General features: G+C 37.1%; 3 protein-coding genes, 2 long non-coding RNA genes, 1 other non-coding gene and 1 pseudogene across 7 annotated transcripts; 4 read left to right on the forward strand and 3 right to left on the reverse strand.

Moving 5' to 3' along the window:
* The first annotated feature begins 4,603 nt into the window (after positions 1-4,603).
* LOC104743831 (nitrate reductase [NADH] 2) lies at positions 4,604-8,297 on the forward strand. The gene is made up of 3 exons (XM_087483089.1): positions 4,604-5,986; positions 6,285-6,425; positions 6,526-8,297. Exons 1-3 carry the CDS (start codon positions 4,954-4,956, stop codon positions 8,091-8,093), a joined length of 2,742 nt encoding a protein of 913 aa, XP_087339215.1. The 5' UTR covers positions 4,604-4,953; the 3' UTR covers positions 8,094-8,297.
* Positions 8,298-22,641: 14,344 nt separating this feature from the next.
* Positions 22,642-23,827, forward strand: LOC147928438 (uncharacterized). 2 transcript variants are annotated; one of them, XR_015579509.1, is made up of 2 exons: positions 22,642-22,759; positions 23,312-23,827. It is a non-coding gene; the product is annotated as an uncharacterized LOC147928438 (long non-coding RNA). The 2 variants fall into 2 exon arrangements; XR_015579510.1 differs by having other exon boundaries at positions 23,356-23,827.
* Positions 23,828-34,442: 10,615 nt separating this feature from the next.
* LOC147928439 (uncharacterized) lies at positions 34,443-50,207 on the forward strand (annotated as a pseudogene).
* A 251-nt stretch (positions 50,208-50,458) lies between these two features.
* LOC147928440 (small nucleolar RNA R71) lies at positions 50,459-50,565 on the forward strand. The gene has a single exon (XR_015581088.1). It is a non-coding gene; the product is annotated as a small nucleolar RNA R71 (small nucleolar RNA).
* A 4,061-nt stretch (positions 50,566-54,626) lies between these two features.
* On the reverse strand, positions 54,627-56,667 carry LOC104742101 (protein MEI2-like 4). Its single transcript, XM_010463067.3, has 4 exons — positions 56,011-56,667; positions 55,833-55,925; positions 55,584-55,725; positions 54,627-55,033 (listed from the first exon to the last, which is right to left on the reverse strand). Exons 1-4 carry the CDS (start codon positions 56,451-56,453, stop codon positions 54,857-54,859), a joined length of 855 nt encoding a protein of 284 aa, XP_010461369.1. The 5' UTR covers positions 56,454-56,667; the 3' UTR covers positions 54,627-54,856.
* Positions 56,668-68,178: 11,511 nt separating this feature from the next.
* LOC147928441 (uncharacterized) lies at positions 68,179-69,666 on the reverse strand. Its single transcript, XR_015580264.1, has 3 exons — positions 69,456-69,666; positions 69,179-69,332; positions 68,179-69,058 (listed from the first exon to the last, which is right to left on the reverse strand). It is a non-coding gene; the product is annotated as an uncharacterized LOC147928441 (long non-coding RNA).
* Positions 69,667-70,540: 874 nt separating this feature from the next.
* On the reverse strand, positions 70,541-74,001 carry LOC104777517 (O-fucosyltransferase 11). Its single transcript, XM_087484993.1, has 10 exons — positions 73,301-74,001; positions 73,125-73,215; positions 72,921-72,994; positions 72,756-72,844; positions 72,482-72,679; positions 72,175-72,379; positions 71,908-72,075; positions 71,656-71,823; positions 71,381-71,571; positions 70,541-71,164 (listed from the first exon to the last, which is right to left on the reverse strand). The coding sequence occupies exons 1-10, from the start codon at positions 73,652-73,654 to the stop codon at positions 70,933-70,935; spliced, it is 1,770 nt and encodes a 589-aa protein (XP_087341119.1). The 5' UTR covers positions 73,655-74,001; the 3' UTR covers positions 70,541-70,932.
* Between the last annotated feature and the right edge of the window lie 70,178 nt (positions 74,002-144,179).

Genomic DNA, 144,179 nt, shown 5'->3' on the forward strand with positions numbered 1-144,179 from the left:
TTTCACCCGTGAAATATGTGAACGTGGTAAAGAAAATATTTATAAAATGTTACAATTTATGGCAATATATATTTTTGTGTGCTTTAAAAATCAAATTTATATTTATGGTTAATCGAGTAACTATAACAATTTTGCATAATCTAATAATCACTCATTTTAAATATATTATGCTTTTTTGGGTAATAAATTTATCTATAATGATAAGGGTTATTGTTTCATTCCTTTTTAATAGCACATAAATGAATGTACAATTAGAACGTATATTCCTATTCAGTTATCAATATTTCTATTTTTAATGAATAATCACACTAAATGTTGAGATTAAATAGTTTACTATTGAAAGCTTGTTATTTAAATTATTATGGTAATAATACTAACATAAAAATTACATTTTGTTTTTATATGATTTTGTTAATAAGTTATATGTTCTTTATTTTTATTAACTTTATATTAATTGATATGTTTTATAGCCTTTTTAGAATATTTTACTTATATTGATTTTAAGAAATTAATAGAAAATTAATATAACTTTGACTTATATATTTGTAAGTAAATTTTAGTGAAATTTTGCTTTAAAATAGTATGCAATTATTTAATTAATTTTAATATGTGTTATATAAATTTTTGTGAGAAATGGTGATATATCTAATTATTATTTAGTTAATTGTTTTTTTGGAAAAATATAATAGAATGTTAATGTAATTATTATTAAGTAGAAAATTTAATAGTATTTTGCTAAAAGATACACAGAGCGAGCTCTCTGACAGCAACACATCAACTTTTTCAAGAATGTGTTTCTCTATTAATATATAAGGTATCTCTTGTTTCTCCACTAAGATCGAGATTTTTCCTATTAATGTGATTAGCCTACAACAATGCAAGAAAACACATGCAAAAACTATTTTTGTTGTAATACGTAATGGGTGGTTCGAACTTACATTTTTTTTAGGTGGTTCGAACTTACATATATAAGAGGTATCGTCTCATTTATGTTCATGTCTCATCAATATCTTTGCTTGAGACCTACTCCATCCAACCATATCCACCTCCTAGAGACCTTCAACCCCTTGGAGAAAAACTTTCTTCTATTACACTTCTTCTGTCTATTATATGATATACGTATAATATAGGCTATAGCCTATAGCTATGGAATTTCTGTAAAAAAAGACCTTCCAAATGGTATTTGTTTTGCAAGTTAATTTACTTGTCTGATTGTCTCAACTTGTAAAAAATACAGGTCAAATCTATGAAGTCGAACTTATTGTGCATGCAACACGACTTTTATACGAATTTTTAAGATATCAACAGTTAGAATTCCATAACGCATTATTCTATCATCATTTATAATTAGTGCTTTTAAATATTAGCAAGGGGAGTATTTTTTTTTTGAAAATACTGAATATGAATATGTTATTTTTAGAATTTCGTCACATCTAATTTAATTCTCTTAAACAATATTAATAGTCTTTCTATATCGTAGTAATATGAAAATTGTTCTAATATCTATTGACATTTTGTAGCTATGAGGTTTAATAAAACATTTATTCATTTTCTTATGTTAGAAACTGATATGTATGTGAATCAAATTAATTAAATTATTGCAACAAAAATAAAATTCTATTTGAAAGTGCGATATCAACCCAAAACCAAATGAGAAACAGTCCTTCAAGAGCTAAACTATCCTTCAAAGTCAGATTTTAAGAGAAACAATCCAATGATGTGGGCACACCTAACCTTTCTACTAAGGTATGAAAGGAGTTCATTTTCTACTTTCCAATGTGACATGAAAAAGTATGTTGTTACAAAAATGTGAAACACACTAGAATAATCGTTTATTAAGCTTTTAATAAATCATACTTCTCCACAATCATGTCAAAATGTTAATTAGAAACCCCCACCTTATCTAATGAAATACAAGCCAAATGGCATATTTCTTTCTTTTTATTTTAATAAATAATTATAAAGATTTTTGTGTTGGAATATTTTGGAATTTTCTAGCAAAGGCAAGAAGAGAGAGAGCTACACAAAGATGGCTCAAAGGTTCAGCAAAAAGCCGCATTGTCTTCAAAACTATTTAAGTTTTGTTTACCCTTTACTTTCTTTTATTAGCCGTCCCTAGATGTAGCTTCACCTTTTCTTTTTGACTCTTTGAAATTCTTCGTTCAAAATTGCACCAAAGTTTCTTTCTTCCTTCATTCTAAAACATTTTAAGAAAAGATTGCTTTTCTAAATAGTCATATATGATATATCACTACCATACTGCGACCATAAATACCCATAATGCAGATATAAAAAAGAAAAGAAAATAAGCAATACCAATCTCGATTTTCATATTGTATAATGAAATATTCACACTAGAACCAACAACTTTTTGAAGCCGATGAAGGAATAGCCACATAAACTTGAATGATATTTATTACAGTAATTCCATGTCGGCGTTCCAGATCTAGGGTTTCGGGAACTGGGCCACTTATGGACTATGCATATATTGGATCATTTTCGAGTAATGGGCCTATTTTATCGAAAGCCCATGTTTGTATCTATCCATAATGTTCATTTGCGTTTTTTTCTTGTAGATATTGGACGTGATCACAATCTGTTTTCCTCAATTAATGGGAGATTACTATTATTAATTTTCTCCTTGTTGGAGAGAGCTTTCCTACTAATAATCTTCATAATGATTAAAGTTCATTATCAAATTAAAATTATGGTGCAATTGTTGGTGGAAAATGACAGCTTATCGAATAAATCTTCAAAACTTATTTTTTCTCACACAAATGGATGTACAAGTAGTTCTGAAATTGTTTGTAGTTACATTCCGGTTCCAAGGAACCGAGACTCTCCTAGGTCGCTCATTGGCCTATTTTGCACTCCCCGCACGGGCGTTTGGCAGTTTATTAGAGCCTCTCTTGACATGAGCTTAACTTCGTATTGTCGAACATCTTGTTACGTAGTGTGGCAAAGTGGTTTTATCTTGGACCTTTTTTCCGACACTCGACTCTTGGGAACTCATTCCCACCCTACATGCTGCCTCTTTGTCTTAGTAATGGAAGGTCTAGTAATGGCAATTGAAGCTTTGTGCAATACAACACCTTCTCCAAGTGTCCTTTCAGGTTCTTGGTCTTCAAGACTCTCGTCTTGTCCAGCGTGTCAAGGTGGCTGACTATTTGGCAGTGGTCGGTCATCCTTCACCACGAGTGGACTCACTTTGTGTGGCAACTCTTTATCTACAGGACTTGTTGTTCCCTTTGTTTATCTTGTCACTTTTATGGTTTCAAGTCAAGCTTTAATGCTTGTTTCATGTACGTCTTAAAATCATTGTTTGTTGTTTATTTTGTCCTCCTGTGTAAGTTTATTGGTGTATTTGGCTCCTTTTCAAAGGATGCTTGTAAACCTTTAATCGAATATAATGGAGTGTTTGATGGCAAAAAAAAAAATTATTACAGTAATTCTACAGAATTATTACCGATACCATATCTAATTCCGCATAAGAAATGTACGGACGTAATTATAGTTTTAAACTTACAAAATTAGTTCAATCTATTATTTTTCATCAATTAAACTTACGCCACTATTTAAGGTAAAAAAAAAGTTAGGTATGTTTAACTGATTGGTATGATTTATTTTTGTGCCAAACTGATTGGTAACACTTTTATAAGTATAAGTTTTAGTATTGTTTTGAATAAATAAAATTTAAATATAGAATTCTGGTTTAAAATTTTATTAAACAAAACTTAATAAAATAAACATAATATTTCTATAATGGAGAAATAAAAAAACTTACTGTAAATTTCATAACAAGTACATATTATGGTATCCAATATTGTTAGTCTTTTGTCAAATATGAGGAGTTCATATTTTTAATATACATGCCTATAACTTTGTATTTGTAATTCAAATATAGACCAAACAAAAAATTTCAATAACTAATAAATAAATAAATATTAAATACAAAAAAAAAATTGGTACAATTATTAAAATGGAAAATAATATATTCAAAAGAAACTATCCCTTAAAATATATATAACATTAACTCAACTTAACACATGCCATTTTTCATATTTGGGGTTAAGGATAAATTAGGTCAATAAGACAGTTAAAAAACACAATAACTTAGGTAACTAATCACAATCAATATAAACTTAGCTACACATTTTGGAAATCGAATTTTGAGGTTTTTGAGATTTACATGTTTATTCAATTATTTTGATATGAATCGATAATTTGGTATATAAACAAGAGGTATATTCAAAAAGAGGTATATTTAAAATCTATAACTTTTGTAAAGATTCCATGTTCTGTAAACGTTGTAGCTGATGGTCTAGCAAAAGATACTAGGATAAAAAAAAGTCAGACTTTGTAATATTATGGAACAATGTATGTTAATTTTTACTAAATATAAAATTATATTGCTGACAAAAAAAATTTGCTTAAGGTAAAAAACGTTAAAAATATTATGAATAATAATTTATTTAATTTATATATATTAAATCTTAGATTTTTGGTTTTTTGGTTCGGCAACTTCGGTTTCGATTACCAAACTCATTTTAAATGGAAAGTTCAGTTGTTGACATAAAACAGGGCGAATCTACATGCTTGGGATGTGTTCGCAGTTTCTACAAAACTACTTCTCCAACGGATTCATTCATTCGTACTTTTGTTAAACAAATGGATGATTATTTAATTTAGTCAAGTCATAATAAGAATTAATAGTAAATGAGAAAGAAAAAAAGATACACATTAATAATAATTTAAAAGTCTCAAATGGTCCCCATACGTGTGATTCGGCAGGATACTTCCCAAGAGGCATACCACTATAGGCTCTCTCCTATATAACTTCATCTCCACCAACGATGCATTTTCGTCCTCAGATCTCAATCTCACTTGCAAGAGAGAGAGAGAAAAGGCTTAGTCTTGTACAATATTCACGATTATACACTTTCTCATTTCAACATGGCGGCCTCTGTAGATAATCGCCAATACGCTCGGCTCGAGCCAGGTTTAAACGGCGTGGTTCGTTCTTACAAACCTCCTGTTCCGGGCCGGTCCGATTCCCCTAAGGCAAACCAGAACCAAACCGTGTTCTTGAAACCAGCGACGGTTCATGACGATGACGAAGACGTGTCGAGCGAAGACGAGAACGAGACTCACAACAGCAACGCCGTGTACTACAAGGAGATGATACGCAAATCCAACAGCGAGCTTGAGCCGTCGATCTTGGACCTGAGAGACGAATACACGGCTGATAGCTGGATCGAACGTAACCCTTCCATGGTCCGTCTCACAGGGAAACATCCCTTTAACTCCGAGGCGCCTCTTAACCGTTTAATGCATCACGGGTTTATCACCCCTGTCCCCTTGCACTACGTCCGTAACCACGGCCATGTCCCTAAGGCCAAATGGGCCGAATGGACGGTCGAAGTGACCGGATTCGTCAAACGGCCCATGAAATTCACCATGGACCAGCTCGTCTCCGAGTTCGCTTACCGAGAGTTCGCCGCGACGCTGGTTTGCGCGGGGAACCGCCGTAAGGAGCAGAACATGGTGAAGAAGTCAAAGGGATTCAACTGGGGATCCGCCGGGGTTTCCACCTCCGTCTGGCGTGGTGTCCCTCTCTGCGACGTATTGCGTCGCTGTGGGATCTTTAGCCGGAAAGGCGGCGCTCTCAACGTCTGCTTTGAAGGGTCGGAGGATCTCCCAGGTGGCGCCGGAACTAACGGTTCCAAATACGGAACGAGCATCAAGAAAGAGTATGCCATGGATCCATCAAGAGATATCATTTTGGCATATATGCAAAACGGAGAGTACCTAACACCAGACCACGGGTTTCCGGTTCGGATCATAATCCCCGGTTTCATCGGTGGTCGGATGGTTAAATGGTTGAAACGGATTATTGTCACAACTCAAGAATCCGACAATTTCTACCATTTCAAGGACAACAGAGTTCTACCTTCTCAAGTAGATGCCGAACTCGCCGACGAAGAAGGTACACACACACACAAATCTTTTTGCTTCAAGAATATTAATATAATCTTTGCAAACTTAAATATAGTCTTTTCAATTATTAGTTTTATAGCAATCGCATTGAAATGAACTAAACGACATGTTTCAAAGTTTCCGAACCTATAGGAGAAAAAAACAAAAACAAAAAAAATCATACTACTATTAAACAATGAAAAACTAATGTTGGTGGATGATGTCAGCTTCAGTAGTTTATATAATAATTTTTTTTTCTTGATTTTATTTTTTGGTGATTAAATATAAATTGAAGTTAATTTTTCCAGGTTGGTGGTATAAGCCGGAGTACATAATCAACGAGCTAAACATAAACTCCGTGATTACGACGCCTTGTCACGAGGAGATTCTTCCCATCAACGCTTTCACCACCCAAAGACCTTACACTTTAAAGGGTTACGCATATTCCGGTACTTTTTTTCTTTTAGAAGTTTGTAAAATAATAACTATATATATAATACTGAGAAGAGTTGATAATAATAAATAGAAAAATCTTTATATACAAAACAGGAGGTGGAAAGAAAGTGACCCGTGTAGAGGTGACAGTGGATGGTGGAGAAACATGGAACGTATGTGAACTTGACCATCAAGAGAAGCCGAACAAGTATGGGAAATTCTGGTGTTGGTGTTTCTGGTCACTTGAGGTTGAAGTTTTGGACCTGCTTAGTGCCAAAGAGATCGCTGTCCGTGCATGGGACGAGACTCTCAACACGCAGCCCGAGAAAATGATATGGAATCTCATGGGGATGATGAATAACTGTTGGTTTAGAGTGAAGACCAACGTTTGCAAGCCTCACAAGGGTGAGATCGGGATCGTGTTCGAGCATCCAACGCTTCCGGGCAATGAATCTGGTGGATGGATGGCCAAGGAACGTCACCTCGAGAAATCCGCGGACGCGCCTCCTACTCTCAAGAAATCCGTTTCGACACCGTTTTTTAACACAACTGCGAAGATGTACTCGACGTCGGAGGTCAAGAAGCATAACTCTGCTGATTCTTGCTGGATCATTGTTCATGGACATATTTATGACTGTACCCGCTTCCTCAATGACCATCCCGGTGGTTCGGATTCGATCTTGATCAATGCTGGTACGGATTGTACAGAGGAGTTTGATGCCATTCACTCTGATAAAGCCAAGAAGATGCTTGAGGATTATCGCATTGGAGAGCTCATTACCACTGGTTATTCCTCTGACTCTTCCTCGCCCAACAACTCTGTTCATGGTTCGTCCGCTGTGTTCTCCTTGCTGGCTCCCATTGGAGAGGCGGCTCCGGTTAGGAACCTTGCTTTGGTTAACCCCCGGGCTAAAGTCCCGATTCAACTCGTCGAAAAGACTTCCATTTCTCATGATGTTCGTAAATTCCGGTTTGCTTTACCCGTTGAGGACATGGTTCTTGGTTTACCGGTTGGTAAGCACATTTTCCTCTGCGCCACCATTAATGATAAGCTCTGCCTCAGGGCTTACACACCGAGCAGCACCGTTGATGTGGTTGGCTACTTCGAACTTGTGGTCAAGATTTACTTTGGTGGTGTCCACCCAAGATTCCCTAATGGCGGGCTCATGTCGCAGTACTTAGACTCGTTACCTATAGGGTCAACTCTGGAGATCAAAGGACCATTGGGTCATGTTGAGTATCTAGGCAAGGGTAATTTCACGGTTCACGGTAAACCGAAGTTTGCTGAGAAATTGGCAATGTTGGCAGGCGGAACCGGTATAACCCCGATTTACCAAATTATCCAAGCCATTCTGAAAGATCCAGAGGATGAGACTGAGATGTATGTTATTTATGCTAACCGGACTGAGGAAGATATTCTCCTAAGGGAGGAATTGGATAGTTGGGCAGAGGTGTATGCGGACCAGCTAAAGGTTTGGTACGTAGTGGAATCAGCAAAGGAAGATTGGGCTTACAGTACCGGTTTTATCTCCGAGGCGATTATGCGAGAGCATATCCCTGATGGATTAGATGGCTCAGCCCTTGCCATGGCTTGTGGACCACCACCGATGATTCAGTTTGCGGTTCAGCCGAATTTGAAGAAGATGCAATATAACATCAAGGAAGATTTCTTGATATTCTAATCCTAAAGCCAAAGATATTTCAAAAGTCAAAATGTTAGGTGGTCAAAAAAGCCAAGTTGTTATTTATAGAGTCTAAATAAGTATGATAGATTTGTTTTGTATATAAATGTTGGTTTCTTTAAAGTTTTCAATTGGGAAATATAATTTTCCGTTGTATTCACGACCGATGTTTTTTTTACAATAAAAAAAAAATATATTTCAAAATTTTCTGGTTATTGTTCCTCAAATATTCTGTGCTTACTCAAACATTGAGAATCATCATTTTCGCATGTCTTTGTCGTTAAAAGAAAAAAAAAGTTTCTACAGCTATTAGACAGTAAGGTACAAAAATCACCAACGATTATTTTCAAAAAGAATAAAGCCAAAGGGAGTATTTTCCTGTTTGTGCAAGTTGAAACCAAACTCCTCCATTAGTTCCTATATTAGTCTTCACCACATATATAAGTATGAAAGATTAGCTAGAGGGAGTGCATTTACTTTTTTTTTTTTTCATTTGTTTTTAATCACCAATAAGACATAAGTAATCTCTCTTCTGATTGGGTGAACTTGTAAATTTAGAAGATTCTTCCTTTTTGGTTGATTAGTTGAACTTTAATATCAATGTGGATATATGTTTCTAGCACCCAAACTCTTCCATTACAGCACCCAAAATACACGATTAGAACCATAATACAGCATCATGAGTTATTTTATAAGTTTTTTAAATGAACATCTAAAATTATATATCTCAACTCGATACAACATATAAGAATTTGATGACAACATCACCAGTTATGTTTTAAGTTAAGCATTGTCATTAAAAAAAATCTTATAAATATCGACGAGTAAAAAAAACTGATTTTGGTTCAAACTATTAGTATGTTTTCGATTTATTGAATAATGGAAGCTTGGAATACTATCAACGAACGACGACAGCAAAATAATACTTCCGATGGATTGATAATGCATTTCATGATTTTATGGACGTTTAAAAAAAAAAACCAATATTGGATATCTCCAATTCCTCTTGCCCACAAAAAAATAAAAATCTCTAATTCCGGAGGATCTCATGTAGAACTGGTCTAGTATTATTTTCCTTAGTGATGCACATGAACTGGAGATTAATGTTTTATTCTTTATTTATTTATTTACAAATTGAGAAGTTGTTATTTTTCCTAAACTTGAATATACAAAACCATTAAAATGAATATATATATATATATATATATATATATATATATATATTCTACATACAATTTGTATTTAAATAAGCACCACATCTTAAGGAACTAAATAAACTCCCCTAAACTCAGGAGAAAATATTTTTAAAAATTGATGAGAAAACTAGTTACTTTCTCAAGTTTAAATTAGTAAACAAGACTAATAGTTTGGATTCAAATTTAAATAAGATAACTGAATATGACATAAAATTTGTTTAATCCCTAGCAAGTTGCTAGCTTTTGAAATGAATAAAAAAGGCTAGGACGCTAAGAATATTTCAAATCAATCTTTATATAAAATAGAAAAATTCACAATCTTTCATGCTTGGTCGTCGCATTAAATTTTTTGGGTTTAAAATAATGTATTTCACCTGAGCTTTTTTTGGTTTATGATCGAGTTAATTTCGTTACATCATCCTAAGAATAAGTTATAAATGATTCTGACCTTTCGTTTTCAGGTGAAATTAATCGATTAAAGAAGTTAGGTATCGTGAATCTTTTGTTGGTAACGAGAGAGGGGAACTTCACTTATTGGTCGATCTACTGTGATGCAAAATGTAAAGTAACCAAATAATATTATTAAGAATATGTACGATTTGTTGTATGTGGATATTTTAACTAGAAGAGAAGCCTTCGTCGGACTGAGATTCGACAGAACTCAAATAGTTTTTTTCCTAACAATTGAACTAACAACACATATTGTTGTATAATATTCGTCTGTACGTATACCTTACAACTGTATTTTTGTGTGTGTAAAAGTCTAAATATATATAAGCACAAATATTATAATTTGTTAGCAAGTAATGTTCACTTGCGATAAAAAAAAACTAACGTTTGCCAAGTAACAGCATGTAATTTCACTTAGACGATTATATTATTTGTTGTAAATATTGCTTTTTTTCCCTTGGATTCTATATGTATAGATGTCTCATATAGAACAACTATGTAATCAGATTCAAGTTAATATAGTTAGGTTATGAAAAAAAAAGCGCAGATTTGGCATGATATTGTGAACAAAGTAAAATTCGCATGATATTCCAAATTTAGCAAACATAAATTCAACAAGTCATCCATAACTCTTAATGTTCAATTCCTAGATAAAAATAAAACTAGTTAACCGTCTTTTTTTAAAAAAAAATATAATATTTAGTATTTATATGAAGTATATATATTGGGATATATAGACAACTTAAATTCATTCAACATGATATCAAATGAAGGGTATATATAAGGCGACAAAATTGGACCATTGAAGTAGTGCATCTTTACGTACCACGCTGATGTTGCTCCATCCATGCATTGGCAGCATTCCTAGTCCTTTCGAAATATCTCATACGTTCACAACTTTAGTAATTCAATCCATGAACTTTTCACTTTGTGAATCAATCCATGAACTTCATCAGAAGAAATCTTTTCACTATGTGAAAAAATAAAAAGGAATTTCACATTAACGAAATCTAGACCCGGAATAATTAATCTTTTACAAAGTAAATATTTTCTGGTTGCTAAAGTTGACATTCACTAGTAATATATATATATATATATATATATATATTTTTGTCACTAGTAACTTAAGAGAGCCAAACGTTTTAATAATATATGAAACTGTAAAAACAAAGTTGGTCGTGGCCGCCACATGCCATAGCCATGCAAAAGTATCACGTGACCACGTGTTGGTTAAACGTGTGGACCCAACATGCTCCCGAACTAAGTAGCTTGTTTGGCTCCGCGTCGCAAGGTCACACGACCTCACCCGTTATGGCGAGCCAAACCCGACCGGCTTTACCGGGTCGTACCCACCTGGATGTCGGACCCGCCGCGTCTCGTCTGCTGCTTGGTGTTTGGAAAGGCCGCGACTTTTTTTGTTTGTTCTTTTATATATAAATTTGGAGACCCCTAAATATTGTATGAACCTCATCACATTTTTTTTTGTCCTCGTCCAATAATACAGAATTACAGATCAAAACGAATACAACTTGTTACTTATTTTATTGTGTCCTATTCAACAGGTTTCTATACTCCTCACATTTATTAAGATAATCTACCAATTTGACAAAAAATTTCTTAGATTGAATACTTATTTATGTGAAATATCTTTTGTTTCCAACTGAAAATAACATGTGGGAGCAAACCGAACTAAAGGAAACATATCACTATATAGTTGCATTTTTTCGCTTGAATAAAATTCTAATTTTTTATATTTGTTCATTGATGAATCATCCACAAAATACAATAGAACAAATATTTATCGCCTTTGAATGAATTCAAAATACGGCACTATTAGATCGGTACAAAGAAAACATAAACTGCATAAAAGTGGTAAGTATGATAATGATCATAGCACCGACCGAGTGTTTTATACGCAAAGAACTAATTAACATATATAGAAACATGATTTGAAATCTTTAAAACTTCTTTCTATCAGCATATATTGTGATAAGCCAATTGTGTTGGGCAGCTGTAATGGCGCAAGAGACTTGTGGAGTTAGTTAAAGCTCAATTTGATTTTCCTTTCATTTTCTGTATATTCAATCATTTTCAACATCTCTTCTTCTTCTTTTTTTTTCTTTTTTTTCTTTTTTTTTTTATCGACTTTCAATCTGACGAATTATTTTAATTATCATTAAGAAGGACAAAAAGAATGCGTAACATCGCATACGAACAATATAATTAAATTATAAGGGGTTGCAAAAACAGAGAAACTCTTTCCATCCTGCAGTATATTTTTATTTTTAAACAAAGATGCATTAAGTTTCGCATATAGAAGTATTTCTAGTAATAAAATATAATTTGTTAATACCCCAAACTAATAATACCAGTAGGCCACACCACATGTTCGTAAATTTTTAACAACTTGTAAATATATAATTAAAATATACATAAAAATTTAACTGAAATTTATTTCTGTCATCGTTTTAACAAAAATTTAACTTATATCTTAAATAGCCGAATTAATAAAACTTAGCTAATTTATTTAAAAATCAACAAAAATTATAGAATTTAAATGACAATATAAAAATTTATGCTTTTGATTCCAAACTTAAAAGTTCGTTTTTTTAAAATATTTTTTTCCATATTTGTTGATGGGATTTTCAAGAATTAAAAGAAATATGATTTGTAGTATGAAAATAATTACAACACGGTTCCAAAGACATTTGATCGAACTTTACATATAAATATATTATATATGGGTGTGATATCTCATATTTATTTTAAATAAACTTAAAGTTTAAGTATTTAAATTTTAAAGTTGGATATAGTTAGTTCAGCTGAACAGTTTAATTTTATCATATATATAGTAAATTTTAAATTTTTAAAACAGTTTTAAAAATTGTGATTGATATATCTATGTTTAATAAAAGATTAAAATTATAAATATTTAAACATATTTAAAGTTTTTAAATACATAGACAGCACTAATTTGACTCGATATTACTAAAAACATTTTAAATATTAATTTAATATTTAATATGAATTAAATCCTTTTATTATTTTTAACAATACTAGTATAAGATATATCGTAAATCGTGATTAGTTACTATTAATAATTTTTAACCATCTAATATTTCTAATATATACTATAAAAGTTGGCTAACTCTCTCCATTTGAGTGACATGTCAGCAGTGGAGAGAGTGCCATCTGTCTATCATCATTAAAAGTAAACAAACCTAAAATAAAAAGAATATGAAACATCTTATGTCTTTATATATATATATATATCCCAAAAACAGTTTCAATATTCACATAAGAGATTTAGAGAGGCTTAGAACATGTCCCAAGAAAGTACATGCATCACCAAAAGATGAAAGGGCACGAGGAGTGAATCAAAGAGCCACTTCTTCCTCTTGGCGTAAACCATGAATGTATCGTTTTAGGCACTATAATTTCGTCAGTATTTTGAAGAGTTGTAGTAATAATCGAGATATTTCTTAATAATATAGAAAAATTCATGAAAGTTTGTCCCAAAAGAAATAAAATTTTATATATGATGAAGATTGGGGTTTTCTTCACTATCAAATGGAAGATAATTGAATTAAACTGTTGAATGTTAGTTAGAAAAATACAGAGACAAAGAAGAAGGAGGTTTTCATATTCTAATATTTAGAAGTTGTCAAAAAGAAAATTAAATGAAATTATTATTACAAAAAAAATTAAGAGTTATATTCAAGAAATAGAAGAGCTAACATAAAAGAAAACTGTCTATCTTAATTATATCTATTAAAGAGTTAGCCAAGCTGTAATTCTTGATAAAAGAAAATATTAGTGTTTCATAGTATACAATTGAGAAGCTTAAATATGAAGTTATCTAAATACTTACGCTACTTTTGAATGAATATAAAATTTATTCAACCAAAAACCTCTTTGTTACAAAATATGCATACTTAGATCAAGCTTTCATTTGAAATATTTCTTTAGAAGTTTTAAACAAGAATTATAGAATGTTTAAATCTCTCAAAATAAAGTTGTTCATCCATATATCTAATAATTCAATTACAAAATAAGAAAACCTATTTAAAGTATTAAAAAAAATCAATGTCAAAAATATATTTTTCAAAATTTCAACAATTAAAAAACCAAAAATAAATAAAAAAGAATAAATTACTAGCACAATTGTTAAAAAAATGGTAAAGTATAAGTCTGCACATAACGCATATATTCATCTAATGTATTTGATACTTGAAGAACAATTAATTCCATGATAGGACATATCTAGTTATACTACCTACTAATACTTTTTAAACAGGCAGCTTTACTAAAATTTTATTAAAGATAATTTAGTTTTAAATATCAAGTGGATCATATATATGTATTCATAATTTCATATATTTGCCGTATTAGCAATTTTCTTTGATACTATACATAACTATATATATACTGGTTTGACATGTCACTTTTGTCAAGCGGCTAAACTCATAGGCTCTTAATTAAAAAAATAAATTAGAAAATACGTTTTAAATTTGTTCTTAGATTCCTTGACGCATTATAGATCATTTTTATTATTAGTTTATTTTACTTGAAATTCTTTTAAAAAATATTATAGTCTTTCTCCACTACAACAAAGAGATGATTTGAAATACATATATGTAATAGACCTATTTTATTTCACAAGTTGTAATTAAGAGAAATCATTTTTTAATAATCAATAATTATCATAAACTAAAAAGTTACTAGTATAATTTTTAAAATATATAATAATTTTATACTAATAAATATTTTTAAAAACCTCAATTCTTTTTTCGGTTAAAACCTCAACTTCTTTAATGGAACTTTTACTTGATTTAAAGATATAAGATAATTTATATAAATTTTAAAAACAAGTTGACCCTTTTTTTTACTACATTAATAAACAGTGATCTCATGCTCACTAAAACCTATATTCCAATAATATTATGAAACAAATAATTAGCAACCTAACATGGTTCTAATGACCCAACTTTAGCAACATAATAGAAGCCAATCACCAATCAATCGAGCCACTAGAATATTTTCCTCGTTATTGCCTCAATTCCACAATCACACTTTGCCTTCACCTGCACCACAATACAAAATAGATGCGTAAGTATTTTCATAAATATTTAGTGAGGCAATCCTCCCATCTACTAGATTATACACATAAACAATAAGATATTCAAACAATAAACAACAACCACAATAAAACTAGGAACAAACAAACAAGACAAGTCAGCCACATGCTGAGTGTTGGTGTCGACCATTACTGGTCACCTGGTGTCGACCAACACTGGTAACATGATATCGACCGATACCTCACCTCGACAACTTGAAAACCATAGCAGTGTCGACCGACACCTCCACATGGTCGTTGTTCGACAATTGCCAAAGCAATCATTTAGTTAACATCTTGGTGTCGACCGACACACACCTTGTGTTGATTGACACTGACCCCATAACCATGTTCTCCTTGAAACTGAAGGTCTCATCTCCGCCTTCCACCACCTCCAATGCAGCCACGGCTCGCCCATACGCCACCACAACCCATAAGGACCACAAATCACACAGAACAAGCAAGGAATATCAATCACACACATCACATGACACACAGAGATCTTACCTTAAATAAGACATGGTCATGCACTCACATTTGCAATACAGAGAGAAATATATCACACACGACCAGAGACAGCACCACATCAAGCTTCTAACACGTTCACAACCTCAGATTTTCAACCACAGGAACAGATCTCTCAAGAACAGGCTCAGAACTTCTCCATGAACTCTCTGGAAGCTTTTTCTCTTTTGCGGAAGGGAAAAACAACTAAACCAAGTCAAGAGCGTCGAAACCCCAAAACGCAATAAAACAAACGTTTTGATTTTAAGTTGGCCTGAAGAGAAGTTGGTGGTGTTGACTAACACCACTTGTTGTCGGTCGATACCCACCCTCAAAATATAATTTTTGAACCGTGAGTGTTACAATTTCAAAGCTGCCCAAACATTATAATAAAAGAAATATCCGCATGTGGCATCGAATTTTGGAGAAAAAAATTAAAAGCATATATTATTAATGTTGTTATATAGTTTATTCTTAGTGAAATTATATAAATATGGGAAGATGGATTTATATAGTGTTATATATGTTACAACGTTGAAAACTCAAATATAAAGAGAATTTAGAAACAAAATATGGGCTCATCTACAATCTAATTTTAATCATGGACTTATCATATGTTAATTAATTAATTAAAAAAACAAGATACATATACTGATATACGTTAATTAAACAGTTAGAGTTACAAATAGATTTTTGCTAGCTTTATCTTTCGTTGTTAATCCTGATCTTTTGAATCTAGAGTTACAAATATTACAGTGGCTAACTTTTATTTCAACGTTTTTTTTGATCAAACTGTTCTGTCAAAGTATCAAGTTGAAATTAATTATAATTTAGTTTCTACTTCTATTTACTTTGTTTTGGTTAAATATTGTTTACCCAGCTTTTTCTAAAATTACAAGTAATCATCATAATTTGTAACCTTATTCTTCGTAAAATTGTTAACCAAGCTTCAAAAAATAATAAGGTTTAGAAACTAATATTTTGTTTTAGTTTGTTTGTTTATTATTTTTGTTATATGATAATGGTACTTATTTTTGTAGATTTTTATGTTTTGTTTAAACCGAGACATTTCATTTTTGATCTCTTCTGGCATTCATTAACCTTCGCACGACTATGTACATAATTAGGGTCCGAATGGTAACCACGGATTTAGTAGTGCGGGACAAAAAATTTGCTAGTGCGGTACGGTTCAACTGCGGTATGTGCGGGACAAATGTATTTGCGGGACAAGTGCGGTTATTCCAAAATAAGCGGTACAAAATAATGTTTGATTAGTGAAAAACAATTGACAGTGCAGATTTCATATTATTTTATTAATAACTAGTATAAGTATATATTTTTATTTGTCTTTTATTAGCAAATATATATTTTAATTTTTGAATTTAAAATACCAAAAGTTATTTCAAATTAATTTTTAATATACATATTTATTATTGAATCAGTTACTAGTTATTTCAAAACCATTATCAAGCTCTTTGATTTACATATCTATTCATAATATCAATCTTTAGTTCCAAATTGGTTTAACTAACAATAATATCATAAATTATATTATAACTTTTTAAAACAACATTTGAGTTATATATTTTTTTTGTTTGTATAAAAGACTTATTGAAAATAAGTCAAAAATCATTATCTATAATACAACGAGACTCCTGGGTTTGGGACATATGATATATTTAATTATATATTATTGATATAAAATTTATAAAGTACATAACTAATTCCAATCTATTTACAAATTGCATAACTTTTTCTAATCTATATACAATTTGATTAAGAATATAAGTTATAACTTTAATAAATATATGAATTATGTAAATTATTTTTGTTGGATAAAAATTATAAAAATAATATCTAATTTTTAAATAAATAATATGATGTTCAATTCAAATTTCTTAAACTAAATAAATACAATTTTAAAAATTTGTAATTTTGTAATAACAATAATAATTTAACTACAAAATATATTACTTTGGGATAACGATAGTTGCTCATTGCTATCTTGTGAGGAGAAGAAAAAAAATTAAAAGAAAGGGAGAGAGAGAACGATGAGAGAGAGAATATTTGTTTGTGTAATCGTTTCTCTTCTTTCTTTTTTTATATACATAATTTTTATTATTTATTAATTATTCTCTATTATTTACAAGGTGCAGATTTGTTGGACCGCTGGGTTTTGTTCAGATTGCAAAACTGAAGTGCGTTATTCTATCCCTAGTACATTATTGTTGTATTGAAATCCGCAAATAATTTACTTTTTAAAAAACTAAAAACGTACATTAAAAAATATTAACTATAAATGATAATTCATTAGCGTTTTTATATTTTTTGTTTGAAATAGGCACTCACCCACGTACCCAATCAACACCTTAAACTAGAATCCTCAATCTTTCAAAAAAAAAAGAAAAAGACACGTCAACTATTTAACATTTGACTATGTAAAAATCGTGTATGAAAAGCATGGATACATGATAATTTGTGTCAACGCTAAAATAATATATATATTTTTTGTTTTGTTTTATATGAAAATGGAAAAAGGGAAAAAGGCACCACGCTCTACGTTATCATTTTTTAGGCTCCACTACTCTTGGGTAAGATATTTTTAAGAAATACTTGCCTTCACAAAAGGTCATCATTTTTACATTTTTATGTGTATATATTAAAAGCGTTGTGTTAGTATTTTATAGCATGAGAAAAGTCTTGGAAATGACGCAATAAAGTTCATTTCAGAAGGTTGATATAGATAAATAATAAAAAGAACAGATTTTTCTTTTTAATAAAAAGAACAGTTATTATTTTTTTTGGGTCAAAAGAAAAGATATGAATCACCTGTCAAAAAGAAAAAAAGAAAGATATGAACCAAATTCGGGAAAACGAGCTATCCCCCTCCTCCCTTCAAAAACTATCATATCTAGCTAGATAGAATCCGAACTTTGACCACGATGTAGATATCTCCGAAAACAAAGTTCGATTCATATTTCTCCATGAAACCAAAGTAAGCAACAAACTAGTATAAACCAAGGATTGTGGGTAACTAGATCTCGAACTTTTAATTAAGGGAGATATAAGTATAGAACTTTGTTTTCGGAGATATCTACATCGTAATCAAAGTTCGGGATCTATTTAGGTAGATATGATAGTTCTCGGGGGGAAATAGCTCGTTTTCCCAATCAAACTCTCCTTTGTTTTTTTTTTGTCATCTGATATTATTAGTAAACTTGAAAAGATACATTTTGGAATACAACTAAGCCGACGGAAAAAAAACAAAGATATCCCGGAGTTTAAACCCCAAAAGAGAGAAGCTAAGCCGGCAGACGAAAGAAAAGTCCCCGAGACAAAATTGGAAAAGAACTAGAAATCTCCAGACACTAAGCCAAAGCAGAAATTACAAAACAGAAATTTTTAAAGCCAAAGCGAAGGAGAACGAAACCAAATACTAAGAACAGAGGCATTCTACAAATAATCACCAAGATAAACACTAGATCTACACAAACAAAAACAATCTTTTCTTCTGAAGTTTCTGCGAATGAGATATATCAATGCTGCCCACGGCCAACCCATCAATAACAACTGCTTCCTCTGATCACAATGAGAAATGATCTCTCGAAACCAAGTACCAAGACTTCATAACCTAACAAGTAAAGGTTCGAAAAACAACCTCATTAAACACTTCCAGATGCGACAAAGACGATTGTTGCGTTAAGTAGTGCCTAGATAGAAGCCATATAGAAGCAATCCGAAATCCTCTAGATTTGGAAATGCAGAGACAAGGAGCAAAACATGACCACCTCGATGAGCTTCAAATTCATGAATAAAAACGACACTCATCTACAGAGATTATCATCACTAGCAACTTCCACCCAAAAGCAGAAAGATTTGTAGACATAGAAACAAGCATAAACTTCACCCTAACAAAAGCTTGTTCTTAGAGAGGAGACGATCCAAATGAGAAGCTACTAGCTAAGCCAGGCAATAATGGTTAACGGAGAGACAAAGGCAGGATGAAGTCTGAAAACAGAGCACACACAAGCCAAACACGCGGAATCAAAACAACATGACGCACAAGAGCGAGAACTAGATCTGGATTGTGGGAAGGCAAAAAAAACAATGGCTTAAAACAGACTCTCATTTGGTTCTATCTACAATTATATTTACCTTTTCGTTAGATACATTTATATATCCTACTACACGTTATTATAAGATAATTGCAAAGCTTCTTTGTGTATTTATATCATGACTTACATATATATATACCAAAACTTTTTCCAGCAATTTTCCACGAACGAGCTCTGTCTACTATTTTCATGTCTAAACATGAAATGAAAACGTTGCGGATGAGATTTAATCCTTAGTCTCATTCATTGTTCACAATTACATTAATTTATGTAATTTATTTTTGTCAAACTCAATCTCGAGGTAACTATATATGTTTCTTGAAACCTAGAGCTGAAAATCATTATTGACGTAGTAAAATATGTGTTATCTGAATCTTTTTTCAAAAGCAGAAAAGAAAAAATCTGTTATCCGCAAACCATAGTCCACCCCCATTACCATACCATTAAGGCATTAACGACCCATTTCAATATTGGCTTATCCAATGTTTGTTAAAGCCCACCTCACTATCAAACGCTGTGAATGAGGACAGCCTATGTGTTGTGTTTGATCAAAGTTCCTATTGGGTTATAGGTATTTTTAAATATTCCAAAGCTTTGAGGGCTATAAATCGACGGCCAAAAAAAAAAAAAAAGAGGGGTTATAATTTAGAAAGCGTTTTTGCCCAACATATACCATATATATAATAAATAACTACGAAAATAGCACACTGAAAATTAATTGAGTAATCATTAGCCAAAAATACCAGATGGGGTAGCAGTGAAGAAGAGATGCGAACATGATAAATTAGAAAATAACTGGATTCACCGATATTTTAATAAAACAATAATTACTAATTTTAACAATAATTATTGACTTTAGGAGTTTTTACACATTTTAAAAAAACAATGATAACTGATTTTAACTATATTATTTTCTCTCACTAAAAATATATTTTTAATTTTAAACCAATAACAATTCAAAAATTTAATTGTTTTCAATGATTACCTTCTCAAAGTTTATAAAATATTAACTTTAATTAACTCAAAATTGTAAAAAATCAATCTTTGAAGGACAAAGAAAATTCTTTAAAACATCACAGAGGGAGTAGCAAATTATATTAGAAAAGTGAGTAACGATTTGGTCAATGTAAAAAATATAGTTCTGGATGTTCGGTCAGAACTGAAAGAATCAAATCGATTAAAGCGAGATTTTTGTTTCTCGACAGTATATGTAAGAGGATCAGACCAAACTGATCAGCAAAATTAATTTGGTGATTCGGTTAATGGTTCGGTTAAGTTTGGCGAGGTATAACTGAAACAACCCAACCTATTTTTTTTTCATAATAATAATTAATTAACTAATGGTCATATACCCACTAGCCATCTAACTATAATAAAATCAAACAGCGGAAAATAACTAACAAAAACCAATAATCAATAACCAAAAACCAATAATTAATAAACCAATCACAGTAATAATTCAACAAAGTCAAAAAAAATCAGAAAACCAGCAACCTAGCATGTTCTACTGACTCAACTATAGCAACCTAACAGAAGTCAGACAACACATTAACGAGCCACTAGAACATCCTCCTTTTCATCGCCTTGATTCCACGATCACACTTTACCTTTACATGCACCACAATAAATATGAGATGCGTTAGTATTTTATAAACACTCACTGAGGCAATCCTCCCATCTACTGGGCTATACATACAAGCAATTGAGATATCTCTAACCATAAAAAAAAAAATAACCAAACAACAAACCAGAACAACTGCATCGACCAACACCAACCCATGCATCGACCGACACCAACTGGGGTCGCATCGACCGACACAAGCTTGCATCGATCGATGCAAGGTTCATCTGCATCTACCGACACCAACACTACATCGACCAATGCATGCTGGACATTGCAAAAAAATCCTAATTGCGTCGATCGACGCCTCCACATGGCATCGACCGATGCTCCTAGGTCAAATGTGCGTCCTTGTATTGCATCGACCGACACACAAAGTGCATCGATCGACGCACATACCGAGCATCTTCTTCCCCGAAGCTCCTCGTCGGATCTCCGTTCCTAAACTACCAAAACACTATCCAAAGCCACAAAGAAGCTTCCCAAAGCCTCAAGTGACACATAAACACTCTAACAAGCCAAGGAATCAACCACATGACACATAACAGGCAAAACCAGAGAATCTCAAGCTTAGATAAGAATGGTCATGCACTCACCTTTGCCAAAAAAGTTTTTGACTCTAAAACGACAGATCTATACTCCTAACAAGCTCCTACGACGATCCCAGCTACAGATCTCCACATGAACAACCAAAAATCGCCAAGAACTCTCAAGAACACTTATGAACCTCTTCCTCTCTTCTCTTTTTCTCAAAAACGGCCAAACTCGGCAAAACTCATGAGTTCCTCCTTTTATACACGATTCCAGGGTTTTCCCTAACCCAAAACGCAACGTTTAACTTAAACTCGTCCCCGAAAACCGACCTTGCATCGACCAATGCACATAGTGCATCGATCGATGCACCTCCCAAACCGGGATTCCGGTTAACGGATGTTACAATTCCCCCCCAGCATCATAGATTCATCCTCGAATCTCGAACAACCATCAACCAAGGACTCCTGTGCAAACATCCCCACGGTCCGCACTCCTCCGACCGATCTACGAAGGTCATCTCTAGGCGATAAACTCACGTTCCATGCATTATTTGCTCTCGACTTTTGGACTTTCTTTTACTCATAGGCCTCAACTTGAGTTTCTATTGGCTCCTCATCAGGCCGAAACCTGCATGCCATAATATTGACTCCTCATCAGGCCTAAGCCCGCATGACATAAAATATGAGGAAGTCCAATATTCGTCTCTTAGGCTGCCACCCTACAGCGCCCCCCCAAATTGTCACCCAAAGTCGATATACCGGTCATACCCACAAGTAGGGATGTTAATAGTGGGTTTTAACCCGATGGGTACCCGTGACCCATGAAAAATAAAAAACCCAAAGATCTAGTTTTTATGTCAATATTTCACGGACTTAAAGTGGTTTGGATACCCAAATTGGAGAGTCTTGTTCGGGTTTATCTTATTGGGTTATGAATACCATTGAGACTTTCAAAAAAAAAAATTACATAAGCCAAAATGACATCGTTTCTCTTCTTTCACTCGAAAGTTAACCTAAAACTAAAATCCCAAAGTCGATTCTCTCTGTCAGCCACCGTTCTCGACAAAGCCATCATCCTCAACGGAGCCACCATCCTCAACGGAGCCACCATTCTCGTTAGATTTTGATCAGGTTAGTCAATTAAATTACTGATTCGATAAACACTTAAACACATATAGCCACCATCCTCGATTTGAACTTTGAATGTTTTATTGTTTTATAATGAAACTGGGTTTCGAAAATCGAAGGTGACAAGCCTTTGGGTTTGACTTTAGGACAGAAGCAAGGCGGTGGAGTTGTCATAAATTTTTGTTTATGTGTGTCTACACTACCATTTCAAATAGGAATCTTCGGTTTGTTTTGAGAAAGAGGTAGAAGTCCAAATTGCTAATATGACTTTGATATAGAATATATAGAACACGTAACTTACTAATGAAGGCTTGGACCTTCGGTTTGCGTGAGAAGTGAGAAATCAAATAGCATATGCATAATGCATAATGAAATTAATCATATACGTAGTTGATTTCTTTTATGTAGATGTGTGTATACGGTACTTAATGTCTCTTTTAGCGATTGAATTGATCCATTTTTTTATCATCTGCTAGTCTTGTTTTGTGTTTGTTCTACTGTTGAGGCCTGAGAATGACATTATTCCTGTTTGTTTTTGATATGGTTTTATTTTAGGATGTATTCTCAAACATTAGAAACAATGACAACTTTAAATGCAGAGGATGAGTACATGGAAATGGATGTGGAGGCTGATGCTAAAGGAGCAAGTGAAACGCAGCCTACTAATACGGACCATACTGTATTTGACTCTAACAAACGATTAAAGTCTTTTGTTTGGAAAGAGTATAAACCAGTAAGAGTAGGACCAGATGGAAAAAAGAGAGGTCGTTGCATTCATTGTAATAGGAAGCAAACCACTGAAATTAGTCAGGGAACATAATCCTTAAAGAGTCATTTAGAAATTTGTCCCAAGAGACCTCTAGGGAATGCATAAGGTCACTATGATCACAAAGTATATCCTGATATGCTTAGTGAAATTACTGTATACCATGATTTGCCTTTCTGATATGTTGGATATAAGAAAGTGAGAGCTAGAGATCATGAAACTGACTTTCTTTGTGGTGTGGTGAATGAATGATGTATGGAATGATGATGTATGGAATGAATAGAAGTCAGGGTATTTCAATTCCCCTTATGCAGTTGTAGTATAAGAGGTGTCAATCCTATTTGAGTGATTGTGAACAATTAAGATGTGCATATGAGTCTAAGTCAAGCCAATTGTAAAGATTGTTTGTCACTAACAATCCTATAATGAGATATGAAATGCAGAAAGTAAAAACAACTAGAACAAGATACTAAATGCAAACAGAACAGACAAATTAAAGCTATAATGAAACTAGAACAGAAGTAGACACTATGCTGATGAACTAATGCAAGACAAGTAATGAACAGAAAACTAAGTGAATGCAATGGAAATGAAACAGGAATGAAACAAGACAATCACAAATCATAAACACAAGTTCTGGGGATGAACTCGAGCAGCACTCGACCGAGTGTAGGCCGAGTACGTGGTCGAGCTAGACTAAACGTGAAAACAGAGCAACACAAGAAAAACAGAGCAATGCAAAAACTAATCAAACAACAAGCAAGCAATGATATTTAGATTAAGATATTAATAAACAAAGAAGGCCTTGAGGAAGGATTCATGGGCTGAGCTAATCATTGTGGTTATCTAACTTGGTCAACAAATCTCAAGCAAACATTGAGCTGATCTCTAGACATACTATTCTAATACATGTTTAATCCACTCTCATGGCAAGAAACAATCAAACCTATGCAATTCTAGACTTGTTCTCACAAAGAAAAGAATCTACACAAGCAGGCATTAAGCAATACATCTCAAACCAAACAAGACTTCTAATCTCTTAGCAAGCCTAATGGTAAGCTCTAGATCTAGCCTTATCTATGCTCCTTAGACATTGGTGTGATGCTAAAATGCTTGAAATCAAACCCTACCCTCTCAGATATAGGATCAGCATTAAGATCATCTAGCCTAGAAGAGATCTACAACAATCAAGCTTGACCAAATCAAACAAACCACAAGATCAACCCAGCCTAACCCATCCTCAAGGTCCTAAACAAACTACTCACAAGAACACATGGTGAAATATGTCAAAAACCCAGAAAATAATGAAACTTGCATCATTAAAAAGATGAAACAGAGATCTACAATATTGATGAAGAGATAAAACTCGAAATCTTAATACTTTGAAAGTTATGAAACAAACAAAATATAAGAATCTAGTCTTTCTCTCTCAAACAAGTACAAAATCTAAAAATAAAAGAAAAGTGCAAAAGGAATAATATCTAAAAAAGGTAAAAACTAGGTTTTAGACTCTCTAAAAAGCTGGACTCTTTGGTGGCTGCAGGTACAAGGGCTTTATATAGTGGTGAGGTGGAAGCCCTAAAAATACAAAAAGTCAAAGTAGTCAACGGCTCGGTCAACTCGACCAGTGCTCGGTCGAGTGGCTGGTCGAGCTGGCTTCTCTCGTGCGTTCTCCACTCGGTCGAGTCCTCCTCAGCACACGGTCGAGTGGTGGTCGAGTGGTGCGGTCGAGTTGGACTCCGGACCTTGATTCTACAGCCTTAACTCTCTTGTTTTCTCCTCAGGATTGCTTCACTTCTCCTCAACATTGCTTCCATGCTCCTTAAGCTCCAAAATCACCTGTTTATGCATGAAAAGATGCAAATGCAATGCAACTACACTCTAATGCATGATTAGTCCTAAAGCTACGCAATAATGGCCTAAATGGATAGCAAAAGATGCAAAAGTTGTGAATAAACTAAGGGAAAACAAGGTAAAATATATGAACATCAACACCCCCAAACTTAGTCTTTGCTTGCCCTCAAGCAAATAATTAAGACAAAAGAAGGTAGGTGAGGTTTGAAAGTGGGATCTCAACTCCTAAAGCTTGCAAATAGACTATCTAGAATCAATGTCCAAGTTACTAGTACTATGATGCAAGTTGAATGAGCTATACTTAAAGACTTTAGACAAGCATATCACAACCTTTACTGATTTGAGCCTTAGACATCCACATGCATTCAAATCAACCATTCCCTTTAACATTCATTAATCAAGAACATGAATCAATTCTATGCAATGCTTAAACTCATTTGGCTTGGCAGTAAAAGGTTTAGAGACAATGATGGTCTCTCTTTAGAGTGGGGTTTATCAAAATCAAGGTTCTCTCATGAAAATGGATTGAGCTTTAGAAGAATGCTAAAGGTAAGAACACCTAGACACATACAAGAATAAAACCTTGTCTACCCAAAGGCTCCCAAAGTGTTTTATCCTAGCAATCTAAACCCAAATGATCCTAGTTCTACCCTTTAACTTCTTCTCTTCTTTTTCACCCTTTTCTCTTTTGGTTTTCAAGTCTTAGGAGATGTTTCTTATTTGATCTTTCTAGTGGGATGGGGGATTCTTACTTATTTGCTATGATTCTCTTTTCTTCTTATTCTTAAGACATATAAGCATTTTGCTAGACTTTCCTTTTCTTTCTTTTCTTTTCTTTAATTAGAACCATTCTCAACATTTTTTACTTCCCATCCTTTCACTAGACTTTTATTTAAACAAATTCTCCTCTTAAAGACTCTACCCTCTTTTCTTTCTCTTTTTCCTCTTTTCTTTTCATAACAGCCAAGTCTCAAACCCAACAAGTGAACCACCTAGTCCTATCTAGTTTGAAAAATGCAAACTAGAACTACACAAGGCTTTACTCTTAGTTCAAACCTAACACTTTCTACCAAGCTCAATCCCAAAAAGGCCTCACACACACAAGAATAAACATGGCTTGAAAGAAGGTTTGGTTTAGGGGTAGGGGTACTGATTCTTAATGAGGAAATCAGCTACTTGGATCAACAAGAGTGGTAAAAAGGAAGAAGATGATCCAAATATGTATATGGTATCCATGAGTTTAAGGCAATGCACACATTGATAATTTAAAGTCAATATTAGGTTCTTATAAATAGGAAATGGTTTCAAATCTCAACATGCTTCAATTTAGACCAAATGCAATGTAGGAATTCAAGGCTTGGTTCAATCTTATGCTTCTAACCACTCAACTAGCATCAAAGTACTATTAACTTAGGCATTGATCCTAGTCTAGTGAATAAACAAGTTAACAAGGGAATAATCATCATAGATCCCTAATGCAAATACTATACAATCCTACATGAAACATGCTAAACAAGATCCTAATGTGCAGTGCAAACTACATGAACACTCTTTTTTTTTTAATAAAGATTTTTTCAAAATTTTTTCAAAATTTTAGGGTTTTTCTATGCCTTAGATGATATGCAAATACTAACATGATGATGCTAAAAATTTGAAATAAGAAAACAAAACACAACATCAAATGCTATCTCAAACCCTCCCCCAAACTTAAATCACACAGTCCCTGTGTGAAAGAAATTTGATTGAGGATTCAAGAGTAAAAACAAATAACAAAACACAATATCAAATGCAATGATATCTACAAGTGAAGGTGATAGTGGTACCTTAGGGATTGTGGAAGTAGTTGTCCACATCCATCTGCATGCTGTCATAGGAGTAGTTGGGGTCTTGCTGTTGACTTGGAGGTGGAGATTGGGGCAGCTCGACGATGGGAATCGACCGGGACTCGGTCGAGTACGTGCTCGAGGGGGGGGGGGTCGAGCTGGACCACGAATCTTCATTTCCTCTTCTATCTGGTCTCCCTTGCTTCCCTGGTTGTGAAAATACCAAAACAAAATCAAAATACCAAAAACCTTAAACAATATGTACATGGATACCTTAGGGACTTCCTCCCTAGTGAGCTTGTTTAAAGTCACTAAGCTTGACTTTTGATGCCTTTTTAGGCTTTGTTTAGATACCAAGGAGGTGATGAAATCCCCCCTGGTTCGACTTGGTAACCTTAGTGTTCCTTCTTGATCACTACTTCCTTAAATCTTGAACTTTGTATCTTCTTAAGCTTGAGTCTTAGTCTTGCCTTCTTCAAAGACCTCTTGTTGAGCTGAACTTGAAGATCTTGAACTGATTCCTCATGAGATGTGACCTTAGCTGTTGAAGTCTCTTCTTCTCTCAAAACCCCAAAATCAGCCTTATCTTCAATCTTAAATGGTTGACCTCCAATGGTTGGTAGGTTAGATGGATTTGTAATATCAAAGTCCATAGTCAAACCTTCAGATATGTTCAACCTTATCAGCCCCTCCTTAACATCAATGATTGCTCCTGCTGTGGCAAGGAATGGTCTCCCAAGCAAGATTGGATCCTCTACCTCCTTATCCATCTTTATTATGATGAAATCAGTGGGAATTCTCGCCTTGCCTATCTTGACTAGGAGGCTCTCCAATTTACCAACTACATCTTTGTGTGAACCATCAACTAGACTTATGTAGAGATTGCTTGGCTTGAATTCAGTGTGTCCAAGCTTTTCTGCTATAGAGTAGGGCATGACACTAACAGATGCTCCAAGATCACACAAGCATTTGTTGAAGTGAAGGTAGCTGATGGAGCAAGGTAGATTGAATGGACCTGGATCTTCAAGTTTTGTTGGTACAATAGCTGTCCCAATCTCTTCTTGATCTCTCCTGTTTTGATTATGAGCTTTCTGCTTGGATATGTCAAGTGACATGCCTTTGTAGAGAGGATATGGGGCATATTGTTCCAAAGCTGGTCCTCTCTCTGCTTCCTTCTCTTCAATGACAACCTCCTGTTGAATGGCCCTCACTTCCTTCTTTTCAATCACAACCTCTTCCTTCAAAGCCATGACTTCTTCCTTCTCAATGACTTCCCCTTGTTGTAAAGCTAACTCCTTCTCTTGTTGCAAAGCCAACTGTTCCCTTTTCTCAATAATTTCTCTGAGTTCTTTCAGCTTTTGTGCTTTGAAACGTCCTGGGAATGGTAGTGGAGGCTTGTAAGCAGGAGGAATGTACTTAACAGGTTTGGCAGCTTCGGAGTCTCCAGCTCGATCGACCACTCGAGCATGCACTCGGTCGAGTGGCTGCTCGAGTTCCTGGTCGAGTGCAATGTCGACCTCCTTTTGCTTTGCACAAATGTCACTTGGGGCTTTAGTAACTGATGAATTCCCCCAAACTTGGACATCACTGTCCTCAGTGACAACTGCCTCATTGAGATGAATGGCCTTAGCAGTGCATTCCCTTGGGTGTTGAAGTTGGTTTGGTGTAGGAGAGAAAGTAGAAGCCATGCAACTCTCCATGTTCGTGATTGTAGAGCTCAGTCTCTCCAACTGGTTATTCAGTCCAGTAGAACAAGAATTCAACGTTTGGTGCAGCTCAGCAAACTGCCTTGCTTCCTCAATCTGCTTAGTAGCTTGCCCAAGCAACAGTTGTTGCATCATAGCTCTTAAGTCAAGTTCTTGAGCTTGTGAGGTCTGGAACCATGGAGAGGGATACAATTCAGTCTGGTAGATTGGTTGATGTTGCATGGGTATGTAATTGAACATACTGTTGTGGTACATCATTACTGACTCGAACAGGTACTCGGTCGAGCGCAGGCTCGAGTGGGTGGTTGAGTCGACTGGGAAGTAATGGCTATTTGGATCCGGCTTCTGGCTCGATCAAGTGCTCGATCATAGCTCGGTCGAGTGGTGGTCGAGTGGGTGGTCGAGTGGGTACCTGAAACTCAAGACAGCCAAGCAAAGGAAGATTCGAGTCCAGTAACGTCACAAGTGTTTAAACGAACTTAATCTTAGACTAATAATGATCCTAAATGTCACAAAACACACTCAAATGGGCAACAGCGCCAAATTGAAACTGACTTTCTTTGTGGTGTGGTGAATGAATGATGTATGGAATGAATAGAAGTCAGGGTGTTTCAATTCCCCTTATGCAGTTGTAGTATAAGAGGTGTCAATCCTATCTGAGTGATTGTGAACAATTAAGATGTGCATATGAGTCTAAGTCAAGCCAATTGTAAAGATTGTTTGTCACTAACAATCCTATAATGAGATATGAAATGCAGAAAGTAAAAACAACTAGAACAAGATACTAAATGCAAACAGAACAGACAAATTAAAGCTATAATGAAACTAGAACAGAGATAGACACTATGCTGATGAACTAATGCAAGACAAGTAATGAACAGGAAACTACGTGAATGCAATGGAAATGAAACAGGAATGAAACAAGACAATCACAAATCAAAAACACAAGTTCTGGGGATGAACTCGAGCAGCACTCGACCGAGTGTAGGTCGAGTACGTGGTCGAGCTAGACTAAACGTGAAAACAGAGCAACACAAGAAAAACAGAGCAATGCAAAAACTAATCAAACAACAAGCAAGCAATGATATTTAGACTAAGATATTAATAAACAAAGAAGGCCTTGAGGAGGGATTCATGGGCTGAGCTAATCATTGTGGTTATCTAACTTGGTCAACAAATCTCAAGCAAACTTTGAGCTGATCTCTAGACATACTATTCTAAGACATGTTTAATCCACTCTCATGGCAAGAAACAATCAAACCTATGCATTTCTAGACTTGTTCTCACAAAGTAAAGAATCTACACAAGCAGGCATTAAGCAATACATCTCAAACCAAACAAGACTTCTAATCTCTTAGCAAGCCTAATGGTAAGCTCTAGATCTAGTCTTATCTATGCTCCTTAGACATTGGTGTGATGCTAAGATGCTTGAAATCAAACCCTACCTTCTCAGATATAGGATCAACATTAAGAACATCTAGCCTAGAAGAGATCTACAACAATCAAGCTTGCCAAATCAAATAAACCACAAGATCAACCCAGCCTAACCCATCCTCAAGGTCTTAAGCAAACTACTCACAAGAACACATGGTGAAATATGTCAAAAACCCAGAAAATATTGAAACTTGCATCATTAGAAAGATGAAACAGAGATCTACAATATTGATGAAGAAATAAAACTCGAAATCTTAATATTTTGAAAGTTATGAAACAAACAAAATACAAGAATCTAGTCTTTCTTTCTTAAACAAGTACAAAATCTAAAATAAAAGAAAGTGCAAAAGGAATAAAATCTAAAAAAGGTAAAAACTAGGTTTTAGACTCTCTAAAAAGCTGGACTCCTTGGTGGCTGCAGGTACAAGGGCCTTATATAGGAGGTGAGGTGGAAGCCCTAAAAATACAAAAAGTCAAAGCAGTCAACGGCTCGGTCAACTCGACCAGTGCTCGGTCGAGTGGCTGGTCGAGCTGGCTTCTCTCGTGCATTCTCCACTCGGTCGAGTCCTTCTCAGCACACGGTCGAGTGGTGGTCGAGTGTCCGGTCGAGTTGGACTCTGGACCTTGATTCTACAGCCTTAACTTTCTTGTTTTCTCCTCAGGATTGCTTCACTTCTCCTCAGCATTGCTTCCATGCTCCTTAAGCTCCAAAATCACCTGTCTATGCATGAAAAGATGCAAATGCAATGCAACTTTACTCTAATGCATGATTAGTCCTAAAGCTACACAATAATGGCCTAAATGGATAGCAAAAGATGCAAAAGTTGTGAATAAACTAAGGGAAAATAAGGTAAATTATATGAACATCAGATCAGTATTTGAATCCGAACTGTCAACCTATATGTAGAAAAACTGATGGGAATGATGTATTTAAGAGATATGAATTAGAAAAAGAAAAGCTGAAAAAGTTTTTGCAGAAATTAAAAGAAGAGTATGTTGTACAACATATATGTGGACAGCTCGTGGCACTTTCACAGGGTATATTTGTTTGACTGCTCATTATGTTGATGATGATTGGAAGTTAAACAACAAGATTCTAGCATTCTGTGACATGAAACCTCCTCATACAGGTGAAGAATTAGCTAATAAAATTCTTTGTTGCTTGAAGGAGTGGGGTTTTAGAAGAAGATATTCTCTTTGACTTTAGATAATGCTAGGAATAATGATAGTATGCAGAAGATCCGTAAGAATCGTCTTCAAATGATTAGTGGTAATGGATTGTTATGTGAAGGAAGGTTTTTTCATGTAAGATGATTTGCTCATGTGTTGAATCTTATTGTGCAAGATGGTTTAGATGTAGCTACTGATCTTCTGGAAAATATTAGAAAAAGAATCAGGTTTGTCAAAACATCTAATTCTAGGAGAGAAGCATTTGCCGCATGTGTTGAGAGTGTTGGGATAAGAAGTGGTGCTGGATTATCTCTAGATGTCACTACACGCTGGAATTCGACATATGATATGCTTGCCAAAGCTTTAAAGTTCCGTTAGGCATTTAGTAGTTTGAAAGAATGTGACAGAAACTACAAATCATTGTCTTCTGAAGATGAGTGGGATTAGGGAGAGAAAATTTGTGAAATATTGAAGCCATTCAGTACCATCACTACTTATTTCTCAGGGGTCAAATATCATACTGCTAATGGGTATTTTCTACAAGTGTGGAAAATTGAGCGTCTTTTGAAAGACTATGCAGATTGTGGTGATTTGAGAGTGGAAGAGATGGCTAGAAATATGCAATTGAAGTTTGATAAGTATTGGGATAATTATAGTATCATTCTAGCTATGGGAGCTATTTTAGATCCAAGGTTAAAGGTGCAAATTCTTCAATCAGCTTTTCATAAAGTGGATCCGAGTACTTCTGAAGAAAATGTTGAAGATGTTGTGCAGAACTTGAAGGACTTTTATAATGAACACATGGAAAAGGCTTGGACTTCTACCTCTTTCTCATCAACACAAATTCCACTTGATATTCTTAATGAACCACCACTAGAAGATGATCCAAATGTTGTAAGTATTTTTCTCCATTTAGTTTGTATACCCTATATCTTAATGACACATCTTTACACATCCTCATGTCTCTTTTATACAGGATATCTTACAGCTTGAGAGGAGCATACAACCTGGTTCTGACAACACAAAAACATATTTAGAAAATTATTTGGATGATCCAAGGGTAAATTTGAAGTCTTTCACGGACATGGAGGTTTTGAGCTATTAGAAAGGCAGTGGGCAACACTATGGTGATTTGGCTTCTGTAGCTTGTGATGTGCTCAATATTCCAATCTCCACAGTAGCAGCAGAGTCATCGTTTAACATTGGAGGTTGGGTATAGAATCTTTACAAAACTGTCTCCTTCCAAGAAATGTTCAAGCTTTGTTATGTACTAGAAACTGGTTACGTGGTTATGTTGAGTTAGAAGGTAAGAATTAATATATTTTTTTCATAATTAACTTCCCTTTGATTTATATTTTCTAATTATAGGTGACATTGAAGACAACTTTGATGATGGAGTTGAAGGTACTACATCTGTGGCTTGTAGCTCAGGAGTATGAGACCAAGGTAAAAAAAAAATAAGATTGTTACATAAGAATAGCGCTGTAATTATGAAATTATGACCGAAATTCCATTGTTTTGTTGTTGTTTAGATTCTGATTAGGTTTTGGAAGAACCAGAAGAGGAAGAATTAGAAAAAAATTATTGTTGTTTTTGTGACTTTGTTTTTGGTTTTGATATCTATCTATGTTAACAAAACTCTTAAATATATTTGGTATACTTTATCTATATGATATAAGATTATAAATTTTTGACAATTGTCACAGATATAATAAAATAAACAAAATACATAATATATATCACATTTGGTACCAAAAAGCTAAAGACACAAAAATACATAATGTAAAATCCAAAATACATCATATAAGACAATAAAATTTGGGTACCCACGGGTTTACACTACAAGAAAACAAGGTCATAACCGACGGAAGTTCTGACGGGCACCTGTCTCTCGGTAATTACCAACGACATACCGGCAGACAGAATCTGACAGTAATCTGTCAAAATTTTTGACGGATTACCGACCAAACTCTACTGTCAGTATGTCCGTCGGAATTTGGTCGGTTAATATATCCGTTATTGTTGTCGTTCTTAGATTATTCGATTACTGATGGGGTTAAATTAATATCCGTCGGAAATCCATTGGTAAATGTATCTGTTATTGTAGCCGTTTATATTATTTTCTTTCCGACGGATTTCCAACCAGTTAAATTAATATATGTCGGTAAATGTATCCGTAATTGTAGCCATTTATATTGTTCGCTTTTCGATTTATTTTCGACAAGTTAAATTAATATCCGTCGAAAATTTGTCGGTAAATATATCCATTATTGTAGCCGTTTTATAGCCGTTAAAAATTTCGAATTTACTGAAGGATTACGGACGGATACGAGATTTACTTTCTCTATAAAACCAACCACTTCTTCTCATACTCTCACTCATTTTTTAGAAAAAACAAAAATGTCTTATTCTTCTTATTTTCGATCGTGGATGAACGGATCAATGCTCGATTTGGAATCAAATTTATTGAATGATGAGTATGCTCGTGGTGTAGGCAAAATTATGGAGTTGGCATGTCAACAACCGATCGTTCTTCAAACCCGTAAGTTGAAATGTCCATGTTCGATTTGCCGGAATTCTCACAATATTAGGATTGATTTAGTATGGGTCATATTTATTCCAATGGTTTTATGACGAGTTACAAGATTTGGTTTCTCCATGGTGAAAGACCAGAGTAAAATAGTTCTAGCGAAACATATATTGTTGATAGCGCAGAGGAACCTAGAACAGAAGTAGATTATGGTATGGGTACTGTTGAGATGTTGAATAATGCATATAGGGAAAACATGCAATCGATGGGTCAAAATGTCTACAGGTTAGAGGAACCTGATGCGTAAGCATGCAAGTTTTTTTCTATGTTGGATGAAACTAAGCAGCCGTTATACGGAGGTTGTATGAAAGGTCATTCGGCTTTATCATCTGCAAGCAGATTGATGTCCATAAAGACAGACTACAATTTGGCTGAGGAATGTGTGGATGCGATAATAGATTTTGTGAAAGACATTTTTCCTGAAGATAAATCATTTTCTAGGTACATATTACGAGATTCAGAAATTGGTCGCCGGTTTTGGTTTGTCGTATTACATGATAGATGTATGCGAAGATAATTGCATGATCTATTGGAGAGAAGACGAAGATAGGAAAAGGGGTCAACTTTGTCAAAAACCAAGATATCAGGAAACAAGCGGTAGGGTTCCAGTTCCATATAAGCGGATGTGGTATTTACCGATCACAGAAAGGCTGAAGCGATTATATCAATCTGAGCGTATGGCTGGTCCAATGAGATAGCACGCAGAACATAGATCAAACAAAGAGAGTACACATCCTTCAGATGCAGAAGCATGGAGGCATTTCCAATATGTGTATCCGGATTTGGCGTATGAGCCACGAAACGTGTACCTAGGATTATCTACAGATGGTTTCAATCCATTTGGAAAGCATGGAAAGCAATATTAGTTGTGGCCGGTAATCATAACACCTTATAACTTACCGCCATCTTTGTGCATTCGTCGAGAGTTTCTTTTCCTTTCAATTTTGGTTCCCGGTCCAAATCATCCAAAGAGATCTCTTGTTGTGTTTCTCCAACCGTTCATATATGAGATGATAATGCTATGGGATCATGGTGCTAAACATATGACGTTTCAACCAAGCAGAATTTCCGGATGCGTGCAGCACTTATGTGGACGAGTAGTGACTTTCCAGCTTATGGGATTCTATCTGGATGGACAACTCATGGAAGGTTAGCATGTCTGTGCTGTCAAGATAACTCAAATGCGTTGCAGTTGAGGCACATACGTAAAACGAGTTGGTTTGATTGTCATAGAAGATTTCTACCAGCTCGTCACCCTTACCGGTGTCCGAGGAAAATATTTAGGAAGAATAAGCAAGTGGTTGATGCACCACCTCTTGAAGTCGACGGACATAGTTTACTGGAACAATTAAGAAATTTTGGAGCAGAGAGGACTAGAAATTGTGGTGGTAATGGACATGCTGTTGTTTACGGTACTGGCATCAATCACAATTGGTATAAACATAGCATTTTTTGGGAATTGCCATATTGGAAAGATCTTTTGTTGAAACATAATCTAGATATCATGCACATCGAGAAGAACATCTTCGTCAACCTCATGAACACTGTTCTAAATCTCCCGGGAAAGAAAAAAGATAATTTGAAGTCTAGATTAGATTTGCCTGATATTTGTGATCGCGATCAGCTTCATGTACTAGAAAATGGGAGATGTCTAATCCCGACGTTTCGGTTAGACACACACAAGAAGGAAGCGTTCTTCAACTGGATTACCCACGATATTAAATTTCCTGATGGATACACAACTAATTTGCGTAATTGTGTTGATATGGCTGAAGGAAAGTTTACAAGAATGAAGAGCCATGATTGTCATGTTGTGATGCAGCGAGTTCTTCTGTTTTCATTTGAGCATCTTTTACCAAGCAATTGTAGATACATTTCTATATATCGCCTTTTTTAAAGAGTTATATACATATTTATTGATATATACCGTAAAAGAATTAATTTATAGAGGTTTTATAGTATTAATCCGATCTTCTTTCTACTTACAGGGGTAGGTGCATTTTTCGGGATTTATGCTCAAGAACACTTACAGATGACGGTATTCGTAACTTGGAAGAAAACATACCAATGATCCTATGCAATTTCGAGAAGATATTTCTCCCATCTTTTTTTGATGTTATGGAGCATCTCTCAATACACCTTCCGCGAGAAGCTAAACTTGGTGGTCCTGTTCTGTACCGTTGGATGTATCCTTATAAGCGGTATATGTTTCATCTGAAGAAGAAGGTCAAAACCTTAAGCAAAGTTGAAAGCTCTATTTGTGGCACAAAGTATAAACGAAGAAGCCTCAAATTTTGCCGAATTTTACTTTCTTGCCCAAGTTCGTACGAAAAGATGACGTCCTACTTGTCATGATGATGGAGGAGAAATGACTAGTTATTCGGTATACGTACCTAACTTGTTTACACAAGTAGGAAGACTCAGTGGGACAAGAAAGAATTGGCAACTGTCGCAACAAGAGTATACGCACTTACATATGTATATCCTCACTAATTGTGAGGATATTATGGAATATGAGAGGTACATTCTAAAATTAATATGAAATAAAATTTAAATTTATAATTTAATATCTTCTAAAATATTTTTTTTTGGTTTTGTAATAGGATTTAACTTTAATACGCTCTTACTACCCAACATATAGCGAGGAGCAGGTTGATGAGCATAAGCAAAGGGATTTTGCGTCTTGGTTGAAATATTATGTAAGTGTTTTACTGGCTTGGTTTAATATAAATTTAATAATTAAATATCATTAATTTGTTTAAACATCTTTTCTTAGGTTAACGATGAAAGCGGAAAAGGTCAAACATTTCCATCATGGTTAGTAGAATTAGCAAACGGTCACAACTACATTGCAACGTCTTCTTCGGGGTATTGCAGGAGGGGATATGCATTTCGGATTCACGAGGAAGGAAGTAGGTGGAGAACAACCGATTAAGGTATATCATCTCATATAAGTGATGTTGTATTTTATGGTGTCCTTAGAGAGATTTTAGAAGTACTCTATCTAGGGATGTTAAACTTGCGATGCGTTGTTTTCCTTTATGATTGGTATGATCCTTACATCGATCGTGGTGTTAGAGTTGATAAGTATATGTTATTTATCATTGAATTATTTAAAAAAAAAAAAGTTAAGCATATAGGTCCTTATTTTGAGAATTAATTCCGTGGTTAATATAAACACATAATATATGCATGTTTGTGAAGAGAAATTATAAAACTAAGGGGTTTAACTTCTAAACCGTCGGAAATCCGTTGGTAGTAGTTGGGAATTACCGACGTATTTCTGATGGATTGCAAATTTTTTACCCGGAAATAAAATAAAATGAAATTTTTGTAACCGCGGGCAATTAAATATTTTACTCGTAACCGACTGGTAATCGGTCGGTTTTTCCGTCGGTAGTTTCGATAAAACCAAAGTTATTCATCTTCTTCTCCCCCGACAGTTTTTCTTTTCTCAAACATAAAAATCGATCTCTCTCCATTCTTCGGTGATTCTCTGGCGATTTGCTCCCTCCACCCCGGCGAAACTCCGGCGCTTATCTCCCTTCGATCCGTCGACTTCTGCGTTCTTCAAGTTACTTAGTCTTGAATCTTACCTTCATCCTAGCCTCTTGCTCCCAAGTGTGCTCCTCAACACCATCACAGTCCCAAAGAACTCTCATCAAATGTATTTTCTTCTTCCGAAGTTCCTTGATCCTGCTCTCGAAAACCCTCACTGGTCTCGCTTCCAAGGTCATGTTAGGCTGAAGATCCTCAGAAGTCTTAGCTAACAACGGATCATCGTCGTGAAGACACTTCCGTAACATAGACACATGGAAACCTTGTGGAACGCGCGCATAATATCAAGCAACTCCAGCCTATATGCCACAGGTCCACCCGCTTAATCACCCTAAACGGACCCATATACCTTAGACTCAACTTAGTCTTTGTCAGTGACCTGTTCGGACCCCTGATGTTCATATATTTTACCTTGTTTTCCCTTAGTTTATTCACAACTTTTGCATCTTTTGCTATCCATTTAGGCCATTATTGTGTAGCTTTAGGACTAATCATGCATTAGAGTATAGTTGCATTGCATTTGCATCTTTTCATGCATAAACAGGTGATTTTGGAGCTTAAGGAGCATGGAAGCAATGCTGAGGAGAAGTGAAGCAATCCTGAGGAGAAAACAAGAGAGTTAAGGCTGTAAAGTCAAGGTCCGGAGTCCAACTCAACCGCACCACTCGACCACCACTCGACCGTGTGCTGAGGAGGACTCGACCGAGTGGAGAATGCACGAGAGAAGCCAGCTCGACCAGCCACTCGACCGAGCACTGGTCGAGTTGACCGAGCCGTTGACTGCTTTGACTTTTTGTATTTTTAGGGCTTCCACCTCATCTCCTATATAAAGCCCTTGGACCTGCAGCCACCAAAGAGTCCAGCTTTTTAGAGAGTCTAAAACCTAGTTTTTACCTTTTTTAGATTTTATTCCTTTTGCACTTTCTTTTATTTTTAGATTTTGTACTTGTTTGAGAGAGAAAGACTAGATTCTTATATTTTGTTTGTTTCATAACTTTCAAAGTATTAAGATTTCGAGTTTTATTCCTTCATCAATATTGTAGATCTTTGTTTCATCTTTCTAATGATGCAAGTTTCATTATTTTCTGGGTTTTTGTCATATTTCACCATGTGTTCTTGTGAGTAGTTTGTTTAGGACCTTGAGGATGGGCTAGGCTGGGTTGATCTTTTGGTTTGTTTGATTTGGTCAAGCTTGATTGTTGTAGATCTCTTCTAGGCTAGATGATCTTAATGCTGATCCTATATTTGAGAAGGTAGGGTTTGATTTCAAGCATCTTAGCATCACACCAATGTCTAAGGAGCATAGATAAGGCTAGATCTAGAGCTTACCATTAGGCTTGCTAAGAGATTAGAAGTCTTGTTTGGTTTGAGATGTATTGCTTAATGCCTGCTTGTGTAGATTCTTTTCTTTGTGAGAACAAGTCTAGAAATGCATAGGTTTGATTGTTTCTTGCCATGAGAGTGGATTAAACATGTCTTAGAATAGTATGTCTAGAGATCAGCTCAAAGTTTGCTTGAGATTTGTTGACCAAGTTAGATAACCACAATGATTAGCTCAGCCCATGAATCCCTCTTCAAGGCCTTCTTTGTTTATTGAAATCTTAGTCTAATTATCATTGCTTGCTTGTTGTTTGATTAGTTTTAGCATTGCTCTGTTTTTCTTGTGTTGCTCTGTTTTCACGTTTAAGTCTAGCTCGACCACGTACTCGACCTACACTCGGTCGAGTGCTGCTCGAGTTCATCCCCAGAACTTGTGTTTTTGATTTGTGATTGTCTTGTTTCATTCCTGTTTCATTTCCATTGCATTCACGTAGTTTCCTGTTCATTACTTGTCTTGCATTAGTTCATTAGCATAGTGTCTACCCGCGTGATAGGCGGGAGTGCTTCCCAAGATAAGAATGCTTCTTGATACAGCCTCTAATGGCAACTTCCTCAACAAGAATGTGGAAGAAGGATGGGAATTGGTTGAGAATCTTGCTCAATCTGATGGCAATTATAATGAGGATTATGATAGGACCATAAGGAGCTCCTCAACTGATCAAGAGGACAAGTATAAGAAGGATTTGAAGATTGTCAATGAGAAACTTGACAAGATACTCCTCAGCCAGTCCAAGTCTATTCACTTCATTGGTGAAGAAGAAGCTCCAGTTCAAGAAGGGGAACCTGAATTTGCTGAGTTGTGCTACATGCAAAACCAGGGAGGATTCAAAGGCTACAACCAAGGAGGTTTCAAAAACAACAATCTCTCTTATAGGAGCACCAATGTGGCCAATCCTCAAGACCAAGTCTATCCACCTCCTCAACCTCAACAACAGCAACAAAACTACATCCCCAAGCAACAACACCAAGTGTTCCAGCCCCAATTGTGTCCCCTACCAGGGTTTCAGACTAACCAAGGCCAGGAACAAGACTTAAGAGCAATGATGCAACAGTTGTTGATTGGGCAAACACAAGGCAAGATTGAGGAAGCCAAGCAGTTTGCTGAGTTGAATCAAAGGCTCACATCACAGTACATTGATCTGAACATGAAGTTTGAAGGTCTCAACTCCAGAATGAAGTATATGGAGAGCAACATTGCCTCTACTTCAGCTCCTAAACCCAACCAACTCCCTGGAAAAGCTGTTCAAAATCCAAGGGAGTTCACTGCAAAAGTCATTCATATCTCTGATGAGGAAGTCACTGAGGACAGTGAAGTCCAAGTTTGGGGGAATTCATTAGTTACTGAAGCCCCAAGTGACGTTTGTGCAAAGCAACTGGAGTCTGTTATTGCACTCGACCAGGTACTCGAACAGCCACTCGACCGAGTGCATGCTCAAGTGGTCGATCGAGTTGCAGACTCAGAAGCTGTCAAGCCTGCTAAGTACATTCCTCCTGCTTACAAGCCACCTCTTCCATTCCCAGGACGTTTCAAGGCACAAAAGATTAAGGAGCTTAGGGAAATCATTGAGAGAAAGGAGATGATGGCTAAGCAACAAGAAGAAGAGAGGGTTTTAAAGGAAGAAGCTGTGGTTGAGGAAGTGTTGGCCATACAAGAGATCACCATTGCTTACCAAGAAGAAGAGAGAGGACCTGCCTTGGAACAGTATGATCCATATCCTCTCTACAAAGATTTTTTGCTTGATTTGTCAAAGAAGAAGGCTGAAGCTCAAGATGAGAAGGATCTTGAGGACCTTGGAGGAGTTATCATTCCAATCAAGCTTAAGGATCCAGGACCATTCTATCTACCTTGCACACTTAGCTATCTCCACTACAACCAATGCCTTTGTGATTTGGGAGCTTCAACAAGTGTGATGCCATACTCCATAGCACAAAAGCTTGGGAGAACTGATTTCAAGTCCACCAACCTTCATATATGTCTAGCTGATGGGTCAAACAAGGAGATAGTTGGAAGGTTGGAGAATGTCCTAGTCAAGATAGGGAAGGCAAGGGTTCACACTGATTTTGTGGTGTTGGAGATGGACAAGGAACCTGAAGATCCAATCATTCTTGGAAGGCCATTCCTAGCAACTGTTGGAGCAGTTATTGATGTCAAAGAGGGTCTTGTGATCTTGAACATTGCTAAAGATATAGCCATGAAGTTTAACATCTATAACCCAACCAACCTTCCTACCATTGATGATCAACCTTTTACTATCAAAGACAAATGAGGTCAAGAAGGTTCAAGTGGTGAAGCAACTCCAAAGGCTAAGCTCTCCTTTCAAGATGATTCTGTGGAAAAGCTTAAGAGGTCAGTTCAAGAGTTGACTAGTATGGTTGAGGATCTTCAAGTTAAGCTGAACAAGAGGTCCTTAAAGAAAGCAAGACCAAGGCTCAAAATCAAGAAGAAACATGGTTTGTATGTTAAGGGCGAGGTGATCAAGGATCAACTTCACAGTGATCAAGAGGTTCCAGGGAGGATTTCATCACCTCCTTGGTATCTAAACAAGGTTTAAGAAGGCAACCAAAGTCAAGCTTAGTGACTTTAAACAAGCTCACTAGGGAGGAAATCCCTAAGGTATCCTTTGTAAATATGGTTTATTTTCCTTGTAGTTTTGATGTGTTTTCTTTTATATTTGTGTTGGACAGGCCTTTAGGTGAAAATGTAGTTGGGTAAGGAGAGTTTTAGACTTGGAGAAGGAGACTCGCAAGCCCACTCGACCTACCCACAAGAGGTACTCGACCGAGCTAGGAAGGAATTGAGGCCCATTTGATCTTCAAATCGCTAGAACGATCGAGTGGAGGGAAGAACAAGAAGAAAAATAGTGAAATTTCAAAATTTAGTCAAGGTGCTCGATCGTGTACAGTCGAGTGTGGGGTCGAGTGGCAGCAAAAAGCAGGTCAAAGATTCCCATTTCAAATTTGAATGGTTTGGACGCTCCACCCTTGTCTCTTTGTCCCCTTAGCTTCTTTATATAGACCTTGCACGAAATTATACCTCTCACATTCTCTCATTTGCTCAAAACCATTGAATTCAAGTTTTAAAGTCTCTCTCATAGCTTATCTTTTGCTCAAGCTTAGTTCTTTCAAGTTTTTGGTTCACTAACCTATTAACTTTGAGCTTTGAGTCTATTCCCTTCAGTTCTATTTGAAAAATGTCTTCAAGAATCACTAGGAAGTCTCAACAAACCGCTGCAACCTCCATGGAACGTCATGATGCTAGCCTTGAATCAAGAGGAGAAGCTGGAAGGGCCAGTCGACGCCCCACTCGATCATGCACTCGAACGAGTGGTGGATCGAGCAGCCGGTCGAGCCAGATGCCGCGTCCAAGGAGAGAGAGAGTTGAGGAAGATCCTGAGAGGACTGAAAGTGAGGAGGAAAGGGAGTCAACTCTCAATGAGTTCATGAGGAGACACAAGGCCAAAGGGAAGAGGCCAGCAGTTGAGGTTGAACAAGAGGAGAGTGAGAATGAGAGTGAGGAAGAAAGTGAAAAAGAAGAGATAGAGGATGATGGAGAAGCTGAGTCTTGTGGGTTGTCAAAGAGGCAACTCTATGATGCTTTCATGAGAATGGAGTTCTTAGGGACTAGATATCCACACAATGAAACCATGGAGAAGCTAGCCATTGGTGAAGATGTGGAGTATCTCTTTGAGAAGAGCAACCTAACTAAGTTTATGGGGCTTTGCATGGAGGGCTACAAAGAAGAGAGTTGTGAGTTTCTAGCCACAGTCAAGCTGCATACATATGCAAGGAAGGATGCTGAGTTTGGAGCTGGTCACATTGCTTTCACAATCAAGGGGAAAAGGTATGAACTTTCAATGAAGAAGATAGCCAATGTGTTTGGTTTTGAGGTTGGGAGCAATAGGAGTATGATGATTCCAAGAGAAGAGCTCTATGCTGTGTGGGAAACCATTGGGGACAACAAATACTACTCATCCTCCAATTCCAAGAGTTCAAGGATAAGGAGCCCAGTCCTAAGGTACTTCCACAAAGCTCTTGCCAACACCTTCTTTGCTAGGAAGGAAACTGGGAACATTAATGAGGGGGAGCTAAAGATGATTGATTTGGCTCTCAATGGAGTCATCTTCCAAGCAAGAAATGGTACCATCATTCTTGGGAGCACTGTGGAGACTGACCTAGCAATGGTGCTCATTGACCACATGATTTACTTGAGAAGTTGGGTAGGCAAGTTGGAGAATAAAGGGTCAAGAGGAGCACTAACCATTGGAGGCATCATTACTCCAATCCTACAAGCTGCTAAGGTTCCACTTAGAGGAGAAAGGGTTTCACCAAGATGGATTGACTCTAGCTACCTCACCTCTACTCTCATCCTAGCCAAGGAGATGCATCAAGGGAATCACATTTTCAACTTTGAACTTCCAACACTTGGGAAAAAGCAACTGATTTTGCCTAACCAAGAGCTCACCACCATTCAAGAAGGAGCCAACATTGACTTTTGGCCAGCTGAGGAGCATTTGTTTGATGGGATAGTTCAACTTAGAGTTGATGAAGCTGGAGATGTGCAAATGGCTGATGGAGAGGAGCAATTTTACTTTGAGGATTATGAGCTCAACCCAAGAGATAGTAGAGGAGTGAGGGAGGCTACCAAGAGATTAACCCTCTTGCAAAAATGGAACAAATGGCATGGGAAGAGGTTTGATAAGCTGAAGAAGAAGGTGACCAACATGGCTAAGTCTATCAAAGGCTTAAAGAAGGAGATTGCTGAGTTGAAGAGTGGGAATTCTTCACCTACACCATCAAGCCCTTTGAAGAGGAGTAGCTCAACTAGAGCACTTTCTAGAGTTGCGAACCCTGTGGAACCAGCTAGGGCTTCAATGTATGAGCCAAATCAGAGGAAGAGGAGCTCAAGTACCCGAGAACAACCATTTTCAAGGTACTCGACCGGGTCACTCGAGCACCCACTCGACCGAGCACCTCCAATGCACTCGGCCGAGTTCCAGCCCAGATCACCCTATGGTTTCCCACCTCCAGCTGCTTATCCAGGATATCAAGGTTACCCTCCCATCCCACCCCATTACTTCATGGATCCATCACTCTACCAACAGTTCTACCAGCAGCAAGGTCAACATTTTGACACTCGTGGTCCAGCTCGACCCCCCCACTCGAGCACGTACTCGACCGAGTCCCGGTCGATTCCCATCGTCGAGCTGCCCCAATCTCCACCTCCAAGTCACCAACAAGACCCCAACTACTCCTATGACAACATGCAGATGGATGTGGACAACTACTTCCACAATCCCTAAGGTACCACTATCACCTTCACTTGTAGATATCATTGCATTTGACATTGTGTTTTGTTTTTTGTTTTTCATCTTGAATCCTCAATCAAATTTCTTTCACACAGGGACTGTGTGATTTAAGTTTGGGGGAGGGTTTGAGATAGCATTTGACATTGTGTTTTGTGATTCTTATTTCAAATTTTTAGCATCATCATGTTAGTACTTGCATAGCATCTAAGGCATAGAAAAACCCTAAAAATTTGAAAATTTTTGCAAAAATCTTTATAAAAAAAAAGAGTGTTCATGTAGTTTGCACTGCACATTAGGATCTTGTTTAGCATGTTTCATGTAGGATTGTATAGTATTTGCATTAGGGATCTATGATGAGTATTCCCTTGTTAGCTTGTTTATTCACTAGACTAGGATCAATGCCCAAGTTAATAGTACTTTGATGCTAGTTGAGTGGTTAGAAGAATAAGATTGAACCAAGCCTTGAATTCCTACGTTGCATTTGGTCTAAATTGAAGCATGTTGAGATTTGAAACCATTTCCTATTTATAAGAACCTAATATTGACTTTCAATTATCAATGTGTGCATTGCTTTAAACTCATGGATACCATATACATATTTGGATCATCTTCTTCCTTTTTACCACTCTTGTTGATCCAAGTAGCTGATTTCCTCATTAAGAATCAGTTCCCCTACCCCTAAACCAAACCTTCTTTCAAGCCATGTTTGTTCTTGTGTGTGTGAGGCCTATTTTTGGGATTGAGCTTTGTAGAAAGTGTTAGGTTTGAACGGACAAGAGTAAAGCCTTGTGTAGTTCTAGTTTGCATTTTTCAAACTAGATAGGACTAGGTGGTTCACTTGTTGGGTTTGGGACTTGGCTATTATGAAAAGAAAAGAGGAAAAAGAGAAAGAAAAGGTTAGAGTCTTTAGGAGGGGAATGTGTTTAAGTAAATTTAAAGTCTAGTGAAAGAATGGGAAGAATAAGGTTGTTTAAAGATGGTTCTAGTTAAAAAAAAGAAAGAAAGAAAAGAGAAGTCTAGCAAAATGCTTATATGTCTTAAGAATAAGAAGAAAAGAGAACCATAGCAAATAAGTAAGAATCCCCCATTCCACTAGAAAGATCAAATAAGAAACCTCTCCTAAGACTTTAAAAGCAAAAGAGAAAAGGGTGAAAAAGAAGAAAAGAAGTTAAAGGGTAGCACTAGGATCAATTGGGTTTAGATTGATAGGATAAACACTTTGGGAGCTTTTGGGTAGACAAGGTTTTGTTCTTGTATGTGTCTAAGTGTTCTTACCTTTAGCATTCTTCTAAAGCTCAATCCATTTTTTATGAGAGAACCTTGATATTGATAAGCCCTACTCTAAAAAGAGACCATCACTGTCTCTAAACCTTTTACTGCCAAGCCAAATGAGTTTAAGCATTGCACATAATTGATTCATGTTCTTGATTAATGAATGTTAAAGGAAATGGTTGATTTGAATGCATGTGGACATCTAAGGCTCAAATCAGTGAAGGTAGTGATATGCTTGTCTAAAGTCTTTAAGTATAGCTCATTCAACCTGCATCATAGTACTAGTAACTTGGACATTGATTCTAGATAGTCTATTTGCAAGCTTTAGGATCTGAGATCCCACTTTCAAACCTCACCTACCTTCTTTTGTCTTGATTATTTGCTTGAGGGCAAGCAAAGACTAAGTTTGGGGGTGTTGATGTTCATATATTTTACCTTGTTTTCCCTTAGTTTATTCACAACTTTTGCATCTTTTGCTATCCATTTAGGCCATTATTGTGTAGCTTTAGGACTAATCATGCATTAGAGTATAGTTGCATTGCATTTGCATCTTTTCATGCATAAACAGGTGATTTTGGAGCTTAAGGAGCATGGAAGATATGCTGAGGAGAAGTGAAGCAATCCTGAGGAGAAAACAAGAGAGTTAAGGCTGTAAAATCAAGGTCCGGAGTCCAACTCGACCGCACCACTCGACCACCACTCGACCGTGTGCTGAGGAGGATTCGACCGAGTGGAGAATGCACGAGAGAAGCCAGCTCGACCAGCCACTCGACCGAGCACTGGTCGAGTTGACCTAGCCGTTGACTGCTTTGACTTTTTGTATTTTTAGGGCTTCCACCTCATCTCCTATATAAAGCCCTTGTACCTGCAGCCACCAAAGAGTCCAGCTTTTTAGAGAGTCTAAAACCTAGTTTTTACCTTTTTTAGATTTTATTCCTTTTGCACTTTCTTTTATTTTTAGATTTTGTACTTGTTTGAGAGAGAAAGACTAGATTCTTATATTTTGTTTGTTTCATAACTTTCAAAGTATTAAGATTTCGAGTTTTATTCCTTCATTAATATTGTAGATCTCTGTTTCATCTTTCTAATGATGCAAGTTTCATTATTTTCTGGGTTTTTGACATATTTCACCATGTGTTCTTGTGAGTAGTTTGTTTAGGACCTTGAGGATGGGCTAGGCTGGGTTGATCTTGTAGTTTGTTTGATTTGGTCAAGCTTGATTGTTGTAGATCTCTTCTAGGCTAGATGATCTTAATGCTGATCCTATATCTGAGAAGGTAGGGTTTGATTTCAAGCATCTTAGCATCACACCAATGTCTAAGGAGCATAGATAAGGCTAGATCTAGAGCTTACCATTAGGCTTGCTAAGAGATTAGAAGTCTTGTTTGGTTTGAGATGTATTGCTTAATGCCTGCTTGTGTAGATTCTTTTCTTTATGAGAACAAGTCTAGAAATGAGAGTGGATTAAACATGTCTTAGAATAGTATGTCTAGAGATCAGCTCAAAGTTTGCTTGAGATTTGTTGACCAAGTTAGAGAACCACAATGATTAGCTCAGCCCATGAATCCCTCCTCAAGGCCTTCTTTGTTTATTGAAATCTTAGTCTAAATATCATTGCTTGCTTGTTGTTTGATTAGTTTTAGCATTGCTCTGTTTTTCTTGTGTTGCTCTGTTTTCACGTTTAAGTCTAGCTCGACCACGTACTCGACCTACACTCGGTCGAGTGCTGCTCGAGTTCATCCCCAGAACTTGTGTTTTTGATTTGTGATTGTCTTGTTTCATTCCTGTTTCATTTCCATTGCATTCACGTAGTTTCCTGTTCATTACTTGTCTTGCATTAGTTCATTAGCATAGTGTCTATCTCTGTTCTAGTTTCATTATAGCTTTAATTTGTCTGTTCTGTTTGCATTTAGTATCTTGTTCTCCTCTGTGTCTCGATCCTCTTCCTCAGCTGCTCTCTCAACTACCTTCTCAGCCTTCTCAGAAGCTGGTCTCTTCCCTCTTGCAACCGCAGCTCTGCTCCTTGACCGAGATGTTTGGATCTCCTCTTGCTCTCCTCCACCAGTATAAGAATCGACCTCCATGGGGTCGGTAACAGTTCTCTCGAACGTAGACAGGTCCCTACATCGAGGATATCGGTGAACAGCACTCGCCATTGGACTTGGTGAGCGAACTCGGTGGTCTACACGATCGGTTGCTCGAGCACCGGATCGGGTGACGGATCGAGTTGAGCATCGGGTTAGGGAAGCGAAACGTCCAGCCAGCAGTTAAGAATGCGGAAAGTTTCCTCTTCCTTGGGATTCTCGAGGTTCCACGGCATCACCTCCGGTTGTAGCAGCGGCAGAGGTTGATCTTCTTCCCTTTCTTTGGTAGGTTTTTGTGTGTGGCTACATTATCGAATCCTTGAGAACAAAAAAAAACTAAGCTTCGAGATTAATAGGGTTAGTTTCCAAAGAAAATCAAAGATCACTCGAGTTTGAGAGAGAATAGAAAGTAGGGAAACTAAAAGCTCTAGGGTAGAAAGACTTATCGGTGTTGCTGAGGGAGAAGGGTTCGAAACCCTTAAATAGGGTAGGGTTGGCAGGTTGGGCTTCACCGAGAGTGGGCTTGGCTTGTGGAATTCGCACTCCACTCGCCACCCGAGTTGAGACACGATCGGGCGCGTCGAGTACGGTGTCGGGTTGAGCCTCGGGTTTCCCAATTTTTCTTTTTTTCACTTTTTCACTTTTTCTCCTTTTTTTTTTTTATAAATTTGCAAAAATAGAAAACAAGATTTAAAACAAATAAAATAAAAGAAAATTAAATAGAAGATACCTTGGCGACTTCCTCCCAAGTGAGCTTGTTTAAAGTCACTAAGCTTGACTCTTCATGCTCCTCAAGCATGGGATCTTTGAGGGAGAGGTTCTGGAATCATCTCCACTGTAGCAGGCTGATTCAATTCATTCCCCAAGTCTTGTCTAGGTTCCACAACAAATGTGGTGTTGACCTCTTCAAGATGTTTGACTTTCCTCTGCTTTGTCTTAGTGGAAAAAGCTTGACCATCAATGGTTGGCCTCCCTTCTTGACATCAAAATCCATCTTGAAGTGCTCACTATGCTCTATTCTGATCTTGCCATGCTTCACCTCAATCACAGCACCTACTGTTGCCAAGAATGGTCTTCCTAGGATCAGTGGATCGTCTAGTTCCTTATCCATATCAAGGATCATGAAATCAGTAGGGAATTCCACTCTTCCGATCCTGAGTGGCAAGTTTTCTAGGATCCCAATAGGATGTCTGACTGTTCTATCAGCTAGAACCAAAATACAGACTACTTGGTTTAAAACTGGTGAAACCCATCTTGTTGGCCACTGACAGTGGAATGATGCTGACTGAGGCTCCAAGGTTGCAAAAGCAATTCTTGAAAATCCGAAGTCCTATCGAGCATGGCAAAGTAAAAGAGCCAGGATCTTCCAATTTTTCCTCAATCTGCAGCTCAGGGTCCAAGCACACTTCACTCCTGAAAATCTCATACCCAATCTCCTTGACAGCTTCCTTAACCTCATTCTCCAGCCGAGCTGCCTCATTGGCGATTTCCTCTTGAAGTCGTGTGGTGGCAAAAGTTTAGGAGGTGGAGCTTTACGCTTAGCCATACGCTCTGCAAGCGCCTCCAGTTGGATGTCAAGTGCAGCATTGAATCTTTCCTCTAGTTCCCCTTCTGCTGCTATAGGTAGTTGGGGTTGATCTTTCATCTGAACTTCTACCCGATGTATCATCGGATCACAATCATCGGGTAAGTCATCGGGTTCTGCCTCGGGTTGTTCTTCGATTTATGATTCTCGAACCAGTGCTCGATCATCAACTTGATCACTCTCCTCGAGTAAAGGCTCGGGTTCATACTCGGATATGTAGTGCTTAGCCTCATTTATCCCATAGTGATCCATATCCTCCCCATCTTGATCATCACTGTCCCCAGTGAGGTAATCCTTATAGTCATCATCAAGGAAGATGGCTTGGGCAGTGGCATAATCCTTAGGGTTCTGAACAGCTTTACCTGGGAGCTGGTTGATTTTTGGAGCTGGTTGGTTGTTGTGGTGTCCCTCTAGGTACCTCAGCTTAGTGTTGAACGAATCATACTTGGCGTTCAAATCATTGTATCCAGAATCGATCTTGTTGCTCATCTCCGCAAAACGTTTTGCGGTGTCCATAGCAGCGGATGCCTGATTTTGAATCATCTGCTGAATTAGGCCGCGTAGGTCAGCTTCTTGTGATTGGTTCTACGGGCCTTGGTGTAGTTGGAATCCAGGTGGTGCAATGGGCTGGTGGTAATTTCCAGAGTACTGCTGTTTAGGGGCATAGCCTTGATTGAACTGAACAAAAGGCTTCTGTTGGACCTGGTTCCCTTGAACTGCAGATGGGTAGTTTTGGTCCTGAGGTTTGGCAACATTCGGGTTTCGGTAAGACAGATTTGGATTCGACTTGTAATTGTTGTACCCTTTCTTGTAACCTCCTTGGTTGTTGATGTAGTTAACATCCTCTATCTGGACAGTCTCCCAATCTTGTTATAAAAACTGCTCTTCCTCTGATATTGCATGAACATGCTGCTGCTGGCTGAGTAGTTGATCCAGCTTGTCATTGAGGGCTTTAATGTCCCTCTTGTACTTGGCATCTTCCTCTCCTGTAGATCGCACAGTATGATCGTATTCCTCATTATAATGCCCATCAGATTGAGCCAAGTTCTCCACTAGGTCCCAACCTTCATCAACATCCTTGTTGAGGAAGTTACCATTGTTTGTGGTTTCCAGCAACATCCGTATCTTGGGGACCACTCCTCTGTAAAGTGTACTCAGCAATGAAGCATTGTTGAAGCCGTGATGAGGGCATCTGGTGGTGTATCCCTTGAAACGTTCCCAAGCTTCACTGAACGTCTCATTGTTCTTCTGAACAAAGCTGGAAATATAATTTCGCAACCTTGCGGTTCTGGATTGGAGAAGAATTTGGCCAGGAATGCCTTCTTGCATGCTTCCCAAGTGGTGATAGACTCCTTGGGGAGTGATTTCTCCCAGATGTGTGCTTTGTCTCCCAAAGAGAATGGGAAAAGCCTGAGTTTGAATCCATCCTCACTAACTCCATTTATCTTGGTGAGACTACAGAGCCTCTCAAATTCATCCAGATGATCCAATGGGTCCTCCATTGGTAATCCATAAAATTTGTTGCTTTGTATCATCTGGATGAGACTACTCTTGATTTTGAAATTGTTGTTCTAGAAAGCAGGTGGCACAATGCCATTCCTTCGAGTGTGAGTAGATGAAGCATCCCCTGCTCCTATGTAGGTCCTTGCTTGAGGAGCTGGTGGACCATTTTGATCGTTCATTGTTTCCTCAATTGTGGGTGGTTGCGGTTGTGGAACTTGTTGTTGACAAAGTAACCTTGGTCTGTCGATATTCTCGATGAATGGAATCAAGTTGCGGGTACCTTTGGATCGTGTTTGCATTCACAAGTAGGTGACCGAGGGTGTACACAAGGGTCAACTCGATCCAGGTGATCGAGTGACGGGTCGGGTGGGTGCTCAGGTTGTACCTGAGATTCAAAACAAACAAAAGCGAAAGCAAACAAGTTAAATTTCGAACCAATATAAATAAAAGAACTTGATCTAGCAAGTGCTCAAATCCTATAAGTAGCAAATTAAAATCAACCAAATGGCAATGGCGCCAAATTGATAGGCGGGATTTTCACTCAGGGTATCAATTCCCTATGCAGTTGTAGTACAAAGGGTTATCAATCCAAATGGTTGTTTATGCTAGCAGGAAGGATGCAATCAGAACAATGCAAGTCAAGCCAAGCAGATAAGGGTTTTGTCTATCAATCCTAAATTAATAAAAGAAAAGAGTATGAACAAAGAACCACACGAACTAAGCACTTGATGCAAGCATTCGAGTACAGGGTCGGGTGGGGTGATCGAGTAAGCAAATGATGTATGAACAACTCGAGGGGTTACTCGAAGCAGGTGATCGTGTACCTGTTCGGGTAAGGGATCGAGTGATGAATGAAAATGCAAGCAATTAAGATACGAAAGCTTCTAAGGATGGGTAATCGAATCCTAAGTATTCCTGACCAGCACAAATGTCTTACATGCCTCAAGCAAATATTTCCTAGACAATGAATCTCTAAAATTTATTAAAACACTCTCGTGATAGAAACAATCAACATTGATCACTCCCCTACCCAACTCTCGTTGGAGAAACATGACCAAGCATGCATTAAGATCTGATTCATTATTGTCAGTAAACCCCTTACTCATCTAATCGCTAAGGCTAAGTGAGTAAACCTCTAGCATTGGTTGATTCGAGCATCTCATCTACACCTCTCGGTGGTAAAACACAGATCTAATCTCACCCTCTCGGTTTGTTGACAGCATTAAGAACACCAATCTAGAAGGAAATCTATTAAGCATATACAATCAAACTAAGACATCTTAACCGATCAAGAACACAAAATCATCTATCCCATCCCTAGAAACTTTACTACACTACTCGGAAATCATAGCAAGAAACATAAAAGCATATATGAATGAAAATTGCATTATAATAAACGATAGAGTAGAGAAGTAAGAATACAAGATAGAAATCTAAAGAAATGATAAAAAGATATGAAACAGATCCTAACAAAAAGTGACAAGAGTTTTGAGTCGCTCAGTTCTCTCTCAGAAGCTCTCGCTCTCTGGTTTGAGGGTCTGCGGCGTGCTCGTTTGCAAGGAAGAAGAGGAGGGGTTTATATATGGAAACCCCTTTGACCTAGCTTCCCAATCCTGCCCGAGGGTCTACTCGATGGGGTACACGAGGATAGGGTCGGGTTACTCCTCAGGTAGATCTTCGGGTTTTTCTTCCTGCTCTTGGATCCTCCTCGATCGTGTTGGGGTTCGGACTTGTTCTTCCAGCTCGATGGCTCCATCGGGTACATGCTCGGATTTGTCCTTGTTTCTCCCATTTTAGGCTCTACAGCACCTGTTTTTATCCAAAGTATGCAAATGCAAGAATGCAACACCCTAAATGGCCTAATAGTGAATTCCTACAGTTAATGACCTAAAAATGCTAAGTTAAGGGTATAAACAATGCAAAATATGGACAAAAAGGATGCTAAAAACATGTAAATTAGAGAGTTATCAGCACTTAAGGGGTGTTGAATACTGCTTTCAAGATCAAAGATCTAGGTCCACTTCGTTTCTTTCTTGGATTGGAGATTGCCAGGACGACCAAGGGAATCTCGGTTTGTCAGCGTAAGTATACGTTAGACCTATTAGAAGATATTGGTCTATTGGCTTGCAAACCGGCTGTTGTTCCTATGGATACGTACATCACTCTCACTAAGGATACAGGCACACCACTGGAGTTTGCAACACCTTACAGAGAATTGATTGGTCGCCTTCTATTTCTAACGATTACACGGCCGGACATCACGTATGCAGTCCACACCTTAAGTCAGTTTCTACAATTACCTACTGATAAGCATATGCATGCTGCTCTCCGGATACTTAAGTTTCTAAAAGGTAGTCCAGGGCAATGTTTGTTTTATTCGGCCCAGAATGATACTTGCATCAATGCCTTTACTGATGCAGACTTGGGAACATGTCTTGATTCACGACGTTCTATTTCTGGTTATTGTGTTTATATTGGCACATCACTGGTCTCGTGGAAGTCCAAGAAACAAAAGGTAGCTAGCCGGAGCAGTACTGAGGCGGAGTACAGGAGCTTAGCTGATGCTACTTGTGAGATCATTTGGATACAAAAGCTTCTGACATACTTTCGTGCACCAGTCTCAACCACGGCCAAACCTTTCTGTGATAATAAATCGGCGATCTATATAGCTACGAACCCGGTCTTTCACGAGAGGACCAAGCACATTGACATTGATTACCATGTTACCAGAGACCAAATCAAGCTTGATAATCTCAAAGCATTACATGTATCGAGTGAGAATCAACTGACTGACATCTTGACATAACCACTTCATCCGAAGCCATTCCACTCTTTACTTACCCGGATGTCTTTGTCAAACCTGTACAATCCTTCTTCGGATTCTAAGGTTTGCGGGGGTGTATCAAGAGTATAATAATATTTGATACTTGGGTTATATAAACTATATGTGGTTTATATGATTGTAGAGTATAGTTTAAGATATTATTAACTTAAACTATAGTCTTAGAGGTTGTATATATAGTTTACAACTTGTACATAAAACATGAATGAGAATAAAAGATATTTTCCAATCTCTCTTTTCAGCTCAACGTCTCTCTCTTGTTCGTCGTCTTCTCTGAGATTCAGTTACGAGAATCTTGTTACTTATATTATCCTTACCACCAGCATCGATGGTCTCATCATTGCCACCATTAAAAATCCAAGTTTCTATGAAATCGAAAACACCACCACGTACAGCCGCTTTTTTCGCTAAGACTCAACCACTATTCCTCCCGAAATCACAACCACTACTCACCTTAATCTTCGTTTTGCATAAATGAAAACGAATCATTTTAATCTTTGTGTCTACTTCACTCTTAATTAAAATTTATCATCGTCAAAATCACCATTAACAGATCCACCAAATGAAACAAACTGATTCATTGACAATAATAGAATAGACTACCGTCAACGACAATGATATGCACTTAAAAAGGAAAAAAACCAAACCGATCGATAAATCGAAATTCGAAACCACCACCCGCTTTGACCTTTCACATAATCAGATATCCAAAAAGCTTTTGACTTTCTTATGTCGCCGATGAAAAAATAGAGAAAAACATAAAAAGGTGTTAATAGTAGAAATATTGTCGTCTTTTAGACATGCACACACATACACAATAGACGGCCCATTTATATAGTCTACACACACATAACTAACTCATATAGTTTTACATTTTTCTTTCTGACTTTTTTATATTGTAATGCATTTTTCTTTTTTGGTTTAAACTTAAATTAAGTTTATGTTGTAGAAGCGAACGAGACACATAACTGAAAACTAAAAATCAAAGACATAGGAAAACTAAACGTGGAAGAAATAATAGAGCACATGACCATTGTAGCGGTAATTAAGTCCATAACACACCTTAACAAACACATTAACAAGGAAAGTAAAAAAAGTGAACGAGAGAGAAAGAGGAAAGCTATGTTTCCATTTCACCCCAGCTGGTAACGCCACGTCATCCTGCAAAATCTCAAATCCAGGGAGATAATGAAAACACAATTCCTCTTCTACGAAACCCTAGAAATCTTAACGCCATGAACCACGACGTGAACCACCGCCACGTAAGCCGACTCTGTCACCAAGCGTCGTGAGAGTGTAACCTGTGAAGCCATCACTCGGGGGGGAGAGAACCACCGGAAGATAATTGTCGGTGTGGCAAGTGAACATTGAGTCCTTGAAATGTTTAGTCAGCTCTTCTTTTCCCTATAACAAAAATCAACCACAAAATTTTAACAACTCTAAATACGCAGCTGCAGTAACTAAACCAAGAATAAAAGAGTCTTTAACAACCAAAACAAGCGTCTTTAACAAACAAAACGATAGATATCCAAACACTAAATCATATCAGAAGAAGAAACGACGTTTACTCTATATAAGCAACAACAATAAAAAAACCAAGAACAATACAGAGTCTTTTAACAAACAAAACAAGACAAAAAGAGACTTAAAAACAAAAAAATTGCACTAATTAACTCCAAACTAAATCATATCAAAAAAAAAAACGCTAACTCTAACAACATTTACAAAACCAAGTATAAAAGAGTCTTAACAAGCAAAACAAGAAAAAAGAGACTCAAACACAAAATTGCGGAATTTAACTCTAAACTAGCAACAACAGATACTAAACTTTCACAAGAATAACAGAGAGTCTTCTACCAAAAAAAGAAAGAGACTTAAACACAAAATTTTATTATTTAATTCTACATAAGCAACAACAAATTAATAACCAAAAAGAAAAAAAAAAAAGTCAAACCTGATACTTAGCCATAGTGATTTCGCAAACCTTCCTGTATCCGAGATTCCCCCAAGAAAAGTTTTCGAATTCTCTCCGGAATCTCTCAGCTGCGACGGAGGCAGTGAAGTTAACAAAGGCATAACCCAAATTTGCTCGTTTCCTGTAAAAATATTAAATGTATCCATCATCACCGACATTGCAAGAAGCATTTATTTCACTCTAATCTTATCTTGCCCAAAGAAAGTGAAAAAATTAGCATTAACTCACACAAAATCCATAGGCAGATATAGAAAGTCATATGAAGACTCTCTGTTGTGTTTCCGACAATGATTGTCCAAAATCCTCAAAAGATCGGTTCGTCTACGAAATAAAATTTTATTTTAGTTCATCCATCACAACTAATAGAAAACTAAGGTGAGAGAGAGAGAAGAGAGATAAATCTGACCCGAGACAGTTAGGTATATTCTTAACCATGACGGATGTTTTACCGGCGAGCTTATTTTCCGGTAAAGGCACAAACTTTTCGGAAGAAAACTTCTTCAAAAGCCGAGGTGGGAGACATCTCTTGTTACAAAACCCATTACGGAAAGGGCTTTTTCCCGGCTTAACATCTGCGCTGGTACTAGCTTCCCAAGGCTTGGTGTTATAAGGAAACGGCTTGCTCGTCTGAAGCTTGGTCTGATAAGGAAATGTCTTGTTCTTCTGAAGCTTAGTCTGATAAGGAAACGGCTTGGTCTTTTGAAGCTTGGTGTGATAAGGAAACGGCTTGTTAAAGTAGAATATAGGAGGCGTGGGAGAAGGATGGTACAGTTTAGGGTTTCGAGTAAACGCCGGTGAAAATTCCGGTGCGTTTGGGTTTAGTGATTTCATGGGGTTTTTCTTTTCCATGGATGGAAGAAGTTGAAAGAAGACAGAGAGAGGAACGAGCTTTGTGTTTTAGTGAGAGCTAGCGACAGTGAGGGCAAAGGGCTTTTGAGAAGATAAGGTTGTGAAAGTGTGTATACATAAAAGACGTACAAGGGAGAGTGAGAGAGATGAGGCGTGACTTGTTGTGGGAGAAACGAGGAGAGATTTGAAGTTTTAAGGTGATTGAAAACGTGTCAGAAGAGAAGAATCAGACTAGAAGCTTTTGCACACAAGTTTTTGGGTTATTTATTTTTAAATTTGTTATTTTCCTTCGTATTTTGTTTTTAACTTTTTTTGGCATTTAATGTCGTCTAATGTCTCCATATTTTATTTTGATAAAAAAAAATGGTAGCCTCTTTATGGTTTATTGAATATATTTTGATCTGGCGGCGTGACTGAGAAGATGGGTGACACAAAGTTTATCGAGTGGTTTTCAAACGTATTGTTGATGAGGAATTTTGCACCTATATCGAGTGGGTTTTCAAACTTTAATTACATTTTACCCTTCACACCTTTAAATTCTTTTTCCCAATTAGATGATTTTCATATTTTTTAGAAACTAACTTTTTATTCAATTCATCTTTACTTTTTCTGTTTATTTTTCATTTTTTTCTCTCTCTCTTTTCATTTTTTTAATAATCATTTCTTCAACATTTGTTTTTCATTTTAATTAATATATATTTAAAGTATAACTTGGAAATAAACATTGTTTGCATATTTCAATTTTGGTCCCTATTTTTGTTTTCACAAAAATTAAAGTAATTTATGAGTTAAATCTAAATCAAATATAATTAAATGGTATTTATAGCTAAATCAAAAAAATTTAAAGTCCAAACTAAATTAAATAAATAGTTTTGGAATTAAAAATTTTATTTAACTAAATTTTCTATCTAAAAAATTGTATTCTAACATACTTTTCAATCTAAAAAATTGTACTATAACCCTGATCAATAAATATGTTTCCATATAGACACCCTTTGAAACTATTGTTTGATACTATAAGATGTGTCTATCCTTGATGTGGATACTATTACAATTCGTGATACAAGTAACACATGGTCATGTGGATACTATTACAATTCGTGGATAAAGTTATAATGACATCATCAAATCCATACAACCATGATAATGTGGACAGTATTACAATTCGTGGATACAAGTTACACATGTGGATAGTAACTTGAAATCCATGTAGAGTTAGTGCATTAATGTTCACTTTTTAAGATACATGGTTAGACTTTTACATTTTGTGTCTAGTATTTAGTGTGTTAGGCTTAAAGATTTAGGTTTTTGTAGATTCAATGAATGTCTGTGAATCCACAAAACCACATCCAACCAACCACATTACATACTCAAATTATGAATTTAATAGACTAATTAACTATCCAAAAATAAGTATCTACAAATGCTTTTGAAGCAAAACTTGTGACACCCAACTCCAATAGTTGAGAGAAGCTCTGCAACCTACAATGTCTTCTTACAAACTTTGTATTTATGTTCAGTTCATGTAAAAGATATTCTTAAAGTCTTATAATATAATATAATAATTTATATAAAAAATTAGTTATACATGACTAATTTATCAAACCACAATTTTTTTAATTAATTAAGTTTTTATATTATTTTAAAATGTTCAAGCATAAGTAAGTATCCACAGTTTACTTCCATTTATCGTTAAAGAAATGTTCAGCTAAAATTGGATAGTGTACAATTTATTCACCTAAAATATAGCAAAATACATCTTAAAATGTAGAAAAAATGTAATTATAATCTTTTGTGTAAATAAATATATAATTTTTTTTGATAATAACTAAATAAATGATAATTAAGATAAAAGAAAGAGAGAAAAAAAAGAGAGATAAAGAAAAGGAGAGACAAACAATTCTACTCACTTACTGGATTCACTCTTTGGTTTCAGGGCAGTTTTGTACCAAAAAAGACACCTAAGCTAAAAATGTTACAAAAATATAAAAGGAGTTAAAAGTAGGTATAAGTGTAAGAAGTTAGAGAGAAAGTAGGTTTAAATGCTAATGTTTCTTGTGGATGAGACATCTTCTGATTTGTACAATTTATGGGTCAATATTGTAATTGCAGGACAAATGTGTAGATATTTTTCACATATTCTCGGTTCAAAATTGAAAACTCAAATGTTACTATTTAAAACCTGATTTGTTTCAAATAAAAACACAAATTTGATATATATCTAGATATAATTTATTCGTTTTCGTTGCTTTCCTATATAAAACTCTGTTTCTCTCTCTTAGATGATTATTTAAAAACAAATGAATAGTCCAAATTGATTATAACCAAATTAAAAGAAAAGAAATATAATATATATATAAAGTTAAAATTCTCACGAAATAAATAAAGATAGTTTTAGTTAAAATGATATGTTGATATAATAATACTATATAGAGTTTTTCGTCTTTCTATTCAATTTGCTTTCTACAATATATAAACTTATTGACACGGTTAGTAAATTAATTTATGTAAGATGATATATCTTGATAAACTGTAGACCATGTTCACACTTACATTTATCAAACGTAGGATTCTAATTTGTATTCTATCTTGTTAGAAAGAGTTGGTGAAAGTGAAACAGATGGTATTATTATTTAACACTAGTTTTTCAGATTGAACAGTGGAAGTGAATGTGTCCGTTTGAAGGTCTTTTTATTGACATAAATGTTTTGTCGTTTATACGGGAAACTATTCGAATTTTTTTTTAACGTTAATGACATTACTGTATTTTGATTCTTTGAATACCAATCCGTTAAAGAAAGTATACTATCTGTTTGAATAATATTCTTTTTTTTTTAAATTAAATATTTTGACGGGTTTTAAGTGAGTTTGATTTTAGATACTACAACTCTAACTATGGGCCCATAAATAAAATTGTTTATAAAAAAAAAAAAAAAAAAAAAAAAAAAAAAAAAAAAAGAAAAAACTATAGGCACACGATGGAGTCCCAAGGTCTGGACTGGAGACACCAATAGAGGTTTCAACGGAGAACTCATCATTATCAGCCTTGACAATGCTGACGGAATTATTACACATCATCAATGCATTTCCAAACAGTTTCATGCCTTGATTCGCTCGAGTACGTTGCCTCAATGGATGAACAAAATCTATGATTTCCAATAAAACAAAATCTATGATGAACCGGCTTACATATATTAATCTCAACAGATAAACAGGATTTCCTATCGAATGTTTAGTATATCTATGGACTGTAATAAGAATTTTCCATTTCCTAGAAAACTTGTTCTAAGCAGCCACATTCAATTGCCTCTACGTACGTTAAGAGTGCGTAATCTCCAAGACCAACAAATTCGGAGTCATAGAGTAAATTTAATTTTTTTTCTAAAAATATTGTGAAGGGATTTATATAAAAAATGAAAAAAGATAGCATCCAAGAAAAGAAAGCAAGAGAAAAGAAAGGTCGCATTTTTACAAGTAGACAAACAAAAAGTCACATGTAATATTCTAATATGTTATATCTAACGTACCTTCTGTCTTGTCTCTTTAAGTTCCGTTTTGTCTTATTTTATGCTGTCTTATGTGGTATTTGTGAATTTATGTCGCTTTATTCATGTGAAAGATAAAGATAATTCGGAGCCACATGTATAATAACAGAGGCAGACTCCCAAGAAAAACTTGATCAGAAAAAAAAAAAAAAAAACTTTATCAGAAAAGCTTTGATCTCAAAGCTAATTTTAGCTTCTACTTGCATGCCACTGAGGTTTGAATTTTTTCTTTTGCATGTTTTTAGCTAAAGTCAGTGACTTCTCATATAACTTGTTCTGATGACTCGTTTCGACGTAACTAAACAGTATTTGACTCATTATTTTCGTTTAAATTATTTGTAAACTATACAACGTGCGAATTTTCTTATTTAATTTTTTTTTATCTGATAAAATATTAATATACCAATTTATGATAAGCCTTCTAAAAGATACTTAATTATGTTTTAAACAAGAGGCAACGAAATGAAGCCATCATGAAACATAAAACGTGTCACAAAAATACATTAGTCGAAAAAAAAAATAGAATAGTCGATCTTCTTAAATACGTAATTCGTAATTATTACAACAAATATCATCATGAAACATAAAGCGTGTACTCAGATACAGTAGATTTTAGGTAAATATGAAAAATAAATTAAAAAAATAAGAGTAGGCAAAAAGAGGTGATGAGACTATTTACAATGGGTATGTTGAAAAAATTATTCTAACAGTTGAAAGTGGTGCAGAAATGTTGTTAAGTATGTGGCAAATTAGGAGTTGTAATTTATCAACAGCGTCAATATTTGTTTGGTGGGGTATTCTTTGTCACCTGTTGTGTTTTTATTGGTCATGATTCTTTTTTCTTTTCATCCCAATTATTTAAACTCAATTATTTCAAAATAAATTATTTTTATATATAAATAATCTATATCAAATTTTTCATTTTTCATTTTTTATAAATAGACACTTGTTTCATTTGATTTGGATATAAAAAAATCATATTTTAAATATCTTAATTATTTTATATATTAAATAAAAACGAAAACAAAATTTATTTGATTCTTAATTATTTTAGTGCAAAATTTTATTTAATAATATGTATAATAATTCAATACAAAATTATAAAAGAAAATATTTTAAATATTTTCTTAAAATTATTGTAGAAAATAAAAGTAAAATGAGTGTTGAATTATGATGTGGAAGAGAAGATGATCTGAAGTGTTGAAAGGTGAAAAATAGGGTGTTGTAATTCTAAACCAATGTAAATAGTATTATAACCTATATATGAAAACAAACGTGAGAAGTCTGAGTACAAAGTATGGGACTATGGGTTGATAGATTTGATAAGATCAGTATGGCCTCAAAAGTCTTCCCTTGTTTTGGGCATCATTACCTTTATATATAGCTATCGGAAATACCAAAACTAATCTGTAGTTCTACTTCTTTCAGTTTTGTTATTAATTTTGGTATCAAACCAAACACGTCAATGTAAAAGCTGTTTTGATCTGTTTCACTCTTTCGATAACTATACTTTACACTTCTTCCAGTATAATGTACAAAATTAAAAGAGTAGACTAGTAAGGTCTTGTTTTACAAAAAAAAAAAAAAAAAATGAAAAAGGTCTTGTTTTACAGGCTGTCTTTTTCCTGCAGAGCTTTTTTTTATCTTCCCGGGGGAAGTGTAAGCTTTAAAAAAATATACAATAATTTTCTTCTCCTAATTATTATGACGTATGTATCGTAATTAAAATAATATTTTTTAAATAGCAACCATATTGTCAAAAGTTAATTAAAATTTAGGCATCAAAACTCATTGCTATTATGAATTAGGCATTCACAAAATGGTTTTTGTTTTTAGGCACTCAAAACTCGTAAAATTATTTTTTTACCCTCATCTTTTTAGTATTATTGTCGATCTCTTTTCTATGGACAGACTGCAGTTTTAAAATGATGGGAAAGGGTTTATTGTTCGCGACAGCAAACTCAATTCTTTTGCTCTCTACCAAAATCAATCAGTCCGACTCCACACCGCTTTGATTTCGTATAATCGTATTCCCAAAGCGTCACTCCTACTATCATGGCAAAAATTAGGAATATGTGTTGATCTAGTGTGGTTGTGCTTGTTGCAGTAGCGACGGAGAAATCATGAAAACTAAGGCCACCGAATTCAGGACTACAATCTTCGCGGTCTTTACTCCCACAGTCGTCTATGCCCCCAAATTATGTTGTCTTCTCATTCGTTTCAGTTTTAACAATCGCTAAGGAATTTAATTCTTTGTCAAAACGTAAAGAAATAATATTTGGCAATGCACATATTATCACTGCGAGTTTAATTGGTTTCTCTTTGGGTTCTCATTCATTGCCTTGGCTTTAGGGTATAGTCTTGATTACCACAGCAAAATTAAATTGGTTTCCCTTGGGTTTAGTTATCTGCCTTGACTTTAGGGTATAGTTCTGATAACCACATCGTAGTTAAATTTTTTTCCCTTGGGTTGATTCACCCAGCTTGGTTTTAGGGTATAGTTATGAACACCACCGTATTGTTATATTGATTTCCCTTGGGTTCATTGAACCATCTTAGCCTAGATGGACAGAAAATTTAGATATCTCCAACATATGGTACATGACATAGTTGCCAACTTAGTTATAAACAAACATTATGAAGATGTTCTGGTTTCAAAAGTGTTCTATTCACTTAGTATACTATGCTGATCTGAATTTTTGTAGGTGAAACAAATGTTGAACTCTCTTCAACGTCTTTTAAAGGCAATATACTAATTTCACTTTCATGGGAAGGTCAAAATGTTTACTTCCTTCCTCTTCTTTTTTCTCTTATAATATGTTTTGTTTCTAAAGATATGTTCAGCCAGTTATCATGGAAAGATGACGTGGACCAATCATCTAGATATATGGACCTCATCATTTCAATACAAAAAATGAGTAGTGTATTTTTTTTTGTGTCTATAGCTAACTGGATGTTGATGTAGTGCTTTATTTCAGCTAGTTTCCTAGAAAAACCAAATTGTAATTAATTTATTGACACAATATTACTAATAAGATACATATAGTTCACTTATAAAACAAATATTAGTGTTGGTGTGGACAGAAAACACATTATGTATTTTATTAAAAATTTTGATGAACGAAAACAAAAAAAATGTTATAAACGCTTTCTGTTGCTTCTCTTCTCAGACGCTTCTCATGTCATCACATCGTGTCGATCGGTACAAGAAATTCAAATTCTTGTTCATTAATCATAAGGGCAAAATAGCCAGACAATGATATGATCATGATACCATCCAAGAAGATTCTTGAGTTTTGTTCAACACGAACGGAGTCAAAGATCAGCTCTTCCAGCCAAACTACTATTTGGGATACATTCCATTTGCCAAAGGAAGTTAATCTAGTTGTTCACTTGAAGAGTTTTAGGTCCAGCCGGTTTAAGAGCTTCCAGAATTATGTATGGCAACCAGTAGTTGTTTCTACTAAGTCCAAGATGAAGAAAATATACAACCCATGTTGTTTCTCATCAGCAAATTGGACCAAGGAGTCAAAACAAAGAGAAAAAAAAAACCCCGTTCTAATCAAAAAAAAAAGAGAAGAACCCGTTCTATTTTATTTTATTTAGAAAAAAAAGAAAGAACAAAAAAACAAAAAAAAAACAGAATAAAGCAAAAAATAATGTCTAATGATCTACAAGTTCCAGCACTTATTGGAGAGATGCGATTGTTGATGAGGGTTGAGATGAATGCAATGTACAAGAGGTTGGATAAAGTTCAAGCGGAGGCACAACAAAGACAACCACAAATGTTGCACCATAGAAGAGAAAGAGATCAACATAGAGTAGCAAGGGATGATGATTATTACAATAGTCAATCATCAAGAGGAAGCCATATGAGACCAAGATGTGCTAGAGAAGCAAGAGGACGAGTGGATTATAACATGGGTAGTTTGATGTTGAAGATTCCTACCTTCCAAGGCAGGAATGACCTAGATGCATACCTAGAGTGGGAGAAAAAGATTGTATCAATTTTTAGTTGTCAAAACTATTGTGAGATTAAGAAGGTACGAGTTGCAGCCACTGGATTTTGTGATTATGCTATTGATTGGTGGGATCAGTTTGTGATAAGCAGGAGGAGAAATGGAGAACACCCTATTGAGACTAGGGCAAAATTGCAGTCTATTTTGAGGAAACGATATGTTCCCAACCATCACCATCGTGGTTCAAATCATATTCCAAGGAGGACTTTTAGACCAACTTACGGAGCGTCCAATATTACGCCAAGTTACCAACGAGAAAAGACGTCTCTTGTTTCTAAGGAAGAGGAAGTTGTTTGTGATTTGTTACCATCACAAAAAAGCATAAGGAGTTGCTAGTTCAAGATAATTTGTTAGAAAGAACAAAATCACCGAGTGAGCAAACAAAAGCCAAAGAACCAGAGCAAAAAGAGATCAGCAAATATCAGAGTGAGGAAGCCACAAAGGAAAGCATTATCATCAACAACCTCGACAGTAAGGATGATTCAACTAGTGCACCAACAAAGAGGTATCCAATACTTTCTACATTTGAAGTATATACCCTCGATTTTAGAATAGTGGAAGCAATGGACTTTCTTCTCGGAGATTCAACATTTTCCAAACCAGAAAACGGAGTAACGAGTCTACTAGCAAGGGTTATAGAACCAAGTAGAGAAAAGCCAATGTTCCACTTATGGACCAACAAGAAAGAGCAAGCTTATGAATTTAAGGTAATAAAGAAAGGTCTCACGGAAAGGGATACACTTCTGCCTCATGGTCAACAATATGGACTCATATATTCTCTCAAAGAGAAGCCACCAAAATCACTTCAACACTCTCCAACCCATGGCCGTACAGTTTCGAGGATGAAACTTTTTCAAGAGGAGGGGTATGATATGATCATGATACCATCCAAGAAGATTCTTGAGTTTTGTTCAACACGAACGAAGTCAAAGATCAGCTCTTCTAGCCAAACTACTATTTAGGATACATTCCATTTGCCAAAGGAGGTTAATCTAGTTGTTCACTTGAAGAGTTTTAGGTATAGCCGGTTTAAGAGCTTCCAGAATTATGTATGGCAACCAGGAGCCGTTTCTACTAAGTCCAAGATCGAGAAAATATACAACCCATGTTGTTTCTCATCAGCAAATTGGACCAAAGAGTCAAAACAAAGAGAATATCAAGATGCACTTAATGGGCTAATTCAAGAGCTTATGGCCAAAGAAGCATGGGAAAATCTATTGGGGATGATACATATCAAGTCCAGCCCACTTTGAACCTAATTCAAGTCCAAGAAAGCCCAAAATAATCACTTTATTTTATGGCCAAAGAGAAGTGACGAAAATTGGAATTCAACTCACCTTGGGAAGGACACCTTGGGAAGACAAAATTCAAGAGTTGAATCTTCATTCAACTATCTATCTTTATTGTTTTTAGTTTCAAGAATAATATTTGGCTTTGTTACCAAGTTTTCTTATCCTATAGAAACTCATGTAAGAGCAAAGAAATAATCAACCAACTTTTTATAAAACCTTTTCTTTTTGAGAGTGATTCTCTTCTGTTCTTTGTGAACAAAACCGATTGCTTGATGTGATTCCAACAATCAAAACCGACTACTTGGTGTGATTCCAATAGTCAAAACCTGATCTCCTTGGTGCGAGGCTGAGAGATTCGATCTTTTTGGTGTGAGGCTGAAAGATCAAACCGATATATCAAGAGTCTTTCCGCAGCTCTTGTGCAACCATTCATTCCATCATCTTTATTCTTGAGGCTTTCTTGTCTTTAGAATCATGGTGTATCTATCTACCAACTCGAATGTGCCGATTCCTTGGGAGAATCATATCAAGTGGTATCAGAGCTTCAAGAATCGTATCAGACACAGTGATGTTTGTGTGTACTGTGGTGCCTTTCACTGTTGTAATACCTAATTCCGAACCTCACTCCATAATAATGCATGTTTTTATAAATTTCCCTATTTTCAATGTTTATTAAGAAAAGAGCCATATAGAGTTATATAGAAAGATATAAAGAATTTTTTGCACAAAAAAAGAGAAAAAAATTTAAAAAATTTGTAGTAGGTGACGACAGACTAACTAAAGATTACAATTTTTTTCAAAACGAAAAAAAAAAAAAGATTACAAGGACATTCATTTTAGGTGATACCAAATGGTTAATTTTCAAAGATATTACTCTATACAGTCTCAATTTAGGTATGATGTGAAATGTCCAATCTGCTTAAAGTTTTTATCATGTGAAGCTAGGTTGCATGGAAACGAAAATAGTGGAACCGAAACGTTTTAGAAACGAAAAACGAGTTTTTTTCTAAAAGAAAGAAATTATAATGTTTTAGAAATGTAATGTATAGAGCTACATATATGAACACAAAACATAAAAGCCATATTAAAAGAAATATTTGAAACAACAAAAATTTAAAACATAAAATTTAATAGTTGAACTAAAACACTATTAATATTATCTATTTATATGAATTAAATTTTAATATTTCCAGCATTGAGTATCAGATACAACATGAGTACCTTGTGCCTCAGACTCAATTTCCTCATGAGTACCCTCAACCTCCACTCCTGTCCTGTCAACATCTTCGATTTCCAGATCATCCTCGCCTAGGTCATTCTTCTCACTCGACATTGAGTATGAGTTAGATAATAACGAGTCCGCAAGACAAAAAGTACCCACTTTGACCCCCTCTTTCGCAAAGCAGAATTTGAGTTCTTGTTTGGAGGCTCGATCCATCCTTGCTTTGTGTCCTCTCCTAACAACACCGTATCAGCTAAATCACCACCATCTTGTGTCTACGGGATTCTGTTTGTCGGGACTGCTAACAGACTTGCTACCGGGCAAACCCTCCTCTGCCTCAGATACCTTCGACTTAACCACAACATAGTGCTAGGGATGTGAGAGTTCACAGTAAAAGCCCCCACCTCCTTTACAAATGCTTCTCTCTTCGATTCCTAAACAGGGGCAACAACAGAGGATGCAATCACAAACGATGCTGGTGGAGGTGCCAAGCAAGTCTCATTGAGATGACCCCATTTATCACAAACACCAAATTTAGGCGGCAAACAAGGGTAAGAGTATTTGATTACAACATCAAGCTCCCCCTCTTCCTCACCCGTAAAGACATACTCTTGTGGGAATGGTTTAGTTAAATCCGCTTCCACCAGAATCTGAGCAACATCAATGTTTGTGCAAGCTTCTGTTTTTGGATGTAATCTAATTGGTTTACCAACCGCACTTGCCAGGAACTGAAGACCCTTATTTGTGAACATTGTTGGTGGCACATCAGATAACGTCACCCACAAAGAGATCGATCGCAGAGCGGGCTGAGTTTCCTCATCAAAAGGAGACCACTTCGAAACAACCATTGGAATATTCAACATACCTCTATTTAGCACCCTACGTCTCATGCTCTCACTTCTAATCTGAAATTTCACTATTGTATCATCCACTTCATAGACATCAATCAAGGTTGATTTATCTCCTAATCGCCAAATCTTGTTGACAATCATATGAATCTTCCCCATATGAGGAGCTTTGGAGCTTAACAACTTATCAATCAAGAAATCCTCCCTGAGAAGTTTAGCCCCAATAAACACTTCCTTTGGGACAGTTACTCGCTGCCTCCCTCTGACTTCCACCACTTCAAATGTTTGCTTAGTGAATATGTGCTTACGAGCAACAGTTGCATCTTTTCAATTGGAACCACCACCAAATCAGATTGACTAGGTGGCGTTCCCTGTTCAGAACATCTATCGACACCTCCTCAATTGACTTGCCCAAGAGTGCACCACCTGCCTCAATAGAGCCGACCTCTGCCGATAGTGTAACCGCCCTTTCCTCTAACGCTGGAGCAACCCCTCCGAGAGCCGGAGAAGCCGCCGGCGGCAGCATTCGTGCGTGAGAAGCCAAAAAACTCTAAATCGCCTTTTCGGTCGCCCGCCACGCCAGCAAGAGATCACGAGCTTGTCTCTAAATTCAAGATCTCAGATTGTAAAAAGATTGAAACTTTGGAATTTATCTGGAATTATTGTGATTCAAAAGAGTTGTTGTATCAGTTCCCACAGAGGATTTGCCACACAAAAACAAGCTACACGAAGCATCAATGTCCATAGCTAAAGCAAACACACAACACAAAAAGGTTCAAAATTTAATTAAAAAAAATAATAAGATAACACTTTTGGCATTGAAATGTTAATCAGAACTACAATATATCAATCGAAGATTCACCAAAGCTAATTTGAAAGTCAAACAGTGCATAAATCAACATTGACGACAAATAAACGCTAAAACAATGCAATCACAACCAGAGAGATTGCTATATAACATATAGATATGAAGTATAGATATGAAGTGGCTCCAAATACTTCAAAAGGTCGACCTGTGAAGGGGCTCCAAAATGTTCCAACTCCCCTTGGAATATTTCCCACCTTCCTTACCTTTAGCGGTCGTCCAAGCTTCTTTGGCTTTGGTTTGTTGGAAGAGACTGAAGGCTGAGGCTGAGAACTACTTGCACCAGTTTGAGTATTCGATGTTTCATTAGTAGGTAATGGTTGGGATCCACCAGTCTACTTGCACCTTTCCTTGATGATGTCTTTTATCTCTACAGCTGATAGATTTACATTCCTTCTTATCTCTTCTCTAAACAACCCTGCTATAACACCTTGCTTCAGCATTGAAACTCTGCTTGACTTCCCATGGTTATGCTTGTCGTGATATACTTTAACCATCCACTTGTTTATTGGATGCTCAACTGAGCAAAAAACTCTCCATTGACATTTATCCTTGCGACAAATAGCAGCTATTCTGTTTGCTTCTGACTTTGCCATTTTAACATCAAACTGAGTAATTAATGAGTATCTAAGAAGCTGGTCTTTGAACTCTAAACCGCTGTTGAAAGTCTGAAATAACCAAATGTAAGGCTCTTTATTTAAATCTCCATGAAACTTATCTTTCTTCGTCTCTCTTTTTGGATTTTTCCACTGTTCCCACTCTTCTTCCGACTCTAAAGGTGTATCTGGATACTTTGGATCCTCTAATCCGAATTCTGCAAACAAACGCAGCTCCACCATGTTATCACTAGTCTTATCAAACAATACTTCATCATCTTAGTCTCCTCACTTGCTTTTTTAAATCAAATTAGGCTTATAGGTGTCGGAACGTTTACTGATTTAATGAAGTCTTCAAACTTCAGCCATTGAATCTCTGAAAGTTTCCAGCAAATACTCTTACAACCCAATTCGCAAATATAGTTGTAACCATCATCTTCTTTATTCATTGTTCCTCCATAGTGGATTGAGAGTTTTACCAGCTGGTTATCACTACATTATAAACAGAAAACTCAACATCAAACCCCAAAAATTTTTGGGAAGAACTTGATTGCAAAAAAAAAAAAAAAAAAAACCCAGAACGTGATTAAAAAAAAAAACTTAGAATTCGTTTACCCAGAAATTGGGTTGGTTTGGGGCTACGAAGACATGAAGGTAAGAAATTGATAGATTAATGTAAGCTTTACCCCATCTTCATTGTTGTTTTTTCTTCTGTTTTTTTTTTTCTTCTTCTTCTTCTTCTTCTTTCTTCTTCTACGTCTCTTTTCTTTTTTTTTCCAGAAAACCCTGAACCCCCAAATTGATTCGGGAAGTTAATTTTTAATTTGAATTATTTTTGGTAATACAAAAATATATTTAAAACACACATGGATTATTAAACAAACGGAGTCACTGTGCCGTCGACGGAGTAAACTGTTCCGTTAACAGAGATCAACTGTTATGGTGATTGATGTGGGTTCTCGAACACAAAAACCACATGAAAGGTTTGATTTAATAAATTTGTCTGGTGGTTTTAGTTGAGAGTACTAAAATTTGGAGGTTTAAAGTGGAATTGATTGCCACTTTGGTGGTTTTTTATGGGATTTTCCCCGTATAAATTGTAATAGTATTAGTATTTTAGCTCCACTATTTGATATTTATGTTTTGAATTTGTGTTATTTCAAATATTTCTTTTAGTATGATTTTTATGCTTGATGTTTTATTAGATATATATGTACATATATACGTACATTTTCAAAACGTTTCCATTTCCTACTTTTTTTTAAAAATCGTTTCTCGTATCCAAAACGTTTTGCATTCGCTTTTCCATTTGGATGCAACCTAGTTTAAAACTACAAAAAACTGGCTGGAAAATATTAGAGTTTTGTATAATCTATAATCAGTTAATTATAATAGTGATAGTTTGTTTTAGTTTTTAGATAATTTTCCTAATTTTAAATTCCTAAATCAGTATATTACATGAATACCCTAATTTTTAGAGACTTCTTAAAGTACGTACAATAATTACGTAAACTATTGAATGATGATGAACCAAGGTGTTTTGCAATGAAATCAAAGGTTATTAAAGCTAGATTTTTTACGTCATTCCTCAATCGTTCTCTAGGGTGTAGTTTAAACCTTTGAAGATCTACTTGCATATTTGCATTGATTCACATATGATTACGAAAGAGGAAGGTGTAATGAAGACGAAAGAGAACATGTTTGCGGAAGCCAGATCGATTGAATGTAAAATCTAGTGGGAAGCTGGGGACTGTGACAAAGAACTTTCAGAAAAAAAAAAAAAAAAAGACCAACTGTAAATTTCTATACACTTGAACAATTTGAGGGACAGAGTGTAAAGTGATGAGCAAAAAAAGAAGAAGAAAACATAAGTACAGAAAATCACACCCCTGTTTTTGTGACTATCCTAACTCCTACATGACCAGAAATAGCAAGCAACACAGTTTCAATCCTAGAGAGTTCTTACACTAGTGTGAACTCAATTCCCTCATAAAAATATCCTCCATATATGATTCCCTTGCTTCCGTCAAGAGCACAAAAACGTTCAGGACTTGGCACAAAGCTTCAGTGTAAGGGTCAAAAAGAGTCGAGACTATAGTCTTGCAGTATTCATGAGGTTGGAAGTTGGATGAAGTGTTCCAAGATTCTGAATGTTTCCCGTAGCTGAGAAATTGGAAGACAAATGAAAGATGCATTCGCATTCGGGTAAAGGGTATGTGTAAATGGAAGTTTTCCGGTTGATCTTCCTGACCCTAGGTACCATCACTCCCTTTCTATCACTTTCCCCTAGCATCAATTTCATCTCTTTTTTGAAAACTTCCCACCTGTTCAAGATTCAGATTCAGAGGAAATTTGTACAAATTCCCATTCAAAAAGTATAGAACGGCTATAAGGTCTCTTGTGTGCATGAGAGCTATGGAAGATATGTCAAAACTCTGCGTCGTTTCGTGGCTCTATATTTGATCAAAAGTTCATCTCTTCCTAGTGTTTATATATATTATACATTAACTCTACGATGAGGAAAGGAAGAGTTATTGTACCTCACGTCCATGTCCTGAAGAAGGAGAACGAGTTTGGGTTTGTCCGGTATGACAGTTTTAGCATGTCCACCGAAGAGGAATCTCCGATGGCCCATCAAAAAATGGGGAAAGTTTCCACCTTGAGTTGTCACAAACACTTCACTTAACAAGCTCACTGTGTAGTCCAAAGCAGCCATTCTGGAAGAATATCCCTAATTAATCAGAGCAACAAGACAAATTATCAGACTTGGAAATGTTGATTTGGCTTAGAGACTGATGTAAGTCAAAATAAAAACCTCAAATGGGGCAAGCTCCTCTCGAGTTGCAAGAGACTCTTTTGTGTAGAGACGGGGAAACATTTCCTGGAGAGGAGCCAAATGTTTCTCACGCTGATAGATTCGTCCCGAGGCCAAATATATTGACGTGTTGTTATCAAATCCCATACCACGGAGCATCATACCGACCTATGTTGACAATGCAAAATAGCAATCGGAAAACAAAGCTCAATAAAGAAAATTTTGATGGAAATGTTGTTAATCAATGCCAACCTCTAACGGGGTAAGGGGACATTTTCCATTAACTCGGTTAAGGTCAGGCCTAATGACACGATCTCTTCGTTTGAACTTTCCTTTCCAACTTTTCTGTCTGATCACATCCATTTCAGATTTCTCAGCTCTTCCACCTTCGTAGAGACAACATGAGAATGCCACCATGTCCTTAAAAAAAAAAAACCAAGGCTTTTTAATTAAATCCTTGTCTCTCTAAACCATAAAAGTGATTCTAACTAAATACATCATAGACAAAAAAAAATATACCTCCTCAAATCGAAGGTGAACTGAGACATACTTTCCTCCGGTCTCTGAGCTTTTCTCGACCATCCGATCGACTAACTTTTCAGCTAGTGTTGATATGGGTGAAGAAAACTTCAATGCATTGTAATTAGCTATGCACCTCAAAAGTTGGATATATGGTGGAACACTCATCGCCAATCTATTTGCGAAAGGAGAAATCCGTATAACCCTGAAAACAAATAAACAATGACATCCCCCCCTTAAGAGACCAAAAAAAAGAAAAAAAAGAGTTGTTAAGTCATGTAAGAAGATATAATATAAGTGAACCTACCCATGTTCCTTTAAGAGCGGATAGACTTCCCCATTATAGTAGTTTACGGTAGCCCAAGCTTGAACCCGAATAGTAGGGATACTTGACATGTTGTAATTAAAACGAGTCATTATCTCATCAGGAACATCTCTCACAATTTTCACATAACCTTCGAGGCTCAATATGAAATGATCTTCGTCATAAATATCCCCAAATGTGCTGCCACAATTATTATACATTCCTTAGTCCAAAATATTTTAACAAAAACTGTGATATTTTTAAAATGGCTACTTACCTAGAATCCTTCCAAATAGCATGAAATTCAAACTGGGGTATGACTAAAACTGCGTTGAGGAGTCCAGCAACAGCCACAGCATTGCAAATCTGAAACAATCGAAAAATTGAATAACAACTCTTTTAGAAACATGTTTTAGGAAAAGGAACAAGAAGAAGATGATACCGCGGAACGTTGCTGATTAAGACCACCATTTGCCTCAACGATCAAGTAACCACTAGGAGCAAGATGAGATGATTCTGAAACAAAAATTCATCAAAACACATTTGAAAGATTGTTCTAAAGAATCAAGTTTGTTTAATGATCCAAGAAACTAGGAAGCAAGCAGCCATAAATAAAATCTAAATAGGAAAGAAGTTAGCTCCTTACCACTGGTAAGACCAAGATGTGATGAAACTGTTGAATTAGGACAAGGTTTTGGCATTTTTGGTCTCCTTTTGTATTTCCACACATAAGACAACTGCTACCAAAAATCGAACAAAGGGGCTTTTTAAAACAATCGAGACTTTACTGTGGAAGAAGAAGAGAATGCAAAAAGAACCTACCTCAAGGGCGGTTGAATTGTCAGAGAGAATGTCATCTTTAAGTTTCCGGTAAATCTCGGGGCTCCGATAAACAGACCCGGGAACATAAACCCACCCGACAAGACCCGAGAAAGGACCGACACACATGAGAAGCCCAGAAGCGTAAATCATAGGAAGGAGAAGCAAGTAACGGAGATTTCTCCGGAGAGAGAAAGAGGAAGCTCTGAGTAAAGTCTGCCGCCGTTGACGACGGAGGACACGCCGGTTTGGAGATAAAGGCGGGCTTGGTGACTCACTTCGACAGCCATTATCGTTACCTGTAACAACACCATTGTTGCTCCCGCCATTGGGCTGGTGGTGGATTTTGCTTTTCATCAAGCAGAAACTATAAAGTTTCGATTTTTATTTTGTGTGGAGAGAGAGAGAGAGAGAAAGAAAGATCTGGCTTTTGTGTGTGTTTAATACTCTCCGAGCTTGAGAGAGAGAGAGAGAGATAGAGAGAGAGAGAGAGAGTGGTGTATCACAGAGATCTCATGGAGGTTTGTACAGATAATGTTGGAGACGATGGATCTGTGGAAAGTTTCAGTAACATTGTCGAAGTTCTTTTTATGGTCTGACGCATAAGACAGTGAGATTATTAAAGAGACGAAACATGATTACACCAAGAATAAATTAGTCATTTAAAGATTTTCTCTGTTGTTGGTCATTTCATTTTTTTAAATAAAATTTAAAGTAATGTCAAGGTCGTTTTATGATTCAATCCAACAGATTCAAAATTTGATTAGGAAAATGTTTCTTTCAACTGAGTAACTTATTTTAGAGTAAGTTTCAACTGATTTTTTTTCTTCTAATGATTACTATTTGTAGAAAATTAAATGATAATATTGGTGATATTAAAGAGAAAACAAAAATGTGTAGAATAATTTCTTATTTTAAAAAAGTTTTATTGATTTTTTAAGCACATGATAACTTTTTTTTTAATGGTAATTTTCATAAATACTACTAAAATGAGTTTTCTCTTTTTTGTAAAAAAATATCACTTTTAGTTTGATCCCAAAAATATCATAATTTTTTTTTTCTATACCATAAAATTTGTTTTTTTTTTTCTAAAAATACCAAAAAAATAAAATTTTTTTTTTTATATTCTTTAAACATAAAAATTTCAACCCAAACCTTTAAAAAAATTTATATCCAATGAAAAATCAATTTTTTGTGTTTGTGGTATTTTTGGAAAATAAAAACTTTGTGGTATTTTTGGAAAAAAAACTCAAGTGTAGTATTTTTGGATAAAATACTTAAATTGTAATATTTTGAGGAATTCCTCTTTTATTAACTGTGACATGAATAGTTAATATTTTGTTTTTTGTTTTTTTTTTGGGGTAGAAAGTTAATATTTTGTTTTAAATATATTGTTGATTTGATTTCAAAGTTAGAGTAGTATACTAAAAATTTTAGATGTTTTTAAGATGTTATATTTCCAAAAAGATGTTGGTAGATAAGAAAAAATAATGGTTTTATATTAAATCGTGGAACAAATTTATAATTTATTTTCTTACAAATTTCCATAATTCTATTTGACCATTTTTTCAACTTAACAAGTTAACTAAATTGGCTGTGTAAATACACTGATTAATTTTATGGGGATTGTTTACTAGAAACGTCACATTTACTAAATATTTATGGGATTGTTCATCCAATTTCTTCACTCTAGAATACTCGGTTCCTCCAATTTGCTTTCCGGTCGCATGAAATATTCTTGAATTAATAATATAAATACACAATAGCAATGCATTTCCTAGTCGGAATAAGGTAGAGACTAGTCGAATAGCGGAAGAAAACAAAGTTACAAAGAGAAAATTGGGTTTTAGGAATAATATGTGGCCTAGTCTTTAGTTATTTGAGCTCAGTTTTTTTATATATATATAATATCAAATGAGAGTCACATAATATTTAGTTATCATTACAAACCAAAAAAACAATGTTTTGAAGAAAAGTTAAAAGTCTGTGGAAAGATCTAAACCGAACGTTTTGGTAAGTGATGATTACAAAAGAAGCATAATATGTGGACATAATAAGACCAAAACACCATTTAATCCGATAATATGCATGTTTTCTTAAAAATAATAGGCATGTCTTTTTTTTTTAATATATAATTCAGGTTTCAGGATAAATCTCTAAATTTATAGAAGAATCGGAAACTAATCTTTGGAGAGCTAGTATATCATAAGTTTACAAATATATCCTAACCAATGAGCCCATATTCATTTGGTTAGAGGGATAAAACTAAACAATTTAAAAAAAAAAATCAATTCCTCACATATACTAATAAGACAACTCTTCCACCAAATTTGAATCACTAGTCCACCACCTCATAGTTAATAATACGTATGTTCCATATTGTATACATATAAATAAATATTTGTTATCAACGTAAAAATCATTTACACAATTATATTTTGTTCTGATTAATTACAACATAAAGCATAAAAAATTAAATATCGATAATGGAATGTTGTAAAGCAAACGGATATACTTTACGACCAGTTAAGTACAACTACGGTGATACTAGCTAGTATTATAAGTATGAATACGCACTTCGATTTTTGTATAATTTCACTTTATTCATTACAGGTCTGTAATATCGAATATGAGACGGTACTAAAATATTGAAAAAAAATATGAATTAGGTCCGTTAAAAGAAAGTGGTCACATACTACACATAGTGCACTTGGTGGAGAGAAAAAGGTGCTGCCTATTATTTTGTAATATCTTTCTCCCAACATCAGAATATTATTTTGTCTTTTTTTTTACTACTAGTAGACATATTTTATTTACACATAGCTACCAGATTTATGAAAATTTAGATACTTACTTGATTTTAATATAATTCAATAAAAAAATATTTAGGAAAACGTTCTATTTCCACGTTAAAATCATCGCATCATATCGTAAATATTAGATGTTTTCAAATTTCGAGGCTCTTGTGAGATAACACAAAACCTCAATATACACTAATCTCACATACCAAAAATTCCATATCATATTCCTAGGTTGAAGTCGACCGCTTCCGATTCGAAGCATCTGCAACAAAGTTATCTTTACCAGGATGGTAAGCTATCTCCAGATCATAATCTACCACCAACTCAATCCACCGCCTCTGCCTCAAAATAAGCTCAGAATGAGTGAAAATGTACTTAAGGCTGTTACGATATGTAAATATTTGTACTTTCCCGCCATAAAGATAAGACCTCTAAATCTTCAAGACAAAAACCAAAACTGCCATCTCCAAGTCATGAGTAGGATAGTTGTCCTCATGCTTCCGCAACTGCCACAAAGCATAGGCAACAACCTTCACATCCCGCATCAATACACACCCAAGCAGACTCTGGAAGCATCTGTATGCACCATATAAGCCTCATTTTGCTCCGGCAAAGCCAATACTGGTTTAGTACTCAACATCTCCTTTAGGCTTGCCAAACCCTTCTCACACTCCGGTGACCACACAAAAGGAACATTCTTCCCTATTAGCTTAGTCATCGGTCGTACCTTGCTCACAAAACCTCATGTAGTAACCTGCCAACCCAAGAAAACTGCTGATCTCAGTGGCATTATGCGGTCTAGGTCAATCTCTAATAGCATGAATCTTCTCTGGATCCACCAAAACTCGCTCCTCAGAAACATTGTGACCTAGAAAACCCATCTGTCTTTGCCAGAAACTGCACATACGAAACTTTGCGAACAGCTTCTGCTCCCGCAGCTTCTCTAGAACTGCTCTCAAATATACCACATGCTCTTCAGAACTCTTAAAATACACCAAGATATCAGCGATGAAATTGATGACATGCACTCCAAGAATGACATTATACAACTCCACAAGACTAATAATCAAATCCGCTGGCATTGACACTCATGCAATATGAATATCTACCCCTCTCGCACATCCAAGAACCGTTAGGAACTCGCCTCCCACAACCTTAATGGCTTTGAACTGCTCACTATAACCCCCTCTGATTTTTCTAGTTCGACACATGTCGGGGTAATGAAGCGATGAATTGCTGTATAATCAAACTAGACGTGGGACCTAAACCAATCCATCAATAAGGTCACTACACAAACCTCATGTGCCAAGAAACCTAACATTTTATCACATACAAAGAAAACTCCAAACTACTGAAATTCACCAAGTCTAATTCTTTGAAGTTATATCTATGATCGCTCGAGTAATGGTTCCTATGGTCTCCATGATCGAGTACATTCGAGGCGCCTGCTTTATCCGCCCAACACCTACACTCAAAGCTGCACTCCAAACTGCGCCACGGCCACTACCACCACCATCTGCTGCAACTTGGGACACTTGGGTGTGATATAACAAACTTAAACTGCCGCCTGAACTATCGTTGGAGCACTCATTTGAGGACAGTTTGCTACCTTGTGGTTTATGCTACCGCACCTGTAGCATCCCACACCACTTGACTTTTGCGTGCCCTCTCACTTCCTCTTAGTTTCCTGTGCAGGTTTGACGCCCTTGCCAGAACCACCATGATGTTGAACCTTCCTGGGCTGAACCGCTAGACTGACTGTTTGAACATGTGTTCTCATGTCATCTTTGATCTCAGCTGCGATCTCAACCAACTTCACCCTTGTGTGTGTTGTAGTTCTGCCTTCTGTAATGGACTCTCAAGTCCTCATGAAGTTTCCTCATGAACCTACTCACTTGGGCCCCCTTGGACTCCATCGTCTGACCCCCATACACTAGGAATCAATTGATCCCTACATCCAAATCACGAACCAACTGAGCTCCCTGCATCAACTGCATAAACCGCACTTCCATCTGATCTAGTGCCTCTAGAGGGAAATACTTGCTGTTGAACTCCTCCACAAAGTCACCCTACGTCATCTCCTTCCGAACTCTCCTGGCAGCCACTGACTTCCACCACACATGAGCATCATCTGCTAGGTCATGAACTCCAAGGTCAACCCGGTACTCATCGGGAAACCTGAGGGACTAGAAGTTGTGTTTCATCCTAATCCTCCAGGCATCAGCTAAACTAGGCTCAATACCATTAGTGACCAATCTTTGCAAATGCTCCAACATACAGATGGACTGTGACAAATTTCCTGCGGCTACAACCATCTGCTGTTGCATCCCTGCTACTGATAGAATCCTGGATGAGGATCTATGCCCAATGACACACTTTGCAAGGTGTTGAAGAGGGATGAACGAAATGATAAGGAAGAATAGGTGGGAGATGCAGCGGAAAGAAGAGATGAACGACAGAGAGGTGAAGAGGTGGAATTACAGCGGATTGAAGGGGAAGAACGAAGTGTACTTCTAAGAGAGATGGAGATCTCTTAGACTACAGGCTTGATTACAACTTAGATATGACACATTAAGAAGTAAACAAGTTGAGAAGATATTACACACTTCTCTGATCAAACAAGTAAAAAGAAGGTTTTTGATTGAAATGTTTGATAAGAAACAAATGAGAACTACATTGTCTTTTTATAGGAGAAGGGGGGACGAAGGAGAAGAGGAGAGAAGGGAGAAATAAATGTCTAGGAAATCATGCAAGAGCATTAACAAGATCAAGCTCATGCACAATGCTTAGGAAAATACAAAAGCAAAAAATGCAAAGTTTGAACAAGAGAGAAATAGAAAATGGGCTAAGGCAACGAGATGGGCCTTGGACCACGAAATAGGGTGACAAAGAGGCCTTGAAAGTGTCACTTAAGCCTCATTAAAAACCTTGTCAAAAAAACCCAATGGGACAAAACTTGACAAGGGAAAAAGAGTGCTTAAGCAACACTTAACCCTTCATCGAACACCCTAGCTGTGATCATCATTAGGATGGCTTGAGCCATGTCTTCTTTCTTCTTTTCCAGCTCCCTAAGTAGTCCATTGTTGGCTTGTTTGAACCTCTTGGATTTTGACCTGGTTAGAGGACCCGCCAGAACGATCAATGCTTTCTCCAATGCTTCCGCTGGTACAAGCTGCTGCTCCGATGCTTCCTCTGGTTCAAACTGCTCCTCCAATGCTTCCTCTGGTTCAAGCTGCTCCTCATGTCCATGTTCTTTTATTGAGCTGTTCATGGTCTCATCAGCTACCCTATGCGGTACAACTAGAGCCTGCATCAGAACAACTTATGGTAGACGTTCCAACAATTTCATCAATAAGTACGTAATGCGGTCATCTCGACCAGGGGCTCCACCTACTGTGACCCCCACACCTGGAAGCCCAACACCACTGTCCACACCAACTCCACCCTACCTCCACCGGCCAAAACTCTATTCCCTCCTAAAATAACCAGATATCATTAAAAACTGAATCCAATATACGAATAAACCAACAACCAATAACCATCAATCCAATAATACAAAGAAACAATAAACTAGCAACCTAACACTATTTTAATAACCCACTCTAGAAACCTATCAAAAGCCATACAACACATCTACGAGTCATTAGAGGATTGGTTTGATTGCATGATCATACTTTGCTTTTACTTGGACCATAAACAAAAATTGAGATGCATGAGTAGTATCACAAATACTCAGTGAGACAATCCTCACATCTACTAGCTATACACAAAAACTTAGAGAATCTCAAATCAACAAGCAAGAACAAGCACAATAAAACTAGGCAAGAAACAAGCAGCAACCACCTACTGAAGGTTGTTGATCAACACTGGCCTCCTGACGACTCGAAAATCTTAGCTTGTGTCGACTGACACCTCCACATGGGGTCGACCGAAACTCACCAAAGCTCTCGTGCTATCAACTCATTGGTGTCGACCGACACCCTCCAGGTGTTGATCGACACCGATGCCAAGCTTCGTTATCCTCAAAGCTTCAAATCAGATCTCCTTCTCTAGTCGCACCAAGCTAAACCAAGGTCCACACAAGAGTCTTACAAAGCCATATGAACAACAAAATCAGAAAAATAAGCAAGGGAATGAATCACACAACTCACATAACACAAAACATAAAAATATCAAACCTAGATAAACCATGGCCATGCACTCACGTCTTAAACAAGACGATTCTGACCAACAATGACAAAATCAACACCACAAAAAGCCTCCAACACTTCCTTAACCTTAGATCCCTACTCCTGGAACAAATCTCACCAAAATAGGCACATAAAGCTCATATCAAGTTAATTTGATTAGTTTACATTTTACGAAACAAATTATTCCTACAGATTAGTTCTTAGTATAATTTTTTATTATAGTCATATATTAAGGATAAAAGCTATTCATCTCTTGAATAGTAGCTTTATCGTAAGATTTTGTAAAACCGTTTATAATTTTTTTAACAAAAGAAATATTATTGAAATCATTATTTGTTCTAATACAATTAAAGATGATGAAACTATGATATTATTTAATAGTTCATATAAAACTGTATATAATAAATTTGTTTGGAAAATTATTAGTTGTATATTTAACTAAGATTAAAATTCGTTTTTCATAAAATTTGCTAGGTAGAGGATTCGAATGGGTGGCGGAGTGTCGAAGAATTGGTCTATTTCAGAAGGCTTGTGATGGGTTCGAATTACCGTTGGTGATGGTTTTGAGATGAGATCTAAATACTCCGGTTAAAGAACTCATTCGGCGATAGAACTCATTCGCTTAACCATCAAAACCTAGATTTGTTTTTTCTGTTTTCGTTCCTAGAAATTTCTTTCGTTTTGTAACTGTTGAGGGTTGAAATCGTTCACTAATAAAAATGTTCTAATTAAAAAAATTTATAAATTTTTTATTTGTATTAGCATAATATAATATATATATATATTTATATTTATATATATTGTAAAATAATAATAGTTATACTATGATGTCAAAAGAATGTACTTGTATGGGAAACTTGAATTAATGGTATAGCTGAAAATTCGACGATTAAAATCCACATGGGACCGTGATTTATGAGTGGTCCTTAACTGTTTTCCTCTTCTTGTCAAAGCTGAGCCGTTTGATTGATCACAAACGTGGGATCCCCAATAAAGCGGGCAAAGCTTATGTTTCTACTTCTTCTTATTCTTATTATTTTCTTAGCTTTAGACTTTTACCTAAATTACCTTGTAATCTCATTAAGAAAGGTCGACACTTATAAGGGTAATCCAGTCCACCAAACCTTAAAAACAGCTGGATAGTGACGAGAAGCACGCTGTGATTGATTTCTCTTAATCTATGTAAACAATTTTTTTTTTTTAAAACCCCACTTGTTGTATTTTAAACTAATGTCGTAAATTCTACAGTTTTTGAATAATTATTATTGTCCAGCTTGTGAATGTGTACAAACATCCATGCATGCATGTAAGTGTCGCCTCATGCTGACAAATATATATATGCATGTGTGTAGTATATGCATGTTTTCTGTTTTCATGCATTTGAGTTTTGACTTAAGCATGCGCGATCGTCGAGTTTATTATATCAGTATATCACGTGATAGTGTGCCTTTTCAGTAAGAATCCATCATGAGGTATTGATTTTTTATTTATTTACTTCGGATAAAGTAATTTTTGTTCTTAAAAAACTTACAATACAAAGATTTTTTGGCTTAATGTAAATGGTTGACATACATTAAGATTAAGAGGGAGGTATTGAATTAGACATTTTAAAAGATTTTGGAAGATTGTAAAATGGCTTGTTATTCAACTAGTGATTTCAACTACTGATGAATCCAAGGAAAAGGGAAAACCCGCCCTGGTTTTCAGCGGAGGGCAAATTAAGAGCAGCTCGTAGCAATCTGAGCAATCTATGAAGAGAAAAAAACCGTTGTCTTCCTCGACTTCTCGGGAGAAAGTCAGCGCTCAAACTAATTTCTCAGGGTATGAGCAAAGTAAGACCAGTTCACGAGGGGGAGTACCCTCGTCCGAGAAGAGATCTAGTGATACTCCCACCAAGGAATCGAGTGGTTAATCAAGCAAACCTCTCCTAAAAGAACAGCGCCACTAATTCTGTGGTAAGTGGATTTTTTTTAGATACAGTAGTAATGAATTCATATTACAAGGAAAAACCTTGTTTACTTCGGAAAGCTCCCCCCACAATTCCAGCATACCTAATGCGGAGCTACGTTTGTCTGAGAGTTCGTATCGCGTCCTTTGTAGATATGTCCAAGACCAACCGTGAGAACTTCTTCCGGTTGCACGTGGGTGATGGCTGCGTAGGCTACTACTTCCACCCATTGATATGATTCTCCTAAGAAATTGGCACCTTCTAGTTGGTAGATAGAGAGACCTTGATTCTAGAGACAATGAAGCCTTAAGAATAAGGATGGTGGAATGAATACTCGCACAATAATTGCTGAAAAGCTCTTGATATAATGGTTTGATCTCTCAGCCTCGCACCAAGTAGATCGGATCTCTCAGCATCGCACTAAGAACAACGGTTTTGTTGGCTGTTAGAATCACACCGAGCAGTCGGTTTTGATTGTTGGAATCACACCAAGTAATCAGTTTTGTTCACAAATAACATAAGAGAATTACTCTTACAAAAGAAAAGGTTTTGATAAAAAGTTGGTTGATTATTTTATTGCTCTATAGGAAAGAAACTTGGAAACAAAGCCATGTATTAATTATTCTTGAAGACTAAAAACAATAAAGATGGATAGTTGAATGAAGACCCGATTCTTAGTGTTTCCCTTCTCAAGGTGAAGAGAAACACTATATTTTCGTTACTTCTCTTTGACCACAAAATAAAGTAATTATTTTGCCCATTGAGTGCATCCTTGATGTTCTCTCTGTGTTGAATCCTTGGTCCAATTTGCTGATGAGAAACAACATGGGCTGTATAATTTCTTTACCTTACGATTAGTGGAAACAACTTCTCGTTGCCATACATAATTCAGGAAGCTCCTAAACTAATTGGATCTAAAACTCTTCAAGTGTAGAACTAGATTCACCTCCTTTGGCGAATGGGGTGTAACCTTGTATTCCCTATGCCAAATCTTCTGTTCTCCACAATGTTGGAAACATACAGATCCATTAACATCATCCAAGTAGTTTCTGAGTTGGTTTGTGTAGCACGATCTTTGGCTCAGACGTGAAACTAGGACTAGGAAAGATCCACTTACTTGAAGTATCCATATTTTTCACATATGAACATATCTTAATGTGATTCCAATTCTTCGTGGTTCTAGACTGGATAAAGATGACATAACAGTTTGGTTCATAGCTTGAATCATCTTGTTTTGGTCGGAGTCCTCTATTGAATGTTCGTAAGTGTAAATCACGTAACCATGAGTTCACCTGATTTGTAAAATAAATAACTCCTTCATCCAAACTATGATTGGACTGATTCCACTTCGAGATATGCTTTAAATGCGGTAATAATGTATCCCAAATAGTTGTTTGGCTGGAAGAATTGATCATCACCTTCGTTCGTATTGATCAAGGCTCAAGTATCTTCTTGGATGATCTCATGATCATATCATACCCCTCCTCTTGAAAAAGTTTCAACCTCGAAACTGTATAGCTATAAGTTGGAGAGTGTTGAAGTGATTCTGGTGGCTTCTCTTTGAGGGAATATATGACTCCATATTGTTGACTATGAGGCAGAAGTGCACCCCTTTTCGTGAGACCTTTCTTTATTCCTTCAAAATCCAAACCTTGCTTCATCTTACTTAGCCAGAAGTGTATCGTTGTCTTTCCTCTACTTGGTTCCATAATCTCTATTAGTAAACTTTTTACCCTGTTTTGTTGTTTGAAAAATGCTAAATCTCCAAAAACAAAGTCCATTGCTTCCACCATTTTGAAATCTAGGGTATATACTTCAAGTTTGGAAAATATTGGATACCTCTTCCTTGGTGCACTATCTGAATCATTCATACTGCAAGGTTATTGATGATCATGCTTTCCTTTGTGGCTTTCTCACTCTGATCTTTGTTGTCCTCTTTGGTGATGGTGACAAATCAAATTCAACTTTCTCTTCCTTAGAAACAAGAGACGTCTGTTCTCCTTGGTAACATGATGTGATAGTAGACGCTTAATCAGTTGGTCGAGAAGTCCTCCTTATAATATGATTTGAACCACGATGGTGATGGTGGGGAACAAATCGTTTCCTCAAAATAGACTTTAATTCTACCCAAGTCTCAATGGAGTGTTCTCCATTTCTTCTCCTTCTTATCACCAAATGATCCCACCAAGCATAATCAAGTAGTTCAGTGACTGCAAATCACACATTCTTCATTTCGTAATAGTTTTGACAACTAAACATCGACTCAATCTTTTTCTCCCACTCTAGATATGCATTTGGGTCATTCTTTCATTGGAAGGTAGGAATCTTTAACATCAAACTACCCATGTTATCATCCACTCATCTTCATGCTTCTCTAGCATTTCTTGGTCTCATATGGCTCACTCTTGATTATTCACTACTGAAATAATCATCAGCCCTTGCTACTCTAGGTTGATCTCCTTCTCTTCTATGATGCAAATTTTTTGATTGCCTCAATTGTACCTCCGCTTGCACTCTATCCAACCTCTTGTGGATGACATTCATCTTAACCCTCATCAACCATCGCATCTATCCCATAAATGCTTGAACTTGTAGATTTCGAATCACATGCTCTCCGTCTTCTTTGATCTCACGTTCTCGACGAGCTTTGGACATTTTTTATTTTTCGTTTATTTTTTTTTGTTTAATTTTTGTTTTCCTTTGTTTTTAGTTTCACTAAATAAAATAGAAATAGAAATAGAAATAGAAGATGAATAGATGAAAAGATGAAAATATGAAAAGATGAGAAGGTGAAAAGAAAGAAGATGATAGAATGATAGAATACCAAACTTAAGGGTATGCTCTGATACAACTTGATATGATTCTCCCAAAGAACCGTCACCTTCGAGTGGTTAATTAGAGACACCTTGATTTTAAAGACAATGAAGCTTCAAGATTAAGGATGGTGGAATAAATGGTCACAAAAGAGTTGCTGAAAGCCTCTAGATATACCGATTTGAACTCTAAGCGTCGCACCAAGTAGATCGGATCTCTCAGCATCACACCAGAAGATCGGTTTTGTTGACTGTTGGAATCATATTAAACAGTCGGTTTTGATTGTTAAAATCATACCAAACAATCGGTGTTGTTCATATAGAATAGAAAAGAATTACTCTCACAAAAGAGAAGGTTTTGATAAAAAGTTGGTTGATTATTTCATTTCTCTTACATGAGTTTATATCGGAAAATAAACTTGGAAACAAAGCTAAGTATTAATTATTCTTGAAGACTAAAAACAATAAAGATAGATAGTTGAATGAAGATCCAATTCTTAGTGTTTCCCTTCCCAAGGTGAAGAGAATCACTCTATTTTCGTCACTCTTCTTTGACCATAAAATAAAGTGATTATGTTGAGATTTCTTGGATTTGAATTAGGCTCAAAGTGGGCTGGACTTGATAGACATATTTCCCAATATAATTTCTCATGCCCTCTCTGGCCAAAAACACTTATATCAGCCCATTAATTGCATCCTTGATCTTCTCTCTGTTTTGACTCCTTGGTCCAATTTGCTGATGAGAAACAGCATGGGTTGTATCATTTCTTCACCTTAGGCTTAGTGCAAACAACTCCTGGTTGTCATAAATAATTCTGGAAGCTCCTAAACCAATTGGACCTAAAACTCTTCAATTGTAGAACTAGATTCACCTCCTTTGGCAAATGGGGCGTAACCTTGTATTCCCTATGCAAATATTCTATTTTCCATCATGTTGGAAACAGAACAGATCCATTAACATCGTCCAAGTAGTTTCATGTCGAAAATGTTTATGAGTTGGTCTATGTAACACGATCTAGTGCTCAGACGTGAAACTGGGACTATGACAGATCTACTGACTTGAAATATCCATATCTTTCGTATGAACAGATATTAATGTGATTCCAATTCTCTGTGGTTCTAGAATGGATAAAATGTAACACTTGTAACCCGTAAACTGTTTGTGTGCTTAGTGTCGAGCGACATCAAGGGGGTGTTGGTCGACACTAGCAATGCTTTGGGTTAGACGGTTAGTTCATCTCCAGTTTTAGGGTAGTTTAGTATGGTTTGAAGGGAACCCTAAACCTTCTCTATAAAAAGATGTCTCTCTTTCTTTAAGGGATTTCATCCCTAGTCAATTCCTGCCCTTGAAGGAGAAGAGAGAGAGAGAGATGATTGTATCTCTTAGAAGGGGGACTAATGAGATGGTTTCTGGGGGTGGAAAGGAGAAGGAAAGAGGTCGTGATGTGTTGATCACGGGGGAAGAAAGGGAAGCACCATTGGTCGTGTGGTGTTGTTATTAACCCAGATTCGTCCCTAATCCTAGGTAAGTAGGTGAATTGGTGCTCATCTAGGGGATTGAGATATGTGAGATGAATTGTGATGGGGTAACATGGATTGAAAAGAATCAATGTTCTGTTTTTTTATGGCTATAGTCTCTAAGAATGCGTGATTAATGTGCTAAATCGATAAGATCGAATATTGGTTGTTGAATTAGGTTTTTGATGTCGATAGGAACCGGAATTCAATTTTAGGTTGTGTTTTCTAGGTTGGCGTCACTCGACACGTAACAAACTTGGTAACAAAACCAAGTATTAATTATTCTTGAAACTAAAAGAAAATAAATATAGATAGTTGAATGGAGACCCAACTCTTGAAGTTTTCCTTCCCAAGGTGAGTTGAACTCCATTTTCGTCACCCTTCTTTGACTACAAAATAAAGTGATTATTTTGGGCTTTCTTGCGCTTGTATTAGGCTCGAAGTGGATTTACAAACAAAAGAGTAGACCAATAGTGAAGTGTGAGTTCATTGCCTCATTAAAACCTTTCCTGGAAAATAAATTGGGGGGACAAAACCAAGGATAAGGAAAAGGATTACAATTTCCACTCACCCTACGGTCCACTTAGCTCTTCATTGTGTTCGGATCAAGGAAGTCCGCTATCATATCAACTGTCTTCATCCTAACTGGCAAGTGGCAACTTTATGAGGAAGTCCGCTAAAACTAGTGCTTTAGCCCATGTTCGAGTTCAAAACTCGGTGTCATACTCACTTAGCTCAACAGACCATTTGCTTAATTTGTCCGACTGGCTCGGAATGTGGAGAATTGTGCGAAGTGGCTATGTTGTAAGTACTACAATTGAATGGGACTGAAAATATGGTCCTAACTTCCTTGTCGAGTGACCACGACCAAGGCCAATTTACTCTCCATCTAGATCTCTAATTTCTCTCCTCACTCTCATTCATTCATTCATTCATTTCTCCTTCGAAACCATGGAGCAATTTGAGGCGGATCCATACTATGCAGAGCAGAAGAGGGCGAGGAAGTTAGATGTGATGCGAACTGCCGTTGTCGATGGTGATTTGGGCATGCCTCTAGTATGCCCGTATGGCGAACGAAGTGTCGAAGAGATCTCTCAAACAGAAACAGAGAAAAAGAGATGGTTGACTTGCATTAAGTATGAGGTAAATTTTATCAAATTAAATCTAATACAATTGAGAGATCTGAGTATGATGTCCGTTCATTGACATATTGTGCAGGATGATGGCTTGCACAGGCGAAAAATTTGGGTTGATGCAATTGAAGAAGAAACAAAAAGCTTAAGGAAGGATGTTGATAACCATTGGGAGAGATTGAGGGAATTCGAACCCCATCATACTTAGATCTGTAATTTGAAGTTGCAGCTTAAGAACAAGACTTACGAGATTGCCAAACTAAAGGAGGTGGTGGATGGTCTTACCAGTCGAGTCGATATCCTTGAAAAATTGTGTTATGATTGATATTATCTACACTTGTTGGTTGTTTTAGAATTCTCTTGTTTTTTTAAATGAATTCTCTTGTTGTTCTATCTTTTTCTATGAATTCTCTTGTTGTTTTATCTTTTTCTATGAATTCTCTTGTTGAATGGTTCTGTTACGAAGGATACAAAGTGGTTGGTTTCCAGATAACAAAGATAGTTTTATGTAGTTTTACTATTAATACGATGACAAATCCAGGAAAATAATATAGTTTTACATAGTTTTACGTTGTTTTACTAGTTACGATAACAAATCCAGGAAAATAACATAGTTTTACTAGTAATACGATGACAAATCCAGGAAAATGACATAGTTTTACTAGTCTTCCTTCTTTCTGCTACTTCTTCTCTCCTCCTCTTCTTCTTCTCTCTTCCTTCTGCTACTTTCGAAGTACCCGGCTGCTTGTTTGGTAGATCTACAGGGAGTTCATCTTCTTCATCTGCAGGCGCCTGCCATGAAACCAAATATAGTAAACACCTTATACTATAGTATTACCAAGTATTACTAGAGTCCCTTACCTTTGATTTCTTTTCTTCCTTCACATATGCTTCCATCGGTTCTATCCTTTTTTCAAGCGCATCAATCTTGGCCAAAATGTTTTCGAAGCGGATTTTCATATCTTGCTTCATTGTGTTTAGAAGATCCACCAATTCAATAGTATGTACTCTTGGTTGTTCAATGGCGTCTACTTCCTCGGCCAACACATTCGCATTGTTTTGTCCTAACCGAGAAGCCACATCTGCTGTGTACATCTCCTCAAATAATACAGATAATCCTCTACGAAGACGCCACATCCAACTGGCAACAACGACATCATGGGTATCGTCTTCCTCAACTTCTTCCATGATTCCATTGAGAAGAGGAATTTCTTCATCAATAGATGGAATCACACTAGCAATTTCCTGTGTAAACGATTAACTTTAGATACATAACAAACCAATTTATACAAATGATAAGTAACTGATTTTCAGTTGTTAGGATAACTAACCGTTGTTGTACCAAGTTTCTCAGTTATTTCCTGAAGTGGAAACCCTTTTTGCCTGGTTTTCTTAAACTTTCTCCTGCACATCCTAGGACAGATTTCATATGCATCAGGAATTTCTTCAATGCACTGGTTCCCCAAATTTGGAATCGCCTCAAATAGTAAAAACTACACAACCCACATATAACTAAAATCAGCTTTAATTATAAGAAATATGAACAATGAAAAAGATTTTAAGGTTTTAAAACTAACTTACCTCCAAAGGTATACAAACACCTGGAACAGGCCAGAACACACCCTCATTCTTAATGACCCCTCCAAAATGGCTCATTGTATGGGAAATCAAATTTAGTATGTGATCGAATGATAATCTCCCCCATGGAAAAGGTTTACAAAAATCTAGATCATTCACCACTCTTAGACAAAAATCATCTACACCCGTAGCATCTTTCCCCGAGTCTTTTGTTTGGCCTACAATGATGCTTCTTAGAAAGAAGAGGACCGCCATCTTCAACCTATCATGAGAACGATTAGGTTCCATTTCCTCAAGCTTTTTCCTCACGTCTTCAAGTCTAACCTTTTTTTATTTACAAAATACTTCCTTTTCAAGTTGTTACTGTCGGCTCTCTTGTAATGAAGTGGATAGCTCCGACAGTCTAGTCCAGACATTAACGCGTGTTCCCTCAGACTATAATGGATTGATACACCATTTACAACGAACCATGCTTCCTTCTTTTTTTCTATTTTTGCCGTTCGAAGAAGGAGGATCCACATTCCTATAAGCTTGTGGGTTGGGTCCCTTGGCATGTGGAAAATGTGACTGAATTGTGGATGCTTCTCAAACCAATCACTCTCATAACTAGTCAGTGGATGCTCCAAGCTTTCTAGCATTAACAAAGTTTCATAAATATGACACCTGGTTGATAGCTTGATTTTCTTGTTGTACTCACTCGGATTGAAGTGCATCCTAAAGGTTGCATCGCTTCTGTTTTCTCCTCCGATTCCTGCAACAAAACCAGTTTTACCTAGTTATACCAGTTTTAGAACAAACGAGTTGTACCCATTTCTCCTAGTTTTACACCCAATAGTTTTACAAGTTTGCTAGTTTTACAAAACACTAGTTGTACCAAGTGTTACCAGTATTACACAGACTAGTTCTGCCAGTTTTACCTAAATTTCAAAAATTCTTTTCAATTCCAAATGACAAATCCTAGTACTTACACTTGAATCAATGTGGTCACTTCCGCTTGTACTTCCTTCAATATCTTCTTCTCCTTCTCCGCCTTCTCTTTCTCCGTCTTCTCTTTCTCCGTCTTCTTCTTCTCCGTCTTCTCCTTCTCCGTCTTCTTCTCCTTCTCCGTTTTCTCCTTCTCCGTCCTCTTCTTCTCCATCTTCTCCTTCTACGTCTTCTTCTCCTTCTCCTTCTCCTTCTCCTTCTCCTTCTCCATCATCTTCTTCTTCTCCATTACTTGAATCCAGAGAAGTGGATCCCTCGTTATCTACTCCTTTTTCTCCTTCTTCTTCCACTTTTTCTCTTTCTTCTTCCACTTTATCTCCTTCTTCACTCACAACAATGGTTGGTTCTGGAACAGGAATAATTTGCCCAAAGATCGAATTCCCCTCTCCTCCTATTGCCGCCGAAATCGAACCTGAATCTACTTCTTTTTCCTGATTCGCGTTATTCGCTTCTTCACCCACCGAAATTGTAGGTTCCGGAACCCCACTTTCTTCTTCCACCGTAATAATTTGTCCCAGATTCGAATCTGTCCCACTCTTCTCCTTCAATTGAGAGCTCCTTCTCGGCATGCCTCTTGTTGTCACCATCTTCTTAATCGCTTTATCTTGTGATTGAAAGATGAAAACCTAAGTTCTACTTAGTTTCACCCAAATTGATTGATTTGCTCGAAGAAATAGTGAGGAGATAGCGGTTTTTTTAAAATATAGTGAGAGTAATGTTTAATTTTTGGCTTTTTTCTTTTTATTTCCGGGTTTGTAAGTTAGATCCGAGTAGAATTTGGTCGGGTAGATATTACCCAGGTTTTCTGTGTAATTATCTTGATTTTTTTGGGATAACACTTTAAAACACCATTTTTTTTATTTTTAAAAAAATCAGAAAAAAATTCGTTTAAATAGAAGGACTTTTGAGATTGTCAGAATTCTTTTAGGGACATATATGATGAAAACTCGTTCCTACACAACGTCATATTCCACACAGCAAGTTGTTCCATAATCATCCAAAACCAAATTAAAGGTCAAATTGCCAATGAGAAACATCACCATCCCATTTAAATGTTTAATTATGCTCACGGATTTCAGTGAATAATCTCATTAACGAACATATACCAAAAAGAATTTCAAAGATTTTTAATAACTAGTTAATATGACGTTTAAAACAATATAATCGAACTACAATCTCATACCCCCTTTTCATCAAAACAATTTCTCAAAAACCCCTGAATAGTAAAAAGATAATATTACCTTTAATGAAGGTTGTTAAAGGTTAAATATAATTAAACCAGTAAGTGTTCAACGAAAAACACAGTAGCTCAGTGGCTGTGAGCTCCATGTGCACCTGCGCGCGCCGAGGGTTCGAATCCTACTATGCGGAGTACAATTGGGTACAACTAGGTTGCAACGGGTACAACTAGGGTGCAACGGGTACAACTAGAGTGCAACAGATACAACTGGTACAATTAGGATGTTTGATTTTTATTTAAAAATTGTTAGAGGGGTAGTTTCGTCCTTTCATTAAAGAAGAAGGGTACGTAGAATTAAAATGGATGTGTAAAAAAGAATTCTTGAGATAAGGGCACAAAAGAATTAAATCCTATAATCCTAGCATTTCTGACATAGTTTTCAAATGTTTGTACTATCAAGAGTATTTAAAGAAATTATGGACAGTTGTAGTGTTGTAAAAGAAGCAATTAGAAGGTTATATATGAACTAAACTTTTCTTATATTCCTTCAAATTTTGTTTACTTTAGAAAATATTGGATCTTGAATCACTGAGGCCAAGAACGACACATACAACCCCTTCTTACTCTAGAAACCTGACTCTTTATATAGACAGGTTTACAAAAGCTACTAGAGCCAGGGACGATTCTACGTTTATAGTAGGTGGGGTACGTGCCCCATACACCTTTTTAAAAATATGTTTAAGTGATGAGTTAACAATAGTGTTTTTTGTCTATTTGGAAAGAGTGCCCTGCACTATTTTGAAGTAAACAGGTTCGAATCTTACATTTAGCAATTTTTCTCAGTATTTTTACTTTTTTTAAACACATTTTGTTATGTTTTATTAGTGTTGAAAAAAAAGTTTGGTTAAAAAAAGATTTGTGCTCCATATTACTTTTCTCCCTAAATCTGCCACTGACTAGAGCTAACATCGTATAATTGTTGACAGGGTAAAGCCAATTTTGTTTTTCCGAATGCTATTAATTATGTTATCACTTATCAATTGTGCATATATATGTCATCCATCGTCAATCACCGAGAATTGGTGGAAGCACGATGCTCAACTAGAAGTCATTTGTCTTAGTTCTTTTCCAAGTAGACAAACTTTCTATCCTACACGTTCGACCATTATTTTATCACCATGACGTTCTAATAATTAAATAAACAAGTTCCAATGTCATAATATTTCTAAAAATCTGACCGGAGGAACCTAACAGACAAATATATATAATAAAGGCTAAAATTCATCAAATCTCTCCATAAAACAAAAGCTAAAATCTCAAGTCTTTATTATACTATTTGTTTCAAGGTCAACCCCATATATATAATAAAGGCTAAAATTCATCAAATCTCTCCATAAAACAAAAGCTAAAATCTCAAGTTTTTATTATACTATTTGTTTAAAGGTCAACCCCATATGAACACGGCACACTATACCTTCTTATCGAATATTTGCCAGCCTCACAAGTCACACTGTTAATCACGTTTCATTATTTATTTTTAAGTTTAATCTTCAAACTATACTAAAGTCAACTACACATGTAAACAACCCAACAGACAGAATGAAACACCGTTAATCCCAAACAAAAAAATAAACCTTCAAATAACCCTTTCAACTTCAAATAATCTTTACAACCATTCCAAAAGAAGTTATCTTAGCAAAGTATATATATATGTATGTATATATATATATATACATTGTAAGGACTCATAATAAAAAATAATAAAATATCGATTTGGAGAGCGTTCATTAATTTTTCTTGACAAAGTAATCGGCTCAAGATTGACGATGGCAGCAAACAAATTTTTCCAACAATTTCAAAAAAATTGAATAATAATGGGCAAGCATAAATATCGTCAAAAAAAAAAAAAATGGGCAAGCATAAATATTTACAAAAAAATGTGAACAATAAGATATTCTTCTCTTGCGTGATTTGGTATTAAGGGATTAGTTCTTTAATTTCGAAGAGAGGAGATGTAGTTGGGGGACATGGGATAATATGCTCGAAGCATGTGATTCGAAGTTTACTTTTAGTGGGGTGGCACAAAAAGTTAATTTTTCAGTGAAGCTTCCGTTGAAGTTGGTAGGCCATATATGTATATAGATGCCCTAAATGCACCTGTCCACTTCTTCAATTCCTATTTATTTAGTTTTCACCAACCAACCTTGGATCATTTGTCTTTGCCCTTCTATTTCATGTATCAAACATCCATATATACAGCTGGAATTTAATTACTTGCATCGACACCAAAACTATAAGAATACGTCGGCGTAAAAGCAATTATGTTATAAATATGAATATGAATATCAATACAATAGCAATAATTTAGTTTAAAAAAACAGTGAGTTTAGAATTTAAGAAGTTTTTCATCTCTTCGCTGGTAGATAAAAAGTTTATAATTTTTGGCCAAAAAATAAAAAACATTCAGAAATCATATTTTGTATTTCTCCTCATTAACTTTACATATATATCATGCGTTTTTCCCTCTTTTGTCCACTAATTTAAGTTAACTAACTACTATTCTTTTTGAGTGGTTTGTGCATGATGATGTCCAAAATAAAAAAGAGTGGTTTGTGCATTCGTTTTACTGATCGGCTGGAGACCTGTTCGGTGCACAATACTGTTGCCTATTGGCCATATGCATGCATCGTTATCAGCAACAACTAATGATGTGAGCATGGACAACTTGGAACAAGGAGGTACAGAGCAGCTTAAATTAGAGAAGTTTTTTCAGGAAGAAAAAGGCGTTTTGCTGAAAGAGGAAGACGTTCTGCCGAAAGAAGAAGACGTTTTGCCGGAAGAAGAAGACGTTCTGCAGAAAGAAAAAAGCGTTCAGGGCAGTCAGAAGTGTGTTTATCCAACCACTCTAGTTGTGATTCAAGCCTCTTGAGAAGGATGCAATGGAGGTGTTTGGACTTGTACTTTTTTTCCTTCCTCTTGGTTAATGAGACAAGCCCACATACTTATTCCAAAGGCCTATTGTGATCCATTTAGGTCCATCTTTTATTTATGAGTGTTGCCCTAGTTATTTTCATATAAATACTCTTCTCCTTCCTTGTAAAAGATCATCAAATTTTTTCTACCTAAAATCTCTTTCTGATTTCCGTTGATCATGAGTCTGTGTGTGTCATATCACAAACTCAACTCGTGAATGCTTTTGGTGTGTTCCTAGCATGAACGAGCTTAAAAGCTCAAGGGAATTCCGCAACCCTTGAGAGTTTCTATCAACTCCATCACATCAGCAACTTCACGAAGTGTAGTCAAGGGACTGAAGATCTTTCTAACCAACATCATATCAAGTGGTATCAGAGCCACTCTGTGTCAGGTTGATAGGATAATGGGCAGCACTGAGAGTGATCAAGTGGAAGTTGAGCTTGTTCCGGAAGATGCTATACTTGTACCCGTTGGACCAATGACAAGGGTGAGGACCAAACAACATGCTGGAGCTGTCCAATTGATGTGTGAAGATATTTGGAACAAAGAGGACAACCAAGTACAACACAACACCCTAATCTTGATCCGAACACGATGAAGAGCTAAGTGGACCGAAGGGTGTGTGGACATTGTACTCTTTTTCCTTATCCTTGGTTTTGTCCCAATGGATTTTTGAAACAAGGATTTTTCTATGGATAAACCTATGAATGAATGGATGATGAAAAACAAACAGACTTAGGCTAAGATGATCAGATGGTATGCAAGGTGTTTCAGTACCCTTATGTAGTTGTAGCATAAAGGATGTCAATCCATAAAGAGTGTGATATGTAAGCAGTCAAGACATGATCAATGCATTCAAGTTAAGCCAAATATCAATATGGTTTTGATCTATAGACCTAATGAAAATTATGAAATGCTAAATGTAAAATACTTAGAACAGAAACTAAATGCAAGATAAACAAATGTAAACAGTGCTGAAACTAGACTAAACAGTGCAATAACTAGATATGAGTAATGAAACTAAACTACAGAACAAAGCAATGATGAATGCAATGAAATAGGAATGAATATGAAAGTAAACTAAGCAACCCAGAAGGTGCTCCATCAATCAATCGGTCGAGTGGTGCATAACTGAAGAACAAAAGCAAACTTAACAACTTAAACAGAGACAGAAAGTAATGAAACATGATGATATGCAAATACAGAAAATCAATAAACAAAGTAGGCTCCTAGAGATGGATTCATGGGCTGGTGTTCAAGCTGTGACTATCTAAACTGGTCAACAAACCTCAATTAAACATGAGCTATCTCTAGACAATGATCTTAATGACTCACTAATCCACTCTTAGACAGAAGTGATCAAGTTACAGTAACATCCTAACCCAACGCTCATTGGTGAAACCATACTGAACATGCATTAAGAACCAGACCATTACTTGTCAAAAACCACCTTATACAACCAATCTCTTGGGATAAGCATGATAATCTCCAGTATTAGCTTTATCTAACAATGAAACTGACTATTTTTGTAGGTGGTGGTGAATGATGTATGGAATGATGACTTATGAATTAATGGATGTCAGGGTGTTTCAATTCCCCTTATGCAATTGTAGTATAAGAGGTGTCAATCCAATCTGAGTGTTTGTGAACAATCAAGATGTGCATATGAGTCTAAGTCAAGCCAGATGTAAAGGTTGTTTGTCACTAACAATCCTATGATGAAATGGAAAGTGCAGAAAGTAAAACTACAAGAACTAGGAGCTAAATGCAAATGGAACAGAGTGATTATGACAAACAGAAATAGAAACTATGGAAATGCAAGAATTGAACTAATGCAAGGTAAGTAATGAACAGGATACTAAATGAATGCAATAGAAATGCAATTAGGGTGAAACAGGACAAACACAAATCATAAACACAAGTTCTGGGTTGGAACTCGAGCAAGCACTCGATCGAGTGCAGGGTTGAGCTGGACAAATACGCAAAACAGAGCAACACAAGAAAAACAGAGCAATACCAAAACGAATCAAACAACGATCAAACAACAGGATTTAAGCTAAGAAATCAATAAACGAGGAAGGTCTTGAGGAGGGATTCATGGGCTGGACTATGGTTGAGGTCATCTAACTTGGTCAACAAATCTCAAACAACTTGAGCTAATCTCTAGACATATATTTCTAAGACATGTTTAATCCACTCTTATGGCAAGAAACAATAAAACTCATGCATCTCTAGACTTGTTCTCACAAAGTAAAGAATATACACAAGCAGGCATTAAGCAATATGTCAAAAAATCAAACAAGACTTCTAATCTCTTAGCAAACCTAATGATAGTCTCTAGATCTAGCCTTATCTATGGTCCTTAGACATTGGTGTGATGCTAAGAGGCTTGAAATCAGATCCTACTCTCTCAGATATAGGATCAGCATTAAGAACATCTAGCCTAGAAGAGATCTACAACAATCAAGCTTGACCAAATCAAACAAACCTTAAACACAACGCAGCCTAACCCATCCTCAAGATCCTAAGCAACTACTCACAAGCATACATGATGAACATCAAAATCATAAACCCAGAAAATACTGAAACTTGCATCATTAGAAAGATAAATCAAAGATCTACAATATTGAAGAAAGAACTAAACTCAAATTCTCAATATTAAGAAAGTTATGAAACCAACAATATTGAAGAATTTAGTCTTTTTCTCCTTTAAAAAGAAGTACAAGATCTAAGAAAATAAAAGTGCAAAAGGAATAATTCTCAAACAAAGGTAAAAACTAGGTTTTTGACTCTCTAAAAAGCTGGACTCCTTTGGTGGCTGCGGGTACAAGCCCTTATATAGAAAATATAGTGGAAGCCCTAAAAACGCTAAAAGACAAAATAGCCAGGCGGCTCGACCAACTCGACCTGGTGCTCGGTCGAGTGACCGGTCGAGTTGGCTCCTCTTGTGCTCCTCCCACTCGGTCGAGTCCCTCTCAGCACACGGTCGAGTCCCTCTCAGCACACGGTCGAGTGTCTGGTTGAGTGGGCAGTCGAGTTGGACTCCGGACCTTGGTTCTTCAGCCTTAGCTCTCTTGCTTTCTCCTAATAATTGCTTCACTTCTCCTCAGCATTGCTTCCATGCTCCTTAAGCTCCAAAATCACCTGTTTATGCATGAAAAGATGCAAATGCAATGCAACTAAACTCTAATGCAAGAACAGTCCTAAAGCTATGCAATAATGGTCAAAATGGATAGCAAAAGATGCAAAAGATGTGAATATATTAAGGGAAAACAGGGTAAAATATATGAACATCAACACCCCCAAACTTAGTTTTTGCTTGCCCTCAAGCAAATGAACAAGACATAAGAAGGTAGGTGAGGTTTGAAAGTGGGATCTCAGCTCCTAAAGCTTGCAAGTAGACCATCTAGAATCAATGTCCAAGTTACTAGTACTATGATGCAAGTTGAATGAGCTGTACTTAAAGATTTTAGACAAGCATATCACATCCTTTACTAATTGGAGCCTTGGATGTCCACATGCATTCAAATCAACCATTTCCTTTAACATTCATTAATCAAGAATATGAATCAATTATATGCAATACTTAAACTCATTTGGCTTGGCAGTAAAAGGTTTAGAGACAATGATGGTCTCTCTTTAGAGTGGGGTTTATCAATATCAAGGTTCTCTCATAAAAAATGGATTGAGCTTTAGAAGAATGCTAAAGGTAAGAACACTTAGACACATACAAGAACAAAACCTTGTCAAACCCAGATATTAATGAAACTAACATGATAAGATAGATAAGAAGGAAATCTTTAATTCAATGCAAAATATCAAACCCAGATTCTCAACACACAGAAAGTTATAAAGATTATAAACTAAAAAAATTGTGGAAAAAGCAAGAACAAAAGTAGATTATGATGCAATAAAGTAAATAAATCCCAAAAAAGGAAAAAACTAGGTTTGCTGACTCTCTCTTACTCATACAAAGATATTTTCTGCCTTCTTTGCGGCCACAAGGTACAAGGGGTATATATAGTAAGGGAAGAAAGCCCTGATTTAGCTAGCAGATAAAACATTTAGGCGGCTGAAAGTGCTCGACCATGCACGGTCGAGTAGCTATGGTCGAGTGCTTCACTCCTCTGTTTCTCACTGGTTGAGCCCTTCAGTAGCACACGGTCAAGTGGTGGTTCGAGTGGTTGGTCCGTTAAGTAGCTCCAGTCTTCGATGATATTCTTTTAGTAAAACAGGGATAACTCTTGTAATAAAACTCTGATTGCCCTGAAACCACCGGCGTTGGAAAGGTAACTCAATTGCCTATAACTTGGATGAAGGACAATGAAGCTTAATCGCAACAAAAGATCTTCATTCGAATCGATATATGAGGAGCTCGTTATGAATCCGACCGCGTGCTTGACCTTGTGAATGGTTGAGTGGTATGGTCGAATGTCTTCTTTTCCCTTCCTGATACTTCCAATCATCTTCTTTATCTCCAGAAGTAATACCAAGTCCTTCCTTATAGCCTTTTAGAGCTCCATAACACCTAATATTACTACAAAAGCACAAATGTATGCAATGAATGCTTCTAAACATTCTAAGTGCATATTTGGACATAAATGACTATAAAACTTAAGGAATTACTACTAAAAAATACAAAAGAGAAGGATAAACTATGCTAAAACATGGTAAAATATATGTACATCAGTTTTCCAAGAAAGGTTTTAATGAGGCAATAGACTCACACTTCACTAATAGTCTACTGTTTTGTTTGGAAGTCCACTTTAAGCATAATACAAGCCCAAGAAAGTCCAAAATTATCATTTTTTTTGTGGTCAAAAAGGGGTGACGAAAATGGAGTTCAACTCACCTTGGAAAGGAAAACTTCAAGAATTAGGTCTCCATTCAACTATCTATATTTATTGTTTTTAGTTTCAAAAATAATCTATACTTGGCTTTGTTAATAAGTTTCTTATCCCTATATAAATTTATGGAATCTCATTTGAGAATTATCAAACAAATTTCCTTTTCATTTTATGAGTCTATCTCTTTGTTCTTTATGTAGAACACTTCCTTTCAGGCCTGCGAGTTCGGGTTTTCGGGTCGGGTTGGGTCAGATTTCGGGTAATTGGGTAATCGGTTATTTGAAAAGTGTGCTGAAGATAACCGAAGTAAATTTTGGTTCGGGTTGGGTTGGGTTTCGATTAATTCGGGTATTGATTTTTTATCGAAATGAACCGAATTTTGGCTGGTTTCGTTGAAAGGTTGTCGAGAAAAAGAGAAAATAAAGAATTTTGGGCCAAGCCCAATACAAACCTTAGAAAAATAATAATAAAACGTTGCTTTTGTGAAGAAACGGTGAGTTTAACTCATCTACAACCTTTTACAAACCTAAAATCAAATAAGAACATTGACGGTGGCTTCGATAAACTCAGAATCGTAGCAGATCCGATGTAAAAGGAGGAGAACGATGAAGATCTCGGTTACCCGAACGGGTACCCAAATCGAACCGAAAAACTCGGGTAACCAATCAAATTTATATAGTTTCCGATCGGTTCAACTCTTCTAACCGAAGCCAATCCAAAACCAAAACGTTCGGTTCAGAACGGGTCGGTATATTCGGGTCGGGTTTTTATCGCAGGGTTATTTCCTTGTTTTTTGGTGTGTAATATCAAAGCAACAACCTCCTCTTGCTGGATTAATGTGTCATATCTAGCAGCGATTGAAGTTGGAAGTATCAGCAACCTTCCGCAACTGTTGTGATCTCCCTCGTTACACCTTGCACCTTGGCGAGTTTTTATTCTTTCTAATCCGGCTGAGTGATCCTCGAATTTGGACGTATCAAGTGGTATCAGAGCCACTCAACCGGTACTTGTCTGTTCATTTTCTCATCTTTCATTTCTAAATACTTCTTCTTCTTTCTATCTTAAATCTGGGTCATCTCCTTACGTAGGCCATTTCTATTTCAAAAAAAAAAAAAAAAAAAATCCTAATATCAAATAATTTTAAGTTTCCTATTCCCCTAACAGGTACTTTCTCACCATTAGCTATAATCACATTCCCTATGGCAGGTTTAATGTCACTAATTAACTTAGGGTCACTCATCATTGTGATGCACTAGAATCTACAATGAGAGGTTTGTCTGGTTTGAGAGCAAGAAATGAGTTACCGGAGGCCTCCTTGAGGGCTTTGATGAGAGCATCAAGGTCTGATTTCTTCACCAATTTGGAAGATGCTGCTAGAGCAACTCCATTTCCTCCAGAGATTTGGTGGTTTGGATCGGAAGTCGTCGCGTCTCCCACCATTGTTGCTTTATGAGCTCGTGGTGGTCCTCCTCGGTTGTTCATGGACCGATTGACTCAGAGATGAGGGTGAAGGATCAATCACCGGCTCTTGAAATGGCCAACCTTCTTACAATGGTCACAAATAGGTGGGTTTTTGTCATCATGTTTGAAGTAGCCTTTATTTGTGGAAGCTATCTCCACCTTGTTGGCCGTTACAATCTCTCCTTTGCTCCCAAACAAACCCATGGAGCCATGTTCCTTTTGGATCTGGTTACAAACATCATCAAGGCTTGGGAGTTTATCTGACCTCAAGATGTGTTTGATGAGATCGTTGTAGGAGGGATTCAACGTTATAAGGAGACCAACACCTTATCTTGTTCTCATCGTTCGTTTAAGATGGCCGGATCGAGAATAGCTGGTCGGAGCATCTCAAGCTCGGCCCAAAGAGACCTACACTTACCAAAGTGCTTGGTGAACTCCATATCTTCTTGACTGAGGCTGTTAATGGCCCTCTTGATCTCAAATACTTGGTTTAAATTGGTAGTGTTACCAAACACATTTTGTAATGGGTCCCATAGATCCTTGGCCGTTTCACAATATGAGTAAGCTTCAAGTATTGGAGCGTCGAGTGAGTTTTGAATGATGGCAAGGACACTTGGGTCTTCTTGAAACCACTTTTCTTCACCACCGGTGACTACATCTTTCCCTTCTTGGGTTTGCTCTTCCTCTGGAGCTTCACTTGAGGTAATATGGGTCCAAAGCCCTCGGCCACATAGTGCCGTCTTTGTGGTTCTTGCCCACAACAGGTAGTTCTCTCCTTTGAGAGTAACTGGAACAATCAAGGTCTTGGTACCTTCCATGTCGAAGTTACCGTTGGTTAATGCTATTGTCCAACGGATAAAGAGAGTGAGACTTTCAAAGTCGAACAGAAATGGTAAGAGAGGTTAGAGCGAAAGCGTTTGGTGGGTGTGAGAGTAAGAATATGGAACAACAAGGCTCTGATACCATGAAAGTTTTAGTTTAGATGAGAAAGTGAAATCGAAGAAGCACAAGAGACTAGGGTTTGCTTGTTTGAGTTTAGAGAGAGAGAGAGAAGTGTGAAAGTGTAGAAGAAGAAATTGTATTTCTTACATGATATGGTACCTAGATACAACCTAATTATAGTCATTTACAAAGAGGATATTCTAAGAAGATGCTGTACACGATTTTACATAAGGATAGCGACATCTCCTCTCTTAACCTATACATGTGATATATGTTTGACTTAAACCTCCCACTTGTCTCAAACTCGCCAACGGGTAATAGAAGAAGGATCTAGATGTTCCTTTGCTTTGGAAGACTTCTCAACATGGGCTGGACTTGTTAAGACACCTCATGGCGGATGGCCCATCGTATTTTACGGACAATGCTTGTACGGACGGTGTGGTACGGACGGTGTGTGTGTGTGAGTTCTCATACCAAATTCATCCCGAACTCTTACAATTAGTCAAACGCATTGGATCGTCCAACATTCTGACCCTAGAAAACGTAACAAAGCTGTTTACTGCTTCAAATCAATGTTTTCTCGGTTTTACCCTGTTTCGGAACAAAATGGGTAAAAGTGGTGTCTAAACACTCCAAATTCAACCCGGAATTTCATAATTAGTCAAATGCATTGGACTACTACATATCTTTACCCTAGAAAGAGTAACATAGCTGTTTACTGCTTCGAATCAATGTTTTCTCTCGGTTTTAGCCTGTTTTCTTGGTTTAAGCCTATTTTGGGATAAAACGGGTTTAAGTGTTGTCTAAACACTCCAATTTCATCCCGAACTCTTAGAATTAGTCAAATGCATTGGATTGTCACACATTCTGAAACCTAGAAACAGTAACAAAGCTGTGTACTGCTTCGAATCAATGTTTACTTGGTTTTAGCCTGTTTCGGGACAAAATGGGTAAAAGTGGTGTCTAAACACTCCAAATTCAACCCGAACTCGTATAATTAGTCAAATGCATTGGATTGTTACATATTTTGACCCTAGAAAGAGGAACATAGCTGTGTACTGCTTCGAATCAATGTTTTTTCTCGGTTTTAGCCTGTTTTCTTGGTTTAAGCCTGTTCTGGGATAAAACGGGTTCAAGTGTTGTCTAAACACTCTAAATTCATCCCGAAATCTTACAATTAGTCAAATGCATTGGATCATCCCACATTCTGACCCTAGAAACAGTAACAAAGCTGTTTATTGCTTCGAATCAATGTTTTCTCGGGTTTAGCCTGTTTCGGGACAAAATGGGTAAAAGTGGTGGCTAAACACTCCAAGTTCAACCCAAACTTTTATAATTATTCAAATGCATTGGATCGTTACATATTTTGACCCTATAAAGAGTTACATAGCTGTTTACTGCTTCGAATCAATGTTTTCTCTCGGTTTTAGCCTTTTTTCTTGGTTTAAGCCTGTTTTGGGATAAAATGGGTTCAAGTGTTGTCGAAACACGCTAAATTGATCCTGAACTCTTACAATTAGTCAAATGTATTAAATTGTCACACATTCTTACCCTAGAAACAGTAACAAAGCTGTTTACTGCTTCAAATCAACGTTTTCTCGGTTTTAGCCTGTTTCGAGACAAAATGGGTAAAAGTGGTGGCTAAACACTCCAAATTCAACCCGAACTCTCATAATTAGTCAAATGCATTGGATTGTTACATATTTTGAACCTAGAAAGAGTAACTTAGCTGTGTTTTGCTTGGAATCAATGTTTTCTTTCGGTTTAAGCCTGTTTTCTTGGTTTAATCCTGTTTTGGGATAAAACGGGTTTAAGTGTTGTCTAAACACTCTAAATTGATCCTGAATTCTTACAATTAGTCAAATGTATTAAATTGTCACACATTCTGACCCTAGAAACAGTAAAAAAGCTGTTTACTGCTTCGAATCAACGTTTTCTCGGTTTTAGCCTGTTTCGGGACAAAATGGGTAAAAGTAGTGTCTAAACACTCCAAATTCAACCCGAACTCTTATAATTAGTCAAATGCATTGGATTGTTACATATTTTGACCCTAGAAAGAGTAACATAGCTGTGTACTGCTTCGAATCAATGTTTTCTCTCGGTTTTAGTCTGTTTTCTCGGTTTAAGCCTTTTTTGGGATAAAACGGGTTTAAGTGTTGTCTAAACACTCCAAATTCATCCCGAACTCTTATAATTAGTCAAATGCATTAAATTGTCACCCATTCTGACCCTAGAAACAGTAACAAAGCTGTTTACAGCTTCAAATCAATGTTTTCTCGGTTTTAGCCTTTTTCGGGACAAAATGGGTAAATGTGGTGTTTAAACACTCCAAATTCAACCTGAACTTTTATAATTAGTCAAACGCATTCGATTATTACATATTTTGACCTTAGAAAGAGTTACATAACTGTTTACTGCTTCGAATCAGTTTTTTTCTCTCGGTTTTAGCGTGTTTTCTTGGTTTAAGCCTGTTTTGGGATAAAACGGGTTTAAGTGTTGTCTAAACACTCCAAATTCATCCCGAACTCTTATAATTAGTCAAATGCATTGGATTGTCACATATTCTGACCCTAAAAACAGTAACAAAGCTGTTTACTGCTTCGAATCAATGTTTTCTCGGTTTTAGCCTGTTTCGGGACAAAATGGGTAAAAGTGGTGTCTAAACACTCCAAATTCAACCCGAATTCTTATAATTAGTCAAATACATTGGATTATTACATATTTTGACCCTAGAAAGAGTTACATAGATGTTTACTGCTTCGAATCAATGTTTTCTCTCGGTTTTATGGAAACACATATCACCGTCCGTACGTCCGTACAACCAAACAATATGGGCTGTCCGTACAGTTAGAGGCCTTACAAGGCCAGTCCATGAAGAACAACAAATCCTAACGGTCACAAAGCTTCGAGATCCTTGTCATAGATCCGTTGGCGAGTTGGTGCAAGTGGGAGGTCAAACAAAGATCACATGTGACATCTAAGTAATGACGCTTTCACCTTGTGTATGTGTGTATAGCATCTTAGGTAGGATATTCTCTTTGAATCTCTTCTTCTACACTTTCTCTTACACGCTTTACACTCTCTCTCTCTCGCAAATCTCTATCCACTTGTGTTCATTACATCACACTTCATATACTCTAAAACTTACATGGTATCAGAGCTTAACAGCTCCTGATCCTAAATCCCACACCCACCAAACACTTCCGCTTCAGATCTCTTGTTCTAACTCTTTCTGTTTCGACTTAGAAAGTCTCCCTTCTTTAACCGTTGTTCATTAGCTTTAACCAAAGGTTACTTCGACATGGAAGGCTCTAAGACCTTGATTGTTCCAGTTACTCTCAAGGGAGAGAACTATTTTCTGTGGGCAAGAACAACAAAAACGGAACTGTGTGGCCGAGGGCTATGGACCCACATAACCTCTAGTGAAGCTCCAAAGGAGGCTACAACCGAAGATGACAAAGACAGTGTCTCTAAGGCTGAAGATAAGTGGTTTCAAGAAGACCAAAGTGTTCTAGCCATCATTCAGAACTCACTTGAGGCTCCAATACTCGAGGCCTACTCCTTTTGTGAAACGACCAAAGATCTATGGGACACATTACAAAATGTGTTCGGAAATATTAAAAACGTCAACCGCATCTTTGAAGTCAAGCGGGCCATCAACAACCTCAGCCAAGAAGATATGGAGTTCACTAAGCATTTTGGTAAGTTTAGATCTCTTTGGGCTGAAGTAGAGATGCTTCGGCCGGCGACCATTGACCCGGTTGTTCTAAATGAGAGGCGCGAAAAAGACAAAGTGTTCGGTCTACTCTTAACTCTCAATCCATCTTACAATGATCTCATCAAGCATATCTTGAGGTCAGACAAGCTCCCAAGTCTTGATGATGTGTGTAATCAGATACACAAGGAACATGGCTCTATTGGACTATTTGGAAGCAAAGGAGAGCTTGTGACGACCAACAAGGTGGAAATGGCCACAGCAAACAAAGGCTACTACAAGCATGATGACAAGAACCCACCTGTTTGTGACCATTGCAAGAAGATTGGCCATTTCAAGAGTCGGTGCTGGATCCTTCACCCACATCTCCGTGTAAACTGACCCATAAACAACCGGGGAGGACCACCGCGAACTCACCAAGCTGCTATGTTGGGAGAAGCAACAACCTCCAAGCTGAACCATCAAGTCTCCAGAGGAAATGGAACCGCCTTAACTGCTTCCTCCGACCTGGTGAGGAGATCAGACCTTGATGCACTCATCAAAGCCCTCAAGGAGGCCTCCGGTAACTCTTATCTTGCTTTAAAACCAACAAAACCTCTTATTGTTGATTCTGGTGCATCACATCATATGATTAGTGATTCTAAGCTGATTAGTGAAATTAAACCTGCCATAGGAAATATGATTATAGCTAATGGTGAAAAAGTTCCAGTTGAAGGAATAGGCAACTTGAAATTATTTGATAAAGTGTCTAAAGCATTTTACATGCCTAGTTTCACATCTAATTTATTATCAGTTAAGAGAGCTACCACTGATTTAAATTGCTATGCAATATTTGGTCCTAATGATGTTCATTTTCAGGATATTAAGACAAGTAAAGTGCTAGGCCAAGGAGTCTCTAAGGATGATCTCTATGTGCTTGAGGACTTGAACCTATCTTCTTCTTCTTCATGTTTTAATTCAGTGACCTGACATCCTCACACTCGTGCACTAGAACTTATTTTTCCAAGTATTTCTTTTAAGAATGATGAATGTGAGGCTTGTATTCTTGGTAAACATTGCAAATCTGTCTTTCCTAAGTCTCTTACTATTTATGAAAATTGTTTTGATCTAGTCCATTTTGATGTATGGACTTCACCATGTTTATCAAGAGAAAATCAAAAGTATTTTGTTACCTTTATTGATGAGAAATCTAAGTATACTTGGTTAACTCTCCTTCCATCTAAAGATAGGGTCCTAGAAGCCTTTATTAGTTTTCAAAACTATGTGACTAACCATTATAATGCAAAAACTAAGATTCTAAGATCAGATAACGGTGGCGAATACACAAGTCATGCCTTTAAACAACATCTCACCAATCATGGCATCATCCATCAAACAAGCTGCCCATACACTCCTCAACAAAATGGTGTAGCTGAACGAAAGGACAGACATCTCATGGAGGTTGCTAGGACCATGATGCAGCACACCAACATTCGAAGGCGTTTTTGGAGTGATGCAGTCTTAGCCGCATGTTACCTAATCAACCGCACTCCCACAAGAATTTTACAAGACATTTCCCCATTTGAGGTACTAAATAAAGAGAAACCTATTTTTGATCACTTACGTGTATTTGGGTGCATTGGATTTGTTTTGAAACCATGTGAGTTGCGAGACAAGCTTGATGCCAAGAGCACCAAGAGTATGTTTATTGGCTACTCCACCACTCAAAAAGGCTACAAATGTTATGAACCTGAAACGAGAAGAGTATTGGTGTCCCGTGATGTCAAGTTCATTGAGTCTCGAGGATATTATGACAAAAAGAATGGGGAGGAACTCAAAGACTTATCTACATCTCCATCCGATCGAGCAAGGAACCTTCGCATTATTCTAGAAAGGCTGGGAAACACAAACGATCGGGACAACCAAAGCTCAACCGAGCCAAACCTACCAGGAGACACCACTCCTCTCGGTGACCTAGACCCTAATGAGCCAAACGAAGTCGAAGCTCCTCCCACTCAAGTTACACCGTCCTGTGCCAATGAGGAAGATTTACACCAAACTGATATTGTGCAACCGGACGAGACAATGAGTGCTGCTGATGATGGGGAACATGATCATGAAGATGTCATTCCACTACGACGTAGCACACGACTCAAGTTTGATCTATCCAACTGGAAGAACACACGTGTGTATTACAACAATGTTGCGGTTGCTCATCCAATTCAAGCTGTATGCACTCTCGTTCACTTTCCTGTGGAACACCAAGTCTTCCTTGGCCAAATTGACAAGCATTGGGTGCCACAAACATATGATGAAGCCAAGGAGCACAAGGTGTGGCGTGATGCAGTAAGCGCCGAGAGAACGACCATGGAACAAAATCGTACATGGGACGAGGCAGATTTACCAAAAGGCAAGAAGGCGGTCACCTCTCGATGGATCTTTACTATTAAATACAAGAGTGATGGGGAGATTGAACGCTACAAGGCAAGATTGGTCGCACGAGGCTTTACACAAACGTATGGGGAGGATTATATTGATACGTTTGTTCCGGATGCGAAACTTCACACGGTTCGAGTTGTTCTCTTATTAGCTACCAATTTGGATTGGGAATTGTGGCAAATGGACGTTAAGAATGCGTTCTTGCAAGGTGAGCTTGAAGATGAAGTATACATGAGACCACCACCAGGTTTAGAAGACACCATTGGTCCAGGAAAGGTACTCAAACTGAACAAAGCAATTTATGGCCTAAAACAGTCCCCAAGAGCATGGTACCATAAGTTAAGCACCACACTACTTGGGAGAGGCTTTCTTAAATCAGAAGCTGATCACACCCTCTTCACAATACCAAGCGACAAAGGTATTGTAGTCACTCTAGTATATGTTGATGATATCATCATATCTGGAAGTGACAAGGTAGGAATTAAAGAGACTAAAGACTTTCTCAAATCAGTTTTTGATATCAAAGATCTAGGAGAACTCAAATATTTTCTTGGTATAGAAGTCTATAGGTCTAATGAGGGTTTATTTCTATCACAAAGAAAATATGCCCTGGATTTATTGAGTGATGCAGGTAAACTAGGCTCAAAAGTAGTGTCAACACGTCTTGAGGAAAACTATACGGCAGGAGGAAAGGGGGAGCTTGATTCAGCTCCATTTGAAGATGTCAAGCAATATCGCCGTCTAGTAGGTAAGCTCATATACCTTACAATTACACCAACTGATATTTGTTTTGTTGTGAACCAGGCGAGCCAACACATGCAAAACCCAAAAGTTCATCACTGGAACATGGTGAACCGAATACTCAAGTATATCAAGGGATCGTCGGGACAAGGTATTTGGATGGGTTGCAACAAGAGCACTAAACTCGTTGGGTATTGCGATGGGGATTATGCTGGAGATCGTGAAGATCGTCGCTCTACCACTGGATACTGCACGTTCATAGGTGGTAACTTGGTCACATGGAAGAGCAAGAAGCAGAAGGTGGTCTCTCTATCGAGTGCTGAATCGGAGTATAGAGCTATGAGGAAACTTACAACCGAGTTGATGTGGCTCAAAGCTCTTCTTAAGGACCTTGGAGTTGAGTCACCTAAACCTATCACCATGCATTGTGACAATTAAGCCGCCATTCACATTGCTATTAACTCAGTGTTTCACGAGAGAACCAAGCACATTGAAGTTGATTGTCATAAAGTTCGAGAACAAATCAAGCTCGTAGTTGTCCTACCATGTCATACCGAAAGTTCTGAACAGTTGGCCGATGTACTCACCAAAGCAGCTAGTCCACGAGTATGTGAGTACATTCACACCAACCTTGGCCTTAGAGACCTCACTCGGCCATGAGTGCACAACATAGCACCTACACTCTTTTTCCCTTACGTTATAGTTTTTCCCAAGTGGTTTTCTATACTAAGTTTTTAATGAGGTGGGTGTTCATGAGTCCAAGCTTGGTCAATGCTCATGATCAAGCTTGAGGGGGAGTATGGGAACACATATCACCGTCCGTACATCCGTACGTTCGTACGTCCGTACAACCAAACATTATGGGCCTTCCGTACAGTTAGAGGCCTTACAACGCCAGTCCATGAAGAACAACAACTCCTAACGATCACAAAGCTTCGAGATCCTTCTCATAGATCCGTTGGCGAGTTGGTGCAAGTGGGAGGTCAAACAAAGATCACATGTGACATCTAAGTAATGTCACTTTCACCTTGTGTATGTGTGTATAGCATATTAGGTAGGATATTCTCTTTGTATATGCCTATATTTAGATTGTAACCATGAACTAAATAAAGTAAGAAGTTGAATCTCTTCTTCTACACTTTCTCTTACATGCTTTACACTCTCTCTCTCTATCTCTCTCTCTCTCGAAAATCTCTATTTACTTGTGTTCATTACATCAAACTTCATATACTCTAAAACTTACAGGTTTTAGTCTGTTTTCTCGGTTTAAGCCTGTTTTGGGATAAAACGTGTTTAAGTGTTGTCTAAACACTCCAAATTCATCCCGAACACTTACAATTAGTCAAATGCATTGGATTGTTACATATTTTGACCCTAGAAAGAGTAACATAGCTGTGTACTGCTTCAAATCAATGTTTTCTCTCTGTTTTAGCCTGTTTTCTTGGTTTAAGCCAGTTTTGGGATAAAATGGGTTTAAGTGTTGTCTAAACACTCCAAATTCATCCCGAACTCTTAAAATTAGTCAAATGCATTGGATTGTCCCACATTTTGACCCTAGAAACAGTAACAAAGCTGTTTACTGCTTCGAATCAATGTTTTATCGGTTTTAGCCTGTTTCTGGACAAAATTGGTAAAAGTGGTGTCTAAACACTCCAAATTCAACCCTAACTATTATAATTAGTCAAATGCATTGGATTGTTACATATTTTGACCCTAGAAATAGTTACATAGCTGTTTACTGCTTCGAATCAATTTTTTCTCTCGGTTTTAGCCTGTTTTCTCGGTTTAAGCCTGTTTTGGGATAAAACGGGTTCAAGTGCTGTCTAAACACTCCAAATTCATCCCGAACTCTTACAATTAGTCAAATGCATTAAATTTTCACACATTCTGCCCCTGGAAACAGTAACAAAGCTGTTTACTGCTTCTAATCAATGTTTTATCGGTTTTAGCCTGTTTCGGGACAAAATGGGTAAAAGTGGTGTCTAAACACTCCAAATTCAACCCGAACTCGTATAATTAGTCAAATGCATTGGATTGTTACATATTTTGACCCTAGAAAGAGTAACATAGCTCTGTACTGCTTCGAATCAACGTTTTCTCTCGGTTTTAGCCTGTTTTCTTGGTTTAAGCCAGTTTTGGGATAAAATGGGTTTAAGTGTTGTCTAAACACTCCAAATTCATCCCGAACTCTTACAATTAGTCAAATGCATTGGATTATTCCACATTTTGACCCTAGAAACAGTAACAAAGCTATTTTCTGCTTCAAATCAATGTTCTTTCGGTTTTAGCCTGTTTCGGGACAAAATGGATAAAAGTGGTGTCTAAACACTCCAAATTCAATCCGAACTTTTATAACTAGTCAAATGCATTGTATTGTTACATATTTTGACCCTAGAAAGAGTAACATAGCTGTGTACTGCTTCAAATCAATGTTTTCTCTCGGTTTTAGCCTGTTTTCTTGGTTTAAGCCAGTTTTGGGATAAAATGGGTTTAAGTGTTGTCTAAACACTCCAAATTTATCCCGAACACTTACAATTAGTCAAATGCATTAAATTTTCACACATTCTGCCCCTAGAAACAGTAACAAAGCTGTTTACTGCTTCTAATCAATGTTTTATCGGTTTAGCCTGTTTCGGGACAAAATGGGTAAAAGTGGTGTCTAAACACTCCAAATTCAACCCGAACTCGTATAATTAGTCAAATACATTGGATTGTTACATATTTTGACCCTAGAAAGAGTAACATAGCTGTGTACTGCTTCAAATCAATGTTTTCTCTCGGTTTTAGCCTGTTTTCTTGGTTTAAGCCAGTTTTGGGATAAAATGGGTTTAAGTGTTGTCTAAACACTCCAAATTCATCCCGAACTCTTACAATTAGTCAAATGCATTGGATTGTTCCACATTTTGACCCTAGAAACAGTAACAAAGCTGTTTACTGCTTCGAATCAATGTTTTATCGGTTTTAGCCTGTTTCGGGACAAAATTGGTAAAAGTGGTGTCTAAACACTCCAAATTCAACCCTAACTTTTATAATTAGTCAAATGCATTGGATTGTTACATATTTTGACCCTAGAAAGAGTTACATAGCTGTTTACTGCTTCGAATCAATTTTTTCTCTCGGTTTTAGTCTGTTTTCTTGGTTTAAGCCAGTTTTGGGATAAAACGGGTTCAAGTGTTGTCTAAACACTCCAAATTCATCCCAAACTCTTACAATTAGTCAAATGAATTGGATCGTCCCACATTCTGACCCTAGAAACAGTAACAAAGCTGTTTACAGCTTCAAATCAATGTTCTTTCGGTTTTAGCCTGTTTCGGGACAAAATGGGTAAAAGTGGTGTCTAAACACTCCAAATTCAACCTGAACTTTTATAACTAGTCAAATGCATTGTATTGTTACATATTTTTGACCCTAGAAAGAGTAACATAGCTGTGTACTGCTTCAAATCAATGTTTTCTCTCGGTTTTAGCCTGTTTTCTTGGTTTAAGCCAGTTTTGGGATAAAATAGGTTTAAGTGTTGTCTAAACACTCCAAATTTATCCCGAACACTTACAATTAGTCAAATGCATTAAATTTTCACACATTCTGACCCTAAAAACAGTAACAAAGCTGTTTACTGCTTCGAATCAATGTTTTCTCGGTTTTAGCCTGTTTCGGGACAAAATGGGTAAAAGTGGTGTCTAAACACTCCAAATTCAACCCGAACTCTTATAATTAGTCAAATGCATTGGAATGTTACATATTTTGACCCTACAAAGAGTAACATAGCTGTGTACTGCTTCGAATCAATGTTTTCTCTCGGTTTTAGCTTGTTTTCTTGGTTTAATCCTGTTTTGGGATAAAACGGGTTTAAGTGTTGTCTAAACACTCCAAATTCATCCCGAACTCTTACAGTTAGTCAAATGCATTGGATTGTCCCACATTTTGACCCTAGAAACAGTAACAAAGCTGTTTTCTGCTTCAAATCAATGTTTTTTCGGTTTTAGCCTGTTTCGGGACAAAATGGGTAAAAGTGGTGTCTAAACACTCCAAATTCAACCTGAACTTTTATAACTAGTCAAATGCATTGTATTGTTACATATTTTTGACCCTAGAAAGAGTAACATAGCTGTGTACTGCTTCAAATCAATGTTTTCTCTCGGTTTTAGCCTGTTTTCTTGGTTTAAGCCAGTTTTGGGATAAAATAGGTTTAAGTGTTGTCTAAACACTCCAAATTTATCCCGAACACTTACAATTAGTCAAATGCATTAAATTTTCACACATTCTGACCCTAAAAACAGTAACAAAGCTGTTTACTGCTTCGAATCAATGTTTTCTCGGTTTTAGCCTGTTTCGGGACAAAATGGGTAAAAGTGGTGTCTAAACACTCCAAATTCAACCCGAACTCTTATAATTAGTCAAATGCATTGGAATGTTACATATTTTGACCCTACAAAGAGTAACATAGCTGTGTACTGCTTCGAATCAATGTTTTCTCTCGGTTTTAGCTTGTTTTCTTGGTTTAATCCTGTTTTGGGATAAAACGGGTTTAAGTGTTGTCTAAACACTCCAAATTCATCCCGAACTCTTACAGTTAGTCAAATGCATTGGATTGTCCCACATTTTGACCCTAGAAACAGTAACAAAGCTGTTTTCTGCTTCAAATCAATGTTTTTTCGGTTTTAGCCTGTTTCGGGACAAAATGGGTAAAAGTGGTGTCTAAACACTCCAAATTCAACCCGAACTTTTATAACTAGTCAAATGCATTGTATTGTTACATATTTTGACCCTAGAAAGAGTAACATAGCTGTGTACAGCTTCAAATCAATGTTTTCTCTCGGTTTTAGCCTGTTTTCTTGGTTTACGCCAGTTTTGGGATAAAATGGGTTTAAGTGTTGTCTAAACGCTCCAAATTCATCCCGAACTCTTACAGTTAGTCAAATGCATTGGATTGTCCCACATTTTGACCCTAGAAACAGTAACAAAGCTGTTTTCTGCTTCAAATCAATGTTCTTTCGGTTTTAGCCTGTTTCGGGACAAAATGGGTAAAAGTGGTGTCTAAACACTCCAAATTCAACATGAACTTTTATAACTAGTCAAATGCATTGTATTGTTACATATTTTGACCCTAGAAAGAGTAACATAGCTGTGTACTGCTTCAAATCAATGTTTTCTCTCGGTTTTAGCCTGTTTTCTTGGTTTAAGCCAGTTTTGGGATAAAATGGGTTTAAGTGTTGTCTAAACACTCCAAATTTATCCCGAACACTTACAATTAGTCAAATGCATTAAATTTTCACACATTCTGCCCCTAGAAACAGTAACAAAGCTGTTTACTTCTTCAAATCAATGTTTTATCGGTTTTAGCCTGTTTCGGGACAAAATGGGTAAAAGTGGTGTCTAAACACTCCAAATTCAACCCGAACTCGTATAATTAGTCAAATGCATTGGATTGTTACATATTTTGACCCTAGAAAGAGTTACATAGCTGTGTACTGCTTCAAATCAATTTTTTCTCTCGGTTTTAGTCTGTTTTCTCGGTTTAAGCCAGTTTTGGGATAAAATGGGTTTAAGTGTTGTCTAAACACTCCAAATTCATCCCGAACTCTTACAATTAGTCAAATGAATTGGATCGTCCCACATTCTGACCCTAGAAACAGTAACAAAGCTGTTTACAGCTTCAAATCAATGTTTTTTCGGTTTTAGCCTCTTTCGGGACAAAATGGGTAAAAGTGGTGTCTAAACACTCCAAATTCAACCCGAACTTTTATAATTAGTCAAATGCATTGTATTGTTACATATTTTGACCCTAGAAAGAGTAACATAGCTGTTTACTGCTTCGAATCAATGTTTTCTCTCGGTTTTAGCCTGTTTTCTTGGTTTAAGCCTGTTTTGGGATAAAATGGGTTTAAGTGTTGTCTAAACACTCCAAATTCATCCCGAACTCTTACAGTTAGTCAAATGCATTGGATTGTGACATATTCTGACCCTAAAAACAGTAACAAAGCTGTTTACTGCTTCGAATCAATGTTTTCTCGGTTTTAGCCTGTTTCGGGACAAAATGGGTAAAAGTGGTGTCTAAACACTCCAAATTCAACCCGAACTCTTATAATTAGTCAAATGCATTGGAATGTTACATATTTTGACCCTACAAAGAGTAAAATAGCTGTGTACTGCTTCGAATCAATGTTTTCTCTCGGTTTTAGCTTGTTTTCTTGGTTTAATCCTGTTTTGGGATAAAACGGGTTTAAGTGTTGTCTAAACACTCTAAATTGATCCTGAACTCTTACAATTAGTCAAATGTATTAAATCTTCACACATTCTGACCCTAGAAACAGTAACAAAGCTGTTAACTTCTTCAAATCAATGTTTTCTCGGTTTTAGCCTGTTTCGGGACAAAATGGGTAAAAGTGGTGTCTAAAAACTCCAAATTCAACCCGAACTCTTATATTTAGTCAAATGCATTGGATTGTTACATATTTTGACCCTAGAAAGAGTTACATAGCTGTTTACTGCTTCGAATCAATGTTTTCTCTCGGTTTTAGTCTGTTTTCTCAGTTTAAGCCTGTTTTGGGATAAAACGTGTTTAAGTGTTGTCTAAACACTCCAAATTCATCCCGAACTCTTACAATTAGTAAAATGCATTTAATTATCACACATTCTGACCCTAGAAACATTAACAAAGCTGTTTACAGCTTCGAATCAATGTTTTATCGGTTTTAGCCTGTTTCGGGACAAAATGGGTAAAAGTGGTGTCTAAACACTCCAAATTCAACCCGACCTCGTATAATTAGTCAAATGCATTGGATTGTTACATATTTTGACCCTAGAAAGAGTAAAATTGCTGTGTACTGCTTCGAAATAATGTTTTCTCTCGGTTTTAGCCTGTTTTCTTGGTTTAAGCCTGTTTTGGGATAAAATGGGTTTAAGTGTTGTCTAAACACTCCAAATTCATCTCGAACTCTTACAATTAGTCAAATTCATTGGACTGTCTCACATATTGCCCCTAGAAACAGTAATAAAGCTGTTTATTGCTTCGAATCAATGTTTTCTTGGTTTTATCCTGTTTCGGGACAAAATGGGTAAAAGTGGTGTCTAAACACTCCAAAATCAACCCTAACTCGTATAATTAGTCAAATGCATTGGATTGTGACATATTTTGACCCTAGAAAGAGTAAAATTGCTGTGTACTGCTTGGAATCAATGTTTGCTCTCGGTTTTTGCCTGTTTTCTTGGTTTAAGCATGTTTTGGGATAAAATGGGTTTAAGTGTTGTCTAAACACTCCAAATTCATCCCGAACTCTTACAATTAGTCAAATTCATTGGAATTTCCCACATTTTGACCCTAGAAACAGTAATAAAGCTGTTTATTGCTTCGAATCAATGTTTTCTTGGTTTTAGCCTGTTTCGGGACAAAATGGGTAAAAGTGGTGTCTAAACACTCCAAATTCAACCCTAACTTTTATAATTAGTCAAATGCATTGGATTGTTACATATTTTGTTAGGATTAGTGGAAGACTTGAGAGTTTGATAGGTTAAAGATAGATTAGAGAGAGATAGTGAGTAAGAACGAAGAGAGTAACCAGTGTAAAATCGATTCAACTAGAATTGTCTTTAACCAATGTAGGTATACAACCCTTAAATAGATAATAGAGGTAGGGCAACCTTCGTAAGAAAAAAATAGAAACATAAGATAGTGACATTAGGAGAGAGGTATATGCGACCGAGGTGATAGCGACATGTCCTTTGTCCTAGAAGACATGTGACTTCTTCGTCCTCTCAAACACCAACGGCTAGAATAGATTATTCTAGAACTCTTGGATGGACCGAGCACATACACACCTCCTCTTGTCCATTATTCGGCCCTTGATGTTAAGCTTGGTCCGGTGTCCGTACGGTAGGGATGGTACGACTACCTTGGACACAACCTTGATCAATACTCCCCCTCAAGCTTGGCCTAATGCAATGGCTAAGCTTGGAACCCGTGAAGCAGAACCTCATTAAAAACCTTGACTTAGAAAACCTCATTGGACAAAACTAAGCCAAGGGAAAAAGAGTGTGCTGTCCACGGATTAGAGAAGTAGATCAAGGTCTTGTGATATCTACAAGACCAAGTTTGTTATGAATGTAGCCACAAACCTTAGGACTTGCAGACTTAGTGAATATATCAGCCAGCTGGTCTTGACTCCGAGTGTGACACGGTAAGACCACTCCTTCTTCAATCTTCTCCCTAACTTTGTGGCAATCACTTTCAATGTGCTTGGTTCTTTCATGGAAAACAGAGTTTGTGGCTATGTGAATTGCAGCCTCATTGTCGCAATGCATAGTGATCGGTTGTTTTGAGTCAATACCAAGATCCTTGAGTAGCCCCTTTAACCAAGTCAATTCGTTTGTTAACTTCCTCATTGCTCGATACTCGGCCTCAACGCTTGAGCAAGATACCACCTTTTGCTTCTTCGACTTCCATGTAACTAGATTTCCACCAATGAAAGTACAATACCCAGTAGTTGACCTCCTATCCAGAGTATCTCCATTGTAGTCCGCATCACAATAGCCTACTATCTCGGTGTTATCGTTCTTGCCCATCCAAATGCCTTGACCCGGACTGCCCTTGAGATAGCTTAGAATCCTCTCGACCATGCTCCATTGATACTTGGTTGGGGCCTTCATGTGTTGACTAACCTGATTCACAGCATAGCATATGTCAGGTCGTGTGATTGTAATGTATATTAACTTACCTACAAGCCGGCGATAGCGTGTGACGTCCGGGAACGGCTCGCCCATGGGTTCTCTTGGTTTGCTTTCTTTTGCCCGAATGCTCTCCCCCTTTCGCTTGAGCTGGTAGTCCTTATCAAGTGGTGTAGGAGCCGGAGACGCGCCAAGCTTGCCTGTTTCATTCAATAAATCAAGAGTATACTTTCGTTGGGAAAGGAAGAGCCCCTCCGGAGAACGACAAATTTCAATTCCTAGAAAGTATTTCAGTTCCCCGAGGTCCTTAATATCAAAAACAGACTTGAGCGACTATTTGATGTCATGAATACCAGTCGTGTCATCGCCAGTCACAATAATGTCGTCAACATAGATAAGCACCACCACACGGCCAAGGGAGGTTTTAAGCGTACACAGGGTGTGATCGGCCTCCGACCGTCGAAAGCCTTGATTCTTGAGGGTGGAGCTCAGTTTGTGATACCAGGCACGCAGAGACTGTTTGAGGCTATAGATAGCCTTTTGAAGCCTCAAGACTTTCCCGGGAGCAACCAAGTCTTCAAGGCCCGGAGGAGGCGTCATATAAACTTCCTCGTCTAGTTCACCCTGAAGAAACACGTTCTTGACATCCATTTGCCATAAGTCCCACGAGAGATTGACCGCTAGAGAGAGCACAACCCGAACCGTATGGAGTTTGGCAACCGGTGCAAAGGTATCCGTGTAGTTAGTGCCATACGTTTGGGTGAAACCACGTGCAACCAGCCGAGCTTTATGTCGTTCAATGGCGCCCGTGCTCAGGAACTTGATGGTGAAAACCCATTTGGAGCTAACAGCCTTCTTGCCTTTGGGAAGATCGGCTTCGTCCTACGTGTGGTTCCAGATCATGGCACCAGTTTCATCTCTAACGGCGTCTAACCACTCTTTATGATGCTTGGCCTCATCATAGGTTTGAGGCACCCAATGGGCGTCAAATTGGCCAAAGAAAGCTTGGTGATCACTCACGAGCAGCTCAAGTGAACAAACGGCCTGGATAGGGTGGGCGACGGCTTGGCTGTTGTAGTAGACGCGCTTATTCCTCCAGGTGGAGGGGTGAGATTTAACACGGTCACTCCTTCGTAGGACAGGTTGCGTAGGCAGCACGACTCCATATGACTCAATACTGCCTCCGTCCGTAGTGGCCCCATCCGAGTGATCCTCAGTACCGTCCGAGTGTTCTGCGGTAGACGGCATAGGGACACCATGGCCGCCGGCTACGGGTGAGCTCGGCTCAGGAATAACGTGGTCTGGAAGTAAGACATCCTCTGGTACAGTAGCATGATCTAGCCTACCCTCAGTAGGTGTCGGATGGGGCTCGGACCGTATAGGACCTGTCGGTGGAGATGGTTGACCAAGATGATCTAGAAGAAACTTTAAGCTGGAGGCCCGGTCATTTGGTGAATGGGAGAGATCCTTAAGGCTGTTCCAGTCCTTGTTATCGAAGTAGCCAACATTCTCCATGAACCGAACATCTCGAGAGACATATAACCGACTTGTGGCTGGGTCATAGCCAATGAACATACACTTTGTACTCTTAGCGTCAAGCTTACTTCTCTACTCGCCAGGCACTAACACAAAACAGACACAGCCAAAGACGCGTAAGTGATCGAGAGACGGTTTAAATTTGTTAATACCTCGAATGGTGACAAGTCATTAAGAACTTTAGTTGGTGTCCGGTTGATCAAGTAACATGCAGTCATCACAGCATCACCCCAATATCTCTTTGTAACATGTGAATGGAACAACATTGATCTTGCAACCTCCATTAAATGTCGATTCTTTCTCTCGGCCACACCGTTTTGTTGGGGCATGTAGGGACAACTAGTTTGTTGGAGTATGCCATGCCTAGATAGATGTTCTTTGAACTTGTAACTTGTGTATTCTCCACCATTGTCCGACCTTAGTACCTTAATTTTAGCATTGAAGTGATTAGTAACATAATTTTGAAAATTAACAAAGGCATCAAATACCCTATCTTTAGAAGGTAACAATGTGACCCAAGTATATTTTGATTTTTCATAAATAAAGGTCACAAAATACTTGTTATTGTCCCTAGATAGGCATGGTGATGTCCATACATCAGAGTGAACTAAATCAAAGCAATGCTCATAAATAGTAGTTGACTTTGGGAAGATAGACTTGCAATGTTTTCCAAGGATACAAGACTCACAACTTGAGTTATCCAAAGAAACATTAGGAAACATTAAACCAAGAGCACGAAAGTGTGGGTCACCTAGCCTAGCATGCCACACCATATTCGAATTAACAACAAAACACGAATTAATAGAAGTAGATAAGTTTGGTGAAGTTTTCTCTAGGACATATAGATCTCCACTCAATTGTCCTTCTCCAAGAACTTTCCCAGTCACAATATTCTGAAAATGAACACTATTAGGACCAAATATAGTATAGCAATTCAAATCATTAGTGGCCCTCTTAACCGATAAAAGGTTAGAAGTGAAGGTAGGCATAAAGAAAGATTTTGAGGTTTTATCAAAAAGTTTCAAGTCCCCTATCCCTTTTACTGGAATTTGTTCTCCATTAGCAATAATAACACTCCCTAAAGCCGGTTTTATGTTGTTAATTAGACTACGGTTACTAATCATGTGATGAGAAGTACCCGAGTTACCAATAAGAAACCTACTTGGTTTAGAAGTAAGAAAAGAGGTACCGAAATCTTTAAGTGAGGCAATGGACCGAATGAGCGCCTCTATATCAGACTTCCTTACCACCTCCCCGTAGGACGCAGTCATGGCCGTCTCTTCTCCTTGCCTTGATGACCCAGCCCCTCTTTCTCCTACCGCTTCCTTGGAGAGGTTTGCCTTGAACTTTGTTGGTTTCAGATGGGGGTGGAGAATCCAGCATTTGTCCTTCATGTGGCCCTTCTTCTTGCAGTGGTCACACACCCAGACCTTCTTATCTTCTTGCATGTACACACCCTTGTTGACCGTGACCAGCTCCCCCTTACCGCTAAATAGATCGAGCGAGCCTTGTTCCTTTTGAACTTGGGAACACACTTCTTCAAAGTTGGGAAGCTTGTCTCCTCTTAGAATGTGCTTCAGGAGATCGTTAAAGGCTGGGTTGAGCGTGAGTAAGAGACCAAAGATCTTATCTTGCTCTTTCCTTTCATTAAGAACCGTCGGATCTAGGGAACTCGGCCGTAAGGCCTCAAGTTCCAACCAAAGGGCCCTGAACTAACCAAGGTGCTTGGTAAACTTCAAGTCATCTTGGCTCAAGCTATTGATGGCTCTATTGACTTCAAAGACTCTGGTCAAGTTTGAAATATTACCATAAACGCTTTTAAGCGTTTCCCAAAGTTCCTTGGCTGTCTCGCAATAGGAGTAGGCTTCAAGGATCGGAGTATCGAGAGAGTCTTGGAGAACGGAGAGGACAAATTGGTCTTCTTGAAACCACTTGGCCTTCCTCTCGATCTCTTCTTCCACTTCCACCTCAGAAGCGCCTTCATCTTCTCCTTTGGAGTTTTGCTTCGGAACATAATCGGTTTCGATATGACTCCAAAGACCTCAACCTACAAGGGCAGTTCTTGTCCACAGCAAATAGTTTGTTCCCTTAAGAACAACTGGTGTAACAATAGGCTTAGTGTTTTCCATGGTTAAGTGCTATGGACCGTTGGATAAAGGTTTTACCCGGAGAATAAAAGAAGCGAGAGTAACGAGCGAGAATGAGAATCAAGCTGTTTACAGCTTTGAATCAATGTTTTCTCGGTTTTAGCCTGTTTCGGGACAAAATGGGTAAAAGTGGTGTCTAAACACTCCAAATTCAACCCGAACTTTTTATAGTTAGTCAAATGCATTGTATTGTTACATATTTTGACCCTAGAAAGAGTTACATAGCTGTTTACTGCTTCGAATCAATGTTTTCTCTCGGTTTTAGCCTGTTTTCTTGGTTTAAGCCTGTTTTGGGATAAAACGGGTTTAAGTGTTGTCTAAACACTCCAAATTCATCCCGAACTCTTACAATTAGTCAAATGGATTGGATTGTCACATATTATGATCCTAAAAACAGTAAAAAAGCTGTTAACTGCTTCGAATCAATGTTTTCTCGGTTTTAGCCTGTTTTGGGACAAAATGGGTAAAAGTGGTGGCTAAACACTCCAAATTCAACCCGAGCTCGTATAGTTAGTCAAATGCATTGGATTGTTACATATTTTGACCCTAGAAAGAGTAACATAGCTGTGTACTGCTTCGAATCAATGTTTTCTCGCGGTTTTAGCCTTTTTTCTTTGTTTAAGCCTGTTTTGGGATAAAACGGGTTCAAGTGTTGTCTAAACACTCCAAATTCATACCGAACTCTTGCAATTAGTTAAATGCATTGGATCGTCCCACATTCTGACCCTAGAAACAGTAACAAAGCTGTTTACTGCTTCGAATCGATGTTTTCTCGGTTTTAGCCTGTTTCGGGACAAAATGGGTAAAAGTGGTGTCTAAACACTCCAAATTCAACCTAAACTTTTATAGTTAGTCAAATGCATTGGATTGTTACATATTTTGACCCTACAAAGAGTTACATAGCTGTTTACTGCTTCGAATCAATGTTTTCTCTCCGTTTTAGCCTGTTTTGCTTGGTTTAAGCCTGTTTTGGGATAAAACGGGTTCAAGTGTTGTCTAAACACTCCAAATTCATCCCGAACTCATACAATTAGTCAAATGCATTGGATTGTCACATATTCTGATCCTAAAAACAGTAAAAAAGCTGTTAACTGCTTCGAATCAATGTTTTCTCGGTTTTAGCCTGTTTCGGGACAAAATGGGTAAAAGTGGTGGCTAAACACTCCAAATTCAACCCGAGCTCGTATAGTTAGTCAAATGCATTGGATTGTTACATATTTTGACCCTAGAAAGAGTAACATAGCTGTGTACTGCTTCGAATCAATGTTTGTCTCGGTTTTAGCCTGTTTTATCGGTTTAAGCCTGTTTTGGGATAAAACGGATTTAAGTGTTGTCTAAACACTCGAAATTCATCCCGAACTCTTACAATTAGTCAAATGCATTGGATTGTCACATATTCTGATCCTAAAAACAGTAACAAAGCTGTTTACTGCTTCGAATCAATGTTTTCTCGGTTTTAGCCTGTTTCGGGACAAAATGGGTAAAAGTGGTGTCTAAACGCTCCAAATTCAACCCGAACTTTTTATAGTTAGTCAAATGCATTGTATTGTTACATATTTTGACCCTAGAAAGAGCTAAATAGCTGTTTACTGCTTCGAATCAATGTTTTCTCTCGGTTTTAGCCTGTTTTCTTGGTTTAAGCCTGTTTTGGGATAAAACGGGTTCAAGTGTTGTCTAAACACTCCAAATTCATCCCGAACTCTTACAATTAGTCAAATGCATTGGATTGTCACATATTCTGATCCTAAAAACAGTAAAAAAGCTGTTAACAGCTTCGAATCAATGTTTTCTCGGTTTTAGCCTGTTTCGGGACAAAATGGGTAAAAGTGGTGGCTAAACACTCCAAATTCAACCCGAGCTCGTATAGTTAGTCAAATGCATTGGATTGTTACATATTTTGACCCTAGAAAGAGTAACATAGCTGTGTACTGCTTCAAATCAATGTTTTGTCTCGGTTTTAGCATGTTTTATCGGTTTAAGCGTGTTTTGGGATAACACGGGTTTAAGTGTTTTCTAAACACTCGAAATTCATCCCGAACTCTTACAATTAGTCAAATGCATTGGAGTGTCACATATTCTGATCCTAAAAACAGTAACAAAGCTGTTTACTGCTTCGAATCATTGTTTTCTCGGTTTTAGCCTGTTTCGGGACAAAATGGGTAAAAGTGGTGGCTAAACACTCCAAATTCAACCCGAACTCTTATAATTAGTCAAATGCATTGGATTGTTACATATTTCGACCCGAGAAAGAGTTACATAGCTGTTTACTGCGTCGAATCAATTTTTTCTCTTGGTTTTAGTCTGTTTTCTCGGTTTAAGCCTGTTTTGGGATCAAACATGTTTAAGTGTTGTCTAAACACTCCAAATTCATACCGAACTCTTGCAATTTGTTAAATGCATTGGATCGTCCCACATTCTGACCCTAGAAACAGTAACAAAGCTGTTTACTGCTTCAAATCAATGTTTTCTCGGTTTTAGCCTGTTTCGGGACAAAATGGGTAAAAGTGGTGTCTAAACACTCCAAATTCAACCTAAACTTTCATAGTTAGTCAAATGCATTGGATTGTTACATATTTTGACCCTATAAAGAGTTACATAGCTGTTTACTGCTTCGAATCAATGTTTTCTCTCGGTTTTAGCCTGTTTTCTTGGTTTAAGCCTGTTTTGGGATAAAACGGGTTCAAGTGTTGTCTAAACACTCCAAATTCATCCCGAACTCATACAATTAGTCAAATGCATTGGATTGTCACATATTCTGATCCTAAAAACTGTAAAAAAGCTGTTAACTGCTTCGAATCAATGTTTTCTCGGTTTTAGCCTGTTTCGGGACAAAATGGGTAAAAGTGGTGGCTAAACACTCCAAATTCAACCCGAGCTCGTATAGTTAGTCAAATGCATTGGATTGTTACATATTTTGACCCTAGAAAGAGTAACATAGCTGTGTACTGCTTCGAATCAATGTTTTGTCTCGGTTTTAGCCTGTTTTATCGGTTTAAGCCTGTTTTGGGATAAAACGGATTTAAGTGTTGTCTAAACACTCGAAATTCATCCCGAACTCTTACAATTAGTCAAATGCATTGGATTGTCACATATTCTGATCCTAAAAACAGTAACAAAGCTGTTTACTGCTTCGAATCAATGTTTTCTCGGTTTTAGCCTGTTTCGGGACAAAATGGGTAAAAGTGGTGTCTAAACGCTCCAAATTCAACCCGAACTTTTTATAGTTAGTCAAATGCATTGTATTGTTACATATTTTGACCCTAGAAAGAGCTAAATAGCTGTTTACTGCTTCGAATCAATGTTTTCTCTCGGTTTTAGCCTGTTTTCTTGGTTTAAGCCTGTTTTGGGATAAAACGGGTTCAAGTGTTGTCTAAACACTCCAAATTCATCCCGAACTCTTACAATTAGTCAAATGCATTGGATTGTCACATATTCTGATCCTAAAAACAGTAAAAAAGCTGTTAACAGCTTCGAATCAATGTTTTGTCGGTTTTAGCCTGTTTCGGGACAAAATGGGTAAAAGTGCTGGCTAAACACTCCAAATTCAACCCGAGCTCGTATAGTTAGTCAAATGCATTGGATTGTTACATATTTTGACCCTAGAAAGAGTAACATAGCTGTGTACTGCTTCGAATCAATGTTTTGTCTCGGTTTTAGCCTGTTTTATCGGTTTAAGCGTGTTTTGGGATAACACGGGTTTAAGTGTTTTCTAAACACTCGAAATTCATCCCGAACTCTTACAATTAGTCAAATGCATTGGAGTGTCACATATTCTGATCCTAAAAACAGTAACAAAGCTGTTTACTGCTTCGAATCATTGTTTTCTCGGTTTTAGCCTGTTTCGGGACAAAATGGGTAAAAGTGGTGGCTAAACACTCCAAATTCAACCCGAACTCTTATAATTAGTCAAATGCATTGGATTGTTACATATTTCGACCCGAGAAAGAGTTACATAGCTGTTTACTGCGTCGAATCAATTTTTTCTCTTGGTTTTAGTCTGTTTTCTCGGTTTAAGCCTGTTTTGGGATCAAACATGTTTAAGTGTTGTCTAAACACTCCAAATTCATACCGAACTCTTGCAATTTGTTAAATGCATTGGATCGTCCCACATTCTGACCCTAGAAACAGTAACAAAGCTGTTTACTGCTTCAAATCAATGTTTTCTCGGTTTTAGCCTGTTTCGGGACAAAATGGGTAAAAGTGGTGTCTAAACACTCCAAATTCAACCTAAACTTTCATAGTTAGTCAAATGCATTGGATTGTTACATATTTTGACCCTATAAAGAGTTACATAGCTGTTTACTGCTTCGAATCAATGTTTTCTCTCGGTTTTAGCCTGTTTTCTTGGTTTAAGCCTGTTTTGGGATAAAACGGGTTCAAGTGTTGTCTAAACACTCCAAATTCATCCCGAACTCTTACAATTAGTCAAATGCATTGGATTGTCACATATTCTGATCCTAAAAACAGTAAAAAAGCTGTTAACAGCTTCGAATCAATGTTTTCTCGGTTTTAGCCTGTTTCGGGACAAAATGGGTAAAAGTGGTGGCTAAACACTCCAAATTCAACCCGAGCTCGTATAGTTAGTCAAATGCATTGGATTGTTACATATTTTGACCCTAGAAAGAGTAACATAGCTGTGTACTGCTTCAAATCAATGTTTTGTCTCGGTTTTAGCATGTTTTATCGGTTTAAGCGTGTTTTGGGATAACACGGGTTTAAGTGTTTTCTAAACACTCGAAATTCATCCCGAACTCTTACAATTAGTCAAATGCATTGGAGTGTCACATATTCTGATCCTAAAAACAGTAACAAAGCTGTTTACTGCTTCGAATCATTGTTTTCTCGGTTTTAGCCTGTTTCGGGACAAAATGGGTAAAAGTGGTGGCTAAACACTCCAAATTCAACCCGAACTCTTATAATTAGTCAAATGCATTGGATTGCTACATATTTCGACCCGAGAAAGAGTTACATAGCTGTTTACTGCGTCGAATCAATTTTTTCTCTTGGTTTTAGTCTGTTTTCTCGGTTTAAGCCTGTTTTGGGATCAAACATGTTTAAGTGTTGTCTAAACACTCCAAATTCATACCGAACTCTTGCAATTTGTTAAATGCATTGGATCGTCCCACATTCTGACCCTAGAAACAGTAACAAAGCTGTTTACTGCTTCAAATCAATGTTTTCTCGGTTTTAGCCTGTTTCGGGACAAAATGGGTAAAAGTGGTGTCTAAACACTCCAAATTCAACCTAAACTTTCATAGTTAGTCAAATGCATTGGATTGTTACATATTTTGACCCTATAAAGAGTTACATAGCTGTTTACTGCTTCGAATCAATGTTTTCTCTCGGTTTTAGCCTGTTTTCTTGGTTTAAGCCTGTTTTGGGATAAAACGGGTTCAAGTGTTGTCTAAACACTCCAAATTCATCCCGAACTCATACAATTAGTCAAATGCATTGGATTGTCACATATTCTGATCCTAAAAACAGTAAAAAAGCTGTTAACTGCTTCGAATCAATGTTTTCTCGGTTTTAGCCTGTTTCGGGACAAAATGGGTAAAAGTGGTGGCTAAACACTCCAAATTCAACCCGAGCTCGTATAGTTAGTCAAATGCATTGGATTGTTACATATTTTGACCCTAGAAAGAGTAACATAGCTGTGTACTGCTTCGAATCAATGTTTTGTCTCGGTTTTAGCCTGTTTTATCGGTTTAAGCCTGTTTTGGGATAAAACGGATTTAAGTGTTGTCTAAACACTCGAAATTCATCCCGAACTCTTACAATTAATCAAATGCATTGGATTGTCACATATTCTGATCCTAAAAACAGTAACAAAGCTGTTTACTGCTTCGAATCAATGTTTTCTCGGTTTTAGCCTGTTTCGGGACAAAATGGGTAAAAGTGGTGGCTAAACACTCCAAATTCAACCCGAACTCTTATAATTAGTCAAATGCATTGGATTGCTACATATTTCGACCCGAGAAAGAGTTACATAGCTGTTTACTGCGTCGAATCAATTTTTTCTCTTGGTTTTAGTCTGTTTTCTCGGTTTAAGCCTGTTTTGGGATCAAACATGTTTAAGTGTTGTCTAAACACTCCAAATTCATACCGAACTCTTGCAATTTGTTAAATGCATTGGATCGTCCCACATTCTGACCCTAGAAACAGTAACAAAGCTGTTTACTGCTTCAAATCAATGTTTTCTCGGTTTTAGCCTGTTTCGGGACAAAATGGGTAAAAGTGGTGTCTAAACACTCCAAATTCAACCTAAACTTTCATAGTTAGTCAAATGCATTGGATTGTTACATATTTTGACCCTATAAAGAGTTACATAGCTGTTTACTGCTTCGAATCAATGTTTTCTCTCGGTTTTAGCCTGTTTTCTTGGTTTAAGCCTGTTTTGGGATAAAACGGGTTCAAGTGTTGTCTAAACACTCCAAATTCATCCCGAACTCATACAATTAGTCAAATGCATTGGATTGTCACATATTCTGATCCTAAAAACAGTAAAAAAGCTGTTAACTGCTTCGAATCAATGTTTTCTCGGTTTTAGCCTGTTTCGGGACAAAATGGGTAAAAGTGGTGGCTAAACACTCCAAATTCAACCCGAGCTCGTATAGTTAGTCAAATGCATTGGATTGTTACATATTTTGACCCTAGAAAGAGTAACATAGCTGTGTACTGCTTCGAATCAATGTTTTGTCTCGGTTTTAGCCTGTTTTATCGGTTTAAGCCTGTTTTGGGATAAAACGGATTTAAGTGTTGTCTAAACACTCGAAATTCATCCCGAACTCTTACAATTAATCAAATGCATTGGATTGTCACATATTCTGATCCTAAAAACAGTAACAAAGCTGTTTACTGCTTCGAATCAATGTTTTCTCGGTTTTAGCCTGTTTCGGGACAAAATGGGTAAAAGTGGTGTCTAAACGCTCCAAATTCAACCCGAACTTTTTATAGTTAGTCAAATGCATTGTATTGTTACATATTTTGACCCTAGAAAGAGCTAAATAGCTGTTTACTGCTTCGAATCAATGTTTTCTCTCGGTTTTAGCCTGTTTTCTTGGTTTAAGCCTGTTTTGGGATAAAACGGGTTCAAGTGTTGTCTAAACACTCCAAATTCATCCCGAACTCTTACAATTAGTCAAATGCATTGGATTGTCACATATTCTGATCCTAAAAACAGTAAAAAAGCTGTTAACAGCTTCGAATCAATGTTTTGTCGGTTTTAGCCTGTTTCGGGACAAAATGGGTAAAAGTGCTGGCTAAACACTCCAAATTCAACCCGAGCTCGTATAGTTAGTCAAATGCATTGGATTGTTACATATTTTGACCCTAGAAAGAGTAACATAGCTGTGTACTGCTTCGAATCAATGTTTTGTCTCGGTTTTAGCCTGTTTTATCGGTTTAAGCGTGTTTTGGGATAACACGGGTTTAAGTGTTTTCTAAACACTCGAAATTCATCCCGAACTCTTACAATTAGTCAAATGCATTGGAGTGTCACATATTCTGATCCTAAAAACAGTAACAAAGCTGTTTACTGCTTCGAATCATTGTTTTCTCGGTTTTAGCCTGTTTCGGGACAAAATGGGTAAAAGTGGTGGCTAAACACTCCAAATTTAACCCGAACTCTTATAATTAGTCAAATGCATTGGATTGTTACATATTTCGACCCGAGAAAGAGTTACATAGCTGTTTACTGCGTCGAATCAATTTTTTCTCTTGGTTTTAGTCTGTTTTCTCGGTTTAAGCCTGTTTTGGGATCAAACATGTTTAAGTGTTGTCTAAACACTCCAAATTCATACCGAACTCTTGCAATTTGTTAAATGCATTGGATCGTCCCACATTCTGACCCTAGAAACAGTAACAAAGCTGTTTACTGCTTCAAATCAATGTTTTCTCGGTTTTAGCCTGTTTCGGGACAAAATGGGTAAAAGTGGTGTCTAAACACTCCAAATTCAACCTAAACTTTCATAGTTAGTCAAATGCATTGGATTGTTACATATTTTGACCCTATAAAGAGTTACATAGCTGTTTACTGCTTCGAATCAATGTTTTCTCTCGGTTTTAGCCTGTTTTCTTGGTTTAAGCCTGTTTTGGGATAAAACGGGTTCAAGTGTTGTCTAAACACTCCAAATTCATCCCGAACTCATACAATTAGTCAAATGCATTGGATTGTCACATATTCTGATCCAAAAAACAGTAAAAAAGCTGTTAACTGCTTCGAATCAATGTTTTCTCGGTTTTAGCCTGTTTCGGGACAAAATGGGTAAAAGTGGTGGCTAAACACTCCAAATTCAACCCGAGCTCGTACAGTTAGTCAAATGCATTGGATTGTTACATATTTTGACCCTAGAAAGAGTAACATAGCTGTGTACTGCTTCGAATCAATGTTTTGTCTCGGTTTTAGTCTGTTTTATCGGTTTAAGCCTGTTTTGGGATAAAACGGGTTTAAGTGTTGTCTAAACACTCGAAATTCATCCCGAACTCTTACAATTAGTCAAATGCATTGGATTATCACATATTCTGATCCTAAAAACAGTAACAAAGATGTTTACTGCTTCGAATCAATGTTTTCTCGGTTTTAGCCTGTTTCGGGACAAAATGGGTAAAAGTGGTGTCTAAACGCTCCAAATTCAACCCGAACTTTTTATAGTTAGTCAAATGCATTGTATTGTTACATATTTTGACCCTAGAAAGAGTTCCATAGCTGTTTACTGCTTCGAATCAATGTTTTCTCTCGGTTTTAGCCTGTTTTCTTGGTTTAAGCCTGTTTTGGGATAAAACGGGTTCAAGTGTTGTCTAAACACTCCAAATTCATCCCGAACTCTTACAATTAGTCAAATGCATTGGATTGTCACATATTATGATCCTAAAAACAGTAAAAAAGCTGTTAACTGCTTCGAATCAATGTTTTCTCGGTTTTAGCCTGTTTCGGGACAAAATGGGTAAAACTGGTGGCTAAACACTCCAAATTCAACCCGAGCTCGTATAGTTAGTCAAATGCATTGGATTGTTACATATTTTGACCCTAGAAAGAGTAACATAGCTGTGTACTGCTTCGAATCAATGTTTTGTCTCGGTTTTAGCCTGTTTTATCGGTTTAAGCCTGTTTTGGGATAAAACGGGTTTAAGTGTTGTCTAAACACTCGAAATTAATCCCGAACTCTTACAATTAGTCAAATGCATTGGATTGTCACATATTCTGATCCTAAAAACAGTAACAAAGCTGTTTACTGCTTCGAATCAATGTTTTCTCGGTTTTAGCCTGTTTAGGGACAAAATGGGTAAAAGTGGTGTCTAAACGCTCCAAATTGAACCCGAACTTTTTATAGTTAATCAAATGCATTGTATTGTTACATATTTTGACCCTAGAAAGAGTTACATAGCTGTTTACTGCTTCGAATCAATGTTTTCTCTCGGTTTTAGCCTGTTTTCTTGGTTTAAGCCTGTTTTGGGATAAAACGGGTTCAAGTGTTGTCTAAACACTCCAAATTCATCCCGAACTCTTACAATTAGTCAAATGCATTGGATTTTCACATATTCTGATCCTAAAAACAGTAAAAAAGCTGTTAACTGCTTCGAATCAATGTTTTCTCGGTTTTAGCTTGTTTCGGGACAAAATGGGTAAAAGTGGTGGCTAAACACTCCAAATTCAACCCGAGCTCGTATAGTTAGTCAAATGCATTGGATTGTTACATATTTTGACTCTAGAAAGAGTAACATAGCTGTGTACTGCTTCAAATCAATGTTTTGTCTTGGTTTTAGCCTGTTTTATCGGTTTAAGCCTGTTTTGGGATAAAACGGGTTTAAGTGTTGTCTAAACACTCGAAATTCATCCCGAACTCTTACAATTAGTCAAATGCATTGAATTGTCACATATTCTGATCCTAAAAACAGTAACAAAGCTGTTTACTGCTTCGAATCAATGTTTTCTCGGTTTTAGCCTGTTTCGGGACAAAATGGGTAAAAGTGGTGTCTAAACACTCCAAATTCAACCGGAACTCTTATAATTAGTCAAATGCATTGGATTGTTACATATTTTGACCCGAGAAAGAGTTACATAGCTGTTTACTGCATCGAATCAATTTTTTCTCTTGGTTTTAGTCTGTTTTCTCGGTTTAAGCCTGTTTTGGGATCAAACATGTTTAAGTGTTGTCTAAACACTCCAAATTCATACCGAACTCTTGCAATTAGTTAAATGCATTGGATCGTCCCACATTCTGACCCTAGAAACAGTAACAAAGCTGTTTACTGCTTCGAATCAATGTTTTCTCGGTTTTAGCCTGTTTCGGGACAAAATGGGTAAAAGTGGTGTCTAAACACTCCAAATTCAACCTAAACTTTCATAGTTAGTCAAATGCATTGGATTGTTACATATTTTGACCCTATAAAGAGTTACATAGCTGTTTACTGCTTCGAATCAATGTTTTCTCTCGGTTTTAGCCTGTTTTCTTGGTTTAAGCCTGTTTTGGGATAAAACGGGTTCAAGTGTTGTCTAAACACTCCAAATTCATCCCGAACTCATACAATTAGTCAAATGCATTGGATTGTCACATATTCTGATCCTAAAAACAGTAAAAAAGCTGTTAACTGCTTCGAATCAATGTTTTCTCGGTTTTAGCCTGTTTCGGGACAAAATGGGTAAAAGTGGTGGCTAAACACTCCAAATTCAACCCGAGCTCGTATAGTTAGTCAAATGCATTGGATTGTTACATATTTTGACCCTAGAAAGAGTAACATAGCTGTGTACTGCTTCGAATCAATGTTTTGTCTCGGTTTTAGCCTGTTTTATCGGTTTAAGCCTGTTTTGGGATAAAACGGGTTTAAGTGTTGTCTAAACACTCGAAATTCATCCCGAACTCTTACAATTAGTCAAATGCATTGGGTTGTCACATATTCTGATCCTAAAAACAGTAACAAAGCTGTTTACTGCTTCGAATCAATGTTTTCTCGGTTTTAGCCTGTTTCGGGACAAAATGGGTAAAAGTGGTGTCTAAACGCTCCAAATTCAACCCGAACTTTTTATAGTTAGTCAAATGCATTGTATTGCTACATATTTTGACCCTAGAAAGAGTTAAATAACTGTTTACTGCTTCGAATCAATGTTTTCTCTCGGTTTTAGCCTGTTTTCTTGGTTTAAGCCTGTTTTGGGATAAAACGGGTTCAAGTGTTGTCTAAACACTTCAAATTCATCCCGAACTCTTAAAATTAGTCAAATGCATTGGATTGTCACATATTCTGATCCTAAAAACAGTAAAAAAGCTGTTAACTGCTTCGAATCAATGTTTTCTCGGTTTTAGCCTATTTCGGGACAAAATGGGTAAAAGTGGTGGCTAAACACTCCAAATTCAACCCGAGCTCGTATAGTTAGTCAAATGCATTGGATTGTTACATATTTTGACCCTAGAAAGAGTAACATAGCTGTGTACTGCTTCGAATCAATGTTTTGTCTTGGTTTTAGCCTGTTTTATCGGTTTAAGCCTGTTTTGGGATAAAACGGGTTTAAGTGTTGTCTAAACACTCGAAATTCATCCCGAACTCTTACAATTAGTCAAATGCATTGAATTGTCACATATTCTGATCCTAAAAACAGTAACAAAGCTGTTTACTGCTTCGAATCAATGTTTTCTCGGTTTTAGCCTGTTTCGGGACAAAATGGGTAAAGTGGTGTCTAAACACTCCAAATTCAACCGGAACTCTTATAATTAGTCAAATGCATTGGATTGTTACATATTTTGACCCGAGAAAGAGTTACATAGCTGTTTACTGCGTCGAATCAATTTTTTCTCTTGGTTTTAGTCTGTTTTCTCGGTTTAAGCCTGTTTTGGGATCAAACATGTTTAAGTGTTGTCTAAACACTCCAAATTCATACCGAACTCTTGCAATTAGTTAAATGCATTGGATCGTCCCACATTCTGACCCTAGAAACAGTAACAAAGCTGTTTACTGCTTCGAATCAATGTTTTCTCGGTTTTAGCCTGTTTCGGGACAAAATGGGTAAAAGTGGTGTCTAAACACTCCAAATTCAACCTAAACTTTTATAGTTAGTCAAATGCATTGGATTGTTACATATTTTGACCCTAGAAAGAGTTACATAGCTGTTTACTGCTTCGAATCAATGTTTCTCTCGGTTTTAGCCTGTTTTCTTGGTTTAAGCCTGTTTTGGGATAAAACGGGTTCAAGTGTTGTCTAAACACTCCAAATTCATCCCGAACTCCTACAATTAGTCAAATGCATTGGATTGTCACATATTCTGATCCTAAAAACAGTAAAAAAGCTGTTAACTGCTTCGAATCAATGTTTTCTCGGTTTTAGCCTGTTTCGGGACAAAATGGGTAAAAGTGCTGACTAAACACTCCAAATTCAACCCGAGCTCGTATAGTTAGTCAAATGCATTGGATTGTTACATATTTTGACCCTAGAAAGAGTAACATAGCTGTGTACTGCTTCGAATCAATGTTTTGTCTCGGTTTAGCCTGTTTTATTGGTTTAAGCCTGTTTTGGGATAACACGGGTTTAAGTGTTTTCTAAACACTCGAAATTCATCCCGAACTCTGACAATTAGTCAAATGCATTGGAGTGTCACATATTCTGATCCTAAAAACAGTAACAAAGCTGTTTACTGCTTCGAATCAATGTTTTCTCGGTTTTAGCCTATTTCGGGACAAAATGGGTAAAAGTGGTGGCTAAACACTCCAAATTCAACCCGAACACTTATAATTAGTCAAACGCATTGGATTGTTACATATTTTGACCCTAGAAAGAATAACATAGCTGTATACTGCTTCGAATCAATGTTTTCTCTCGGTTTTAGCCTGTTTTCTTGGTTTAATCCTGTTTTGGGATAAAACGGGTTTAAGTGTTGTCTAAACACTCTAAATTGATCGTGAACTCTTACAGTTAGTCAAATGCATTGGATTGTCAAATACTCTGATCCTAAAAACAGTAACAAAGCTGTTTACTGCTTCGAATCAATGTTTGGTTTTAGCCTGTTTCGGGACAAAATGGGTAAAAGTGGTGTCTAAACACTCCAAATTCAACCCGAACTCTTATAATTAGTCAAATGCATTGGATTGTTACATATTTTGACCTTAGAAAGAGTTACATAGCTGTTTACGGCTTCAAATCATTGTTTTCTCTCGGTTTTAGTCTGTTTTCTCTGTTTAAGCCTGTATTGGGATAAAACATGTTCAAGTGTTGTCTAAACACTCCAAATTCATCCCAAACTCTTGCAATTAGTTAAATGCATTGGATGTCCCACATTCTGACCCTAGAAACAGTAACAAAGCTGTTTACTGCTTCGAATCAATGTTTTCTCTCGGTTTTAGCCTGTTTTCTCGGTTTAAGCATGTTTTGGGATAAAACGTGTTTAAGTGTTTTCTAAACACTCCAAATTTATCCCGAACTCTTACAATTAGTCAAATGCATTAAATTGTCACACATTCTGACCCTAGAAACAGTAACCAAGCTGTTTACTGCTTCGAGTCAATGTTTTATCGGTTTTAGCCTTTTTCGGGACAAAATGGGTAAGTTTAGATACAAAAGAGAATAAGAAGATCGAGTGTGTATAACAAGAGAGTTTGTGTTTGGTTGAGTGAGTCCACGAGAGGGAGAGAGAGAGAGAGTGTAAGTGAAAAAGTGTAGAAGAAGAAAGAAACTTTCTTACTGAATTTAGTTCATGGGTACACACCTAATATAGACATAAGCTAGAGGAATATTCTACAAGATGCTACACGATTTTACATAGTGAAAGCGACCTATACAACCCTTAACTACACATGTGACTAATTAGTTGATTTCTCCCTTCCCACTTGCATCAAGTCGCCAACGGTCACCTTGGGAAGGATCTAGAGGCTTGATTTGAGTCTCACACAAGTCATGGAAGGATTTTCATGGGCTTCCACTTGAGATGGTATGAATGGCCCGGTGAGGATTGTACGGACGGCCCGGTCATTGTTGTACGGATGGCGACTGTACGGACATGGTGATCATGATCCCAAATTATACTCCCCCTCAAGCTTAGTCATAGGACCCTATGACACAAGCTTGAACCATTGATCACCTACCTCATTAAAAACCTTAGTATAGAAAACCTCTTGGGAAAAACTATACTTAAGGGAAAAAGAGTGTAGGATCTCAAGGTTTGGTGAGGTCCATGAGTCCAAGCTTTGAGTGTATGTACTCACACACTTGAGGGCTGGCCGCCTTGGTGAAAACATCGGCTAGTTGCTTGGAGCTCTCAGTATGGCACGGAAGGGTTACGCCTAGTTGGATTTGCTCTCGGACTTTGTGGCAATCAACTTCAATGTGCTTTGTTCTCTCGTGGAACACTGAGTTGGCTGCAATATGAATAGCTGCTTCATTATCACAATGCATTGTGATCGGCTTCATAATGTTGACTCCAAGATCTTTGAGTAGGTTCTTGAGCCACATCAATTCTGTAGTCAGCTTGCGCATCGCTCTATACTCGGACTCGGCGCTTGATAGAGACACTACCTTCTGTTTCTTGCTTTTCCATGTTACTAGGTTGCCTCCAAGAAAGGTGCAGTAGCCGCTGGTTGATCTACGGTCTTCTTTGTCCCCGACATAGTCCGCGTCACAATATCCCACGAGCTCCGTGTTGTTATTGCACCCCATCCATATTCCTTGGCCCGGCGATCCTTTAATGTACTTGAGGATCCGGTTGACTATGTTCCTGTGGTGCACCTTCGGAGCTTGCATATGTTGACTAGCCTGGTTCACAGCAAAACAAATATCGGGTCTAGTGATGGTCAAGTAAATAAGCTTACCAACCAACCGCCTATATTGTGTCACATTCTTGAACGGTTAGTCCTCGGGCTCCCCCTCACGGCAAACCTTGTAGTTCTCATCCAATGGTGTAGTGACCGGTCTTGATCCGAGCTTTCCTACTTCATTTAAGAGGTCAATCGCATATTTTCTTTGAGATAGGTATAATCCCTCTTCCGAGCGACACACTTCTATCCCTAGGAAATATTTCAACTCACCAAGGTCCTTAATATCAAAAACTGACTTTAAATATGCCTTAGTTTCTTGAATCCCTACCGTGTCATTCCCGGATATGATGATGTCATCAACATATACAAGAATGACAATGATACCTTGGTCACTTGGGTATGTGAAAAGAGTGTGGTCAGATTCTGATCTCCTGAATCCACGCTTGGTCAAGGTTGAGCTTAGCTTGTGGTACCACGCCCTTGGCGATTGCTTCAGGCCATAGATCGCTTTGTTGAGTTTGAATACTTTGCCGGGACTAACCGTGTCCTCTAGGCCCGGTGGTGGTCTCATGTATACTTCTTCTTCCAGTTCGCCTTGTAGGAACGCATTCTTCACGTCCATCTGCCACAGCTCCCATTTCAAGTTGACGGCCAACAAGAGAACTACACGGACCGTGTGTAGTTTGGCTATCGGGGCAAACGTATCTTGATAGTCCTCCCCGTACGTTTGTGTGAAGCCTCTTGCCACAAGACGAGCTTTGTACCGTTCAATCTCCCCGTTACTTCGATATTTGATCCTGAAGATCCATTTGGACGTCACTGCCTTCTTTCCTTTGGGTAGGTCAGTCTTGTCCCACGTGTGGTTTTTCTCCATGGCCATTCGTTCGTCTTGAACGGCATCACGCCATACCTTGTGGTCTTTAGCTTCCTCATATGTTTGTGGGATCCAGTGGCTATCAACTTGAGTGAGAAAGACTTGGTGTTCTTCTGGTAAATGGGCTAACGTGCACATGGGTTGAATCGGGTGAGCTACGGCAGCATTGTTGTAGTACACTCGCGTGTTTTGCCAGTGAGATGTTGGGAACTTGAGTCTTTGGCTACGTCTCAAGGGGATATCTTCCTCAAGGCCATCATCTTCGTTTCCACTGTCATGTTGCTCAATGGTCTCTTCCAGATGAACCGCATCCTCAAGATTCTCCGGGTGAGTTGGGGCTGGAGCCAGTGGTGTGGATTGGTTGTTAGACTCGCTGGGGCTGCTTTCTATAGGTGGCTCAGGCTCTCCTGGTGGATTTGGCTCGGGTGAAATAGGGGCGTCCCGATCGTTTGAGACGCCTAGCCGTTCGAGGATGATCCGGAGGTTCATTGCCCGATCGGATGCAGAGTTTGATAAGTCTCGTAGGTCTTCCCAATTTTTCTTACTATAGTACCCTTGAGACTCCAAGAACTTCACATCCCGAGAGAGTACAACCCTTTTGGCTTCATGATCATAGCATTTATACCCCTTTTGTGTAGTCGAATAGCCGATGAACATTGCTTTGGTGCTTTTGGCCTCAAGTTTATCGCGTAACTCACCTGGTCTCAACACAAAGCAAGTACACCCAAATACTCGTAAGTGATCAAATGTAGGTTTTTCTTTGTTCAATACCTCAAATGGCGAGAGATCATGTAGAATCTCTGTAGGGATCCGGTTAATGAGATAGCAGGCTGCAAGGACTGCGTCTCCCCAAAACCTCCGAGGAACGTTGGTGTGAAACATCATGGACCGGGCGACTTCCATTAGATGTCTGTTCTTTCGTTCGGCCACACCATTTTGTTGTGGAGTATAAGGACAGCTGGTTTGATGAATGATTCCATGGTTGGTCAAGTGTTGTTTGAAGGCATGACTAGTATATTCACCACCATTGTCTGACCTTAAGATTTTGATCTTAGCATTGTAATGGTTAGTCACATACTTTTGAAAACTAATAAAAGCTTCAAGGACCCGATCCTTAGTAGGTAAAAGAGTTAACCAGGTATATTTAGACTTCTCATCAATAAAGGTGACAAAATACTTTTGATTTTCTCTAGATAGGCAAGGTGATGTCCAAACATCAGAATGAACCAAATCAAAACAATTTTCATAAATAGTAATAGACTTAGGAAAAACAGATTTGCAATGTTTACCAAGAATACATGCCTCACACTCATCATTTTTAAAAGAAATATTAGGAAACATCAGATTTAAAGCTCTAGTGTGAGGATGTCCTAGCCTAGCATGTAAAATAGAATCACTAGGTTTAATAATAACCGAATTAAAACAAGATGCAGAAGAAGAAGATAGGTTCAAGTCCTCAAGCACATAAAGGTCATTCTTGGAACCTCCTTGGCCAAGAACTTTACTTGTCTCAATATCCTGAAAATGAACCTTGTTAGGACCAAATATTGCATAACAATTTAAATCAGTGGTGGCTCTCTTAACTGATAGTAAGTTAGATGTAAAATTTGGCATATACAAGGCTTTAGTTTCCTTATCAAATAATTTCAAATTCCCTATGCCCTTAACTGGTACCTTTTCACCATTAGCTATCACAACATTACCATTAGCAGGTTTAATATCACTAATCAACCTAGAATCACTAATCATATGATGTGATGCACCAGAATCAACTATAGCGGTTTAGTTTGATTTAGAGCAAGATAGGAGTTACCGGAGTTTTCTTTGAGGGCCTTAATGAGAGCGTCGAGGTCAGACTTCCTCACAAGGGCAGTGTTGGCTGCCAGGGCGGTTCCGTTCAGGTCAAAGGCTCGTTGGTTTGACTCGGCGCTCAGCGGCTCCACAGTCGCTTGATGAGCTCTTGGTGCCCCACGGTTGTTCATAGACCGGCTGGCTCGGAGATGTGGGTGGAGAATCCAACACTGATTCTTGAAGTGGCCCGGCTTCTTACAATGGTTGCATACTAGAGGGTTCTTGTCGTCACCTCGGTAGTAGCCCTTGTTTGTGGTTGCTCCATCAGCCTTGTTAGCGGTTATAAGCTCCCCCTTGCTTCCAAACAGCCCCATGGAACCATGTTCCTTTTGAATCTGGCTGCACACGTCCTCTAGGCTAGGGAGCTTGTCTGACCTCAATATGTGTTTGATGAGGTCATTGTAGGATGGGTTTAGCGTGAGGAGGAGGCCGAACACCTTGTCTTGCTCGCGCCTCTCGTTCAAGATGGCCGGATCAAGTGTAGCCGGCCTAAGCATCTCAAGCTCTGCCCAAAGAGACCGAAAATTCCCAAAGTGTTTGGTGAACTCCATGTCTCCTTGGCTTAGGTTGTTGATGGCTCTCTTGATCTCAAAGACTCGGTTTAAATTGGTAGTGTTACCGAACACATTTTGTAGTGTGTCCCATAGATCCTTAGCCGTTTCACAGTAAGAGTAGGCTTCGAGTATTGGAGCATCAAGAGAGTTCTGGATGATGGCAAGCACACTTTGGTCCTCTTGGAACCGCTTGTCTTCGCCGCTAGTGACCGCTTCTTTGCCGTCTTGGGTAGGCTCTTCCTTGGGAGCCTCCTTTGTGGTGATATGGGTCCAAAGCCCTCGGCCACATAGAGCCTTCTTTGTGGTTCTTGCCCACAACAAATAGTTCTCTCCTTTGAGAGTAACTGGAACAATCAAGGTCTTGGTGCCTTCCATGGAGTTTTGTCCGCTGGTCAATGCTATTATCCAACAGTTAAAGAGAGATGTCTCTCAAGTCCAAACAGAGAATGAAAGAGAGATGAAGCGGAAGTATAAGGTGGGTGAGAGATTTAAAGTTAGGAACGAAATGGCTCTGATACCATGTAAATTTAGATACAAAAGAGAATAAGAAGATCGAGTGTGTATAACAAGAGAGTTTGTGTTTGGTTGAGTGAGTCCACGAGAGGGAGAGAGAGAGAGAGTGTAAGTGAAAAAGTGTAGAAGAAGAAAGAAACTTTCTTACTTAATTTAGTTCATGGGTACACACCTAATATAGACATAAGCTAGAGGAATATTCTACAAGATGCTACACGATTTTACATAGTGAAAGCGACCTATACAACCCTTAACTACACATGTGACTAATTAGTTGACTTCTCCCTTCCCACTTGCATCAAGTCACCAACGGTCACCTTGGGAAGGATCTAGAGGCTTGATTTGAGTCTCACACAAGTCATGGAAGGCTTTTCATGGGCTTCCACTTGAGATGGTATGAATGGCCCGATGAGGATTGTACGGACGGCCTGGTCATGGTTGTACGGATGGCGACTGTATGGACATGGTGATCATGATCCCAAATTATAGAAACAGTAACAAAGCTGTTTACTGCTTTGAATCAATGTTTTATCGGTTTTAGCCTGTTTCAGGACAAAATGGGTAAAAGTGGTGTCCAAACACTCCAAATTCAACCTGAACTTTTATAATTAGTCAAACGCTTTGGATTGTTACATATTTTGACCCTAGAAACAGTTACATAGCTGTTTACTGCTTCGAATCAATGTTTTCTCTCGTTTTAGCCTGTTTTCTCAGTTTAAGCCTGTTTTGCGATAAAACGGGTTTAAGTGTTGTCTAAACACTCCAAATTCATCCCGAACTCTTACAATTAGTCAAATGCATTGAATTGTCACATATTCTGATCCTAAAAACAGTAACAAAGCTGTTTACTGCTTCGAATCGATGTTTTCTCGGTTTTAGCCTGTTTCGGGACTAAATGGGTAAAAGTTGTGGCTAAACAGTCCAAATTCAACCCGAACTCTTATAATTAGTCAAACGCATTGGATTGTTACATATTTTGACCCTAGAAAGAGTAACATAGCTGTGTAATGCTTCGAATCAATGTTTTCTCTCGGTTTTAGCCTGTTTTCTTGGTTTAATCATGTTTTGGGATAAAACGGATTTAAGTGTTGTCTAAACACTCTAAATTGATCCTGAACTCTTACAATTAGTCAAATATATTGAATTTTCACACATTTTGACGCTAGAAACAGTAACAAAGCTGTTTACTGCTTCGAATCAATGTTTTCTCGGTTTTAGCCTGTTTCGGGACAAAATGGATAAAAGTGGTGTCTAAACAGTCCAAATTCAACCCGAACTCTTATAATTAGTCAAATGCATTGGATTGCTACATATTTTGACCCGAGAAAGAGATAAATAGCTGTTTACTGCGTCGAATCAATTTTTTCTCTCGGTTTTAGTCTGTTTTCTTGGTTTAAGCCTGTTTTGGGATCAAACATGTTTAAGTGTTGTCTAAACACTCCAAATTCATCCCGAACTCTTACAATTAGTCAAATGCATTTAATTATCACACATTCTGACCCTAGAAACAGTAACAAAGCTGTTTACTGCTTTGAATCAATGTTTTATCGGTTACAGTTACAAAATGGGTAAAAGTGGTGTCTAAACACTCCAAATTCAACCCGAACTCATATAATTAGTCAAATGCATTGGATTGTTACATATGTTGACCCTAGAAAGAGTAAAATAGTTGTGTACTGCTTCGAATCAATGTTTTCTCTCGGTTTTAGTCTGTTTTCTCGGTTTAAGCCTGTTTTGGGATAAAACGGGTTCAAGTGTTTTCTTAACACTCCAAATTTATCCCGAACTCTTACAATTAGTCAAATGCATTGGATCGTCCCACATTCTGACCCTAGAAACAGTAACAAAGCTGTTTATTGCTTCGAATCAATGTTTTATCGGTTTTAGCCTGTTTCGGGACAAAATGGGTAAAAGCGGTGTCTAATCACTCCAAATTCAACCCGAACTCGTATAATTAGTCAAATGCATTGGATTGTTACATATTTTGACCTTATAAAGAGTAACATAGCTCTGTACTGCTTCGAATCAATGTTTTCTCGCGGTTTTAGCATTTTTTCTTTGTTTAAGCCTGTTTTGGGATAAAACGTGTTTAAGTGTTTTCTAAACACTCCAAATTTATCCCGAACTCTTACAATTAGTCAAACGCATTAAATTGTCACACATTCTGACCCTAGAAACAGTAACAAAGCTGGTTACTGCTTCGAATCAATTTTTTATCGGTTTTAGCCTGTTTCGGGACAAAATGGGTAAAAGCGGTGTCTAAACACTCCAAATTCAACCCGAACTTGTATAATTAGTCAAATGCATAGGATTGTTACATATTTTGACCCTAGAAAGAGTAACATAGCTCTGTACTGCTTCGAATCAATGTTTTCTCGCGGTTTTAGCCTTTTTTCTTTGTTTAAGCCTGTTTTGGGATAAAACGGGTTCAAGTGTTGTCTAAACACTCCAAATTCATCCTGAACTCTTGCAATTAGTTAAATGCATTGGATGTCCCACATTCTGACCCTAGAATCAATGTTTTCTCTCGGTTTTAGCCTGTTTTCTCGGTTTAAGCATGTTTTGGGATAAAACGGGTTCAAGTGTTGTCTAAACACTCCAAATTCATGCCGAAATCTTGCAATTAGTTAAATGCATTGGATCGTCCCACATTCTGACCCTAGAAACAGTAGTAAAGCTGTTTACTGCTTCGAATCGATGTTTTCTCGGTTTTAGCCTGTTTCGGGACAAAATGGGTAAAAGTGGTGGCTAAACACTCCAAATTCAACCCGAACTCTTATAATTAGTCAAATGCATTGGATTGTTACATATTTTGACCTTAGAAAGAGTTACATAGCTGTTTACGGCTTCGAATCATTGTTTTCTCTCGGTTTTAGTCTGTTTTCTCGGTTTAAGCCTGTTTTGGGATAAAACATGTTTAAGTGTTTTCTAAACACTCCAAATTTATCCCGAACTCTTACAATTAGTCAAACGCATTATATTGTCACACATTCTGACCCTAGAAACAGTAACAAAGCTGTTTACTGCTTCGAATCAATGTTTTATCGGTTTTAGCCTGTTTCGGGACAAAATTGGTAAAAGCGGTTTCTAAACACTCCAAATTCAACCCTAACTCGTATAATTAGCCAAATGCATTGGATTGTTACATATTTTGACCCTAGAAAGAGTAACATAGCTCTATACTGCTTCGAATCAATGTTTTCTCGCGGTTTTAGCCTTTTTTCTTTGTTTAAGCCTGTTTTGGGATAAAACGGGTTCAAGTGTTGTCTAAACACTCCAAATTCATCCCGAACTCTTGCAATTAGTTAAATGCATTGGATGTCCCACATTCTGACCCTAGAAACAGTAACAAAGCTGTTTACTGCTTCGAATCAATGTTTTCTCTCGGTTTTAGCCTGTTTTCTCGGTTTAAGCATGTTTTGGGATAAAACGGGTTCAAGTGTTGTCTAAACACTCCAAATTCATCCCGAAATCTTGCAATTAGTTAAATGCATTGGATCGTCCCACATTCTGACCCTAGAAACAGTAACAAAGCTGTTTACTGCTTCTAATCAATGTTTTCTCGGTTTTAGTCTCTTTCGGGACAAAATGGGTAAAAGTGGTGTCTAAACACTCCAAATTCAACCCGAACTCTTATAATTAGTCAAATGCATTGGATTGTTACATATTTTGACCTTAGAAAGAGTTACATAGCTGTTTACGGCTTCGAATCATTGTTTTCTCTCGGTTTTAGTCTGTTTTCTCGGTTTAAGCCTGTTTTGGGATAAAACGTGTTTAAGTGTTTTCTAAACACTCCAAATTTATCCCGAACTCTTACAATTAGTCAAATACATTAAATTGTCACACATTCTGACCCTAGAAACAGTCACAAAGCTGTTTACTGCTTCGAATCAATGTTTTATCGGTTTTAGCCTGTTTCGGGACAAAATGGGTAAAAGCGGTGTCTAAACACTCCAAATTCAACCTGAACTCGTATAATTAGTCAAATGCATTGGATTGTTACATATTTTGACCCTTGAAAGAGTAACATAGCTCTGTACTGCTTCGAATCAATGTTTTCTCGCGGTTTTAGCCTTTTTTCTTTGTTTAAGCCTGTTTTGGGATAAAACGGGTTCAAGTGTTGTCTAAACACTCCAAATTCATCCCGAACTCTTGCAATTAGTTAAATGCATTGGATGTCCCACATTCTGACCCTAGAAACAGTAACAAAGCTGTTTACTGCTTCGAATCAATGTTTTCTCTCGGTTTTAGCCTGTTTTCTCGGTTTAAGCATGTTTTGGGATAAAACGGGTTCAAGTGTTGTCTAAACACTCCAAATTCATCCCGAAATCTTGCAATTAGTTAAATGCATTGGATCGTCCCACATTCTGACCCTAGAAATAGTAACAAAGCTGTTTACTGCTTTGAATCGATGTTTTCTCGGTTTTAGCCTGTTTCGGGACAAAATGGGTAAAAGTGGTGGCTAAACACTCCAAATTCAACCCGAACTCTTATAATTAGTCAAATGCATTGGATTGTTACATATTTTGACCTTAGAAAGAGTTACATAGCTGGTTACGGCTTCGAATCATTGTTTTCTTTCGGTTTTAGTCTGTTTTCTCGGTTTAAGCCTGTTTTGGGATAAAACGTGTTCAATTTTTTTCTAAACACTCCAAATTCATCCCAAACTCTTACAATTAGTCAAACGCATTATATTGTCACACATTCTGACCCTAGAAACAGTAACAAAGCTGTTTACTGCTTCGAATCAATGTTTTATCGGTTTTAGCCTG

Source organism: Camelina sativa, chromosome 14, assembly GCF_030686135.1.
Source record: "Camelina sativa cultivar CO46 ecotype springtype chromosome 14, ASM3068613v1".
Taxonomy (NCBI): Eukaryota; Viridiplantae; Streptophyta; class Magnoliopsida; order Brassicales; family Brassicaceae; genus Camelina; species Camelina sativa.

Bases quoted from the DNA above. Each gene is read 5' to 3' on its own strand.
- LOC104743831 (XM_087483089.1), top strand. From the start codon at position 4,954: ATGGCGGCCTCTGTAGATAATCGCCAATACGCTCGGCTCGAGCCAGGT. The intron at 5,987-6,284 runs GTACACACACAC...TAATTTTTCCAG, and splicing joins CGAACTCGCCGACGAAGAAG to GTTGGTGGTATAAGCCGGAG. The intron at 6,426-6,525 runs GTACTTTTTTTC...TATACAAAACAG, and splicing joins AAAGGGTTACGCATATTCCG to GAGGTGGAAAGAAAGTGACC.
- LOC104777517 (XM_087484993.1), bottom strand. From the start codon at position 73,654: ATGAAAAGCAAAATCCACCACCAGCCCAATGGCGGGAGCAACAATGGT. The intron at 72,995-73,124 runs GTAAGGAGCTAA...TTTTTGTTTCAG, and splicing joins ACATCTTGGTCTTACCAGTG to AATCATCTCATCTTGCTCCT. The intron at 72,845-72,920 runs GTATCATCTTCT...CGATTGTTTCAG, and splicing joins TTAATCAGCAACGTTCCGCG to ATTTGCAATGCTGTGGCTGT.
- LOC104742101 (XM_010463067.3), bottom strand. From the start codon at position 56,453: ATGGAAAAGAAAAACCCCATGAAATCACTAAACCCAAACGCACCGGAA. The intron at 55,926-56,010 runs GTCAGATTTATC...TTTATTTCGTAG, and splicing joins AATATACCTAACTGTCTCGG to ACGAACCGATCTTTTGAGGA. The intron at 55,726-55,832 runs GTGAGTTAATGC...ATATTTTTACAG, and splicing joins TATCTGCCTATGGATTTTGT to GAAACGAGCAAATTTGGGTT.